The sequence below is a fragment of the Heloderma suspectum genome, chromosome 5, assembly GCF_057233095.1.
Source record: "Heloderma suspectum isolate Gila_16-S chromosome 5, 16-S_ref, whole genome shotgun sequence".
Lineage (NCBI taxonomy): Eukaryota > Metazoa > Chordata > Lepidosauria > Squamata > Helodermatidae > Heloderma > Heloderma suspectum.
Genome location: NC_139462.1, coordinates 46,699,591 through 46,843,769, shown reverse-complemented (window position 1 = coordinate 46,843,769; position 144,179 = coordinate 46,699,591). Strand labels below are relative to the sequence as shown.

General features: G+C 42.7%; 1 protein-coding gene across 1 annotated transcript; it reads left to right on the top strand.

Annotated features, from left to right (window-relative positions):
• The first annotated feature begins 27,364 nt into the window (after positions 1-27,364).
• On the top strand, positions 27,365-134,314 carry TNIP3 (TNFAIP3 interacting protein 3). Its single transcript, XM_084855941.1, has 14 exons — positions 27,365-27,939; positions 34,769-34,857; positions 58,773-58,875; positions 75,266-75,352; positions 77,011-77,085; positions 81,039-81,104; positions 82,934-83,065; positions 87,183-87,290; positions 95,828-95,947; positions 102,890-103,015; positions 105,481-105,534; positions 108,081-108,236; positions 114,591-114,651; positions 131,573-134,314. The coding sequence occupies exons 1-14, from the start codon at positions 27,937-27,939 to the stop codon at positions 131,605-131,607; spliced, it is 1,215 nt and encodes a 404-aa protein (XP_084712067.1). The 5' UTR covers positions 27,365-27,936; the 3' UTR covers positions 131,608-134,314.
• Positions 134,315-144,179: the final 9,865 nt, after the last annotated feature.

Below are 144,179 nucleotides of genomic sequence, written 5' to 3'. Positions count from 1 at the left end.
AAGTTACAGAAAGCCAGATTCCGGCTGAACATCAGGAAAAACTTCCTGACTGTTAGAGCAATACAACAATGGAACCAATTCCCTAGGGAGGAGGTGGGCATTCCCACACTGGAGGCATTCAAGACAAGGCTGGACAGCCATCTGTCAGGGATGCTCTGACTTGGATTCCTGCATTGAGCAGGGGGTTGGACTTGATGGTCATGTAGGCCCCTTCCAACCTTCCTATTCTATGATTCTAACACATATATCCATTTGTAAAACAGTGCACAAAAAGAATGTTGATAAAGTCATGTATGATTAATCAAGGCATTACGTGTGTGTGTGTGTGCTATTCGCAATGGGCGGGAAGCACGCCAAGGCAAATTATGTGACAGATACCACATCTAGGTTGGCCCTGGTTTCCAAACAGGGAAATCACAAACTATCAGAAATTAAGGTTGACTTATTAAAAAAAAATCCTGTCTGTATTGAATCCTTTTCTGCGCATCAACAGACCAAATGGCTGCCCAGAAACAACTTCTCCCTACCTAACTGTTCCCCCATGAACATACAGTAAGAAGAGCCGTGCTGGATCAGACCAAGGGTTCATCTAGTCCAGCACTCTGTTCACACAGTGGCCAACCAGCTGCTTGTGGGAAACCACAAGCAGGACACGAGTGCAACAGCACCCTTTTGCCCATATTCCCCAGCAACTGGTGTACATAGGCACACCGCCTCTGGTACTGGAGGTAGCACATAGCCATCAAGCCTAACAGCCATTGATAGACTTCTCCTCCCATGCTTTGGGATTACACAGGGGGGAGGGACAGAGGACAACTGGCAGAAGTCTTGCTCAGTAGAGACTGAAGGGCTCTGCTGGCTTGTTTTCAATTCACTTTCCAACAAGAATTTTCCCTAAGGTGGCTTTCTCCTAAAGGACTGTAAACAGGGCATGAGGCTGCTGACAGTCTACAGTGAAATCATTCTTTATGCTTGGTGACTCTAAGCACCTCATAGGCACTTGTGTGCTATTCTATAATTTTAAAAGGCATCAGTTGAAAGCATTTGAAGTAGCACCCAGTATAGGCTGCTACTCGTGTGAATATTTGGTGTCTGTCTGGCGACATCATGTGGTGAACCTTGGAAAATCTTTTCCCAAGACAACAGTTGTTTTATCACGTTTATGACATTTATGGCCTTTTGAATATGTATTATTGCTTTATAATTTGTCTTCATGTGCCAAGATTGTTGCCTCAGTTTGAATCTCTCTGGTTTAACAGAGCAAAGCAAAGCCCTTGCAGATCTGTTGTTTCTAGAAAGTAAAAGAAATAGAGTTGTGTTGTGCTGGCACGGGCAGCTGTTTCATAGGCATTGCTAGACCACTCCTTTTTGTGCCAAGAGAGAAAACCCCCTACAACATAGGTGACATATAACACACTCTTGATCTACAGTCAACAGGCAAGTGGCAATTTGTATTTCCACATTCAAAATGGGGCCAAACTTTTGTACCTCTTAATAAGTGCCATGCTTTATTCGCCATATACTGTATGTCATTTCTGGAGTGCAAGTGAGAAGCTACCTTTATTTGAGCAGGACAGGAATCATCCCTCATGTTCAAAGTATGGCAGAAACAGGTATTTCTGTAGCAGGTACAGTTGAGAATTCAACTGTTTCATGTATAGACTCTTTTTTAGGGACAAGCTATGGCTTCTTTTCGTTTTTATTCTAGAGTAGGTAACCAACGAAAAAGGAGATCATGGGGTTGTGGTGGGCAGCTTAATGAAAATGTTGACCCAGTGTGCAGCTACTGTAAAAAAAGGCAAATTCCACGTTAGGCATAATTAGGAATGAAATTGAGAGTAAAACTGCCAATATCATACTGCTCTTATACAGATCTATGGTGCTGTGTGTAGTTCTGGTCACAGTACCTGAAAACAGATATTGTAGAGCTGGAAAAAGTGCAGAAAAGGACAACTAAAATGATCAAGAGGCTGGAGCAACTCCCCTATGAGGGTAGTTTAAAACAGCTGGGATTGTTTAGCTTGGAAAAAAGGCGAATAACGGGAGACATGATAGAGATGAACAAAGTTATGCATGGCCTGGAGTATTATGAGAGACGGAGACATTTTCTCTCTCTCTCAAAATACTAGAACCCGGGGACATCTCATGAAGCTGATTGGTGGGAGATTCAGGACAGATAAAAGGAAGTACTTCTTCACACAGTGCATAGTCAAACTATGGAATTCGCTACCACAAGACAATTTGGATGGCTTTAAAAGAGGGTTAGACAGATTCCTGGAGAAGAAGGCTATCAATGGCTAGTAGTCCTGATGGCTATGTACTACCTCCAGTACCAGAGGCAGTATGCTATGTACACCAGTTGCTGGAGAACGTGGGTGGGAGGGTGCCGTTGCACTCATGTCCTCCTTGTGGGTTTCCCATGGGCAGCTGGTCAGCACTGTGTGAACAGAATGCTGGACTAGATGGACCCTTGATCTGATCCAGCATTGCTCTTCTTATGTTCTTATGGTATATGTTAGGTGCAGAAAGCCTGTCGCTATGCTAGGGTCCCAATCCAGATTGGGGGCCCTGCACCTACTCTAGAGTAAAAATGAAGCAATGACTTAGCTGCTAGAATCATTTAAAGTAATGTCTGCTTTTGCCCTCAGTCCCAATATGTAGGGAAGAAGTTGGACCATGCACTGATTTAGGTTACAGTCAGGCAGTGTTGGCAAGGATTCAAATGTAGCTATCCCCTCTATAGAGGCATAGGAAGTTGCCTGCTATCTATCTATCTATCTATCTATCTATCTATCTATCTATCTATCTATGGTCTTAGGCAGAGGTCTTTCACATCACTTTTGCTACCTGATCTTTTTAACTAGTTATGCAAGGAGCCTTCTACATGCACAAGTGCTCTACCACTGACCTATGGTCTATCCAAATCAGCCCTCCCAAAACCTGTGCTCTCCAGATGTTTTGGACTTCAACTCTCATCATCCCCAGCCAGCAAGACCAATGGTCAGGAATGCTAGGAGTTGTAATCCAAAACATCTAGAGGGCATCAGGGGAAGGCTGTTCCAAATTAAAGTGGTAAATGGAAAAAATCCACCAATTTGGCAATATAAAAATTGCTAGCAACCTAAGGCATGTCTGCATGTCTAGCTCTCTAGTTGGATCATGTAGATTCTTTAGAAGACAGAAAAGAGAAAAAGAAAATGTGAGTATTCATATTGGGCACAATCTAGTTACAATTAAGTATATCAGTCGAAATGTAAGGTTAGTGCATGGGGAAGATATAACACAATCATATTTTATTCTTACATTCATATCCTGCCTTCCCCCTGCCCCTCTTGCAAAGAACCCAAGGTAGTTTACATGGTCCATTTCCTCTCCATTTAGCAACCCAGTGAGATAGGTTAGGCTGAGAGTTAGTAACTGGCCAAACGTCACCCAGTGGTCTTTATGGCCAAGTGGGGACTAGAATCTGGATTTCCTGAGTCCCAATCCAACACTGTAATGGTCTATGATTATTATTTATTTACCTCTTTACTGTCAATATATTTGCAGCCACTTTTCTATATAAATATAGTTTATATAGAATACCCAGTTTCAGGGCACAGCACTCATCTCGGTTCAGTTTCCTTTGGAAGGAGGTCACTGGAAGCTTATTGGCATTTTGTAATATTTGCAATTGTTTACAAATATACAAGATCAGAAAAGGTGGACGCACAGCTTAAAATTCCAATGGACAGCCAAATCCATTTCCCCCCATCAGAGTTCCCAAGAGAGCTACCCTTGCATCCCCTGATGCTCATAGCCTGATGCTTGTAGCACCTCTGCATCCCTTGACCCTCATCTCCCCAAATCTTGTTCATCCTTATCTGCGGTGTGTGTATGTGTGTGAGGGCGGGGGGATGGCTACTACCCACTTCTCTGATTGATTTTTGTTATTCAGTACATCCCAGGGTGGTCCTGTATCAAGATGTAATTGTCTAACAATTAACTCCCATGGAGATACATTACCTGAATATCCCAGGCTAGTAACACTCCTTTGCCAGGTCCAGGACTCTGCCCTGGTATTGCCTTAAGGCAGGTTGGGGAATCTCCAGTCCATGGGCCTAATCTAGCCTGCAGAGGTTCCGAACCTGAACTGCAGAGGGTTGGGCACCCACTGCGGACTCCTTTCCTACCCAAGTCCTGCCTCTGGGAAGGGAGAGGAATCCCCATATTATCTCCATTCTGTGATCAGAGATAACAAGGGGAATCGCCTGGGAACTGCTCCCCCTCCAATGGGTGTACAGGCAGTGCACAGAGGAATCCCTCTGTTATGTCCAGCCACAGATTGCAGATAACATGGGGATTCCCTCCTTGGTGCACATGTCCCAACTGAGACACGAGCAGTGTGTGGAGCAGGCAAGGGACTTGGCAGCCACTTGCAGGAGGAGGTCCTGCAAGTAGTTGTGGAGTCCCTTTCTCTGTGCCTCTCACTGCCTGGAGAAAAGGGTAAGGAAGATGTCATGGGAGTGGAGGGCTTTGGGGTTGGCCCCTGTCTCCTTGACATCATCTGGCCTGACAGCTTGGTCTGGGGGGCGGGGCAATCTGGGTCCTGGAACAAAAGAGCTTGCCCACGCATGCCTTAAGGCAACCCACAATGATATCTAGGTCAATTTCAATCTGGCATCAGACCTAGTTATGGGATCGAGACTGCTTTGGTCTCTTTGGTGGATGTTCTATGCCAGGAACTGGACAGAGGGAGTGTGTTCTTGTTGGATCTGCTGGACCTTTTGGTAACTTTTGATACCATCAGATATATATCCTTCCAGGACATCTCTCTGGGATGGGACTTGAAGGTACTGTTCTATGGTGGTCCCAATCCTTCTTGGAGGGACAATTTCAGAAGATGCTGCTGTTGATGCCATGGCCATTGGTCTGTGGTGTCTCTCAGGGTTCCATCTTGTTGCCCATGCTATTTAGAATATACATGACACCGCTGGGACAGGTTGTCTGGAGTTTTAGGGTTTGGTGCCTCCACTATGCTAGTGACAACCAACTCTGCCTTGCCTTTCCATTTACATCCAAGGAAGTTGTTCTGGTTTTAAATCAGGTCCTGATGTTGCTAATGGACTGGATGAGGGCAAACAAATTAAAGCTTACTACACACATGACAGAGGTGCTCCTGGTTAGTCAAAAGGCAAATCAGGGAACAGGGATTCAATCTGTGGTGGAGGGGGTTATGCTCCCCCTGAAGACTCAGGCTGACAGATTGGGTGTACTCCTGGATTCCACCCTGAATCTAGATGCCCCAGTTTCATTGGTGGCCAGAAGTGTGTTTGTATAGCTGAGGCCAGTGCACCAACTGTGCTCATTCCTAAAAATGTCTGATCTGGTCATGGTGACACATGCTTTAGTTATCCCATTTGAACTACTGAAACATGCTCTATGTAGGGCTATCTTTGAAAAGTGTTCAGAAACTTCAGCTGGTCCAGAATACTATGGCCAGACTGTTAACCAAGGTCAGTTACAGGAAGCACGTGACTCACTTTTTACAACAGCTTCACTGGTTACGGGTCTGTTTCAACATACAAGCATACTCTTGATGGTGGGCCTATGAGCAGGGCTCCTGTGGCTGAAAGAGGTTCTCCACCCTTGCTTTATAGTGACATGCGCTTTGGCTCTTAATGGTGGGCCTATGAGCAGGGCTTCTGTGGCTGACATACAAGCCTGTCCATATTTTAAGATCTTCCAGGGACGTCCTTTTCTTAGTCCCGCTGCCACTGGAAGCACATTTGGTAAGGGAAGTGAAGGAAGACCAGGGCATCTAGAAGTATGCTCATTCTGTTGGATTTACCCACCCAAATCTCTATGCCAGTGTGAATTAAGCCTCCTTTCATTTACATACAGTGATGCAACTGGGTAATTTAGGCCTTGGACTGTATGGTCTTATGCCCACCCCCATGTATATGGCCATGTTGCATAACTTCTGTTGTGATGGACACGAGTAAAATTTTCCTTCCCCACCCTCCACCACTGCCATTCCATGTTTTACAGTTTCTTCTACATGCTTGTTGGTTAGCAAAACAACAACAGAACAAGACTCTTTACTAACCCTGATAAAAGAAGAAATATTCTGAGCATGAGCTCACGTTTTAAACTCAATTCTATCGTAGCACCATCATGATTCCAGGAACAGAATGGAGTCAGCTTCTGCTGCTACGGTGCTAAACACATTTACCTGGTAATAGGGCCGGCCCTAGGATAAATAGTGCCCTTGGCAAGAAGTGCCTTTGGTACACCCCACCCCCTGGTCAGTTTTGCAAGGCTATGCAGAGGATTCATGGGGTCTGTTGCAGGTGTGATGTCCATCGAGAATGAGATTGCTCAAAACCTTGATATCTCTGCCACTGTGCTACAGTTTGCACAAGCCAAAGTCCAAAAAGCCACATTCTGAGCAGTGGCAGTATGCTATGCAACACAGCAGAACTTCTCAGGTTTTACTTACAATATTTTGTTTTGTTTTGTAGCAATTCCTATATTTCGGTAAGCATTCTTTATTTTAGAATGTCCATTATTTTTATCTTTAAAAATAATAAAGAAAAGTTATAAATAAAAAAGGTATCCAGCTGACCTCTATAGCGTATGGCTTTATTTTATTATTATTTATATTGTTCTTATAGTGTTTACAGTGTTTGAAGTGCTAAGTGCTTGGTAACATTGCCTCAAAGTAAAGCTGTGTTCCACTGATTTTTACCTAGCGCAAATGACATCAAGTGGAATCTGAAAAAGAAACATACTTTAAAGCTAATTGAAGGAAGATCATTTTTGCAGTTAGTACGCAAACAACCTGTAGAACCTTGAAAGAAAGGTTACAGACACTTGTTTTTTGCCACCTCTAACTCACTGCAGACAGTACATTCAAAAAACACAGCCCCTCAGCTCAGCTCAGTGCTGCCCCTCAGCTCAGTGCCCTGAGCAACTGCCCAGCTCGCCCACCCCTAAGGTCGGCCCTGCCTGGGAATAAGCACCTTTTTGCTACAGAAAAGGATAAAATAATAAAAAGAGCATCTATAACCATGTACATGCCCAGCCAGCTGTCCCCTAAAATGTTTTTTTTTAAAACAAGAAGAAACAATGCTTTGGTGAGTCACATTAGCACCAGTTTGGCCTGGCATGCTCATGCAATGCAGCCCAGGTGGTTTCACTGGGCCTCATTACCTGCCCTTTAATTGACTTCTGGGCTGTGAGGGCCCTGGACTTTTACCCCAAGGCCCAGCCCTAGTGGCACCAAAAGCTCTATGACTCCCCGCATCCCCCACCAGCCATCCTGGCTGGGGCATGCTGGGAGTCGTAGGATATTTTTCTGTCTAAGCCTGCATTGGATTGTGCCGATAGTATATATAATTTGTAAAGAGCCTAGACTCTTCCACAAGTGCACCATAGTTCCACAAGTGCACCACAGTAACCCAAAGCAAACGGATAGCAGAGGGAGCAATCCTATGGCTGCTAGTCAGCAGCTAGATGGCCATAGGATATGTGGTTTCCTGGGAACTGACCTTGGATCCCATGCTCTGAGGTCAGTTCCTGCAGAACTGACTTTCCCCCTATTCTGAAATTGGCTGTCTAGCCGCAAATGCAGGGCAGGAGAAATGCAGAGGGAACGATCCCCTCTGTGCCTCTCCTGCCCTGCATTGGATAGGCGGTTGCCTCCGAGTTCAGAGGTGGATGCCTATCCCCATAGGATTGCGCCCTAAGGTAGCTAGAACTGCACAGGTAAAGCTGACTGTGTTATTCAAGATGCAGAGTCCAACAATTTAATACTAGTTTGAACATATATTAGTTAAATGTGGATGCTTTTCTGGTGTTGGTTGAATTTGTCATCAGGTTTTGTTAATAACCACTAGTTGTCCACATGATGAAGATGCCATATATACACTGATTTAGTGCTTGATATACTCTGTTCATAAATAATTCAATTAAAAATTGATAAGAAATTTTAAATATTGCAGACAGTGCTAAAATATTTGTCACACCTCGAAGTGCTTACAAATGGTAAAATGTTAATGATAGATTAACAAACGGATGCCATGTGAAGAAACTAAAATTCGAATCATTAGTCTGTGATCCACTAGAGAGCGCTGCCTATCAAGAATATTAACTAGAAAGTAAACTCATTGTCACTACCTTTCCAAAGTCTCATTTATCAAAGATTAAATAGATTGTATCATTACTAAAATCCGACTTATGGGGGATTATTTTTAAACCAGGGGGAGTTCTTAATAAACCCAGCAGCCTACGCCTTCTGCTTCTGTTCCTACCGCCCACTGTCTTGGTATGTAGGTGTTTTCTCTTTACTAGAAACGGTGCTCACCAGAGATGACCTCTCTTTTTACTGAAAATCTGAAATAGCTCCAACGTGATTCATGGGTAAAAAATGAAAGGGGTGGGTAATGACAATACTGTTTTTAGAACATTAAGAAATGTAGACTTATGCAATGCTTTCATATCAGAAAGTCATGTTGTTAATTCTGTCTTATTAGTGCTGCAGTCCTATACTCACTTACCTGGGAGTGAGCCCCACTGAACTCAATGGGACTTACATGCATAGAACTGCATTGTAAGCCAGTATTTCTCCTAAGTAGAGATGCTTCAAGAATGCAATTTTGTGAATTCCAGTACAAACTGATCTGATCTGATGCTTTCAGACTAATTTGCCAAACAGGATATAGTTATCCTTTCGATTTCTGACTTTTCTGATTTTTGCGATGCAGTTCTCTGCTCAAAAAAAGTAAGAAAAATAATTTAAAATGTGCATTCTGAGATAAAATATATTTAGAAATGTATGTTTTGAGAGAAAATGTGTTTAGGAAGGTGTACCTTGTGAGGAAATATTTTCAAAAATACATATTTAAATGTGATTTTTATGTGGATTAAAAAAATTACAGATGAATGTGGAAACAGAATGGAATGGACTTAGGAATAAAAAGCATGAGAAAGTGACATAGATTGGAAATACACTGATCCCTATCACTAAAGGCAAAAAGTCAAAATCAAGGAACACAAGAAATGCTATCCAAGGCCCATATCTTCTACAGCCTGGATTAGATGGCCCTTGGTCCTGACCTAGCATGGCTTGTCTTATGTTCTTATGTATACATTGTGAAAGCAGACCATAACCCAAATCAAGGTTTAGCTCTGGTCCTCTTTTCAATGTCAAGGTTCAACCACAGAATGTATACGAACGAAGGCATACTAATTAAGAATGCAAGCCTGAATCACACAGGAAGGTTCATTAAACCCCAATAAAGATGAAAAGGGAAGGGAAGACAATGACTGAAGTGAGGGAATTTGTCTGAACAACCATTCAAGTGACATCACAGTGTGGATAGCAGTACTTTAACAAGGTACTGACTTTAATACTAAATATACAGATAATGGAGTGCATCAAGGAAAAGACTTCACAGGGTAGAATTTATTGGAATAAATTGGATTAAAATCAGTTGCTGCAGTATAAGCATCCAGTTATAATTTCTGTTCATAAAGTTGCATTGCCCCATTAAAAACATTAACTGGGTGACTGTAAGGAAAAAGATTATGTTCTACAGCAGACTTCATAAGACCCAGACAGACCTGTATGGGAGAATGCGGTCTTTCAGGTAGCCTGATCCCATGTCATATAGGCCATGCTGGCTGTGGATGATGGGAGTTGTAGTCCAACCCATCTGGAGGGCACCAGGTTGGCAAAGTTTCTGCTACAACATTCTTAGGTCTGAACAAAAAGCATTCTAGGGCCTTACTAGCTGTAGCATTAAGTGCTAACACTAAATTAAACCTGCAGCATTCAGTGCTAACAATGACTGATTCTTCTGTATTACCTTGCGAGCTACAAGGGAAGCAAATGACTGAAAACCACAGAAATGTACAACTTCCCTTACTCTTTGACTAATTCTTCCTCTGTATGAACACATTTGCTGTTTTGGAAGATAGGGGATTTCCTAAGTAAAAGCTCTCTGTTGAGCCACTGACGCAGGCTGAAGCTGTGCTTATAGTAAGACACATGGAAGAGGGTTTTTTTAATGATGGCAAACATCCCCCAAATGCAACATTTAAATATCAGGGCACAGTCTGAGAAATTGGGGGCATTTAATGCAGTCCAGCAAACAGGCAAATTGACATATTTCTTAGGCATATAGACATAATATGCCTATGTATACCAGTTGCTGGGGACCATGGGCAAGAGGGTGCTGTTGCACTCATGTCCTGCTTGTGGGTTTCCCATGGGCAGCTGGTTGGCCACTGTGTGAACAGAATGCTGGACTAGATGGGCCCTTTGTCTGATCCAGCATGGCAATTCTTACCTGTGGTGCGAGGGATTGAACCTCAAAACTTTTGCATGCAGATCATGTGCTCTGTCACCGAGCATATCTTTCCCTAGCCTTATATTATTCTGGAGCTTGCACAGGAGGTTTTCCCAATGGCTTATGCCCTAGATTTGCCTTTCAGAGGATTTTTACAGTCAGCCATTTTGGTCAGTGGGCCTAGGGCATCTTTGTAGCAACTCACTGGCCTGGTTCATTCACTTGAATTACCTATTTTGTTCTTCAAGCATCTTTCAGTGCAATATCTTTTCTGTTTCACATTCTGGATTGCATAGTTAGAGCTGTAGGGAACTGGGGAATAGACGCAAGGCGGGCCTACTTTGTGGTGGATGTAACAATATGAAAGAACTACTAGATTCAGCCTGAATGGGTCGTGCTTCCTGGGAGAAACCAGGAAGTGCTTAAGGGCTTCTGCTTCTGGCCTGAGGAGAGAGAGTCCACAGCCTGAGAAAGCTCTGTAGAAAAGCCTTTTAGAAGTTTGTTTAGAAAGCAGAGTCTGTTTGTTTCTCTAATGTGCAATCCAACTTTGAAACATTGGAGGCTTGGATTGAGGGGCATTTGGGCCCTTCCCAGCTCTGTGAATATTTTAAATCAAATGTATTTGTTAGCCAATGTAAGTTTTGAATTTACATTTTATACCAGTTTAAAGAAAAATTAACTTAAGCCTCGCAAGTGAAACGCACTGTGATTTTGTACAAAATATTGAATATTTTCAACAGTACTCTGATAGTGCAGTAAGCATTTTACCGCTATCATTGTGGTAGTCTGGACAATATCCACAGGTCTGTGTTTATAGGGCAGTATGGAAAATACCCACAGGTCTGCTCTGGTCCATCATGTGGAGGAGTGTCTACCCATCTCTGCCCTTGACGGCCCTGCACATCCATGCTGGAATCTGCATTATGACCCACATGGGTAACCTCTATATATTGGCCTCTGGACTGAGGTCTGTGCACATAGGGTTTTATGTACATATGCCATAATGCCGATGTTACATGACTGTGTGAATGTGTGGGACTGTGGAGTTGGGGCTGTCAAACATGTTCACACACCCCTCTGCGTGAAGTCAGAACAGACTTTCAGGTATTGTCCAAACTGGCCCTATATTAAACGGGGGGTGTGTGTGTGTGTGTGTGTGTGTGTATGATTTGTAAATGGAATCATGGTTATTTTGTGGTTTTATGTTTGTTCTTCAAATTACCATTGTTTGTTGTTGTTGTTCAGTTGTTCAGTCATGTCTGACTCTTCGTGACCCCATGGACCATAGCACGCCAGGCCTTCCTGTCCTGCGCTCTCTCCCGGAGTGTGCTCAAGTCCATATTCATTGCATCAGTGATGCTATCTAGCCATCTCATCCTCTGCCGTCCCCTTCTCCTTTTGCCTACCATTGTTAGTTGTAATGTATTTGAGTCTGGCTCTGTAAATAGTCTAAGGGCGCAATCCTATCGAGATAGGCGGCCGCCTCCGAACTTGGAGGCAAGCGCCTATCCAAAGCAAGGCAGGAGAAGCACGTAGGCGATCGTTCCCTCCACGCTTCTCCTGCCTTGCTTTTTCAGCTAGACAGGCAACTGCAGCTGTCTAGCCGTGGGAGCTCGGAGCGGGGAGAGAGGCTGCTGTATGACACATTGGACGGGTTGTACAGGCAGCTATGCTCTCCCCACCCTGGAACGCCCCCAGCCACACCCCTTTCCGGTCGCTCCGCACTCCTCTTGCAAGCGCGGAGGATGGGACTGTTCTGTGCTGCCTTGGAGGCAGTGTGGAAATGGGGGAGGTCGTTTCTCCGTAAACTGACCTCAGAGCACAGGCTCCAAGGTCGGTTCCTGGAAAACAGCATATCCTATGGCCGTCTAGCTGCTGTCTAGCGGCCATAGGATTGTTCCCTAAGAGTGCAATCCTATAAGCTTGGGGTGGCCGCTTGTGAATTGCCAATAAAGTGGACATAGGTCACAAAAAAAGAGGACAAAAGAATACAGCAATTTGAATATAATTTGTATATGCTGATTTATATGTATGGTTGCAAATTTAGAAAGTGTGAATATAATTTAAATATAAAAATACAGTACATCTCACCATAGTGTGGAAGATTGTGGCCAGGTGACCTACTTGTTCAGTCTGCTGTCCAGGTGTTGTTGATGGGCAACTTCAAGGCCCAGCTCTTGATTCTGATGGTTCTTTATCTTTATATTGGACTTGGATTGGATAGTCCATTAAATAGAGGACATTTACAAAATACAGGACAGTCCTCTATTTCAAAGAGAGAACGCTCCTCTGTAAAAGAGGGCACATAGTCACCCTTTGTAGTTTATGAGAGACTGCTTGGTAAGTCCCATGTTCATTCCTCTAAGATTCTTGAAGGTATGGAAAATATAACCACCCCCACCCCCACCCCCAACACACAATATTGATAATACATCTCTGCAAGTCAGCTTCTTATTTTCCTAGGGGTGGAGCATACAACTAGGAACACAGGAATATTAGATTACGTAGTTCACTGAAGACTCTTGCACAGCTGGCAGTACCTTGTCAGGACCCACCAGTGCTGATGTCTCTTCCGGGTGTGTGGGCTGCCTTTTAAAATTTCCCACAATGTTTTAGAGCGTTGCTAGTCTGAGGGCACTGTGGGAAATTTAAAATGGCTGCTCACAGCTGCCCACCACTTTCACCAGGTATGTCTGTGGTGAGCGGCCACCTGGTGAGATTTATTTGGCTCCCTCTCTTACTATTTTTTTGCCACTCATTAAAAAATTCCTGTTCCAGCAAGCATTTGTCTCACTGGGAAGATAATTTTTATGTGGTAGCCCCTCATTTTAGAATGATTTTTTAATTCTGTTGGGAGTGTTAACATTTTTATGCTGTTGTTTTATTTCTTTTATGAGATCGTTTTATTCTTAATTGCTGTAAGCCATGCTGAGTAATGCAAATGCATTGAAATGGCAGGGTATACATTGTCTAAATAAATAAATAAACAAACAAACCACAATCAACTAAGATTTCTTTAATTAGCAGATAGCCCTAATACTGTTGGGAAGATAACTAGACTGTTCTATTTCCTGTTCAAGCTGTTAACTTTCTTCAAGATCAGATGTGCAGACAGATGTGGTTGAAATAGACTAAGATTCTATCCTGACAAATAGAGAGTGCCGTGTATGCAATGTATAATGTTAATGGATGTAAACAATTATTTTATAGATTTATAGGTGATGGAAGAATAATATATAGCCTTGCTGTATCCTTTTAATACCCCAAACACTTGTAAATAAGTGAGTCTCATGCAGTCCAAAGGATGATGAATCACTATTTTTACAAACTTTAGCAAAATTATTCATTTTAACACCCCTTTTCCCCTGCTTCAACTGTATTTGTTTTTTTCCTGCCTGTTCCCCAGTGCTTAAGAACTCTGTCTCAACATAATTTTATGAGTATAAATCCAAGATCACATGAGTGGTGTTCCCATTAAACAGAGATCACGTGACAAGAATCACAGCCTGAGATCAAGAGTTATTTCATTTTTATAGTCTTCTCAAGCAAAACCAGGAAAGCAGCCTAAGGCACTTATCAGACACCACAATATGTCTCTGTCTCTCTGTGTAAGATATTTGGATTTTAAAGTTGAGGCGGGGGAAGAGATGTACCGGAAAGATTTTGATCAGATTTTAGGCATAGATGATTCAGTGACAAACAGTGCACTCCTATCACTGAATGATGCCCACTAGATGAGGATTTGTTGTTCAGTCGTTCAGTCGTGTCCAACCCTTCGTGACCCTATGGACCATAGCACACCAGGCCTTCCTGTCCTGCGCTCTCTCCCGGACCATGCTCAAGTCCATATTCTTTGCATCAGTGATGCTATCTAGCCATCTCATCCTCTGCCGTCCCCTTCTCCTTTTGCCTTCAGTCTTTCCCAGCATCAGGGTCTTTTCCAGAGAGTTTTCTCTTCACATTAGGTGGCCAAAATATTGGAGCTTCAGCTTCAGTATCTGTCCTTCCAATGAGCACTCAGGGTTGATTTCCTTTAGGATTGACTGATCTGACATCTTTGCAGTCCAGGGGACTCGGAAGAGTCTTCTCCAGCACCGCGGTTCGAAAGCATCAATTCTTCGGCGCTCAGCCTTCCTTATAGTCCAGCTCTCACAGCCATACGTTACTACTGGGAAAATCATAGGTTTGATTAGGCAGACCTTTGTTGGCAAGCTGATGTCTCTGCTTCTTACTATGCTGTCTAGGTTTGCCATAGCTTTCCTCCCAAGGAGCAAGCGTCTTTTAATTTCATGGCTACAGTCACCGTCTGTGGTGATCTTGGAGCCCAAGAAAATAAAATCTGTCACTGCTTCCATTTCTTCCCCTGCTATATGCCAGGAAGTGATGGGGCCAGATGCCATGATCTTCGTTTTTTTAATGCTGAGTTTCAAACCAGCTTTTGCACTCTCCTCTTTCACCCTCAACAAGAGGCTCTTTAGATCCTCTTCGCTTTCTGCCATTAGGGTGGTATCATCTGCGTATCTGAGGTTGTTGATAATTCTCCTGGCAATCTTAATTCCAACCTGTGATTCATCCAGCCCGGTGCTTCTCATGATGTACTCTGCATATAAGTTAAATAAGCAGGGCGACAATAAGCAGCCTGGTCGTACTCCTTTCCCAATTTTGAACCAATCGGTTGTTCCATGTCTGGTTCTTACTGTTGCTTCTTGACCCTCGTACAGGTTTTTCAGGAGACAGGTAAGGTGGTCTGGTACTCCCATCTCTTTAAGAATTTGCCAGTTTGTTGTGATCTACACAATCAAAGACTTTAGCGTAGTCAACGAAGCAGAAATAGATGTTTTTCTGGAATTCTCTTGCTTTCTCCATGATCCAGTGAATGTTGGCGATTTGATCTCTAGTTCCTCTGCCTCTTCGAAACCCAGCTTGTATTTCCAGTAGTTCTCGGTTTGCATACTGCTGAAGCCTAGCTTGTAGGATTTTGAGCATCACCTTGCTGGCATGTGAAATGAGCGCAAATTGTATGGTAGTTTGAACACTTTTTGGCGTTGCCCTTCTTTGGAATTGGAATGTAAACTGACCTTTTCCACTCTTGTGGCCAGTGTTGAGTGTTCCAAATTGGTTGGCATATTGAGTGCAGCACTTTAACAGCATCATCTTTTAGGATTTTAAATAGCTCAGCTGGAATATTGTCATCTCCGCTAGCTTGTTGTTACTAATGCTTCCTAAGGCCCACTTGACTTCACTCTCGGGGATGTCCGGCTCAAGTTCAGTGAGCACACTGTCATGGCTATCAGGGACATTAAGATCTTTCCTGTATAGTTCTTCTGTGTATTCTTTCCACCTCTTCTTAATCTCATCTGCTTCTGTTAGGTCCCTGCCTTCTTGGTCCTTTATCATGCCCGTCTTGGCACAAAACGTTCCCTTGAGATCTCCGATTTTCTTGAAGAGATCTCTAGTCTTTCCCATTCTGTTGTTTTCCCCGATTTCTTTGCATTGTTCATTTAAGAAGGCCTTCTTGTCTCTCCTTGCTATTCTCTGGAACTCTGCATTCAGTTGGATATATCTTCCCCTTTCTCCCTTGCTTTTCGCTTGCCTTCTTTCATGAGCTACTTGTAAAGCCTCATCAGACAGCCACTTTGCTTTCTTGCACTTCTTTTTCTTTGGGATGGATTTTGTTGCTGCCTCCTGAACAATGTTACGGACCTCCGTCCATAGTTCCTCAGGCACTCTGTCTATCAGGTCTAATCCCTGAAATCTATTCCTCACCTCCACTGTATATTCATAAGGGATATGATTTAGGTCATACCGCAATGGTTTCGTGGTTTTCCCTACATTCTTCAATTTCAGCCGAAATTTTGCAACAAGAAGCTCATGATCTGAGCCACAGTCAGCTCCAGGTCTTGTTTTTACTGACTGTACAGAGCTTCTCCATCTTTGGCTGCAAAGGACATAATCAATCTGATTTCGATATTGCCCATCTGGTGATGTCCATGTGTAGAGTCGCCTCTTGTGCTGTTGGAAAAGAGTGTTTGCTATGATCAGCGTGTTCTCTTGGCAAAACTCTATTAGCCTTTGTCCTGCTTCATTTTGTACACCAAGGCCATGCTTGCCTGTTATCCTGGTGATTTCTTGACTTCCTACTTCAGCATTCCAATCCCCTATGATGAAGAGGACATCTTTTTTTGGTGTTAGTTCTAGAAGGTGTTGTAGGTCTTCATAGAACCGATCAACCTGAGTTTATTTGGCATCAGTGGTTGGGGCATAGACTTGAATTACTGTGATGTTGAATGGTTTGCCTTGGATTTGTACTGAGATCATTCTATCATTTTTGAGATTGTACCCCAGTACTGCTTTTCCCACCCTTTTGTTGACTATGAGTGCTACTCCATTTCTTGTAAGGGATTCTTGCCCACAGTAGTAGATATGATGGTCACTTGAATTAAATTCGCGCATGCCTGTCCATTTGAGTTCGCTGATTCCCAAGATGTCGATGTTCAATCTTGCCATCTCATGTTTGACCATCTCCAGCTTACCTTGATTCATTGATCTTACATTCCAGGTTCCTAAACCATATTGTTCTTTACAGCATCGGACTTTCTTTTCACCACCAGACACATCCACAGCTGAGTGTCCTTTCGGCTTTGGCCCAGCCGCTTCACTCTTTCTGGTGCTACTTGGAAATATACCCTCTGCTCTTCCCCAGTAGTATATTGGACACCTTCCGACCTGAGGGGCTCATCTTCCAGCGTCATATCTTTTAGCCTTGTGATACGTTCCATGGGGTTTTCTTGGCAAGAATACTGGAGTGGGTTGCCATTTCATTCTCCGGTGGACCACATTTTGTCAGAACTCTCTGCCATGACCTGTCCGGTTTGGGTGGCCCTGGACGGCATAGCTTATGGCTTCACTGAGTTACGCAAGCCCCTTTGCCACAACAAGGCAGTGATCCATGAAGGGGAGATGAGGATACAATCACAAATTAATCCTCTTGCACCAACAGAACACAAAGATACATTGGCAAAGTGGATTTATGCCAGCAAACTGATACTGTTTCACTGATGTTACATTATACTGGCATAACTGCCAGTCACTAGCCTATAGAATTATCTGTATTGGAAGAGATCCTGTTGACTAATTTCCCCTGGCACCATGCTTGTGTCTTACGTGTGGAAGAGGATATGGCAGAGATTTTGACATCATCATGGTATTCCAGCAATTGCCTCATGTCGTTTGGTGGCTTCTATAAAAGACTAAGTAGGAGTTATCAGAAGAAATGTTGTGACTGATGAATCACAAAGGTACTGCTAGGAACTCTGATGGAGTGGGCAGGTTTGGTTTAGTTTGTGTAGAAAGTTTTTAAATGTTATTTACCACTCCCATATGTTGTCTGAGATTTTCTCTGCTTTTAACCAAGTATTTGGGCACCTTAAATTTACATCTCTCTTTCATTCTGCTGCTAGCTATTTTGTTGTTGACATACAAAGCCCTAAATAACTTGGGACCAGGATACCTAGTAGACCACCTATCCATTTATTCACCAAGTCAACCTTTAAGATTTCCAGAGGAGGCCTTATTGGCCATTCCACAAGTGATAGAGTGTCACCATGTAAAATCATAGAAGTGGGCCTTCTCAGAAGTGGTGCCTGTCCTCTGGAACCCCCTCCCCCATGTGGTTTGGGATGCAGAAAATGTGGTGAATTATAAATACCCATCTGAAATCTTAATTCTTTAAGCATGCTTTTCCTGGGTTGTAACTGGCTATTCCATTTTATTCTTTCTTACTATTTATTAATGTTGTAAGTTGCAACTGTTTATTGTTATATTATATATGTATTTTTGTATTTTTATATGTAAACTTCTTAGCAATTTTATTTTATTAAGGGGGTATAAAATTATTATTAACCAGTTGGTTACCCATGAACAAAGTCTGCAGAGAAAAATTCAATCTAGCGAAAGGTTTAACTTAACTAATTACATTTATTGCAACATTCAAAGCGTTACATCTTTTATCTTTACAAAGCTTGCTTAAATATAATGTTCTTGATGTAAACTCCAGGGCAGCCACTGTAACGTCTTTGTTGTGGTCCATCGACAACTTGAATCTTGAGGTTTGCCAATAAGCGCACACGACTCATGGCAACACAGATCTCTTCATGATTTGTTTACAGGCCCTATGTTACTGGCATATCATTGTACTTCAGCCTACACCTGTGTTTATAAATGTGTACAAATTGCTCTTGGAGCCTTTTCAGCCAAAGAGAGGAGTAAAATTGCTATAAATACATACATACATACATACATACATACACATTGCCCATTTGCCAACATGTACAATGATAACATTCCTTCCTGTTTCAAGAAAATAATTTCTAACAGTTCTGCATGTGATAATACAAAGGTTTTATTTGTTTAATTTACTTATTATATATATATATATATATATATATATATATATTCAAAGTCAGGAGTTAGTTGGTCATCCCTTTTTGACTGCCTTCCCATTGACTGATTCTCATGAAACACACTCCATTGGAAAGCTCTTGACACACAGATTCCATGAATAACAATGGTTTTCAGTACAATTCAAGGTCAAGAGTTTATCTATGTCCATAAAGTTTTTTTTTTTTTTAAAGAATTAGGCTATCACAATAATGTCAAGTATAATTAAACAAATACATTTAATTGCAAATTGGAGCAAAATACTTGAGCTTGGCTATGGAAATCTTTTAAAAGGAGCTAGCCCACTCCTTCAGAAATTCTAAGTTGGTTAGAATCACTTTCTATTTATTCACAGAAAGATAGAGAACAGCTTGTGTCTTAGCGCTTATGCTGAGAACCAGGGGACAGCTCATATCCAGGGCTGGCATCAAGGACAGACATGTTGGGGCCCACCGACAAGTGCCTTTTGGAGCTGCTGCTCTTCACCATCGCAGTCTGCTTGCTCACCTGCCTCTTGCTCTCTGGCCCAGACAATGGGTGCGTGTGCGTGAAGGAAGAGCAGTGGATGCCATGGCCTACTTGTTCACTGGCTCCCTCTACCTGCCAAACAAGCAAACGGTAGCAATGATGAGAAAGAGGACTGGGAACAATAGCAGTGGGTGACAGTGGCAGTGAGAAGGTGAGGCTCGCTGAGGGAGGGGGCCTATTGAGGGTGTCTCACCCAAGGGCCTTCAAAAACCTGGAGCTAGCACTGCTCATATCCTTTTCCCTGCGTAATTAATCGCTTGACAATTTTTTTAAAAAAATCTATGTATAAAAGTGTGGTGTCAAAGCTTTTTTAATGCTCCCAACAAGAAATCTTGAAAACTAACAAAGATGGGTAGGTTGCTGTTCCAGGAAAGACAAAAGAATTTTGTCTTTCCTGGAAGTCAAAATTCTTAAACCAGTTTTAGCCCAAGTTCTAAATTAATTTCTGTGGTCCTTCACAGTTTTCCTCTCTTCCTCTTTGTCACATGCACATTAATAATTAATAGCACAATCCTATACAGGTCTACTCAGAAATAAGTCCAACTGAGTTTAATGAAACAAACAAATAAATAAATAAATAAGAAGGAATAAATAATGGGGCTGACTCCCAGGTAAGTATGCATAGGATTGCAGCTTCAGACATTTTCAAGTCACTGAGATCATGTATTGCGAGCTGTTGACTTCGAATTTTATGAAATTTTCTCTAGCTCATTTCCTTATTATTCCCCAGTGGAAATCCCTAAACAAACAAGTCTTCAGTGGACAATAAAACAATTTGGATGGCAGAAATCCAGGTTTGCTTTGTGTCTCTAAATGGCTTGGATATGTATCAGAAGTACTATAATGCTTTATTGTCCCAATTAGTTTGCTTTGTGTAACAAAAAGCGTTTTTTCTTTAAAGTCCAGACTGGGAAAGTAGAGGCAGCCAAGATACAAATGAATAGACCCCCCTTTTTTTTTTTCCACAGCGTGGTAATAGAGGATTCCCCCTTTCAGTTTTTCTCTTGGTGAATGCTCTACTTCCTCCTGACTTGTTTGTTGGGTAGGGTGGTCTGTTTGTTTTGCTGCGAGGGAAAGATCGTTAGTTTCATAATGAATAAGCATTTACAGGTACTGTGGAACAGTATGGTCTGACCCTTAAAACTCATTGAGTAATAAATAAAATCGAATTAAGTCGCCTGAATGAAAGCATATTGCCCCCTCTTTTTTTGCATCTCTTCCTTTCTAAATGTTACAGGTAGGCGGTACAGCCCCGAAGGCTGTATCTCAATATGTTAGGATGAGGGCTGCACTTAATTTTCATGAAGATCATGTTTTGCAGTAAAATCCCCAGCTTTTTCCTATCAAAAATTAAAAATAAAATAACCTTTTACTGCAAAAATATTATTCTTAGCAACTGCTTGCCACAACACGAAGAAGCATCATGCTGCAGGTCGCACTGCATATTACTGCCTTGAAAATAGCATTGCGAAGTGGCATGTGCCCAGAGGGGGCAGATCGCCCAGTGGGCCACCTCCTTTAAACTGGCATTAGGAGATTTGAGCAAGAGGGCCCGATGTTTCAGCTTAGCCCTAGTTAAGACTTCCAGGACTTATTCCTTAAGAGTACTGTGTTTTGGGCCAATGTTGGTTCTGTATGCTGAGCAACTATTGTTATAAACCAGGGCTGGCAACTTGTGGCCTTACAGATGTTTTGGCCTACAATTCCCATCAGCTCTAGCCAACATAGCTAATGGTGAGGGATGATGGGAGTTGTAGGCTAAAGCCTCTGGAGAGACACAGGTTGTCCACCCCCATTATGAACACCTTAATGTATCTGTGAAATAGATATCCATGCCAAAGGCCCAAATCCCTTCACTTAAGGGAGAACGAGTGTAACCTTAATTGAAAGTGTTGCTCTAGCTTACTATTAAAAAGTAACAACTAAGTCTCTTTAAATTCTCTCTCTCTCTCTCTCTCTCTCTCTGACAAATTAATTTTGAATAACTGTCCTTACTGTCTGAGGGTTCTCAGAGCATTTGGGTTCTCATCCTACCTATTTAATCTTTCCTGATTTACATTTCTGACACAAACAATGAGGTTTTCACACTTCTTAGGGGCCTTCTTCTAAATCGCAGGTGATAGCAGCGTCTTCTGACTTATGAAGTGCACAATATATAATTCACAGCCACTAACATAAATGTTGGGATTCTCTGTCATAAAACCCAACTCACAGCAATCTTCACATTATTGAGGGGGGTTGGCAGAAGAGGCTTGGCCCACACTAGCTACTGTTTTTGAAGGCAATGGAGGGCATGATTTGGTGGAAACTGGGGGAGAGTCAGAGGGTGGGGCCTTTCCCCCCTAATTGGGGCTGTGCCTTATAGGACTTCCCCTTCATGGATCACTGCCTTGTTGTGGCAAAGGGGCTTGCGTAACTCAGTGAAGCCATAAGCTATGCCGTGCAGGGCCACCCAAGACGGACAGGTCATGGCAGAGAGTTCTGACAAAATGTGGTCCACTGGAGAAGGAAATGGCAACCCACTCCAGTATTCTTGCCAAGAAAACCCCATGGAACGTATCACACGGCTAAAAGATATGACGCCGGAAGATGAGCCCCTCAGGTCGGAAGGTGTCCAATATACTACTGGGGAAGAGCAGAGGGTATTTCCAAGTAGCGCCAGAAAGAGTGAAGCGGCTGGGCCAAAGCCGAAAGGACACTCAGCTGTGGATGTGTCTGGTGGTGAAAAGAAAATCTGATGTTGTAAAGAACAATATGGTTTAGGAACCTGGAATGTAAGCTCAATGAATCAAGGTAAGCTGGAGGTGGTCAAACATGAGATGGCAAGATTAAACATCGACATCTTGGGAATCAGCGAACTCAAATGGACAAGCATGGGTGAATTTAATTCAGGTGACCATCATATCTACTACTGTGGGCAAGAATCCCTTACAAGAAATGGAGTAGCACTCACAGTCAATAAAAGGGTGGGAAAAGCAGTACTGGGGTACAATCTCAAAAATGATAGAATGATCTCAGTACGAATCCAAGGCAAACCATTCAACATCACAGTAATTCAAGTCTATGCCCCAACCACTGATGCCGAATAAACTGAGGTTGATCGGTTCTTCTCTGAAGACCTACAACACCTTCTAGAACTAACATCAAAAAAAAAAAAAGTCCTCTTCATCATAGGGGATTGGAAGCTAAAGTAGGAAGTCAAGAAATTACCGGGATAACAGGCAAGCATGGCCTTGGTGAACAAAATGAAGCAGGACAAAGCAAAGGCTAATAGAGTTTTGCCAAGAGAACACGCTGATCATAGCAAACACTCTTTTCCAACAGCACAAGAGGCGACTCTACACATGGACATCACCAGATGGTCAACATCGAAATCAGATTGATATGTACTTTGTAGCCAAAGATGGAGAAGCTCTATACAGTCAGTAAAAACAAGACCTGGAGCTGACTGTGGCTCAGATCATGAGCTTCTTGTTGCAAAATTTCGGCTTAAATTGAAGAACATAGGGAAAACCACTAAACCATTCAGGTATGACCTAAATCATATCCCTTATGAATATACAGTGGAGGTGACAAATAGATTTCAGGGATTAGACCTTATAGAGTGCCTGAGGAACTATGGACGGAGGTCGGTAACATTGTTCAGGAGGCAGCAACTCAATCCATCCCAAAGAAAAAGAAATGCAAGAAAGCCAAGTGGCTGTCTGAGGAGGCTTTACAAGTAGCTGAGGAAAGAAGGGAAGCGAAAAGCAAGGGAGAAAGGGGAAGATATATCCAACTGAATGCAGATTTCCAGAGAATAGCAAGGAGAGACAAGAAGGCCTTCTTAAATGAACAATGCAAAGAAATCTAGGAAAACAATAGAATGGGAAAGATTAGAGATCTTTTCAAGAAAATCAGAGATCTCAAGGGAACGTTTTGTGAAAAGACGGGCATGATAAAGGACCAAGAAGGCAGGGACCTAACAGAAGCAGGTGAGATTAAGAAGAGGTGGAAAGAATACACAGAAGAACTATACAGGAAAGATCTGAATGTCCCTGATAGCTATGATAGTGTGGTCACTGAACTTGAGCCGGACATCCTAGAGAGGGAAGTCAAGTGGGCCTTAGGAAGCATTACTAACAACAAAGCTAGCGGAGATGACAGTATTCCAGCTGAGCTATTTAAAATCCTAAAAGATGATGCTGGTAAAGTGCTGCACTCAATATGCCACCCAATTTGGAACACTCAACAGTGGCCACAAGACTGGAAAAGGTCAGTTTACATTCCAATTCCAAAGAAGGGCAATGCCAACGAGTGTTCAAACTATCATACCATTGCGCTCATTTCACATGCCAGCAAGGTTATGCTCAAAATCCTACAAGCTAGGCTTCAGCAGTATGTGAACAGAGAACTACCAGAAGTACAAGCGGGGTTTCCAAGAGGCAGAGGAACTAGAGGTCAAATCTCCGACATTCGCTGGATCACGGAGAAAGCAAGAGAATTCCAGAAAAGCGTCTATTTCTGCTTCGTTGACTACGCTAAAGCCTTTGATTGTGTGGATCACAACAATCTCTGGCAAATTTTTAAAGAGATGGGAGTACCAGACTACCTTACCTGTCTCCTGAGAGACCTGTATGAGGGTCAAGAAGCAATAGTAAGAACCAGACATGGAACAACCGATTGGTTCAAAATTGGGAAAGTACAACCAGGCTGCATATTGTCGCCCTGCTTATTTAACTTATATGCAGAGTACATCATGAGAAACGCAGGGCTGGATGAATCACGGAATGGAGATTGCCGGGCGAATTATCAACACCCTCAGATACACAGACGATACCACCCTAATGGCAGAAAGCGAAGAGGATCTAAAGAGCCTCTTGTTGAGGGTGAAAGTGGAGAGTGGCAAAAGCTGATTTGAAATTCAACATTAAAAAAACGAAGATCATGGCATCTGGCCCCATCACTTCCTGGCATATAGAAGGGGAAGAAATGGAAGCAGTGACAGATTTTATTTTCTTGGGCTCCAAGATTACCGCAGACGGTGACTGTAGCCATGAAATTAAAAGATGCTTGCTCCTTGGGAGGAAAGCTATGGCAAACCTAGACAGCATAGTAAGAAGCAGAGACATCACCTTGCTGACAGAGGTTCGTATAATCAAAGCTATGGTTTTCCCAATAGTAATGTATGGCTGTGAGAGCTGGACTATAAGGAAGGCTGAGTGCTCAAGAATTGATGCTTTCGAACTGTGGTGCTGGAGAAGACTCTTACGAGTCCCCTGGACTGCAAGGAGGTCAGATCAGTCAATTCTAAAGGAAATCAACCCTGAATGCTCATTGGAAGGTCAGATACTGAAACTGAAGCTCCAATATTTTGGCCACCTAATGCAAAGAGAAAAGTCACTGGAAAAGACCCTGATGCTGGGAAAGATTGAAGGCAGAAGGAGAAGGGGACAGCAGAGGATGAGATGGCTAGATAGCATCACCGATGCAATGAATATGAACTTGAGCACACTCTGGGAGAGAGCGGCAGACAGGAAGGCCTGGCGTGCTATGGTCCATGGGGTCACAAAGAGTCGGACACGACTTAATGACTGAACAACAATTTATAGGACTTATTTTTGGACTTATGCCCTTTTTATTGTTGTAAATAGTTGTATGCCTTCAACAAGTGGTATGGCCTAATCAATTAGTCTGCTTCATAGGTCACCCGTTTTCATTTTGTATGAAAAGCACTACCAAGCATGAAAAGGCATGAAACAGAAATCCCCACATATAATTCCTATGTCTCTGTATACGTATTTAGCTCCATAGGTAACTAGTGTATAGAAGGTGGAAAGCCATCAGCCAATCACAACTTTTCATTCTCTCTGTGTACTGTGAACTGCACGAATTAAAGCAGCTGAAAATCAGTTCATATTGTTTTATGATTTAATATACTGTACTTATCTCTTCAAGCTACTCTTGATACTTCCCTGGTATAGCACAGTGGCTAGGAGCTGCTTCTCACATTACTTTACATCTAAAAATGTAGAGTGTAAATAAGGCAAAAATGTGTATAAATGTGCATATCATAAAGGTTCACTTACTGGACAGAAAGAATGGACCATGGTTGTATTTTTATTTATTTATTTATTATTTTAAAATGCTTGTATGCCAGCTATTCTTTAAAACAAAAACAACAACAAACCATAGTAGCTTACAGTTTTAAAACAACCAAAATATACCAGCAAAATATACCAACAGCTATGACCATTCCTGAATAGGGATAGCCTGACTGCATTGATCCATGCATTGGTCACCTCAAGACTGGACTGTGGGGCTGTCCTTGGGATTGGTTCGGAAGCTGCAGGTAGTGCACAATACAGCAGCTAGATTGCTCGGTGGAGCTTCTTACCACACACATATGATTCCCTTGCTGAAAGCTCTGCACTGGCTGCCAGTTATAGGGTGGCCACTTATGGACTGCCAAAAAAGAGAAGATGCATCACCTAAAATGCATCAAATAGAGAATGACTTCAAATAGAGGATGGTCCTCTGACAGCCCTTCAAAGAGAGAACTGTCCTCTATAAAAGATGAACGATGTTCAAGGTGTTAACTGCTGGTTCATAAGGCCATAAACAGCACTGGACCAAGTTATCTGAGAGACCGCCATCTCCCATATAGGCTGCCCTGATCTCTACCTTCGGAGGTGGAGGCCTTGCTTACCACAGCCTTCTGAGGCTCATTTGGCCATGGTGTAGAGGAGGGCCTTCTTGTTGTGGCCCCCACCATGTGATATGTGGGATGATTTCCCCATGGAGATCAGATGGGCTTCTAATGTGGATTAGTTTTGCTGCCAACTGAAAACATATCTGTTTGCCCAGGCATTTGTTATCTATCACTGTTTATTTTAATAAATCTTTTTTATTGTTTTACCATTATTTTATTGTTTGAATTATTGGTTTTATTGTAATGTATCATGATTCTATGTGGCAAACCAGTTTGGATTTTTTTTTTTTTAATGGAAAGCAGAATAGAAATCCTCTGAAATAAATACAAAATAAAAGCAAATGTAGACTGCACTCCTATTCCCACCTACCTAGGAGTAAATCCCACTGAATTCACTAGTGCCTACTTCTGTGTAGACATGTATATGTTTGCGCTGTCAAACAGACAAAACAACAGCAGATAATTTACCCGTTGAACAGATAAAACAAGAAGCAGCAATCCACAAGAGAAAAAGTGCAGGTCAGTCTAAAACCTGAGATCAGCTATTTCCAAAGGCCCTTTAAAAACATTTCTGGAAAAACAGCAGACACAAGGAGTCCAAAACAGTCTAGAAAGAGAATTCTCTCAAGTATATGCTTGATAGAAAACCTGGGTTCACATGCAATATGTGAAAGGCAGAGGAGGCTGGTGGCTCTGATGTCAGTAGGGCGGTGAATCCACTCTGGGTTTCAGTCAGAACCAGTCAGAACTCTAAGGGAGCTATCCAAGGTGTGGGGATTGGGTTCAGCACCAAGGCAGAGGTGGGATCTGAGTCAATGGAGGGTGATGGCTCCAATGTCAGTGGCAGTCAGAACCAATCAGAACTCTACAGGACCCATCCAAGGTGCACCTTTAGAGTTCTGACTGGGTCTGACTGAAACCTGGAGTGGACTCACCGCCCCACTGATATCAGAGCCACCAGCCTCCACTGGTGAAAAGGCCCTAAGAGTGAAATTGCAAATGTGACCTCGATGCTAAATTAATTAGGTTGGTGGCCGCAAGCCAGTACTTCTTCTACCTCAGCGTAGCTCCTCCAACCAACAATGTAGGAATAACAATGATGGTCTATCTTAAAATGCTGGCTATAATAAAAAGCATTTGTGAAGTGCTTTGACTAGTTCAAACATACTATATTCCTCCTCCTCTGCCTCCTCCTTCTTTGCTAGTCTCTATTGCTTGTGATCATCATCTGAGAATTATTTCTCAGTATTATGCAGGTTAGCCTCTAATGTGACTGGTGTGAACTTTTACCAAGAACTGCATCATCACTTCTTGTAAAACACACAAGAAATGGGCCAGGGTTCAAAGGCTGTTACCTCCTACTTCTCTCTTCAGGAACAGAAAAATAAATAGTCAAGTGCTGTTTAATTGTGTCAATAAATATGGCTCTTTAAAAGTCGATGTGAATGGATGGTAGAATTCAGCATTTAGAAAAATCTCTAATCAGATGGAACACAGTATCAGGAGCATTCCACGAAATGATTGTGTGCCTTTTTTTCAACCTTACTGTAAATGGTGCCACTTCAAGGCCAGTATTTCGGTGTTGGACTATTTTTGGAGGGTGTGGGGTCGATGCAACCTTTTTCCACTGCACAGGACGCTCTTCTCTCCCACGGAGTCCCCTCCAGTTGACGTTGAGTAATGTTTTGTTTCTGTTCCATGGTACATTGAAGAATCTGAGGGAATCCTCTCTGTGCTCTTTCATTTTGAGTACTTTCAATTTGAACTATGTAGGCTGTGCTTCTGCACAATATGATTAAGCGGTCTTTCATCTGTGGATATTACAGGAATGGATTTCCCTGAACGTGACCTTTGGAGAGATATATGTATCTATTCAAAGCACCTTGTCCTGTCACTAAGGCTGTTGTTATTGTAGTAGCACTAACTGGCATCTAGCGTCTAGATATGGTGAGTACTTGAAGATTTCTTCTTTCTTTACTGTATTTGTGCTTAGATACAAGCTGACCTCCAATTAAAACCTTTTATATTCAATGTTTTAAATAAATAACAATTATTTTATTGAAGCATTTAATATGCCCTGTTTTGAATTACTCATGTATTTCAGTTTGGAAAATACGGCCCAAGGAAGAGTTCTACACACATCTCTTTCTGATAATTGGTTGATCCTAATAAGGTTTTAGCTTTATTGTGCTTGTGATTTCCCTGTTAGTCAGATCAACTCACTTTATTTATTTCTTAGATTTATTAATTGCTTCAAAATACTTTTCTCTAGGCATTTTACAATAATAATAACAATACAAATAAAATCACAATAAAATCAACAAAATAAAACAAATAAATGTGCCAACACCACATAAAATACAGTATGAGGCATCAGCGGTCAAATCACATTGCAGGGGCTATTATATTATTATATAAAATTATAAAACAAAAATATTAAAATATTTTAAAAGACTTTAAAGGTGCAATCCTATGCATGTTTAGATAGAACAAAGGCCTACAACTTCCAGCATTTCCCAGACAGGGGTTGTAGGATTTATTTCTGTCTAAACATGTATAGGATTGCACCCTAAAAGACTTTAAAATATTTTAAAGGATTTAAGAACTTCTTCCTTTTTTCCCTTTCAGAACTATGAATAAATATGGTCAAGGAGCATCAGCAGATGCAACACTGTAGGAGTTCCAGGCTGTTTTTTTTTTTAAGTTGGAATAAAAAATTAGGATAAAGATGATCCTAAACACATGGACTATAACTAAACACAGAATTAGGTGCTCCTAAACCCATTGGAACCAATAGACTTAAATCCATCAGTCCTACAAGTGTTTAGCCACTATGTTCACAGCATTGCAACCTCACTTTTTTTGGATTGTGTTTGTTAATCTGGAAGTTATTTCCTACTGAAACCAACAGAATTGATGTCCAAGTAAGCACACTTAAAACTAAAGCATAAACTATGCACAAAGTTTAAGTTTAAACCCCATAGGTTTAAATTAGTTGAAGTCCAAACACTTCCGCTTGTGTGTTGGCTGAGAGTCTTAATCAAGGTTGTTATTGTTGTTGTTTTAAAAAATAATAAAAGTTACTTCTGTTATTATAGCTCCCATTGTTATTAGTTCTTGATTAGATCCTTTTAAGGTAGGTAACCGTAAAGAGTCTGTGTTGATAAATGGTTTGGGGGTAAATTGTGTAATTTCGTCCCATTTTTTGGTTTAGTAAGAAAGTTATTTCTTGCATTTTGTTTAGTAAATGCTTTTTTTTTTAAATGCCATTACCTCATCAGAAAAAGCCCCCTCCCCCAATCATGCTTGTTTTTTAAAACCTTTGCACATTTTAACCTGACTAAAATCTGCTACCTATTTTCTTTAAAGCTAGGACTAACCTGGGGTTAGTTTTCATATTAATGATCTTTAATAGTCAGGTGGAGAAATGGTACCAAGCAATACACAATTGCACTGTGTTCTGAGAGGGTTGCTAAACAACAATTAAGGTATGCTGGTATTATTATCCTCATATAATCATTCAGGAGATGAGTGGGTTGAGCCTGAGAGAGAATGGTTGGCCTGATAGCTGGAGGATGAGGCAAAATTTGAACGGAGGACACTGTGGTTATCTAGCCACTATATAGCATGTGCTCACATGATGAGGGAATGATGGGGGAATTATACCATTTTAAAGGTATAAATGCTGTGAGCTGTGCAAAGATATTTAGCTCAAAGTGATGCTAATTTATAAAAATACTGCATGGGTGAAGATCTCTCTCATACAGTGCAATAAAAAAACCTATAGTGAACATGAGGAATGGAAATGAAGCCTATTACAATAGAATTATCCCCTGTCCCTTTTTAAAAAATCAGTTTGTTCCCTCATTTTTTTTTATTTCAAAGGGCTGGCTATAGTGAAAAACACTAGTAATTTTGCATTAACCTTCCAAGGCAGTTTGCTTGATGAGAGGTGAGTTCGTTGACTTTAAATGAAACAACAGGAATAGCAGGGACATATTTAGATGTTTGGGACCAGAAATAATACTTATTTGTATCTTTGTGAGTTAGCATCCATAGGCATACCCCAAGAGGCATGAATAGCAGAGTTCTAGGCCATGAAAAGTCTGTAGATCACAAGTGATGCACGTCCTCCCCCAAGCCCCAGTCTGGCCTGTCTAGTCACTCTTCTTAGTCATTTGGCAAAGGCCATTGGTAGAGCGGTAGACTACCATAATGTGATCTATGTGGGGCTGCCATTAAAGATAGTTTGGCAGCTTCATTTGGTATAGGATGCTTGCAGGGGTCAACTGTTTGGACCACATTATATCAATTCTGTATCAGCAGTTCTGATATATGCTGGTATTGAGCTTTAAAGCCCTGAATAGCTTGGGCCCAGGCTACCTGAAAGACTGGCCTCACCAATATGGACCTGCATGTGCCTTCAGATCAGCCGCAGAAGCCCTGCTCATAGGCCCACCATTAAGAGCCAAAGCACATGTCACCTTAAAGCAGGCGTGGAGAACCTCTTTCAGCCACAGGAGCCCTGCTCATAGGCCCACCATTAAGAGCCAAAGCACATGTCACTTTAAAGCAGGGGTGGAGAACCTCTTTCAGCCACAGGTGCCCTGCTCATAGGCCCACCATCAAGAGCCAAAGCACGTGTCACTATAAAGCAGGGGTGGAGAACCTCTTTCAGCCACAGGAGACCTGCTCATAGGCCCACCATTAAGAGCCAAAGCACATGTCACCTTAAAGCAGGTGTGGATAACCTCTTTCAGCCACAGGTGCCCTGCTCATAGGCCCACCATCAAGACTAAAAGCACATGTCACTATAAAGCAGGGGTGGAGAACCTCTTTCAGCCACAGGAGCCCTGCTCATAGGCCTGCCATCAAGACCCAAAGCACATATCACTTTAAAGCAGGGGTGGAGAACCTCTTTCAGCCACAGGAGCCCTGATCATAGACCTGCCATCAAGAGCCAGAGTACATGTCACTTTAAAGCAGGGGTGGAGAACCTCTTTCAGGCACAGGAGCCCTGATCATAGGCCCATCATCAAGACCCAAAGCACATGTCACTATAAAGCAGGGGTGGAGAACCTCTTTCAGCCACAGGAGCCCTGATCATAGGCCTACCATCAAGAGCCAAAGCACATGTCACTTTAAAGCAGGGGTGGAGAACCTCTTTCAGCCACAGGAGCCCTGATCATAGGCCCACCATCAAGACCCAAAGCACATGTCACTATAAAGCAGGGGTGGAGAACCTCTTTCAGCCACAGGAGCCCTGCTCATAGGCCTGCCATCAAGACCCAAAGCACATATCACTTTAAAGCAGGGGTGGAGAACCTCTTTCAGCCACAGGAGCCCTGATCATAGACCTGCCATCAAGAGCCAGAGTACATGTCACTTTAAAGCAGGGGTGGAGAACCTCTTTCAGCCACAGGAGCCCTGATCATAGGCCCACCATCAAGAGCCAAAGCACATGTCACTATAAAGCAGGGGTGGAGAACCTCTTTCAGCCACAGGAGCCCTGATCATAGGCCCACCATCAAGAGCCAAAGCACATGTCACTTTAAAGCAGGGGTGGAGAACCTCTTTCAGCCACAGGAGACCTGCTCATAGGCCTGCCATCATGAGCCAGAGTACATGTCACTTTAAAGCAGGTGTGGAGAACCTCTTTCAGCCACAGGAGCCCTGATCATAGGCCTGCCATCAAGAGCCAGAGTACATGTCACTTTAAAGCAGGGGTGGAGAACCTCTTTCAGCCACAGGTGCCCTGCTCATAGGCCCACCATCAAGAGCCAAAGCACATGTCACTATAAAGCAGGGGTGGAGAACCTCTTTCAGCCTGATGGCCAAATTCAATTTTGTGCTCAGGGGCCATTTTCCAATGGTGGGCGGGGCTGAAGACAAAGGGGGCGGGGCCAAAGGCAAACGCAGTGGGTCCAAAATTCCAGAAATAGCAGCATGGTTCAGCTTAAAGGTCTTTCTGCCAGTGACTCAGTCTTAGGACAGGATTTCAACCTTTTAGAATGTGGAGACAACTACACCAAAGCCTAGAAACCACCGAATGATGGGTGGTGGTGGCGGGATGGCCAGGGGAAGAGAGTGTGGCCATTTGGGGAACTCCAGAGGGCTGGATTGGGACCCCAGAAGGGCCGGATTTGGTCCCCAGGCCTGAGGTTGCCCATCCCTGCTTTAAGGAATAGCTAGCAGTTTTGTATTCTTTTTTTTAACTCAAGATTAAGAGTAGAGGTCTTGATGCAGATTGGGACCTTCCTGCAGGACTGGCCCTACCATTAGGCAGAGTGAAACGATTGCCTCAGATGGCAGATACTGGGAGGTGGTAGCAAGGTAGCAAGGTGTTGGAGGAAAGACCTGTGCACCATGCAGTCTGCTTTGTGTCCCCTCAGCTAGCCTTCTGCCTTCAGGTGCACTGAAGGATGCTGTCCAATTGCCAGTGTTGAAGAAAGATTCAACTACCAGTCCAGCGGGCTTTTGTATATGGAATGGGAGAGGACACTGTCTTGTTCTTCACCTCAGGAAGAAGAGCTGGTCCTGGGCTGTCTTGGGCTGGTCCTGCCTTAGCATGTGGAGGGGGGGTAGGGATTTTTTTTAAGGTCTAAGATCAGTTAGGTTTGCAGGCACAAGAGACAAAGCTTTTCAGTGGTGGCCCCACATGTATGGAATTCCATCCCAAAGGAGGTGCACTTGGCTCCCTCACTGTTTGCTTTTATGTGGGCTTAAATACCTTTTTTATTTCAATCCACTTTTTATTGAAACAATGAGTTGCATTTTAATGCCATATCTCTCTGCATTTAATGGTGATATGCTTTTTAATGGTCTGATTGGAATGGCTTTATACTGCTGGGCTTAGTTAATTTATTTTTTTAATATCATGATTTGAAATGTATTATGATATTAACTTCCTTTGCCTTGAGAAAACTTTTGTTTTCAAAGGCAGCTTTTAAGTTCTTAAATTAAATATAATTAAGTAATTAATTAATGCTTTCCCTGCAGAACACCCCAGTTTCAATCCTGGTACTTCCAGTTAGAAAAAGAGCTGGTAGTAGGTTCTAGGTAAGAGCCACTTTCACCCAGAGAGACTAATACTGGACAAGGTGGACCAGTGGTCTACCTGTATATATGGTGGCTTCATATGTACTGTATATTTCACTCCAACTTTATAGAGTGAACAAGATTTCCTCCCAAATACAGATGATCAGTGCTGCCTAAATATACTGTGCCTGAAACTGTCCCAGGTTATTGAAACAATAGTGCAGGAACCTAATGTTAAGAATAACAGAATTCAGAATGTAAAAAGAGCCCTGCTGGATCAGACCAAAGACTTATTTAGTCCAGCATTCTGTTCGCACGTTGACCAACCAGTTGCCTGTGGGAAGTCTAGAAGCGGGAGTGCAACAGCATCCTCCCACTCGTGTTCCCCAGCCTGTCTGTGTTTCAAAAGTGACATATTCAGGCAGCCAGAAAGTGTGTCACATAGGAAGTCAATTGTTAGATGTCGAGACCAGTTTTCCTTCTCAGCTTTGCTTCCATGCTTTTAAGGAAAGAGCCACCTGAAAGCAACCAGGTAGTACCAAGAGTTGTTCTTTGTTTAAAATTTCTTTTAAAAATATCAGCGTTTCCTACAGTGAATATTTTGAGTTGTTTCCTCAAGAGTGCTTTGAATCAGAGTGGAGCGTGTGCCTTAGGACTACTCGTTTGTTTTACAGATGATTGGTAGGTGGGTGTGGGTGTACGTTTGTGTGTACGTGTGCAATGGGAGCACCTTCCTTCTAGTGCTATGCTGAGACTATCCTCAAAGCTGAACTATTTGGGGCATTGTGCCCAAATTCTATTATTGTGGTTTACATTTGCATTTGTATGAGTTAGGAACCTTAGGCATGTCCAGGGGGCCTGAATAATGGAGGCCTGTGCTATGTCACACAGAAGCGCTCCCCTCCATAGCCTTGTGCAGACAACTTCTATGGGGTACAATCATTGTTGCAATGGAAGGGGGAGAGGTACTGCACTTGCTAGCCCCATTGATGGGCTCTTCCGAACAGAGTCCAGTGCATAAACTATGGAATTTCTTTCCACGAGATGTAGTAATGGCCACCAATTTGGGTGGCTTTAAATTTTAGACAAGTTACTGGAGGAGAAGGCTATCAATGGCTACTAGTCCTGATGGCTATATACTAGCTCCAGTATCAGAGGCAGTAAGCCTGTGTGCGTCAGTTGCTAGAGAACATGGGTGGGAGGGTGCTGATGCAGTCATGTCCTGCTTGTGAGTTTCCTGCAGGCAGCCGGCTGGCCACTGTGTGAACAGAATGCTGAACTAGATGCACCTCGGTCTGATCCAGCATGGCTCTTCTTATGTTCTTACGTTCATACATATGTAGGAGCTGAGCATGCATGCTGTAATCATGAGCTGAACTCTGGAAAAATGCAGAAAGAGCAAGAGCCGGTGTGTGTAAAGCTTGTACACAGTTCAGTAAAGATGATGAACAGGGATTTTGGAGGCAGGATGACTACGTAGATAATGATGTCGATAATAATTAATAATGTCAGCTATTATACCAGAATACATTTCTCCTTGTTAAACATTTTAAATTTTGTTTTATTATAAAATCCATGAATAAAAAATAGATTCCTATGGGTTACATAGCGATCATGTGGCCTCCCCCCCGCCCCCACTTTAAAAACAAATAAACTTTTCACTTCTACAGTTTGGGGAAAGCAGAAAAACAGCTTTTTCTAACATTAATACTAATTTCCTCTCTCTTCTTTTTTTTAGACTGACCCTTGCCAGTGTAATGCCAGCAGTGAAGGCTCACCAAAGAAGGTCCTAGATATGCATACAAACCAGCCATCTGATTCAGAAAGGTATTAACAGTTCAAGACCAAAAGCGTTATGTTAGTTTTTGATAAAGACTTGTGATACTTTGAACAAACTGAACCTGCCTCAGCAAAACAAATTGGATTCAGACGTTAGTGAAACTGAGTTAATTAGTAGTGGCAAGAAACTGAAGGACTGTGCATTATGCTTCAGTCACAAAAGACAAATGCGTTCACCATGCTCCAAGAGCACCAGTTCCCCATTCATCAACTTCTGTAGCTGCATTGCGACCATCACATATGCCACTTAATCCAGTTTATTCACAGTGACCTGGGGGATGCCTCCATGAGCGATTTACTCCGAGCTGGCTGCGTTTGGAGGTCGTTTGGGAGATATGATGTCATGGCCATCCAGCAGCCGCCCCGGAGCTTATCACGGAAAACCTGGATTTTCTGAGACTGCTTAAAGTATGATTCTTTCCCTCAAGTTGGGTTCTCCTCTGTATAGGTGCTGTGTGCCCCAACCCCCTCATTGACCTCGGGTATATTAGTCCTGCCCAGGGGTGTGCATGACCCTGGCCAAGGGGTGTTTCCTGTGTGTTTCCCATTCCATTGCACAAACCCATTAGTGTCTCCTCAGAAGTAACTCCCATTGTGCTCAATGAGGCTTGTTCCCTGAATGTATTTATTTACAATATTTCTTGGCTGCCTTTCAGGGCAGGAGCCCTCCCAAGGCGGCTCACAGAAATAAAATACATAAAAACAATGCCCACATCAGAACCTACAGGGAAACCCCTCAATTGAAATGGCACAGTTTAAAGCCCAAATTCCTTAAGTGCTGTAAAGCGCGATCTTGAGGCTCTGATTCTCCATTGTTTGGTTTATTGCCTTAGGAAGTAACTACTTTGACCCTTCGTTATAAAGATCCTGTGCAGCATCATGGGGGCTGGTGCCCCATTTTTGTCTTTACTGCTCTCTTTCCCACAACAAACCCATTAGTGTCTCCTCAGAAGTAACTCCCATTGTGCTCAATGAGGCTTGCTCCTGAAATGCAGGTTCATCTGCATTTGGAGTTTCAGGGGGAAAGAGAAAGGGGAGGGGGGGAAGCCTCTTTTATTGGCTGAGCAGCCCCTGCCAGTCAGATGACTTTTACCCCCACCAGGAAATATGATCTGTGAAGCGATTTTTACTGATGTGGAGCACTTGCTTGTGGAGCCCCGCATGGACCAAAGTGCAGCAAAGCTGATTCCTTTTAAAAAATCCAGTACTCTCCCATTCACTTCTCCTTCCGTTGTCGTGGAGACACGGTCCTGGTTTGCACAATCAAAATAAGTCACAGTGGCTTATTAAAACAACTCTATAATAACAGATATATTACAACAGCCCATTTGTTTTGGATGGTTATTTCCCCTTCCAACAAGCCATGCTGCCTGGGCTCACATAACATGACAAGCTGTGCCGGGCAGCAATTATAGAAGTCGCACCCTGCATGAGCCCAGCACATGCTGCAATTTAAATAAGCTTTTTAAAAAATATTGTGCAAACAGTCCCATTGACTTTGAAGTGATGTGTAACCTGATCCTAGGCATGTTTTCAAAATCCCACTGAGATCAGTGGGACGTACTCCCAAGCCAGGCTCCTGCTTGCACCGGGAGTCCCTCTTTGTGCCTGGGCTGGGGGGCAGGAAAGTGGGGCAGACACAGCAGCTGGTGCCTTCCTGGTGCAATGTGAGTGGGATTCCCCCCTCCCACTAGCCAATCAGGAAGTGGTTGGGGGAAGGGGAGGACTGGAGAGAGAACTTGTCTGTTCATTGTCCCCTCAGCCTGCCCAACCCTACCCATCCTCTTTTGCTGGCTTATAGCATTCCACTGGCTTGAGCCAATGTTGTGGACTGTTATGGACTCAGCCGCAGGGTGACAGAGCTGAAGGAATTTTCCCCAGGATCTTAATCAGCTTAATGGATCCTGAGCGTTTAGCCTTCCTCATAGCATCCCTTATCAGGTATACTTGCTGTTGCCCTGCAGGGCTGTTTATGTCTTTGTCACAGAGCTCTTCTACACGAGGCTGTTAATCCGCTGTATCTTCTTTTGTTTTTGTAGCAGAATTGAATCTGAGCACTACACAAATAGTGTTTCCTTTCTTGCTTTTCTGCTACATAACCTCTAGGTGGCACTGTGGTATAGCAGAATAGTGCAATTACACAAGTGGAAATTGGACTTCCTTTCACTTTCACAATTAAATGCTGGATTTCCCCTGCTCTAAAAAAAACTCGCCAAAAGTGCTGGTTAGATGCAGAAGCAAAACTGGAAGGTCACAACATCATCTAAAGACCCATAAACAACCATGAATAGGGAATGATAAGCACATGATAAATGCCTCATGTAGAAAAGCCAGTAGCTAATAATGGTGCTAGGGCATTGTACAGGATCCTTGGTTGAGATGGAGTAGGGGTGAGCTGTTTGCTACCTCACACAGAGAGAGCCCTTCGTAAGGGGATTCTGGGCTACAGGGCATGAGCCAGCCCACCGAAGGGGCTGGCACCATGACTACACATGGAGGAAGGTGAGCGACAATTGTGGGAATGGTGTTGGCTGTCAGTGGTAGTAGTCTTTCTCACCTTCCCAACATGACTCAGAAGCCAGGCTGGTCCAAGCATTTCTAACAGAACATGTGGCAGAAACAGGATCCTTGCCAGAATGCCATGTTTCTCTTCTGTGAGTATGAACTTGAGACCTGTGTCTACCTAAATCCCTTGTCTGGTGTGTTCCCCCTTCCCCCCATCCATGCTTTACTCCTGGCTGCAGTTCTCAGTTCTCCTGATCTGAAGAAGCTTTAATTCTTTAACTTACAATGGGCCCCTGATCATGTGTACACATGTAACTGAATGACACGTGTCAAGTATAGAACTTGGGCCTAGAGGTGAGGTGCAAAGCAAGCTCCCTGAAGCTCTTCTCTGGATCCAGGTTTGTTCCTCCCTTTCCATGATGTTCTTCCTGGGAGGCAGTGAGTGCAGCCTCCCCAAAAAGCTTGGTCCCCTCGGTGTTGGATGAGTCCAGAATGTGCAGAGTCTAAAGCAAGATGTAGCTGTTAGATATGGATTTAAACTAAGATCTGTTTTGGCCCTAAGTATTAGTTGGGAATTCTTAATATTCCATACATCTCTTAAAGAGAAAGATTAACACGATGTGGCCAACTGGTGACTTAGGAAGGGAAATGATAGTTCTGTTCTGCATTGGATGACCATCTTCTTCTGTTTACCAGCATTTGAGATGGAATACTTGCATTAATACTTGCACTATCAGCCGTCCCCATTTAAACCAATGTGGTGAATCATCTTATGTGCTTTCTGATTACTGATTATATCATGCAAATAATTTGAACACTGTATTGGATTCACCAAAATATCACCCTAATATTAAGTTTAGTAAGAGCACAATTCTATAGAATTGTGCGCCCTCACTACTAGGAAGCTGATAGGGTGAGAGGAGCAGTGGAGGAGATCTTTGCCTCCCTGTCCTCTGATCTCCTTTCTTTTTGCTAGATGGGCTTTTTAGCCTGACTAGCAAGGGTGTGTTGGAGGGGGAGGGAAGGAGGCTGGAGGAAGCTCAGGAGAAATCATGAGCCTCCTCCCCTGAGAACACTGCCTTTCCCCCCTCTCTGAGGTTGATTTTCCAACCCTGGAGAGGTAGCCAGTGCAGTTCCCTCTATGCCAGCTGGTTGAGGATGGGGGTCAGTTCTCCGACACCCTCTTCCAAGGTCAGACCGCTGTCTCTGACCTCGGAAAGCATTTTCCGAGCCATCCTATGGTCCCAGGGATGCTTACCCTGGGACCAAAGAATTGCTGTCTTAGTTGTCTTTTATTATGAAGGAGCAGATTGTAAGTGTGGCTTTAGTTAATTATTGGGGCATTTTGGTATTGTTTTTCTAGAAAGCAGATGATTCATGAAGAGCATGTGCCTCCATTTTTGTTTTGTTGTTATTCCTATGGTTCTTAAAAATTAAGCAGAAGCTATTAGGAAACAATTGGTTCAGTCCATATTAACAGCACTGTGCTTTTCCAGATGTGTAATTTCACAGCCAAACAGCTGCTGGCTATTAGCTGTTCTTTAAACCCTTCATTCCTTTTTCAAAAGAGGAACAGAAGCACAGTGACATTTATGGGGTGACAGGCAGATGTTTTGGTTAAATCAGGATTGAATGAAAGTGGCACTGATTTTGTCTTTGTTGTCTAGATTATATGCTTATATATTTTGAACCTCCGTTTATCTATATTATGCCACAGCGCCTTCTTCTCAGGAGGAAAGAATAGTTATTTTTATAGCAGCCTGTATGTGTTTATGAACATAGCATTAGACCAAAGATCCATCTAGTTGAGCATTCTGTTTCCCACAGGATATTTTCAGGCTGAATGTCTTCTCTTGAGATCATGACAACTCCATGTGCACAATATACACACCCCTGTGTTTGTCTGAACTCCATATCAGACCATGTGAAAGCTTTTAGTTTGTATTTGGCATCTTTGTTCCAGTGCATCTTTTGTTGGGAAAGACGTATATATGAGGTTTTATGTTACACTGTGTGCTTCTATATGATCCAGAGTTCTGTTTATCTTCAAGTCTGCGTACACCTGCACGAACAGAACTCAGAACAATAACAGCTATCAATTAGTTTATTATATATTTCTACAACTATAGGCCTCCTTCATGGATCACTGCCTTGTTGTGGCAAAGGGGCTTGCGTAACTCAGTGAAGCCATAAGCTATGCCGTGCAGGGCCACCCAAGACGGACAGGTCATGGCAGAGAGTTCTGACAAAATGTGGTCCACTGGAGAAGGAAATGGCAACCCACTCCAGTATCCTTGCCAAGAAAACCCCATGGAACGTATCACAAGGCTAAAAGTGATGACGCCGGAAGATGAGCCCCTCAGGTTGGAAGGTGTCTACTGGGGAAGAGCAGAGGGTATTTCCAAGTAGCGCCAGAAAGAGTGAAGCGGCTGGGCCAAAGCTGAAAGGACACTCAGCTGTGGATGTGTCTGGTGGTGAAAAGAAAATCCGATGCTGTAAAGAACAATATTGTTTAGGAACCTGGAATGTCAGATCAATGAATCAAGGTAAGCTGGAGGTGGTCAAACATGAGATGGCAAGATTGAACATCGACATCTTGGGAATCAGTGAACTAAAATGGACAAGCATGGGCGAATTTAATTCAGGTGACCATCATATCTACTATTGTGGGCAAGAATCCCTTAGAAGAAATGGAGTAGCACTCATAGTCAACAAAAGGGTGGGAAAAGCAGTACTGGGGTACAATCTCAAAAATGATAGAATGATCTCAGTACGAATCCAAGGCAAACCATTCAACATCACAGTAATTCAAGTCTATGCCCCAACCACTGATGCCGAAGAAGTTGAGGTTGATCGGTTCTATGAAGACCTACAACACCTTCTAGAACTAACACCAAAAAAAGATGTCCTCTTCATCAAAGGGGATTGGAATGCTAAAGTAGGAAGTCAAGAAATCACCGGGATAACAGGCAGGCATGGCCTTGGTGTACAAAATGAAGCAGGACAAAAGCTAATAGAGTTTTGCCAAGAGAACACGCTGATCATAGCAAACATTCTTTTCCAACAGCACAAGAGACGACTCTACACATGGACATCACCAGATGGTCAATATCGAAATCAGATTATGTCCTTTGCAGCCAAAGATGGAGAAACTCTATACAGTCAGTCAAAACAAGACCTGGAGCTGACTGTGGCTCAGATCATGAGCTTCTTGTTGCAAAATTTCGGCTTAAATTGAAGAACGTAGGGAAAACCACTAAACCATTCAGGTATGACCTAAATCATATTCCTTATGAATATACAGTGGAGGTGAGGAATAGATTTCAGGGATTAGACCTGATAGACAGAGTGCCTGAGGAACTATGGACGGAGGTCCGTAACATTGTTCAGGAGGCAGCAACAAAATCCATCCCAAAGAAAAAGAAGTGCAAGAAAGCAAAGTGGCTGTCTGATGAGGCTTTACAAGTGGCTGAGGAAAGAAGGGAAGCGAAAAGCAAGGGAGAAAGGGGAAGATATATCCAACTGAATGCAGAGTTCCAGAGAATAGCAAGGAGAGACAAGAAGGCCTTCTTAAATGAACAATGCAAAGAAATCGGGGAAAACAACAGAATGGGAAAGACTAGAGATCTCTTCAAGAAAATCAGAGATCTCAAGGGAACGTTTTGTGCAAAGACGGGCATGATAAAGGACCAAGAAGGCAGGGACCTAACAGATGCAGATGAGATTAAGAAGAGGTGGAAAGAATACACAGAAGAACTATACAGGAAAGATCTGAATGTCCCTGATAGCCATGATAGTGCGCTCACTGAACTTGAGCCGGACATCCTTGAGAGTGAAGTCAAGTGGGCCTTAGGAAGCATTAGTAACAACAAAGCTAGTGGAGATGACAGTATTCCAGCTGAGCTATTTAAAATCCTAAAAGATGATGCTGTTAAAGTGCTGCATTCAATATGCCAACAAATTTGGAATACTCAACAATGGCCACAAGACTGGAAAAGGTCAGTTTACATTCCAATTCCAAAGAAGGGCAACGCCAAAGAGTGTTCAAACTACCGCACAATTGCGCTCATTTCGCATGCCAGTAAGGTGATGCTCAAAATCCTACAAGCTAGGCTTCAGCAGTATGCGAACCGAGAACTACCGGAAGTACAAGCTGGGTTTCGAAGAGGCAGAGGAACTAGAGATCAAATCGCCAACATTCGCTGCATCATGGAGAAAGCAAGAGAATTCCAGCAAAGCGTCTATTTCTGCTTCATTGACTACGCTAAAGCCTTTGATTGTGTGGATCACAACAAACTGTGGCAAATTCTTAAAGAGATGGGAGTACCAGACCACCTTACCTGTCTCCTGAGAAACCTGTACGAGGGTCAAGAAGCAACAGTAAGAACCAGACATGGAACAACCGAGTGGTTCAAAATTGGGAAAGGCGTACGACAAGGCTGCATATTGTCACCCTGCTTATTTAACTTATATGCAGAGTACATCATGAGAAATGCCGGGTTGGATGAATCAGAGGTCGGAATTAAGATTGCTGGGAGAATTATCAATAACCTCCGATATGCAGACGATACCACCCTAATGGCAGAAAGCGAAGAGGATCTAAAGAGCCTCTTGTTAAGGGTGAAAGAGGAGAGTGCAAAAGCTGGTTTGAAACTCAACATTAAACAAACGAAGATCATGGCATCTGGCCCCATCACTTCCTGGCATATAGAAGGGGAAGAAATGGAAGCAGTGACAGATTTTACTTTCTTGGGCTCCAAGATCACCGCAGACGGTGACTGTAGCCATTAAAAGACACTTGCTCCTTGGGAGGAAAGCTATGGCAAACCTAGACAGCATAGTAAGAAGCAGAGACATCGCCTTGCCGACAAAGGTCCGTCTAATCAAAGCTATGGTTTTCCCAGTAGTAATGTATGGCTGTGAGAGCTGGACTATAAGGAAGGCTGAGCGCCGAAGAATTGATGCTTTCGAACTGTGGTGCTGGAGAAGACTCTTACGAGTCCCCTGGACTGCAAGGAGGTCAAATCAGTCAATCCTAAAGGAAATCAACCCTGAGTGCTCATTGGAAGGACAGATACTGAAGCTGAAGCTCCAATATTTTGGCCACCTAATGCGAAGAGAAAACTCTCTGGAAAAGACCCTGATGCTGGGAAAGACTGAAGGCAAAAGGAGAAGGGGACGGCAGAGGATGAGATGGCTAGATAGCATCACCGATGCAATGAATATGAATTTGAGCATGCTCTGGGAGAGAGCGGCAGACAGGAAGGCCTGGCGTGCTATGGTCCATGGGGTCACGAAGAGTCGGACATGACTGAACGACTGAACAATAACAATAACTATAGGCAGGGATGTTCATATTCTATGTCATTCCCCCACACACACACATTTCCCCCCCTAACTTTATATCAAAGAAAGCTAAATACAGGCCCAAATCCTTTATTCATGTTATGAAAACAGTTAAATGCATATACATGGTCTCATTTTGTATAAGGTTGCTCAATTGGTATACTTTATTTTGATCTCTAGATTTTGTGATCTTTGCAGAAAGTTTTGCAGCAGGGATGGGGAATGTCTGGCCCATGGAGTTCACCATCTGGCCTGCCATTTTTTTCCCCCAGGCCCTAGCCCCTCTCTGGCCAGGGAAAAGCTCTTATCTCTGAACAGCACTGATTGCCACTGTGGGTGCAGGGAAAAAGGCCACTGTGCAGTAGGGAAAATCTCTTACCTTTGATCAGCTGCTCAGTGGAGATAAGAGCTTTCCCTTGCAGGGGAGAGGAGGGAAAGGCGTAGGAAGGAAGCTGCTGTGTGATTCAGTCCTTCTAATATCTGAGTAGACATGCAGAGGCTTTGTATTTGGCATGCTATTTGAAAGCGCTGAGTTATTCAGTTCTATTTACGTATGAGTAATACAGAGGCTTATTCTGCTTACTTCTGAAGCCTGTACAAGCATTCAAAAAAGTGTTAACAGCAACACGTGAGAAGGAGTGTTCCAGCCCTGCCCCTTTCCTCCAATGCGTTTGTCATTCTGTACTTGTGGAGGGTGACTGTCTCAATAGGAGAGCCTTCTGTATCCATGGGGGTTCTCCATGGGAGCCAGAACACTGAAAAATACTCCATACAAATCCAGAGTTCACAACCCAACATAGTTTCTCTTCCTGGGTTGTTCATGGTTAACAACCCATAGTTAAACCATAGTACAGGGTTCGCATATAATGACAAGCCATAATTCAACAACAGCGCATGATTTAATGAGAACACATACTCATCCTGTAGTCTGGGTTGACATTATGTGCGAATCAGGCTTCATTGTTTTGAGAAATGCATCCTTTCTAGGGTTGCCAGCTCGTTCTTTTCTTCCAGAAAGAACCCCTTTGCCATTAGCAGCACAATAAGCAGAAATTCAACAGACATAGCTTTCCTTGGTATGGAGATGAAGTGATGGGAAAGCAGTACCTGATAAATTCATTTCCTGCATGCTGTGTTGTTGCTAAAGGCATAGAATCTCTTCCAAAAGAAAAGTTGGTAACGCTAATCTCCTGAGTTCTTAAATCCTATAAGATTCTCCATACAGTAAGAAAATATCGAAGCTTCTAAACTGGTAGTTAACAATGGGAAAGCTGATATTATTATTATTATTAGCAGTAGTAGCAGTAGCAGTATTAGCATTAGTATTATTATTAAGCATTTGTATAGCGCTTTCAATTGTGAAGGGGCTTCACATGCTTTCAGTACAACAACCTTGTAAGGTAAGTTGATATTATTATCCTGCACATTGCAGATGAAGTGAAGCTGAGAGAAAGTGGCTTGCTTAAGACCACCTAGTGAGTTCTTGGCAGATATAAGATTCAAGCTGGGGACTTCCTAATTTGTCTGTAGCAGATTCAGGAATCCTTTGCTTGTAATGCCCACCCATGTTGAAGAAGCATTTGTATAACCCCTTGTCTCTGGACTTAATTTCCTCTCAAAATGAGGCACAGTTACAGTGGGCGGAGCTTTACATTCCTTATAAAGCTCTTCTTCACAATTAAACTTACCATGGTAGTTCATGAGTTTCATTGATCACACAAGGATGGCACAGAGCAACCGCCTTTTCCTTTTGCTAGCATGCACAGAGTTATATTCATGCTAGTTCCATTTAGTAATTATGCATTATAGTTGGAAGAGACAGTAGGCCCCAAATCCTGGTGCAGGGCTTAATTTCTAGGGGAAAAAAAACATGCTGGAGCTAAATAACTCCACCTTCTGATCTGATCTGATCTAATGGTAGTGGGAGATTTGATCATTAGACACATGACACATTAGCTGGGTTTGTGAGGGGCATGTAGACCGCAGGATGAGTTGCCTGCCTGGTGCGAAGGTTGTGGATATCACACACCATCTAGATAGCCTAGTAGATAGTGCTAGGGTGGGGTCAGTGGTCGTGGTCCATGATGGTACCAACGATGTGTAGTTGTGAGGTCCTGGAAGCCAAATTTAGGTTTCTAGGTAGGAGGTTGAAATCCAGGACCACCAAGGTGGCTTTCTCTGAAATGCTTCCTGTTTCACATGCAGAGCCAGCTACACAGGTGAAGCTGAGGAGTCTCAATGCGTGGATGAGACAGTGGTCCAGGGAGGAGGGGTTCAGATTTGTTATGCTTTGGGGGAAATTCTGGGACAAGCCAGGCCTGTTCAAGAAGGACGGACTCCACTTGAACCAAAATGGAACCAGACTGCTAGTGCTAAACATAAAAAGGGTGGCAGAGCAGCTGTTAAACTAAACCATGGGGGAAAGCCAACAGAAGCTGGGAAGCATCTGGTTCAGGTTAAATCATCCCAAGAGGATGAAGATGAAAATGTTTCTGATTGCCCAAATGTAGAAGGGGAGGAAATAGGCCAGAAGTACATGGTAAAACATAATAGCCAGTCAAAGAGGCCAAAGTCCCATAGCAAAAGATGCACATGCCAGAGGCACATGTGGAGGGAGACAGTATATAGGTGTTTCTATACAAATGCTAGAAGCCTCCGAGCCAAAATGGGAGAGTTGGAATGCTTGGTTTTAAAGGAGAACCTGGATATAGTGAGCACTACAGACATCTGGTGGAACGGAGAGAATCAGTGGAATATGGTCCTCTCTGGATATAAACTCTACAGGAAGGACAGGGAAGGGCGTACTGGGGGAGGTGTTGCCCTGTACATCAAAGAGGGCATAGTGTCGAGTGGACTAGAACACCTAAAAGGGGTAGGCTCTTCCCCAGAAGCACTGTGGGTGACAATATCAGGCTCCAAAACTAATTTAGTGCTAGGAACGTGCTATCGTCCCCCAGACCAGAATGCTCAGAGTGACCTTGAGATGGAAAATGAAATCAGGGAGGCTTTCAAACATGGAAGTGTTGTAATAATGGGCAACTTCAATTGCCCCCACATTGGCTGGATAAATGCATGTTCCAGTCATGTCAAAGAGGTTAAATTTATCAATGCCCAAAATGATTGTGCCCTAGAACAGTTGGTCATGGAACTGACCAGAGGGGAGGCGACCTTAGATTTAATCCTAAGTGGTGTCGCCCAGGACCTAGTATGAGATGTAAATGTTGTCGAACCAGTCGGAAACAGTGACCACAGTGCTATCAGATTTAACATACATTTAAGTATGGAAAATTGCCCCGGAAGTCCAACACAGTCACATTTGACTTCAAAAGACAAAACTTCTCTAAAATGAGGGAATTGGTGAAAAGGAAGTTAAAAAGGGAAGACAAGAGGATTAAATCCCTTCAAAATGCTTGGAGATTACTCAAAACCACAGTAATAGAAGCCCAGCTAAAATGTATACCACAGGTTAGGAAAGGTAGCGCCTTGTCCAAAAGGTCACCAGCATGGTTAACAAGCAGTGTTAAGGAAGCTACTAGAGAAAAGAGAGCTTCCTTCAGGAAATGGAAGTCTTGCCCAAGTGAGGAAAACAAAAGACAGCACAAGCTTGCACAAAGGTGATGCAAGCAGACAAAATGAGGTGCAAAAAAGCATTTTGAAGAGCATATTCCTAACAATATCAAGGCCAACAATAAAGACTTCTTAAAATATATCAGAAGCAGGAAACCAGCTAGGGAGGCAGTTGGACCATTGGATGACAATGGAGTTAAAGGAGTACTGAAGGAGGACAAGCAGACTGCAGAGAAACTGAATGATTTATTTTCATCTGTCTTCACAGCAGAAGATATAGGACAGATACCTGTGTCTAAACTGAAGTTTTCAAGAAGGGAGTCTGAGAAACTGAGGCAAATAGTGGCGACAAAAGATGAAGTTCTCAACCTTATTGACAAATTGAAAGCAAATAAATCACCGGGCCCAGATGGTATCCATCCTAGAGTTCTCAAAGAACTCAAATATGAAATTGCTGAACTTCTAAACAAAATATGCAACATGTCCCTAAGATCAGCCTCTATACCAGAGGATTGGAAGATAGCCAATGTAACACCAACTTTCAAAAAGGGATCCAGGGGGGATCTGGGAAATTACAGGCTGGTAAGTGTAATGTTTGTTCCAGGGAAATTGGTTGAAGGCATTATTAAAGAGATAATTAGTAAGCTTATAGATGGACAAGCCCTGCTGAAAAAAAATAAACACAGCTTCCACAAAGGTAAGTCCCTGTCTCACTAACCTTTTAGAGTTCTTTGAGAGTTTCAGTAAACATGTAGACAGGGTGATCTGGTAGACACTGTTTACTTGAACTTCCAAAAGGCTTTTGACAAAGTCCCTCACCAAAGACTCCTGAGCAAACTTAGCAGTCATGAAATAAGAGGACAGGTCCTCATATACATCAGTAACTGGTTAAAAAACAGAAAGCAGAGAGTAGGAATAAATGGTAAAATCTCCCAATGGAGGGAAGTAAATAGTGGGGTCCCACAGGGATCTGTACTAGGACCAGTGCTTTTCAACCTGTTCATAAATGATCTAGAGATGTCGGAGAATTTCTCCACGAATCTCTGGGAGGCCAAATGCCAACACATTTGGCTCCCCGAAATTGGTGGAGAAACGGTCTGCCCCCCCGGGATGGGACTTACCTTGGTTGAATGTCCCTGGTGGCGGTGGCGGCTCCCAGCAACGGCGGTGGCCGGCCTTCTGACCGGCTGCCGCCGCCGCCATTTCCAAGTATAAAACAACAACAACAACAAACGTGATAGGCTATGTAAAGATTTACGTAGCCTATCACGGCTAGATTTTAAAAAAACACCGTGATAGGCTACGTAAATGTTTACGTAGCCTATCATGGCTGACTACAGGGACGCAAACGGCGGTGGCTACGGCCGCCACCATTTGCAACCTGGCAGGACTAGAGGATTCCCAGCCGGAGGGACGGGGTGCCTCCCCCCCGGCCAGAATTTCGGTGGGGAGGGATGGGGTGCCTCCCCTCCCGCCCAGAATTTCGGGGGGAGGAACGGCACGCCTCCCCCCCACCGCGAAGCAAGCTGCGGGACCAGGTAAGGGACTTTCGTCCATCCCTAAAATGTTCTGGAATTAGGAGTGAGCAGTGAAGTGGCCAAGTTTGCCGATGACATCAAATTATGCAGGGTGGTTAAAATAAAAAGGGATTGTGAAGAGCTCCGAAAGGATCTCTCCAAACTGGGAGAATGGGCATCTAAATGGCAAGTGTGGTTCATTGTAAGCATGTGTAAAGTGATGCACATTGGGGCAAAAAATCCCAACTTCAAATATAACCTGATGGGATCTGAGGTAGTGGTGACCACCCAAGAAAGAGATCTTGATGAAAATGTCAATCCAGTGTGCCGGCTCTGAAAAAAAGGCAAACTCCATGTTAGGCATAATTAGAAAAGGAATTGAGAGTAAAACTGCCAATATCATACTGCCCTTATACTAATCTATGGTGCGACCACACTTGGAAGACTGTGTACAGTTCTGGTCACCACACCTAAAAAAAGATATTGTAGAACTGGAAAAAGTGCAGAAAAGGGAAACTAAAATGATCAAGGGGCTGGAGCATCTCCTGTATGAGAGAAGGTTGCAACAGCTGGGATTGTTTAGCTTGGAAGAAGGAGGGTAAAGGGAGACATGACAGAAGTGTACAAAATTATGCATGGTGTGGAGAATGTGGATAGGGAGACATTTTTCTCCCTTTCTCAAAATACTAGAATCTGGGGTCATCCCATGAAGCTGATTGGTGTGAGATTCAGGAAAAATAAAAGGAAGGACTTCACACCATACATAGTTGGAATTCACTACCATGAGATGTAGTGATGGCCACCAATTTGGATGGTGTTAGACAAATTCCTGGAGGAGAAGGCTATCAATGGCTATTAGTCTTGATGGCTATGTGCTCCCTCCAGAACTAGAGGCAGTGAGCCTGTGTACACCAGATGCTGGGGGACATGGGTGGGAGTGTGCTGTTGCGCTCATGTCCTGCTTGTGTGTTCCTGGTTGGTAGCTGGTTGGCCACTATGTGAACAGAATGCTGGATTTGATGGACCCTTGGTCTGATCCAACAGGGCTCTTGTTATGTTCTTATGGAAACCAGTGGAGGCTGGTGGTTTTGATGTCAGTGGAACGGTGAGTCTGCTCCAGGTGTCAGTTAGAACCAGTCAGACCTCTATAGGAGCTACCTAAGGTGCAGAAGCACATTGGATAGCTCCTTTAGAGTTCTTACTGGGTTTGACTGAAACCTGGAGTGGATTCACCACCGCACTGACATCAGAGCCACCAGCCTCCACTGTTGGAAACCCTTCACCCTAATCTCGGATTTCTAGGGTCCTCGAATACTCAAGGGTGAAGGAAAGGAACTGAACTTTACATCTGCTCATGGGCCTTTTCTTCTGTTCTTACTTGATGTGTTTCTGGGATAGGTCCCGCCATTGAAAACTGATGTCTCTGAAGTTGAGCTCTAGTGAGCCATGGCCAAACAAAATAAGCCCCAGTAGGTAGAGGGTGTAATCCTAAAACTGCTAGCAATCATGAATAATATTATTTTTCATTAGGAAATCATCAAAAGCAAAGAGGGAGGGGTATAATGATGGTCATTTAGTCCATTCATCCTCAACTGGGTGGTCATGGTGATATGTAATTTAGGTGGATATAGGACTGCACCCGGATCGGATGCCTGAGTCTGATGTGATGATGTCAGACTGCAATCTTGCTTGCTCACATGGAAGTTATTTATTACATTTATATCCTGCCTTTTTTCCTCCTTAAGGAACCCAAGGCAACGTACATAATCCTTGTCCTCCTCCATTTTATCCTCACAACAACAACCCTCTGAGGTGGGTTGGGCTGAGAGTCTGTGACTGGCCCAAAGTCACCCAGTGAGCTTCCATGGCCAAGTGGGGACTAGAACCCGGATCCCCCGACTCCCAGTCCAGCACTCTAGCCACTGCACGACACTGGCCCTCCAATTGCAACTTTAATAATTAGCAGATGTGGGAAATACCCCTTAGGGCAGAATGGTGCACACTGTGAGTCGTGTCCTGTATGTGTGTGTTTAAAAAATTGGTTAAATTTCTTATCTACTATTTGCAATACTTCCAGAGAACAAACATCACTTTCACCAGTAGCAACACAATTTCCTGTTGCATTGTCTGTCTTTATTATTAAGAGAGGTGTGTTCCAGGCTGGCAATGGTAGCACTGGGCTGTGCTGAATTATTGCTGTGTTCACTGACTTCTGAGCAGCTGGGAGCTAAGGTGTGTGGTCCACCAGACTTAACAAACTGGCCACCCATGTTCCTCACCATTACCTTGGGTTGTATTCAATTAATTCCTCCCGCTGATGGAACAGATCCCATCAGAGGAATGGGGAGGGGATGAATTTTCCTCCCTGCTTCACCCCCTCTCCGCCCCTCGGCCCTCCCCCAAATGTGCTCTGGAGGGTTTGGAATCCTCTGTAGCAGATCTGGAGTGGGGGAGAAGGGGGATAAAGGGGAAAGAGAGGACAGAAAATCCCCTTGCACAAGCAGAAGTCTGCTCATACGACATTGGATTTTACCCCTTGTGGCCCCTAGTCAGGGCAACCTCTAATTTATTTGGAAAAGCAGTCATTGAAGGGATGGATCTCAAGCACATCTCTGTGGAAGTGGTTGCTGGAAGACAAAACCAAAGGCCTCATTGTGGAATATGCAAAAGTAATAACTGGAAGCAAAATATTTACCCATAGGTTTGTATACTTGAATATGGAGCGGTGCTTGTGAAGGGAAAAAAGCCCTTTCATATGTTCATATGGGGTAAAAATGAACATGTGTAGGCAAGGGAAATTGTATGTGTTGGCAGGCTTCACCCCGACCTATGCATGTGCATTAAAATATCTGTGGAGACAGCCCATGCATACAAGTGCATGCGCATTGTCTCCATGCGATTGGGAGCCTTGTCTTTGCAAGGCTCTCTGCAGACCCAATTTGCATGATGAAACAACCCAGGGTTTGTTAACTGTTCAGGAGTGAGAGGCAGCGAACAAGCTTACTGGCTCCTGACTGCTCCCCCGCTTCTGGCTTGTTCTTGGGTTATAACTCTGGGTTGTTTCTCCCCCAACATCCCCGAGTTCCAGGTTTGGGTGTCACAGAGAACAACTCAGTGATGGAGCATTCCTGGGTTGTTTAGTGCACAGGTCAGCAGGCAGGAGCCAAAACACTTGCTCTTGCCTGCTCCCAGACATGGTTAACAACCCAGGTATAGCTTCATTGTGCAAACTGGGTCCTTGTAATGAATATGTTGGGGACAGAGGCTGCTAGTACAATGCTGCTCCCTTCCTCTGTTTATCATTTCCCCCCCTAAAGAACATCTGAAAAGAACTGAAGAATTGGCCATTATCATGTTTCATCCATATAATAATACTGAGGTTGGTTCTAATGGATGTTTGTCTCGTAGACTGCAATCTTATGCACATTTACTTGGGCATGAGTCCCACTGAACACCATGGGACTTACTTGCAGGTAAACCTGCACAGAGTTGGGATGTTAGTAAGAATAGACTTACACAGTTTTTTTAGTTGACAATGAAAACCTAGGTTTCTCTCATTGCTGACTTTTCAAACAAAAGCACAATGTAGTTTTGTGTGTCCCCCCCCCCTCCCCCAGTCAGGGCTCTTGTGAATTTAACAGTTGAATAACAAGCAATAATTTAGCAGATGAAGCTTCTTGTAATAAATGGGTCATCTGAAAACAGCTTCACCTGCATTTTGACTTGTCATACAGCTGTTAAAGCAGAGAAGCCCTGCTTGGAAAAAAGGTGTCAACTCTAATAGCAGAGGCTTGTTCAAAGGCTTTTATGAAATTCTCCTTGACCTAAATTGAAAGCCAGGCACCTGCGTTAAGAAAGATAAATCCATTCCTCTCTATGCCCTAGCTAGCAAGAGACAGCACTCACAGTTCTGATTCTACATAATTTACTTATCCACTACGAGATATATTCAAGAAGAAATTTCTTGTTACACCAAAAATGCCTGTAGTAAATAGAAAGTTAATGCTTTCATTTGTTTTGTTTTTTTAATTTAACTTAAACTGTCTTCAAGTAATAGACTTCGTATGTTTGGTAAAGTGATTTGCTGTTTCCCCAACTAAGTCCTGAGTGCCCTCTAGGCTTCAGAAAGAAGTGCTGCAGTATTATGTCAAATACAAGTTCCATTAAAGGAGGGGGAAAGTCAGAAAATTAAGACCTGCTTCACACATGATCTATTGCTTGCTCAGAGAGTGCTTTCACATAGTTAATAGTATGAATCCCCTAGATGCCTGGTTGTCAGGCATGAACATCTGTCTATACGTGGGCTTTCTGCTTTTGCCTACAAGGAAGCACTTTCCTTGTAGTAAGTAGTAAGTCGGTAACATGTGAATTGGCTCTGACTGGTTTATTGCAGCATGATGTTGTGTAGGTGACTGTAGTTTCCTTAGAGAGCTTTTGCACGAAAGATCTTAGAGTACATGCTTTGCATGGCTAGGTCACCAGTTCAGTTTCCAGCTAGGAAATTGGCTAAGTCACCAGTTCAATTTCCAGCTCCTCTACTGGAAAAGGGAGACCCCCGCCCCGAGGTAGGGTGACCACTTACTCATTGCCAAAAAAGAATTGCATCACCAAAAAAGAGAGCAAGAGGATATCTATTTGTATGACATTTGCATATGCAAATTTATATGTGTAGGTGCCAATTTAGAAATAATGACTAATAATTTAAATTATAACTATGATTTAAATAGAAGTACATTGCATTATTCTCACCATAATGGAGAAACTGACCAGGTGACTTATAGGCCTGCTGTCCAAGAGCCAGCTGTTAACGACAGCTTCAAGGCCCCTGCTTGCGTTTCTTATGGTTCTTTATTCTTATGCTGGACTTGAACTGCATAGCCCTTCCATTAGGACACTTTCAAGTAGAGAACTGTCCTCTGTAAAGTAGGACACCTGGCCACCCTATGCTCCAGGACAGCAGATGCCAGATTAATCTTTACAAACAAGGCTGTATTCAGCAGCAGGAAGAGTCTGGTTTATTTCAAGAGGTTTTTAAAAATGTGATCTGTAAAGATATCTGCCTAATAATCTTGGCTTCCATACACACTCACAAAAATTGGCATGATTTTTTCTATTTTTATTCTGTGGTTGGCATCGGTATTCAAGCCCCCCCTGACCCCCAACCTAATTAAAGGTTCTGAAAGGTGAGAGCAATCTGATGCTATTCATATTGTTCTTTTATACTGCGTAAAGGTAAAGAAAATGCTTCCATTTATATTTGCGAAGACAAAAGTCTGTAAAATGTTATCTGGGGAAGGAGAGAAACATTTCCTGGTTGAGAAAGTGTTACATAATTAGATCCTTTACAAGGCAGGATGGGGTTTTCCTGGTTTACACCTGTTAAATCAACTAATCAGACTGAAATAAATGAAATGTCACTCCCAGTAGATTTTGCAAGCTGGGCTCCAGGATCCTTTGTCAAGGTAGGATGAAAATGTTGGTAGCTCTGGATGTTATCACATGTCCTTTAAATATTCACCTTCCTGCCTGGCCTATTTTGGTACTAAGCTAACCCCAGAAGTTAGCTCTTCTTCCAAACCTCATGAAGATCCCTCCGGTCTCTGTTCACACAACATAGGTGCCCCGCCTCAAACCTCTAATGCACCCAGATATCTTTGTTATTTTTAAGAAGTGTCCACAGAGTTGCTGCATGCACTCCAAGATGCTGGTGGAGCCCTGCTGTACACCTTTCCATTGCTCATAGTAATGGGAACTGCAAATAACTGCTCTTAAAATCACACATTTGACATTTCTAAAACTCAGCTTGAAAGCTTTTTTTACAATGTTCCAAGACATGCAATTTTTAAAGTCAAGATAATATTTTTTTAAAGGAGGAGAGTCCCATCTTTTTGGGGGTGGGGGGGGCACTGTGCAGATAGCTTTTACAGCAGAGGGGTATTCACAAGATTTCCACTGCCAGTGTACAGCAGTACCAGGCAGAGCATGTTAGCTGCAGGAAACACAGGTTCAAATCTTCTCTGTGCCCAAGTTTTTCTTTGTGACGTTGGGCAAGCCATCTTCCTCAGCCTTTGTGAGCAGCCCCTGGTGATGGGGAGAAGAGACTGAATTGCCCTTTCCCTGAAGCCACATTCAGTTGTTCGGACTCTGGTACTGTCAGAATGCAGTTCTACTGGTCAGACCAGTGAAACCCTAAACACAACCACTCTAGCCTTTCACTTTAACGAGTAAACTATACTTAAAACACTGGTAAGGCATTGACTCTCTTTCATAGGCCATAACTATAATATTGGGGAGACCTTGGCATCCCAGTCCAGCAAGTAAGGTTTGTGCATGGAAGCGGTCATCTTCGCACATTTCTGATGCACTTGTGTATATGGATGCACATCCCCGTCTGCATCATCATGTTTATCCAGTTCTATTGGACTGGCTGGATTGATGTGGCATTTCAATGCGTGTCTGTATCTGTGGCCTGCAACTACAGCTGGAGCAGGACCCACGTGTGTGCTTATTACAAAGGAAAAAATCAAAATGTCATTGTGGGCCCGTCCCTGCAGGCAGTTTCTCCTGGGATTAACATTTTTGGCGAACTGCGAGAAACCAGCTTGAGCATGTATAGCTGTAAACCACATTGGCTGGATACTTCTTTTCCCTTAAGATTTGAAAAGAAAACAAAACACCAAGCTAACCCTAAGCTGTTAAAATGGGTAGGCTCCTTCTGCCCCATTGTTCTGCCTCATTGCCTTTCAGTTGTATTATATACCATATACTGTGTGATGCACCAGTGGAATATGACCCCATGCAGGTATTTGCCTACACGTGCAGTGGTACATTTTGAAGTGCAGGGGCTCAGCATGAGAACCCCCATAGCGACACCTCTAAGGAGTGCCCCAAAATTCAGGCAGCTGTGTTGATCCACAACAAATCAGTTCTAGCAGTTTTATCTCCACCAGGAGCAGGGCTTTTGCAAAGCTAATCAGTCTTAATTGCCCCCTCAAGACCAAGCCACCTCCAAAACACTTTGCATTACAACAGGAAACAGTATATTGTTGCTGGGAAAATTCATTCCCCAACCACTGAGCAAAGCTCAGAAGGAACAAGGAATTCCAAGGGGCGTGGCAGATGATGTCAGTGTCCCTGCTAATCAAAGTGCCATACTGTGTCCTCCTCATGAGCTCCACTACTGTGCACATGTGATAGCTCATGCCAACCTTCCTCCAACCTGGTGCCCTCCAGATGTTTTGGATTTCAACTCCTGTAAGCCCCAGCAGAATGGCTAATGGTCAGGAATCCTGGGAGGTGCAATCCAAAACTGCTGGGTAAAAAAACTGTGTAGGTCAGTGAGGCTACCCATGAAAGTCCTGGCCCCAATATCCTGAGAGCCACAGACTTTTCTGAAAACTTTTGCACAGTTAGCACTAAGGTCTGAAGAGGGTTTGTAAGCTCATTCATCTGAATGCACTTATAATCCTCCCCACAATTGGGAACCCTGCCTAAACAGTAGCTGGGCACCACAGGGACATTGAGGCCAGGGCTTGCCTGTGCCCCCTTGCCCATTTGCACTTTTAGCCCTCTCATGAGCAGGCTGATTGCCTGCACAGGGCTACGTTGGGTCTATGGAGTGAGACAAGATACTACTGATACACGTATTGGGCATCTAATGATGTAAAGATTTTTTTAAACAATCCTCTGAAATTTTGTCACCTATATTCAGATCATAAGAGTGACTGGACCTGAATTTCAAAACAAGGAAATTACTAGTGATGGACAAACTCCGTTTGACTTGACTCAGAACTGGTGTGGCAATTATGAACTTTCTCAGCAAGATTTTTGGGGTGGGGTGGGATGTTTTCTGAATGCCTCCTTCCTGGCTCGTAACATTGCCTCCATGCAGTTGCTGCTGTTATAATCTGCAACTTATCATATTACTGTCTGGGGACTGAATTTCCCAGCACCAGCCATGGTAGCTTAGAAACTCAGTCACATCCTCCGAACAAACGCATTCAGGAATGAGAGAAGGTGGAGATAAAAACCACACAAACCATTTGCAAGAAACAGTCTAGCATGGCCTTCTGCAGGTTTTGTTTTTGGCTCTAACTTATCAGGAATGTAGAAGTGGTTGTAAAGCATGGAATGGCAGGGTGCAGGGAACAGCGAAGAGAAATGTTACTGGTGTGCTTCACAACTGAAGTAATTCATTCATTTATTATATTGCTATACCACCCCATAGCTGAAGCTCTTTGGGTGGTTCACAAAAGTTAAAATCCGTTAAAAATCCGTTATACTTTATACAAAGTGCTTACATAAAAACATATAAACAGAGAGCACACACACAGACAACATATATCTAAAAACAATTTTTTTAAAACAATCAACCAAAGACAATCCAGGACCTGATTTAAAACTCATATGCTGCCATATGCCTGAGAGAAGAGGGCAGTTTTAATCTGGCACTGAAAAGATAACAATTTTGGTGCCTCATCAGGGACATCATTCCATAATTGTGGGGCCACCACTGAGAAAGAGGAAGAGGCACCTGTAGGAGGGCCTTGGATGCTGAATGCATACAGGTCAGTTCATGCCAGGAGAGGCATTACAGGTCAGTTCATGCCAGGAGAGGCATTCCATCAGGTATTGTAATTAGAGCTGTGCAGAAATGGCCTCTTGAAATTCTCCACCTTATTTGTGGCCAGAGAAATTAATTTGGGAGACAATTTCGCTGAATTTCTCCACATTTTCTCCCAGATAGGGCTCTCCATTGGAAGGGCTTGTAGCACTGCTTCTTTCTTTTATGGTAGTGGTTTTGGGGTTCTTTGTGCTGCAATAACATCAACTGTCTTTGCAGGCTGGTCCCCAGTCTCCACTCACCGCAGTGCAGGTGGGGGCAGAGTTGTGTTCAGCTCCAGGGATGAGGTGGAACTAGTGCTCTGCCAAAATCTGTCCTCCAATTTCCTGAACACGTTCTCCCCCAACCCATGAAAGAGGCTTCAATTGTTCTGCCTCATTCAGGATGCTTTATAATTTATTGTTATGGTGTTTTTGAGCGTATCTAATCACAGCTAGTGTCCCAGGCTGTTTGCACATACTGATCTGAAAAGGCCTCATGGGAGGAATTACCTCATGGTGCCTTAAACTGGGCTTTAATTGAAGTCTAGGAGGCTGAGGAGGCTACAGGCAGCCAGAGAGATGATTGTGCAATGAAAAACAGGACGCTTGTGCTCACTCCCTGGCCACCTCCCAAGTAAGGTAAGCCCAAGAAACCCAAACCCAATCCAACCCATGAGAATTTCTCTGAAATTTCTTCACCATTGAATTTATTTTTGAAAGAAATTTCTCAATCAGATTGAATGAGAATGGTCAAAAAAATGTGGGAGAAATGTTCGGCACAGCACTAATTGTAATACACATGGCTGTCCAAAGTAGGCTCTCATAAGACCATTAAGTACAGGGTCTAAAATTACCTAGCCGAGCTACTGACTTGAGGATGATTTAGTAGCATTTGCTTAGAAGAAACAGCACCAGATTCACAGCAGCAGTTCCTACACATTTCCTGAATGTTGCTTCTAGGGTTGACAGCTGAGAGAAAAAGCCAAAATAGCCTGCTCCCTCTACCCCCGCCTCACATTCACATGACATGAGTGGCCAGAAGAGGAAAAAGGTCATAGCTCAGTGGCAGAGCACCTGCTTTGCAACTGGAGATGGTCCCAAGTTAAATCTGTGGTATCTTCAGGTAGAACTAGGAAAGAATCCAGCCTGAAATGCTGGAGAACTGCCATGAGTCAGTGCTGACAATACTGGGCTAGATGGACCAATGATCTCACTCAGTGGGCCGGTTTGCACGATCACAGAGGGGGAAATAAGCCATGCTGGCTTATTTTCCCCACCACATGTGCTGGTCGCATGCCAGGGAGAGTTGCATCATTACTCTTGCTGGCGCGGCTTGCCATGGCATGCAAACCCAGTGAGCGTGGCTTGTTGTCATGGTTAACAAGCCACCCCACAACCCTACAACAGTCCATGGCTTCTGGGTGGCACCTCAGAATTTACTGTTCCCTCTGAGCTTAGCTGCAATCCTCACAGTAACAGGAGGGGGAGGAGGATGAATTTTTTCAGCAACAATATATTGTTCCTTATTTTAATACAAAGTATTTTGGGGTGGCTTGGTCTTGAAAAGGCAGTTAAGCCCCATTAGCTTTACAAAAGACCTGCTCCTGGTAGAGATGAAAACTGCTAGAACTGGTTTATTGATAATGGTCAGTGCAGCTGCCTGCATATTTAGACTCTCCTTAGGGGCATGTCTATGGGGACTGTCACGGTGAGTGTCTGCAATTAAAAATTTACCCCTACACCACTGCTCACAATCTTAGTTGCTTCCATCTTCTTTAATAACTTCTTTAGAGAAAATCACTTTGCACTTATGGAAGTTGGATGGTGGTTCTGATTTGAGTGAAGAACTGCGTGCATATTTGCGAACATTTGAAGATTCAAAATCTGAGGTGTTAAGTGCTCCCCCTCCCACACTAAATCTTAATTCTGTACATACGCCATTGTATTCAGTTATTTTTTAAATAAACACTTACATAATTGCATTCAGTCGAATAATACTTTGAATTGTGTGCTAAAAATAAAAACATTTGTACCTTTATCTTTGGCAGTGGCTATATTTTTAATGCTAAGAGGAAGTTCTTATTCTTTCTTTTTTGTTGTGTGCTGTTGTCATACATACTAATTTACACATGACACCTTGCAAAGCTCATCTTTTATTTAACAGGTGAACTTTTTCTAGGAACTCAGGTTTGATGTGGCAGTGTAGCTTTTGGAAAGCTTTGTGAAACTCCAAAAATAAGATTTCTAAACCTTACACCAGTGATTAAATACATACTTTGAATTGTTAACAGAATTATTTCTTCAGTCAGCACATCTGTTTGTTTTAGAAGGTAAGGCATTATTTTTTTCCTCTTTCCCAACTAGATGCGACAGTAGAGAGCTTGATGATGAAATAAGGATTCTGATAGGGAAGAGCATTGCTTCAGAGTCCTGTAAGGAGCTGGTGAGCAGTTCACATGCCCAGAACGTAAGCAACTTTCTTTTCACTTTGTCATCCTTGACAAGCTGTTTAAAATCAGCAGGATGGTTCCTGTGTGGCTGTATACAAACTTCTCTTATTGCTTAAATGATGGAACAAATACTCCCCCCCGCCCCGCCCCCCCACTTGCTTCCTGGTACAAGGAAAACACTTGCATGAGATGGCATTCCTTTTCAGTACTTTAAGACATGATTACATTGATGTTTTTGTGCAGGGCAGTTGCATATCAGGTTTAAACAAGCTGCTATGAAATTGTATATGATTCAAGCCAGAAGTCTGACATTAACCCATCAGTGTAACTGGTATTTTATATATCCCACTGGTCTTTTGTGTTTTTAGGAGTGGTGTCAGTGGTTGTTTATCATGCCCTGTCCCTTGTTTTTGAGGTACAAAGCAACCACACAATTTGTTTCATTTCCTTCTATGCCAGGGTTGCAAGAAGGAAAGCTCTGGTTTGGGCTGGAGGTCCTTTTGGTTAAGGTTGTTCATTGTGGCACTCTCTGGCTGGGTAGGGGATGCAGTTTTTGGTATGCCTCTCAGTTCAGAGGTGTGATTTTGACAAATACCACCACATGCTGACATGTTCATGTTCCCTCACCCTGAAGACACACCAGAGCCAGCCCAAAACATTTTGTTGCCTGAGGCAAAGGACAAGATGGCGCCCCCCACCATCCACCATAGAAAAGCCAACTGGACTGGTAGTTGAATTTCACAGCATCCTCTGCTGCTCCTATGGAGAGCAGACTGCCTTAAGAGGTGCAGAGCACATTGCGTGGCACACACAGCTCTTCCCTCCAACACTTCACCATCACTTCCTGCCCCCCAGCATCTGCCACATGAGGCAACTGCCCCATTTTGCCTAGTGGTAGGGTTGGTTCTGGGAAACATGTGCGCGCACGCACCTCTGATTCCAAAGAATGTGGAATTCAGCAAATTGACATATAGAATAGAAAACGCCTTTTCTGTATTAATTGATTTCATATATCATATTGTGAATAACATGCAACATATTGCAAGCAACCAGTTGTGTTGCTGCTGTTTTTATACATCAGTTTTTCCTAAAGAGCCTCAAATCCGCATAATCACAATAACATATTTGACACTGAGTTTTTGAACATGTCAGAATGTTACATTTTTTAGGTGTCTTCCTTAAACTCTGTTTTGTTTTGTTTTTTTAGTTATGTGTTTCTTTTTAAATAGGAAGGTATTGTAATAACATGGGGGGGTTGGAGGTTGGAGGTTGGTCAAGATAATCTTTCAGGGATCTTTCCAGTCCAGTGATTCTGAATGTGAAAGGTTCAAGATTAGTTCTGGCTGGGCCAGGGAATTGCTTAAAGAGGCCCAAACTGGTTGGACAAGTTTAGTCTGGAAGATATCCCCTTTTGTAGTAGAGATTACCCTGATGGCCTTCCATCCCTGTCCTTTTGGATAACGAGGAGGTGGTCCTGGACTGTTCTGAAAGGGGGCTTAGCTGCCCACCCCCTAAGTTGTGGAACGTGTGCACAAGGGACATTAGGGACACACTGAGAAATATGCAAGAAATAGAGCTTAGTTGGGGCTTTGGAAGCATCTTTATGGTGCTGGGTACTATAAAGCCTGGAAATCTAATGGGGGAGCAGGGAAATTTGCAACATTTATTGAGATGTTAATGCTCTGAACATACACCTGTTCTCAGCCTGTATATTTGTAAATCAATACAAATATTACAAACTCCCGAAAAGTCTCTCCAGCGTCCTCATTCTATGGAAACCAAACCCTGAGATAGGTGCTGGATCCCCTGAAACCTCACCGTTTGGAGAACTGGGGTGCTAGTAAAAGTATAAATGAAAATAATAGTAGGCCATTTACACAGGCAGTGCTCATAAGCTTTCTCTCTCCCTGTTGCCCCTGCCATGCCTTTCAGATTCAATTTTAATCTGATGGTTTTATGCCATCTTGCTGATGGTTTTATGCTGCTTTTATGATTGTATGGCCTTTCAGTTTATTGTGTTTTGGCTGTATTTACATTTCAGTTGTTTTAGTCTTCCTTGTAAATCACTTAGGGAATGTAGTTGAAGGGTAGTATAAAAAGCTTCAACACTACATTTTAACAGCGGCCCTCATCACTCCCAAGGACATTTGTTAACTCTTTCCTCTCATTCTCTCTTGCTGGGCACCTTTTGTGCCACATTATTAACCCATCTCTCTGAGAGTCAGAACAGACATTACTTTAAATCTGTATCTAACAACTTTGTCTTTTTTTTTTCATTTTTACTCTAGAGTAGGTACAGGGCCCCAATCTGATCCAAACCCTCGTGTGTGAGGGATAGGCAGGAGGGCTTTTAGAGTAAAAAAGAGGGTGGGAAAAGGTGTAGGTGCTAGATACAGATTTAAAGTAATGCCAATTTTGGCCCTAAATTGCACCCAGTAGAGAACCAGTGTGGTGTTGTGGTCAGAGTATGAGACTAGGACTGGGAAGACCTGGGTTCAAATCCCCGTTCAGCCATGAATGTCACTAGGTAGCCATGAACCAGTCATTATATTCCTACCTAACCTGTCTTCCTGTGAAGGTAAAGTAGGTGGGACGGCATATACACTGCTGTCAGTTCCTCCGAGGAAGGTCAGGATAAAAAATGAAACAGAGAAATGTTCAAACCATTTTGTTCTTCTGGACCACATTTTTGGCTTTGTTTAGTCCCCCTGCTTCTGTGACTGTAATACAGGGGTGGGGAATCCCAGGCCCAGGGACCAAATCTGGCCTGCCTGGGGTCTCAGTCTGGCCTTCTGGGATCCCGCAGAGGAACATGCCCCTTTCCCTAAACTACCCTGGCCCAAGATTTCTTGCAGCCTGAAGCAGGAGAGAACACACTCCACCTCATCCTCCCCTTCCCCCTGGTCCTCTCCCTGCCAGATCACACCCCTTCCTGCCATTGCTACATCAGACCCCCTTCCCCCTATCACCCCCCCCACTTCCCCTTCCCCTTGCCGCTGCATCAGCTCTTTTGGCTGTTTAGCCGGCTGGGTTTCATAAGAGCTTGCCCAGGTCTCATGAGACCTGGGTGAGCTCTTGCAAGAGTCCTATAGCTGCTTCTTCCAGCTGTGTGGTAGCCAAGGTGAAGGCATGCAGTGAGGGAAACTGAGGGTGGATGGCTGCTCCAGAGAGCCCCACTAGCTGCTCTCTCGCTCTGGCAATAGTTAAATAAACAACAAATAGTTATGTGTGGTTCCCCTCTTTACCTGTTTATTCCCCTGGGGTCTATTGATCCAGCTGTGCTGTTAAAGGTCCTTCTTATGGTTCAAGGTCAAATAAATGATTATTTGACATCATCATTTATTTATTTTAAAATATATTTTTATTTAAATGCAAGTCCAAGTGTACAGACTATTTTTAGAAAAACAAAAAAAGTTTATATTTAAGTGAAAACATAAACACAATATCTAAACAAAGAGATAAGCATACAGATCCTGTCACACCATGTAGCTATTATGTATATTTGCGAATCAGCAAAACTGGAGCTTGCCAAAGTTCTCCAAATTCTATCTTGAAGCTCATTCCAACTCAAGTCCATATCAGATTGTGAGCTTTGTTCTTTTTTTTCTTTTTGCAAGAAAATTAATGCATATTTTAATGTGTATTTTTCTAAATGTACATATCAACTGTGTGCATCTTTGAAATGTATGCATTCTTCTCCCATTGATTAACACGTATTTGTGTGTGTTTTTCAAAAGTACGCATTATTTTATGCACCGTTTTCAAATGTACGCATGCTATTGAAAGCATTTTGGGGGGTTCACAAATCACATTGCAAATTTGGAAATGTACAGATTTTGACTCCGTCCAGAAGGTGCAAACAGGGTAAATCCTGATCAACACCGAACTGAAACAAATTTTTCAGACATCTCTTAAGTTAATTCTATTTTTTACCAAAATTACTATAAGGAAGCCAGTTATTGAGAACATTATCAGTTTGATGGTGGTGTTTTTTTTTTACCTTTGTTCTCAAAGAACAATTTGTTAATTTATTGAAAAGAGCAAAATTCCATGTTTTTGAAGTTATTCTTTCATGGCTCGTAAAAACCCTTCTCTATAGTACTTCCTTGTCTCTTCAATTTTATCCTCAGGGTTGCTCTCCTGTTGGTGCGCACGCAAATTTTTAAAAACTTGGACATGGGCAATTTACTAGGACTGGTCAAAGACATTTTGTTGCCTGAGGCAGAATAGGAAATGGCACTCCCCCCTCCCCATCTCAAGGTGCATAGTACCCAAGACTGTCTCAGGTGAGTTATTTTGGCACCTGAGACAGAAAATCCCACAAGTTCCTCTCTCTGGGAGTTACAACACAACAATAATAAATAAAACCTTTTCAGTGGCCACTCCCAGGCTGTGGAACTCCCTTCCAAGGAAAGCTAGGTTCATTCCATTTCTGCTGTCTTCTGGCAGGCAAAGACCACTTTATTCACGAAGGCCTTTGGCCTGTAAGTGCGTCTGTTCGGTTGAGTGCTCTTTTTAATTTTTACATTTTTTCCCTGTAGTTCTTACATTTTTATTGTATTTTCAAGTATTCTTTTATTGTTTTAATCCATTTTAATTGTGCTTGTGAGCCGCCTTGAGTGCCATTTTTGGATAGAAAGGCAGGGTACGAATCAAATCAATAAAATAAAAGTTTTCTGCCCTTTCCCAGCGCAGTGTTTGGACTGGCCCTGCAGTTCACCAAGAGCTAATGAAGAGCAGTAGCTACCAACAGCACAATCTCTGACTTTCCAGGGTTCTCAATTATGTGAGGAGCCTCCATGGATAGAAGAGGCTGGTGACAGTTGCTCTAAATGTGTGGAGGGCAATGAGACCGACAACAGAGGGGGCGGAGCTAGCACGCTTGCCCTGTGTTAATTAAAGCCACATACAGAATGCCTGAACAGGGTTCATAAAAACAAAAGAATGGTCTTGCTGCATCCACTTTGTAGTCCAGTACTTTTGTCTCAACAGTGGTTAGCCAGATGCCTGTAGAAAGCAGGGCAGGGTAGCAGTATCAGATCCCTGTGACTTGTCCCCAGCGTCTGGCAGTCAGAAGTATATTGACTTTAAACCCCAGTAAGGTCTGAAGTCATCAACACAGCCCTTAGATATGAAAAGAAAAAAGCCACAAGACAGAAGAGTGAGGAAATGCAAAGATAAACAGAGACCAGTTTATTTATAACTTGTATAAATGTAAGTACAAAGAAAGAAAGAAAGAAAGAAAGAAAGAAAGAAAGAATCTAGTAAAAATAACAGGGAAAATAGTTTCATAGACTGTAAAAAATAAAATTGAAATGTTTTAGGATTCCAAATAGCACCACATCCCCTTGCCCATTTCAAAACAAATTGAACAAAAGCTAATGCTCCCAGCCAAAAAATTAAACCAAGTGTAACACAAGAGTAAGGCAAAGGTAATTCACAGAAATATCGAACTGCCGTCTGTTTCCTTTAGAAGACAGGTGAACACTATTTGCTGCATATTTTGAGAATGGGACATGGTGCATTTATCTGAGCTTTCTTGTGATGCTTCTAAGGCTCTGTGTGCATTTTCTCCAAAACCCGTTTGGGAGCACAGTGGGTCTGCTCTGCATGCCTTTCTATAATGTTTACAGTTTCTAAAGCACAGAATTCAGATGACATCCCGTAAACTGACGTCTTGTAACCCAAAGGCTCTTGTGAGACCGTTCTTGGGACTTACGTGTAAACAAATTCCCTCTGCTTCCTTCCCCTTTTTTATACAAACCAGGAGTTCATAGGGAAAATAAAACGAGGCTTAAAAGATACCACATGACTGAGATCTGCTGTGAGAACCTAACAGGACTGTGAACATCTGCTTCATGCACCAGTAATTGCATCTGTAATAATTTTTCATTGCAGTGTGTTGTGATATTGTAGCTCTTTCTTGAGGCCCAGTGATCTTAATTATTCCTCTTTTATTTCCCCGTGTAATTTCAAGGAAAGATTCGACATCATTATCTATCCTTCTCTTGGCAAATAGAAGTTTGAGTACTAATGTTTTCTTCTTTAAAAAGGTCACAATTAGATGGTGAGGCCTCTAATAGATGAGCATATTTGTGGCCACATGATGTTTGAGTCCTCCTCACATATCAGGTTAACACTTGCAATGTCTCTTGTGTGTCTCTGCACAAGGGCTCTTGGAAATGATAAATGATAAAGCTTCAAGCTTTAAGTAGCCAACAAACAATGTACATGTGTGTTTTTTTCTTGTCCCCATATCCATACAGAGAACAGCTACATCTACATCAGGCATAAGTCTAATTCTCACAGGGTTGTTGTTGTGAGGATAAAATGAAGAGGAGGAGGATAATGTAAGCCGCCTTGGGTTCCTTGCAAGAGGAAAAAAGGTGGGGTATAAATGCAATAAATAAAAATAAATAAAATAGTTCATTTTCCCAGAATGCTTTTTGTACTGCTAACCCAATAGGAGAACTGGGGTGATGGGAAAAGTAAACATCTAATGAATTGCTGAAACAATGTACAGAAAAGCCCTTGAAACTGGTTGGCTGAATTTGGAGCTCAGCAGTTGACAGTTAAACAGTGGCTAAAGTCCCACTCTGCATGTTTAGACAGAAGAAGTCGTACACCTCTGGGCTTGCTTGGAATTGTAGGCGTTTTTTTTCTATCTAAACATGCACAGGCTTGATCCTTAAATAGGGTGCCCCTCCCTTCAGGAAATTAGAGACTATCCATCAGCCACTATTTGGTCATTGCTGCCAATTGCCAATTGCTGCCACTATTTGGTCATTGCTGCCAATTAAGGAAGACTCCTATAGGGGTGATTTCACATTGAGCTGAGCCAAGATTCCCAACAAAAACATTTTTTTAAAAAAGTCTGAGATTATTTTCTTGTTCTTAGGCCCCTAGAAAAAGGCCACTTTGTAGCGTTTTCTTCTAATGGTCTCCACTGCTTTTCTTTTGTAGCAGCTGCCTTCTCCCGCCCCCAACAAGGCCCCAGAGTCAAACCAGGTCTAGGGCACTGTGGAGGATGCAGAATGGTGGCCAGGCTGTTAATACAGCTGCTGCTGCCAACTTACAGAGGCAGCAAATTAAAAAAAAAAACACCCTCCTCCCTCCTGGAGAAATTTAATGCTGCCCACCATTTTTCTGTCCCAAATAGGGTGGAAAGTTTTGAGAGGCTATGTGCACGCCGCTCTAATTGCATACATTTGTTCAGTTCTGCAGTTTCCCTTGATTCCAGTGATCAGCATATTTCAGTTCAGCATGGCCTTCCCCAACCTCTGGATGTGTTGAGTGATAACTTCCATGACTATTAGCCATGCTGGCTTGGGATGATGGAATGTGTAGTCCAAAAGCAGCCTTCCTCAATCTGGGGCCCTCCAGATGTGTTGGACAACAACTCCCAGCATTCCCTAGCCAACATAGCCAATGGTCAGAAATTCTGGGAAGTGTAGTCCAACCCATCCGGAAGGCCACAGGTTGGGGAAAACTGATGTAGAGGGTGCCTGGTCAGGGAAAAATGGATGCCAGAATCAGCTATGAAAATGCAGATTCTACTTAAGAAAGGGACATCAATTCTTAGGCACAAGAAAGGGAAAGGACAGAATTCCTGGAAACTGAAGGAAGAGATGCAGTGCAGAAATGATAATGAAAGGCAGAGCCCAGCTTGCTCAGATGAAAGGAGAGGAGGAAGAACTTGGGCTCTCTTCCCAAAAGCCTCTGAAGATCATGGGTTCTGTTAGGAACACAGTGTCTGTACTTTAGAAAGGAATCTTGAAAGGGAACACAAATTGTAAAAAGAGTTCGCTGAACACTTTGATGTGGCTGTTTGTGTTTCATGTGAATTTGGACAGAGAGGGTTGAAATGTCCCCTGGGTTACTGATTCTGAAAACTGCCAGGAGAAGATTTTTCTCCTGCATTCTATTTTATAGAGATTTTCCTCAAGTATATTAGGCAGCATTGAGGTTGCCATTGCATTTCCTTGTCCAGTTAAAGAAAAAGCCAAAAATAAAAATAGGATACTAGGATTAAATGCAAGTAAATATAATTGTTACTGAGCAGAGTGCAAATTCCTTTGGCTCAAACTGAAAAATCATTCTGCAAATTCAAAAACAGGGGAAATACCACTGTAATCTATGGGTCTCTTTTCAACCTTACAATTTTTATCACTCCCTGATTAAACTCATGATGTTCAAAGGAGTTGTATCCATATCTGCTTATGAACCACATGAATTTCCCTAGAATCTGGGAGCAACCTGGAATATCTGTGTAAGATTTGCAAAAACATGGACATGTTATCCTTGCACTTTAATATATACTTTATTTGTTTGTTTGTTTATTTGCACCGCAATGGTAACAACAGCAAACAAAGTAGAAAAAAAGAAGAAAAGAAAACAAGTGGGTAGGGGAAATTCATATCATGAAACTTATGAATACATAGTAACCATTAACATCTCCCTTGATATAGTTGTTAGATGTTTGCAATGTAATGAGGACAATGCCTCACTGAAGCATATGATGGGGCATGTCCTGAAGAGGCTTCTGTTTGGTTGGAAGTCACTGCTCGTATAAATGTTCTTGAAAAATCTGTAATAATAGTGGATATACATGAACTTTTAAATTACATCTCTGTGATGTGGACATTCACTGATGGACAGCAGAAGTGGATGCTGAGAGCCTTTAAAGTTGCAAAGAGACTTATACTCCAAGCTTGGAAGGAAAAGTACCCACCACCTATCACTTAATGGACTGAAGGTCTTACTGCTCTTGCTATGAGCATATCTCCTACCACTGTAAAAGTTGCATGGATGCTTATTTAGATATATGGACTGCATATATTAACAAATATATTTGAAATTTATTTATTTATTTATTTATTTATTTATTTATTTATTTATTTCTATACCGCCCAATAGCCGAAGCTCTCTGGGCGGTTCACAAAAATTAAAACCAAACAACACACAATAAAACAATTTAAAATATATAGAACATTAAAACCACAATATAACAATACAACCACAATAAAACCTAGCAGCAGTGCAGGAGTTTAAAATACAGATTTAAAACAGCAAAGATAAAAATTTAGAAAGCTAAAATGCTAAAATGCCTGGGAAAATAAAAAGGTCTTCACCTGGCGCCGAAAGGAGTACAATGTAGGCACCAGGCGAACCTCACTAGGGAGCTCATTCCAGAGCCGGGGTGCCACAGCAGAAAAAGCCCTCCTCCTAGTAGCCACCTGCCTCACTTCCTTTGGCAGGGGCTCACGGAGAAGGGCCGCTGATGATGATCTTAAGGTCCGGGCAGGCACATATGGGAGGAGGCGATCCTTCAGGTAACCTGGCCCCAAGCCGTTAGGGGCTTTGAATGTTAACACCAGCACTTTGAATCGGGCCTGGAAATGGACTGGCAGCCAGTGCAGCTGGAAAAGTACTGGCGTAATATGAGCTCGCAGGCCAGTCCCTGTTAACAATCTTGCTGCCCTATTTTGGACCATCTGAAGTTTCCGGACCGTTTTCGAAGGCAGCCCCACGTGTTAATCCTTTTTTTCTCCCTCCTTGTGTTTTTGTTTTCTTTTCCCTATATCAAGGGAGATGTTAATGTTATCCTTACACTTTGGTCGCTTCCACTCTAGCTGTTTTATTCTCTAGAACTAAAATGGGCATGATTTTTTCACTCAGTTTTTATGGAGAATCCAGATGACGTTGCTGCCGAAATGTTGCATTCCAGTGTTTCTGTATGGTCTTCCAGTCTTTTTTCAGATGTGCTTTGTTTTGTTTTGGCTTAAAACACAACAGCAGAACCAGCCCTTGCAATGTAGACTGACAAAATACCATTGTGTCTACATGGCTACCACACTTTAATTTGTTGTTTCTTCATTGCCTGTTCTTTAAAAGCATCTTCTTGGCTACAGGTTGTTTAATTATTTGTTTCCTTGGTTCTGACCATGGCAATCCTGAATTTTAGTTTTTATCAGATTTATGTTTTGCTTTTGTTTTGTTTCCTAGATTTTTAAAATATCTTAGAACCACTAACAAAAGGATGCTTGGTTGGAATTGGGACACATAGGGTAAAAGAGACCAGAACTAGGAAGGAAGCGTTGCTCAAAGCAGGCTGTATCATCCTGTTCTGTTTTTATGTTTACTGCGTTAAAACTTTACAAAACATTTTTGCTGCCTTTAGTATCTCTATTGTAATGGAAATAAGGGGTGTAAAATTATCATCATCAATCATCATCCTATTTGTGATGTTCAAAGGTGAGTTCTGTTGCTTATGGAGCCAAAATGGCACTATCTCTGCAGAAGAGGGAGGTATCAGCAAGGAACGTAGAGGTTTGCAGAACTACAAAAAAAAAATTAGAAAAAAAACCCTAACCCCAAAATAGTATAACGAGGACTGAGAATACTCAGTGGCTACAGCAGCCTTCCCGAACCTCGTGCTCTCCAGATGTGTTGGACTGCAACTCCCATAATTCCCAGCCAGCATGGCCATTAGCATCTGGAGGGAAGGCTGGGCTACACAATGCTGACAGATTGTTGGGCTGGGAAATAGAAAACCAAGTTTGAGGAGGGATGAAATGGAGTAATCTGGAGGAGGGCAGGGAGGATGACAGTGAACACGAGCACATTTTGTTGCAGGTCCCATTTGTAATTTGACAATCAGTTTTATGGAGGATGACACTGATACTAAAGTGAGAAGATGTACCTGTTATAATCTGAGACAATAGGGAGGCAGAAAAGTGGACATGATAATGACTAAAATGTAAAGTTCAAAACTAACTTTATTTGAAGGGGTTTTCACCATCGTACGCAACTCTATGAAAACACACATTAACAAAGGCACAATAAGAAATTGATTAAAAATCATTAACAAAGGCACAGATATCCTTGCATATGATCATCATAAATCTCAGTTTATGCCTTACACAGTAATTCTGAAGAAATGAAACTCTTCCTGATAATGGGATTTCACTGGAGTGTAATTTGACATTTTGGAACCTGTATCGCTCCTCCTTCCCTAATATAAGAGCGTAATTTTATTTTGTTTCCAACGTCTACATATTTTTACCTTAGATGGCAGTTTCCTTTCTCTGTTTTCTAATGTGGACTTTCCTGTCATGCGGTTATCTGGATAGCATGTACATATTTTCTTTACTTTCATCTCCCTCTCATTCTTTACATATTTCTCCTGAGTGAAATATTTCACAACCTTACTGTTTCATCAGCACGTATGTGTGTCTTTTTTTCTTTTTTTTTTTACCCTCTAGTTATGCTAAGTAACATGTAAAGTAATAGTGAATCGCCATTTAACATCCTTGTTTTGTTATTTTGGCTTAGAGGGGGAATAAGTGAAGATTTGATTGGGTTCCCTAAAGTTCTTACATCGCCATCAGATTGCCAGAGATGATAAGAAAGGAGCTATAATGCAGTGCATGCTCGTCCAGTGAACATAATGGGGCTTTAAGCACACAAAACTCGATACCTCATTCTGGCTTTCGTAAATCCACCCACCTTACGTAATGTGCAAACATTTAAGGGTGAATAATTATATATATACTTCACAAAATACCACAGCCACAGAGGGGATTTCCATTCATGTTCTTACATAAAAGTCAAGTATCACCACAGCTTTCTTTATCTTCTACCTTTTCAGTCTCCTGCCTGTTAAACCTACTACTTAACAATAGGGAAGCTGACACTGACTATGATACCGCTAAGGCAATCTGAGCAAGGCAAGGATAGTAAAAATGGTATGTGTGTGTATGTAGTTATTTTCCATATTTTCTCTCATACTCAGTATAAATCATAGAGAAGGTAAGCACTAATATAATGTAAAATGTGTAGCAGTTTTTCTTGGATACAGGTATATATGTTCCATAGGAGAAAAGATCATGATCTTTACAGTCGGGGAAAGGTTACATAGTTGGGGTTTTATAGTTTGGAAGGAAATGAATAGGGATTTATAATATGAACATCTCGTGAACTGGGCTCCAGTCCATGTAAGCGTATTACCTTTGCTATCTTTTAAGATGCCACAGGACACTTGTGGCTATCCTACTAAAACTAAAACTGGTTTGGAAGCAGAAAAAACCTACACATTCAAAATAAAACTTTCTGTGGTCATACACTGAAATTCATTGCAGCAGGTTTATGACAAAGGAAAATACACCAAGGAATACACTGTAAATCTGTGTAACACATTGCAACAGGATGCAGTGATGGCATTTAGTACAATTAGTATACCTGGCCTTTAAAAGGCTTAGCTCAGGAGTCCTCAAATGTTTTAGGCTCATGGGCACATTTGAATCTTTTTTAAAAGCGTTCCAGGTGTGTCCACAAAATGGCTGCCATAGAGATGTGGCCATGCATGAAATTTTGGGAATATTCTCCCGCGCCCCACTTGCACTCTGTGTGTGTTTTATCCAATGTATGTGTGTTTTCTGATACACAGAGATAGAGAGAAACAAGAGAGAGAGAACAAAAACATACACATGGAGCTAAAACTTGCCAGAGGGATAGAGAGAAAAAAAGGAGAGCGAGAGCGAGAAGGAAGACATACACATGGAGAGAAAACTCACCACAGAGATAGAGAGAAGAGAGAGAGAGAAGAAACACATACACATAGAGAGAAGACACACACACAGGGAAGGTTACAACAGCTGGGATTGTTTAGCTTGGAAAAACAGCAAGTAAGGGGAGAAATGATAGAGATGTACAAAATTATGCATGGTGTGGAGAAAGTGGATAGGGAGACACTTTTCTCCCTCTCTCATAATACTAGAACCCAGTGGGGTTATCCCATGAAGCGGATTGGTGGGAGATTCAGGACAGATAAAAGGAAGTACTTCTTCGATGGCCTTGTAGGCCCCTTCCAACCCTACTATTCTATGATTCTGTGATTCACACAGCGCATAGTCAAACTATGGAATTCACTTCCACAAGATATAGTCATGGCCACCAATCTGGATGGCCTTAAAGGGGAGTTAGACAGATTCCTGGTGGAGAAGGCTACTAGTCCTGATGGCTGTGCGACCTCCAGTATCATAGGCAGTATGTCTGTGTACACCAGTTGCTGGGGAACATGGGCAGGAGGGTGCTGTTGCACTTGCGTCCTGCTTGTGCGTTTCCTGTGGGCAGCTGTTGGCCACTGTGTGAACAGAATGCTGGACTGGTGGACCCTTGGTCTGATCCAGGATGACTCTTCTTATGTTCTTAGGGGAGAGAGAGAGAGGGAGAGAAACAAAGAGAAACACACACACACACCACCTCATCCCCGTGCAAGTCAATGGAGTGATGTCTCCATTGGCTTACATGGGGCGGGGGGGGATTTTCCTGCCAAAAATTGCTGCATGTGTGTGGGAGAGGGGGAAGTGGACTCCCTGCCAAAGAGTAGTGTCTTAGAGCAACACCACCACCACCAGGCATTTTTCCACAGTCCAGGCTCTTTTCTTAGGGCTCCTTCACACCAGGCTTTTATCCTGCAATTGAGATTGCTCCTTCGTGGAAGTTTGCGGGCTCTTTTCAAGATGCCGTGACCCTCCTGCACTAAATGCCCTTTGTTCCGTTTTTAAATAGGTCGCAGACAATGAGGTATCAAATTACCCTGCTTGTGTTCCGTTTGAGTTCCCTCCGTGAAAAAGGAAGAGCTGCAAGAAGAGGAGCTAGATCAATGAAACATACGGAAGACTCAGATAAGGGGCAGAAGGAGAGGGGAAGAGGCGGGGGGAAAGGAAGTATGTGTAAAGGGAGCCAGTTGTGATCCTGCATTTAAAACGGAAGCAGAAAGCCCGGTTTTAAATGCAGGATTTTAGGCTGGTTTAGAAATGCCTCAGGCAACTACATGGAGCAGTTTCTCCATTCACTTGCATGGGGGTGGGGGGAGAGCTGTGATGCCCCAAACTGGCTGGTGGGGGAAGTCCATTGACTTCTAAGGACCATGACAAAGCAAGGGGCTGCCAGTTGCACAGATGCTTCTAACTGTGTTCATCTGAACATGAGTAGAAACCCTCGGCTGAGCTTCCTGCTCAGCATGGAGAGTCCTTGTCTTAAGAAGAGTCCACATGCCCAGGGACATTAGTGGCAGGGTTTATGTGTACGTGTCTGCCACTTACACAGTTTTAACCATGATGGGTGCAGAGGGCTGATTATTCAATGGCCTGGGTCATACATAACGACAACCTAGAGTATGGCTTGAGTATGGGTTATCATTGAATTGTAGGTTGTTGTTGAATCATGGGTTGTCATTATGTGTGAACCCTACACTATGAATGAACTATGGGTTGTTAACCATGAACAGCCCAGGAAGAGAATCCATGGTTTGTTGCTGGGACACCTCCTGTATTCGTGGGGGTTCTCCATGGGAGCCAGAACACTGAAAAATATACCAAACAAATCCAGAGTTCACAACCCAACATGGTCTTTCTTCCTGGGTTGTTCATAGTTAACAACCCATACTTAAATCATAGTGCAGGGTTTGCATGTGATGAAAACCTATGATTCAAGAACCCATGATTCAATGAGAACCCATACTCAACCTGTACTCTGTACTCTGGGTTGTCATTATGTGCAAATCAGGTCAATGAAAGCTAACATGCCATAATGAACCCATAAGTGTATATCTAAATTCCTGTGTTGGCAATGAAAGCTTACCTATGAGGCAGAAGAAGAATTCTTAGAAATCTGTGGGGAATCTACTCTTCAACATTAATTTTACCTACACAAAATTTATCTTACTGTCTACTGTGAATCGTCTAATAAAGCTCCTAGATATCTGGTGGTATGTTTCATCTTCAGAATGGTGTACAACAATTGCACTGTATCTGTTACAATTCCTAATACAAATTCCGTTCATGCCAGTAGGTTTACAGAGAAACAGTTTTGGTGAACCTCACCTATTTGTTGCTCAGTGTCATCACAGGGTAAGGTAAATTCTCAGACAACTTGGAACACAAGTCTGTTTGAATGACCAAAGGGTAAAAGTAAGCAAACACATTAGTTAGTGGGCGTGGTGTGTGTGTGTGTGTGTGTGTGAATAGGTTACTTTATAAGCTGAGAATTTCATGAAGGAAACCATGAATAGCAGGAAACTTGAATTTTGGCCAAGAAAAACTAGGGATTTGTTCCAGAATATTTAAAAGTTTATTCCATCAAATTTGAACTACAGTTGATGTTTGTGGGAATTTCTGTGCTACCAATGTTAAACATGGGTTTCTACAATAAATGTATTATTTAGTCATTAGGTTATCAAGCAAATGTCTGGGATTCACCTGTAGAATACTTTATTGTTTCACAAGTATAGTGACAAAAAAGCAATTATGCTACAGAAAGGTATGGTAATTTACAAAGCATGCTTTAAATGTTGTTACATCTACATTATATGTAGATGCTTAAAATAAAGCATAACAATAAGTGAAATGAACTGGCAACATCAGACCTCTTTGAAAAATAGTTATCCTTGACACATTTCTTGGTAAGTTCCATTAATTTCAACAGATCAGACCTTTTCTCAGTTAAGTTTCTTGAATTCATTTAATTCATTTCCACAAAAGAGTTTATTAGAACAACTAAAACACAGAGCTTTTAAAATTCATATTTTGTTCATCTAGATATGACTAGCAAAGTAGCATTCATTGTCATCCTGTTGTCATTACTGTTATTAACAAATCACAATTCTATTCTAATCAAACATATACACAAACACACATCTAGATTCCTTTACTTGTGAACTCACTCCATTACTTAGTTACTAATCCTTCAGCAAGTAATTATAAGACCTAAAATCTGTTTAGTATATTAGAAGTATTTTACTTTCATTAATTTTCATTGGGATGGGGGAAAAGCCACACCCAATTTGGAAGGGACCAAAAGACCAGGTTTCCTGCTACATGGTGTTCCTCATGCCAGACATTTCCTTCCTTATTGTTTTCACAAGCATTCTCACTGTACATGATGCATGACTCACTTATTTCCCTGTCATGGGTAAATATACAGTATGTCTTAACATCCCATCAGAAATGTTCTCTGTTCATGCAAGGAAATGGTAGGAAAAAAAATCCAGTAGGAAATGGTTATCGGTGGGGGGGGGGGGAGTAAGTTTACTCTTCCTTTTCTTTTCTGTGCAGCTTTCCCTCCCAGAGGCAAACTGGGTGACAACAGGGAAATTGCAGTTTACATACCACATCAAACAGACTGTTATCTTTCCACGTTACTCACAGGCTACATACTTGAGACATTCTGGGAAGCCCCTTTCATGAACAATTCAAATACAAGTTCCATCACCTCCCATATCCCACACGTAGAAAGAGAAACATTCGCTCTGAAGTTTTCAATACCCAAGTCTTACTGTGCTACTTCTTGTCTTGTATTAATTCTTCCTCATGGTGTATGTGATTGATTTCCTTTGCTTTAAAGGCCTTTGGTAAATGCAACACCCTGGGATATTCTGCACAGATGGAGGCGAGCATGGATGGGAAGAATATTTCAGGCAGCTTGTCAGAGGTAAGTGACTACATTCTCTGGAAGTGTGTGTCTGTGGCAGTTGGATCCTGTCATTTTGTGCTATGACAAGTAGTATTATTTTATAGATGGACTGCAGCTGGACTCCAACAAATGCTAATGTATTGGCATATATTAATATACTAAAAAAGAGATGTGTTTCATTATATTTTTTTAAAAAACATAATACTATGAAGGAAAAATGCTGGATAGCTTTAATAGGAAATGCGGCCCTAAAAAAAGCACCCTAATGTTAATAGTTGCATTTCACTCTAGTCTTGTTTAAATTTGAAATTACTTAACAGGAAAAAAAAACTTCAATATATTTCACACACGTGATTGCAGTTGTAGCACCTATTCCACATTCAGTGAAGTCAAATTAAATTGGCTTAAATCCAAGTACTGTGTGACTTGTGGCTTGGGCAGTATTTTATTTTAATTAAATACTACTACTACTACTACTACTACTACATAATATATTGAAAAGCAACAATAGTGTAATTCCTTTTTTAGGAACAAATGAAATGTCAAAAATAATAAGTGAGCTTTTTAGTTCATCAGAACTTTCATTTAGGGTGGATGTTAAATGTTACTGTTTTTTCCCCTAACGGACCAACATGCCTATGCGCCCCCCCATTTTAATTACGCATTTGACAGAACAATTCTTCTACCCTCCACATATGTACAGTATTTTAAAAGTGTGACAGTTCAGTAACTTCATGTTATTAGTGTGCATTCTTTATTTTTCTGTGGATGTGTGTCTTGGTGTGTGTATGTGTGTGTGTGTGTGTGTGTGTATATATATATATGTGTGTGTGTGTATATATATATATATATATATATGTGTGTGTGTGTGTGTGTGTCTATGATTACTGTTTCCTCACCTGAACTTTTGGGATATGAACACCATGTATTTAAAGGAAAAATAAATCAAGAGAATATATTACAGTTTCTGGAGAGTATTATATTTTGTGGTAATAGTTTTTTAAAAGGATAATATGAGTTCAACGGCAATAACCCATTGGCTTTGTTTGGACTTCACATATTAGCTACATTCAGACACATTGGCTACATCTATGCAATCTGGACACATTGGCTACATTTATGGGAAGAAACCACAGCAGGCCATTGGCCTGCATGCTGCCCTTACCCGTCTGGTACAGCAGTAAGGAGGAGTTCGGAAGCTTTCACTTCCATTTTAGATTATCTGCAGTTTATCATGCTGTCTGAACCCAGTCAAACTGTGGTTAATCTTAACTATAGTTCTATGTTATATATGTAGAACATTTGCATCTCCCTCTTGTAAGAGCATGCTCAAGGTCCTGCTACAATAACTGTTGATAATTAACTGTTGACAACTACAAAATCCTTCCTTGCTTTTTTTCAATAGACAAAAGGCTTGATTAAACATTTTGTTAAAGCAAGGGATCAAAATTATGCACCACTGGAAAGATTATATAGTACTTCTTAAAAAACTGCATTTGTGCAAACTTTATATAATTTTGTAAAAGTTACACTTTTCAGCAGGTTCCTAATTTATGCTTGAACAAATGTTTCATTTCCCCCTATTTCAGACAGTAGATTAATAACTGCACTTTCTGAGATTATTTCTTCCAGTTTAAATGGATTTGTGCTTGACTGAACTAATATTTACTTTGTAGCATACATTGACAAAGAAGATACCAACAGAAACGCTGGAACAACAGATTACATTACTGGAAAAGCAGAGGCAGGAGGTAATTTTAAGTATCCTTTTTTGGACTCTCAAGGTGATGATGGACAATATGGTTGATCTGGCATTCCTGGCTATAAAGTGATTGAGTTCCTCCTAAATAAATTTCTCCCAAAACAGCAAATGGTTTGCCTATGTGGAAGGAGAATTTCATATGGGAAACAGCTTCTCAACACAAGCAAACCTTCTTTGGATGTTGGTACTACCCAACCTTGACCACACAAGCAAGCCAGGTGATTGACTGTGGCAGCTGTTTTTATGGATTCCAAGGAAAGCAGCATGCAGTCCAACAGGTACACTCCAGAATAACTTGCATTATCATGTATCTAGGGAACATCTGTCAAATCACATGCAACCATGTGCAATGCAACAGTTGTATCCTTTCTGGCATTTTCTGTGATACTGCAAGGGTTCTAGGAAGGTACCGATCCGATTGTATGGTGAAGCCACTTTGGGTAGCAAAATGTCCTAGGTTAGGTCTTCTTGGTCAGGGTAATTTCTTCTCTAAGCAATTAAAGTTGTGTCAGGGTTCCTTTTATGACCTGGACCCCTTGAGTAACTCAAGGATCTCTTGCCTTCTTAAGAGTCCCACCTTCCTTCTTTTAAACTTCCCTTTCCAAATAACATGGGGTTTAGGCTGTAGATGTGGGGTGATTGCCACTCTAAACACAGGGTTTAACCACAACAGTTTACTGGTAAATTTAAAGTTAACAAATCACAACTAAAGGTATTTTCACAATGGAGCTGAGTGATACAAAAGGCATTAGAAAAAAAAGGCAAAATGCAAGTTCCTTTTCTCTAGCTGTCCTTAGACTTTTCTAGCTTCTTCCAGCTTCCTTCAGACTCTGCCCTCACTTCAGGCTGTGGCTATCTCTGCTCTTACTGGCTCTCTTGCTCTCTTTATATACCCTCCTCTCTCAAAACCGAAAGCACTGCTTCAAACCTGAAGAAATGAAACTTAAGTGGAGAAATGAAACTACTCCTCTCAGGGTTACTCACTTCCAACAGAAAATTTCAGACCTCTAATCCTGATCTCCCCCCCCCCCACCCCTTTGCCTCTGTAGGCCTCAGACCTTCACAGGGAGCAATCCTATGGCTGGCTGGGGCATGCTGGCAGTTGTAGGACTTTTTTCTGTCTAAACATGCATAGGATTGGGCCCTAAAAGTATTTCCATTTAATTCAGAGTAGCACTTGGATTATTGCTGCCCCTAAGTATATGTTAAACAGTAACTGCAGTTTAATTAGTAATTAATCAGGTCAGGAATGTCTGAAACACCTATGCCATTTTAGCCTTTTTAATTTTGCAATTTTGTTACAAATGCAGGCAAAGATATGAATATTTCAAGATTTTTTTGTGCACGTCTCTCTTTTGCCATATTACTAGTAGATGGAAGAAAGGACACTTTAAAAATGCACCATCATTGCTGTTAGAGGTTGCTTATGCTAGTGCAAAGTCATTTACGTTACCACTAGTGTCGACTTGGGCAGTGCCCAAGCACTTCACTATAGTTCAAAGTTGGCAGAAAATGCCACATCTATGAAGACAGAGAGCAGTATGCATGCCAACTTACCTGGCTGGTTTTTTTCTTCTTTTTGTTTTGTTTTTTGGCTAGTTGCCAGAAAAGCAGAGAGCATTGCTGAATTTCTCAACCTCAGCTGGTTTTCTTTTTTAGCTGTACACCTTAGGTGAATAGACACCTTTTGTGCTAGGAGCTGCCTGCACAGGGACCATCCTGAAACTGCTGGGCTTATTTTTGTGACCTACCTTGGGTCTCTCGCCAGCTTCTGTCTCGACGCCAGAATTTTTTATTGCCAGAGTTTGCAGCCCTAACCAGCTGCTGGGTGATGCTATTGGTGTACGCAATGCTTCCACTATAGATGGGCACATAAATCGGTAGTAGAAGCAATCACTGCATGTGCTTTCAATTATCTTCAGGGGAACCCAGGCCTGGGCCTCAGTTAAGGCATCCAAAAGTTCAGCCTGGCTATGTTAATGTTCATTCTGATTCCTATCTACAAGGACCAAAGTTTCCCTCTTCACTGCAATTGCCCAGTTTACAGCAACCCCATGGCTGCTTGCAATCCTTATTATAAGCAAATCCTATATTGTTGCATTTTGGCAAAGCTTCTTCCCGCTGTCATTTTGGTTCGTGGGCATGGTTTAGAGGTTGAGAGGAATTGTGTAGGCCAGGCGTGTCTTGCTTCTTTCAGCTCAAGGGCTGAATTCAGCTTCAAAGAAGCTCTCAGGGCCACATTAGTGGTAGGCAGGGCCAAAGGCAAAAGGGGGTATGGCCCAAAATAACAAAGATACCCCAAGTACCAGCACATTTTAGCTTAAATCTTTTCCTCCCAGTAACAAAGCCCTAGGAGAGGCATTTCAACCTTTTAGAATGGGAGAAACACAGAAACCCTGGAAAACCACCAAACAATCAGCGCTTAGGGGAAAGGGGACTTGGCCCTCTGAGGAACACCAGAGGGTGGGATTGGGACCCAGGCAGGTTGGATTTGGCCCCAGGCCTTAAATTCAACATCCCTGGTGTAGGCAGTTCCAGAATTCCATATAGCAATCCCCTGCTCATTTTCATGTGTCATTCACCATCTCCATTTTTGTTTTCTAATCAGAATAACTTCACTGATGAGGCTTCTCATGTTCTAGAAACATCTTGGTGATTCTGCTTTGGGGTGTCTTAGCTCTTCTGGGCATGGGTTTATTTTGTGCATAGTTATGCAACATTTTACATATTCAATTGACTTTTCTAGAAGGTTTTTATTGCGTGCTTGCTGTTCCTCATTCACAGTAGTAGTTTCCAGGTGGTTTAGACAATGTTGTCATCCTCCAGGGCCTCTCCTGTTCTTTCCAAGCATTTTTGTAGAGTTGATTGGGGAAAATCTGGCATTTGGGGGAATGGCAGAATGAAACACTAGTGTAGTTATGCAATTCTGCTGTACCACAGTGCCAAGTACAGGTTATTTAGTGGAACTTACAGAAAGGCAGAAAAGGGAGGGGGGAACCATGTGTAGAGATCCGATCTTAATCCTACAAAGAATCCGGGAGCAGAAACAGTGGTAAAGTGGCAGGTTAAAAGCTTAAGTCTAGAAAAGCTCAATGTATCAGGTATATGCTCTAAAAAAAAATAATATTTGAATTTGAAGCAGCCTTGGGCTCAGCTGAACTTTTCATTTTCATTTTAGCCAGGAGGACTAGCCCCACGTGTTGAAAAACATTATTTTGGAATGCTGACATGACACTATAAAGATGGAAAAGAAGCACACATTTAATGCTCTTATGAACTAAGTGAACTTTCAGAGCTGCAAGGGAAGTCTGCATATCTTAGAAATCCCTATGGGGAATTTTGAGTTTAACATTTGCATTGCTACAGTATTAACTCTGAGTCACCTGCCACTCTCTAACTATCTATTTGTCTTGCGCTCATGTTCATTCCTAGGTCTTATGACCTGCACTGCAAAGGAAATAAAATATTCTTAAGATTTCTGTACAATAATGCAAAACAGGCATAAATACTGCAACAAAGAGGTTGGAAGCAGATAGAACTCATAAAACAGATAGAACTCATAAAACCTGGAGCTTCCATACATTTTTCCAATGTCTCTTCCGGATCTCAGCAAATTACAAATGATGGTGTCTTGTAAAAGTGACACAAAGCCTCTTTTCTGAATGGCTGTGATGAAGCAATAGACATTTCCAGTAAAATGAATGAGCTTAATATATGTTTAAATATAAACTATTGATACTTCAAAATGATTCCTGTCCTGAGCATTAGGAAATAGAGTAGGTTAAACCTCTAAAATAATATGGCAGCACAAAGATTAAAAGGTAAGACCACTGTAAGGTTTTGTTTTGTTTATTTATTTATTTATTTATTTACAGCATTTGTATAACGTTTTAAGAATAAGCTGAGAATAGTATACCTAAGATTATTGATTAATCATTTCAGCTTTTGGCAGTGAACAATGAATGGGATCAACAGTTCAGACGGATGAAACAGCAGTATGAAAAAAAGGTAAAAAAACCAAAAAGACACCCATTCCTATTTCAGTAGAGCACAACCATTTTCTGCTTTTATTTGTTTTGCTTTTGTGACCTACTGGCATATTTTTCTGTAAGAATTCTGAGTGGGAATATTCCTGCACATGCTCAGTAAAGGAGTGAGATAGGGAGTGGCCATCATTTTAGGCAGTTACCAAAATGCAGTGCGGAAGAAGCTTGCTTCCTCCACTCTGTAAGACCCTGAACCCCTGAGATAGTACTGTTTACAAAGTTGTTCCTGTGTTGCTGGATCCTTGTCCATTTTGAGAAGATTGCTGCGGAGCTTATGTGAACTGAGTAGAGACTGTTTTCTTTCTTCAGCAAGCAGAAAAATCAAGCTTCAGAGAGAAGTTTTATTTATATTTTTGTTTGTACTCAAGCTGAAAGGTAGAACTTTGGGAGGCTGTGCTCTGGTTTATTGTTTTGGTGATAAGTGAATTGTTATGCATGTAAAATTATTACATGTGCATTATTATTTTTAATTAAGAAATTAAAATGATATATGTTAATTGTCCCTGTACAAGGCCTTTGCTGTGAGTCCCTTTAGAGATGAAGAAAAAGTGTTACATTTTGCTTTAAGAGGAAGAAAACTGTGCAGCACACACAGAAACATACCAGAAAAACAAGCATGTAGTAGTAAGCAAACAAAAGTATGTTCCATGTAGGGCTGAGACAAGGACCATCAACATTATTATTTTTCCAATTTTCATGGGGGAACAAGCAAGTTCTGGCTCCCAAAAAGGGTGGTGGGGGGTGAATTGGGGGTGGGCTGCTCACCATTAGCACTGCTGATGATCTTCTCACTCTGCCTCACTTTTTTATTCGCTGACGCGTGGCGTTGGCAGCAAAAGCAGCACTCTCTCAACTGCCATTTTCTTTTCCCCAGATTAACTCAATGCGGTGTCATTTTGGGACAGTGTGGGGAAAAAATGGTGACTGCCACCAATAATGCCAGCCACCATATGGATCTGGGGGAAAGAAAATGGCAGTGAGGCCACTGAGAGAAAAGGGCTGGTTTTCCTGCTGCCACCTTAAGTCAGGGGCAGAGAAAAAGAAAAAGAAAGGAAGACCCTGCTGCTGCTGCTAGTGGCAGGCACTAGCCACTAGTTTAAGGTGAACAGCACCCCAAATTTTGCCATCCCCCAAACTCAAAGCAATGCTCCCCAAGTTCACTTCCTGCCAATGGATTCGCAAATGAAGGGGGGGGGGATATTTTGTCTAAGCTCTAGTCCCTTTGTTGAAGGTTGAGGTAAAGATCTGTAAAGGTTGAAGACGTCTGCTTTTGAACCTCAAAATAATAGTAAGTCCTAATGTCACAAGTGTTCAAAGTACTTTGGATAAGCATGTTTGTAATCCTCAAAGCAGCCATATAAGATCTGCCAGCGTCAACCATGTATTGCAGGTGGGGAGGTGGGGCAGGAGCTGAAAATGTCGCTTGCCGAAATCAACCTGGGGAGTTTTGTGACTTGAGGTGAGATGTGACTTGAGGTGAGATTTGTGCTGTGTGAGGGACTTTCCCTGACACAGCACGATTAGCTGCTTCACCAGTGCTGCTCAGCTTTGTCACTCTCCGTGGAGCAGCTCACCACAAGCTTCCATGTATCTGTTGTTCATGAAATCTTGATCCTGCAGCCCATGTCACCTCGTTCTGTACTAAAATTTATTTTACAGCCTGTGGTGTTCCCTACATTTGCACATGGGCCACAGGGCACACAGGCCAACTGCTGCTTCCAGGTGGTGGGGTTCTTTTTTGGGAGAGAAAATTGTATACCTTGCCGCAGTTAATCTTGTGTCCCCTTGCAGGTCGCTGAAGTGAAAGCAAAACTGGAATCAGTGCAGAAGATTGTCAGGACACTCGAAGGAGAAAGGCTCCAAATGCAACAAGAGTGCCAAAGGCTGGAAGCCCAGACTACAAAGAGGCTAGTACAGGAAATGGTAGGAGAACTGGGTTGTTTCACTGTGTGTGTGTGTGAGTGTGTGTGTGTGAGAGAGAGAGAGAGAGGGAGGGAGGGAGAGACTGAGCACTTTACAATCTCACTGCTTATCCCTTTCCCATAAAACCTTTTTTCAAGTAGGGTGGAAACAAATAGGTGGAGCTTTCATAAGTTTAGCAATACTGTTAAACACAGGGGAAAGTTAAAAAAGAAAAGGAAAAGCAGGGCATACATTTTATAAACATAAAATCTGCATGCTAAAATTCTGATGGGTAGAGATGGAAAATGCAATATCAGGGGACAAGGATGGTACCTCAGCTGTTTGGGGAGGGACCGTTGCTCATTAGTATAGTGCACACTTTGCATATAGAAGGTTGCAGGTTCAATTCCTGATATCTCCTAGGGGTGTAAGAAACCCACTTACCGTTCTGGTCCGGGTGTCTGCGGGGTGGGGGGAGGCGATCTGTCCTTTCCCCTGGAATCCTGCCTGGCCAGCTCTGCTCTGCGGCGAGTCCGCAGAGCCGCCGGCTGGGCCCGTCTGCAGCTGGACTTCCGTCTGCTGCCGGGCTGTGGCTGCAAATGGCGTCTGGCGTAGGGGACGCCATTTGCATCCCTGCTGTTTTTGGTGATAGGCTACATAAATATTTACATAGCCTATCACGGCAAAGAGCAGGGACGTAAATGGCGTCCCCTACGCCAGACGCCATTTGCGGCCGCAGTCCGGGGCAGCAGACGGACGGCAGCAGTGGACGGACCCGGTCTGGCCAGCAGCAGGTAGGGTCCGTCCAGGGAGGATTTTGGGGGGGGCAGTTCTGCCACACACTCCGGGGGGGTGGATTCTTTAGAATGAGAATCTGGCCTTATTGGAGTCCATGGCGGATTTCTCCGCCATCCCTAATATCTCCATTGAAAAAACATGATAGCAGATGATGGGAAGACCCTGGAGATCCACTCCCAGGCAGGGTAAAGAACTCTAGGTTCCCACTGTTCCCACTGGCAATTTACTCTGAGCTGGCTCCATGTTGAGGTTGTTAGGGAAACATGACGTCGTGGCCATCCAGCAGCCACCCCAGAGCTTATCAGGGAAAAACTAGATTTCCTGAGACTGCTTAAAGTCCAATTCTTTTCCTTAAGTCAGGTTCTCCTCTGTATAGTTACTGTGTGCCCCAACCCCTGCATTTAGCTCAGGTATGCTACCCTGCCCAGGAGTGTGCCTTTCACCATGACCCCAGTCAAGAGGTGTTTCCTCCCACTGTGTTGAATAAGGGTTGCCCTCTGAATGCCCACAGAAATAACAGAGGAACCCCTCAATTGACACAGCACATTTTAAAGCTCAGTTCCTTAAGTATGATTAAATGTTATCTCGAGGCTCCAATTCATTGCCTTTGGAAGTAACTACTTCAAAGCTTCCTTATAGAGATCCTGTGGGTTAAAATGGGGGCTGGTTTCCGTCTCTTTCCCACAACAAACCCATTAGTGTCTCCTCAGAAGTAACTCCCATTGTGCTGAATAATGCTTGCATTTGAATGCCCACATCAGAACTTACAGATTCCCCTTCAATTGGAATGGCATATTTTAAAGCCCAAGTCCTTAAGTGCGATTAAGCATGATCCGGAGGCTCTGATTCATTGCCCACATCAGAACTTACAGATTCCCCTTCAATTGGAATGGCATATTTTAAAGCCCAAGTCCTTAAGTGCGATTAAGCATGATCCGGAGGCTCTGATTCATTGCCTTAGGAAGTAACTACTTCACAGCTTCCTTATCGATATCCTGAGGGTCACAATGAGGGCTTGTTTCTGTCTTTGAGTTTACTGCTCTATTTCCCAGAACAAACCCATTACTGTGTCCTCAGAAGTAACTCCCATTGTGGTCAATGAGGTCCTGTGGGTTAACATGGGGGCTGGTTTCTGTCTTTGTGTTCTCCCCCGCCCCTTTCCCAGCACAAGCATATGTGTGTCTACTCAGAAGAAACTCCCATTGTGGTCAATGAGGCTTGCTCCTGAAATGCAGGTGCATCTGGACTTTCAGGGGAAAGGAGAAAGGGGGTGGAGAGAAAGGGGAAGCCTCTCTTATTGGTTGAGCAGCCCCTGCCAGTCAGATGACGTTCACTTTAACCCCCACCCCCACCAGGAAGTATGTACTGTGAAGCATTTTTTACTGATCTGGAGAATCCGCTCATGGAACCCTGCTCACAGCAAAGCTGATTCCTTTAAAAAAAATCCAGTACTCCTCAATTAGCTTCTCCTTCTGTTGTCATGGAAACATGGCCTAGGATAGATGGACAAATAGTCTGACCTCATATAAAGTCATTTCCTGTGTCCCAGGTTTCAGTTACTGAAGCATTTTATTTTCTATCTACTGAAATGACTGAAGCATCTTATTTTCTATCTACTTCCTGTCAGACTTTTCCTTCTCAGGAAGATAGGAAAATTAGCTTCGTTGTCATGGCATGTGACACACTTGATATTAGTCAGGTTCCAAATGGAGTGGCTGAAGCTTTTAGTTTCAGGTATTACTACTAGCCTCAGGAGTCACTTGACTTCTGAGCCAATCACAAGCCTTCCAGTTACATTTCAAGTTGGACAAAGACTCAGGGCTTTTCTACATGAGGTATTCATTGTAATCTTGTCATTCTCTACTCGCGGTTGTTTACCGGTTCTTGAAATAACGCTAGGACACTCCAGTTTCGCTTCTGTGTCTAAGCAGCACTTTCAGCAAGTTTTTTAGAGGAGGGAAAATACGGCATTTAATTGTAAAAGCAAAAGAAAACATGATTTCCTCTTGTGTATTTGCACTATTCTGCTATACCACAGTGCCACCCAGAGGTTATGGAAAAAGCAGGAGAGGAAACACTCCTCATGTAATGCTCCGATTTTAATTCTGCAACAAAACCAAAATTAGATACAGTGGATTAACAGCTGATTAACTGCTTCGTATAGAAAAGCTCTTAAGCCTAGTTGTCACTGAGGCGGTAAACCTGTGCCACTTCTGACTGCAGGTGGGGCTCATTTGGTTGAATGCTCCTTCATACAAAGAAGTGCCTCTAACAAGCAAGCCAGGGAGAAAGCTAGGCTGGAACTCTTCTCCCTGATAGCTAGTTTGCTTTACAGGAGAAAATTGTGTTTTTTTGTATGGAGGAACATTTGATCATGTAAGCCTTTGCGGTTTCATCCTTTCTGAGGGGAAAGGCCCTGTAAGTAGGATACGGTCATCCACAGTTTTCTGCCTCCTGGAATGGGGAGTTTTCACAGGTGGAATGTCCCTGTGCTCATATCCAGAAAAGAGATATTTAGTCTTCTCTTTTTACGCCATATATACTAATACCTCAATTTTCTGAGTTACCAGTCCTAATGTAGCCAAAAATGGCACCATCTACGCACAAGAGAAAGGCTTGAGGGGGACCCAAAATTTGCAGATGTACAATAAAAAAACCGTTAGAGGAAAAAAACCCTCAGAGGATGGACCCCCCCTCATAAAAAACAACCTAATGAGGACTGAGCATGCTCAGTGGGGACAGAATCGTGCCTGTGGTGGTGGTGGTGGTGAGATAGAAAAATGGGGGGAGGGGAAGATGAAACGAAGTATCTGGAATCCTTAAGAGAAGCACCCCACCCTGCAACATTGTCTAAGGTCCATTTTTAATGCTATCTGCTTTGAAATTGAAGGCTAAAGTCACTTAAAAATAAAACCCAATAAAATAGTAGCCTATGATTTCCCAGAAGATGTCATTGTTTTGGCTGGGGATTGTGGGACCACTCTAGCACTCCAGCTATGACCTCCACCACCCCTTTGAGAGGCACATCTTCCAACAACAAGGCCTTCAGGGTGGTATTCAGAGATGTGAGGGGGTAAGCTCTATATTTCCTCAGCTACCTCATGCAGTTTTATGGCCTATATGTGCCACAAGAGAGCCCAAAAGGTAGTCAATAGAATGTCATCAGACTTTAGAGTATCTGGGATGAACTATCCATCAGTTTTGTTGCTGTTTTCTTTCTGAGAAGTTTGGCACACTTACTTGGAATAATAATAAAAAATACAGCACATCTGTCATACAGAGAAAAAAACATGCAACCATCTGCACTTTATCAACAAATCTATGTGTCTTTACATTCCAGAGAGACAAAAAAAAACTAAAGGAAGAGAATACACTTCTGAAACAAAAGAATGCCTTAGCAAACGTGAAGAAGATGCATTATGAATATGAAATAAGTCGGCTGAACAAGGTGTGGATCATTCTTTTTTGAGTATTTTTATATCTTCGCTTAGAAATCTTTACCTGCTCTGGGCTTCTATCCATCTGGCAATATCTGATTTGTAGAATTGCTTGAACTGTCTCTTCTGTGTCACCTGCTAATTTAATGTGTGAACTGCGGACTAAACTACACATTATGTTAAAACACATTTTTTTAAAGAAGTATGCATAGTCAGTGGCTAGATGGCCATAGGATAGGTCGGTTCCCGGAGAACCAACCCCCACCCTCTCCTGCGCCACCTTGTAGGCAGTGCGGATCGGCCTCAGACTCCACGCTTGTAAAAGCAGTGCAGAGTGGTGAAAATGGGATGTTCCCAGAGGCAGGGAGGTCAGAAATGCCAGTACAACACTTCCTATGTGTCATCTGGCTGCTGCTTCCCGCGCTCTGAGGTCCCGCGGCCAGACAGCCAAAATCGGCTGTCTAGCTGTGAAAGCAGGGCTGGGGAAGCAAGGAGGAGATCTGCTCCTCTTGCCCTGCACAGGATAGGCGGTCGCCCCTGTGCTTGGAGGCAGCCGTCGATCCAGATAGGATTGCTCCCTTAACTTGGCCTCTTTTATTTTGAAGGAAAACCAGCAGTGTGGAGCCCTAATCTGGATTGTGTTTACAATCTGGATTGGAGCAAATAGCATCTGGGGGTGGGGGTAGGGGGGTAGGAAGATGAGATTAAGTAGGAAACTGGAGTGTAATCGGATCTGGGCCCCATGCATCTGCTCTGCCTTTAAAATAAAAGTGGCCGGCATAAGCATACTTTTTTTTAAAAAACATGTTAATACTGATGCTGTTGGCACTCTAGAATTATGCTTGCCACCTAAAGTGTTAGGACAGAACTAGATGATCGCATGCCTGTGTTTGTTGTGATAACAAGGATATGGATGCAGGCAGGAGGTGTTTGCAGTTATCCTGCCCTGCTGAATCTCACTACAAATGCCTCCTAAGCATTCTCCCCTGCCCTCCAGCTCAGCTCACTTCCAGATTTGGAGCCTGAGTGGGGGGGAAAATAAAAATTGCTGGGGAAGTGCCAGGAGAATGATCAACAACCTCTGATATGCAGACGATACCACCCTAATGGCAGAAAGGAAAGAGGATCTAAAGAGCCTCTTGTTGAGGGTGAAAGTGGAGAGTGCAAAAGCTGGTTTGAAACTCAACATTAAAAAAACGAAGATCATGGCATCTGGCCGCATCACTTCCTGGCATATAGAAGGGGAAGAAATGGAAGCAGTGACGGATTTTATTTTCTTGGGCTCCAAGATCACTGCAGATGGTGACTGTAGCCATGAAATTAAAAGACGCTTGCTCCTTGGGAGGAAAGCTATGGCAAACCTAGACAGCATAGTAAGAAGCAGAGACATCACCTTGCCGACAAAGGTCCGCATAATCAAAGCTATGGTTTTCCCAGTGGTAACGTATGGCTGTGAGAGCTGGACTATAAGAAAGGCTGAGCGCTGAAGAATCGATGCTTTCGAACTGTGGTGCTGGAGAAGACTCTTCCGAGTCCCCTGGACTGCAAGGAGGTCAAATCAGTCAATTCTAAAGGAAATCAACCCTGAGTGCTCATTGGAAGGACAGATACTGAAGCTGAAGGTCAAATATTTTGGCCACCAAATGCGAAGAGAAAACTCTCTGGAAAAGACCCTGATGCTGGGAAAGATTGAAGGCAAAAGGAGAAGGGGACGGCAGAGGATGAGATGGCTAGATAGCATCACCGATGCAATGAATATGAACTTGAGCACACTCCAGGAGAGAGCGCAGGACAGGAAGGCCTGGCATGCTATGGTCCATGGGGTCACGAAGAGTCAGACACGACTTAACGACTGAACAACAACGAAAGGGTTAAATATCCCCCCCTCCTGCCAATTCCCCTCTGCCAGTGACCCCTAGCATCTGTATTAGCATTGTGAGGTCAACAGAAGGTTGGAAACCCTTGTTTTCTTTATAATGTCTAGTTCTTCCCTGAGGAAACCCTCCGAAAGTGACGCCAATTCTTTTTGTCTTCTTGCCCATTTTCTTCAGACAACTCACTGCTCCTTAAACATACAGTCGGTCATGTTTCATAAGACCCTTTTGCATTCTAGAAGTCTGAGAAGTTCTTTACAAAAGGGATATCTGGCAACCCCTACTTTCAGCATCAGGTCTTCCATGAAATGCTCTTTTCTACAAACATTTATGTGGCCGGAAGCTTAAGTTTCATTGACAATTTCCTAGCTACCACAAGACCATTTGTCTATTAGCTTGCAGTACATATCCTGTAAAGTAGCTCTGCTTCAGCTGCGCTATGCCGACTAGAGCGGTGGGCCATCAGGGTCCATTGCACGATTGTATCAGTATTAATACAGCACATGGCCCTGATGGCACAGAGGAAGTTCCAGGTGAACAACATATATTCAACAAGGGGCTCAGCCAGCAATTGCTACGATACCAGTGGCACTTTCTGCACCTGCCATGACAGTGAGAATCAGTGCAGTGCTACGTTCCTGGTGTATATGTGTTATTTCAACTCATGCGGCCTGTCCTCAGAGAAAGCATGTACATAGGCCCATTGCAACTGATAGGGCAGCTCAGTGTAACCTCCCCCTCCCATATGTTTGTTGGAGAAACATATTTATTCTTTTATTGCTTCTGTTTAATAAAGAGCTGTTAAATCCCTGTTCAGTGCAATCTTATGCACGTCTACTCAGAAGAAAGTCCCAGTGGGACTTTCTCTGTCATCGTCATGACCTCTGGGTCAGTTCTGGACCATTTCCAGGTCATTTTCATCTTCATCAGACCTCCCCTGCTCCTCATCTGACCAGCACAGATCAGCTAAAGAGTGAAAGGGCTGCAATCTTTATCCCCATGGTGGTGCTCTGGCAGGGGGTTTAAGCCTGCCCACCTAGTATGCCACAATGGTGATGAAAATGCCCACCCTCAGGTAATCTGCATGGATCAGCTGAGGGGGCCCTGAGAAATATGCCCTCCCCCCAGCTGATCTGCATGGATCAGCTAAGGAGAGTAGGAATGGTAACGATCTGTGTGTGTGTATGAATGGTGTGTGTGTGTGTATGTGTGTGTGTGTGAATGAATGAATGAGGTGTGCATGAAATTAGGGTGGCCATGCCCACTTTGGCCTTTGGCCACGTTCACAGATGGCATGACCCCCCCAAAAAAGGTTCACCAGGTGGCAATCCAGTCCTCGAGCTGTAAAAGTTTCCCCACCCAGTTTTTGCAGCAGAGAAGGGGGAATCATGCAAGCAGCAGCTGTTTGTGTCTGCAAATATTCATCCAGCTTCTGGGCCCAAATGGGCCCAGGTGGATATTGCAGATGTGTTTCTTAAATGTTGCAAAAGAACAATAAAAAGCTGACACTGGAGACACATAAACGTATTTCCATGAAGACAGGCTGCATAAAGCTGAGTGTTGTTTTTTTTTTTAATTGTGTCTCCTGGTAAACCACAAACACTTCCTCAGGAAACATATTTCTTTGAACAATTGCTCTATCTAGCTTTAAGCTGAGACAAGACACACAAATTCAAGCATGAAAAATACAAGCTAGTAAAATAAAATGTTGGCTCTGGTCCGGTAGAATCTTGTAATTAAATACAGATGAAGAAACAAAATGAACTTTTAAAATATAGAATGTAAATAAAAGACATCCAGAAAGTATTATTATTATTGTTGTTGTTTTGTTGATAATAATAATAATCATCATCATCATCATCATCTCAGGATTTTTGAGAATCCTGACTCATAAATTATGAGTAAATTATACTACCATCAGTATTTTCAGTGCACGCTAATGAAAAGCTATAGAAAACACCACAGTCTGGTTTGGTGAGCTCTGTGTATTACAGAACAATACTTATCATTTAGCTTGAAAAATGACAGTTTTTATTTGAAATGTTTACCCATGGTTCTGAGCACGTTAAGCTTTTTAATTTGAATATTAAAATATCATAACATACTATACAATAAGAACCATCTCAAGACTAAGGATAAAATCAAGAATTCTGGAAACGTTGCTAGTTTATAGAGCAAGACCCAGAAAATCCATCACATGGGCCTAGTTTGGATGTAACACAAGACTATGGGTTAGTGTTATGTGCATAGACTCTCCCCTCCCCTCCGCTCGTACAGCTGCAGGGAGGTGATCAGAAGCTTTGCTACTGTTTTCAACTAACTACGCATTGTTGTTATGCCCAAACTTGGATAAATTGTGTGTAGTCTAAACTGTGGTTTACTACAGGGGTCCCTAATGTGGCACCTGTGAAGGGGTCCCCAACTTGGCACCTGCAGGCATCTGATTTTTTTTAAATTCCATTGTTTTAATATACGTACATGGATTTCTATGAAATGTGTACAGCTTTCTAGCAATTTTATGTAGGCTTCAACAAAAGCAGACCAAATATCCAAATAAGTAACCATTTTAAGGTGGCATCTATATGCCACCCATTCAAATACTCAAAGCATTGTAAGGTCCTCAGTCCATTGCATTATAGGAGGTGAGTGTTTATCCTTCCAAAGTTGTAATTTCAGTCTTTTAGCTGTCAAAAGGGCTCAAAGAATCCATTTACATGGAGCATTTGTTAATTTCCATGAAGCAGGTAAATGATTTAAAAGAAGGTGCACAACAGTGAATATTGAACACTGTTCCAGTACAACATTTTTCTGTGTAATAACATCCTTCCCCAAAGAAGCAAATACTGGACTTTGCCAAAACATTTGTTTAAAGAAGCATTAGCCAAATTATGGAATCCCTTATTAAAGAGATGTTGCAGTATCCAATAGACATGAAATTAAAGTTTTTGCTGAATAAGATGCATCCTAAGATCCATAGATATAACAGGTAGACGCCAAAGCGGTGATTCAGTGATTAGGCATTTTGTGGTGGTGCCCACAGCAGTTTCTCAAATTCCTGAATGGGTCCAAAAAGGTTGGGGAGTTCTGGTTTACTAAAATAAGTCAAATTCAAACTGTGGTTTATGAAGCTGTCTTGCTTCAGTACACCATACTTAAGATTAACCACAGTTTAGAGTGTAGACATAATGCTGGAAAAGGTCAGAAAAGGGCAACTAAAATGATCAAGAGGCTGGAGCATCTCCATCTCCCCTATGAGGGAAGGTTACCACAGCTGGGATTGTTTAGCTTGAAAAAAAGGAGGCTAAGGGGAAACATGATAGAGTTGTTCAAATTATGCATGCTGTGGAGAAAGTGGATAAGGAGACATTTTTCTCCCTCTCTCAAAATACTAGACGCAGGGTCATCCCATGAAGCTCATTGGTGGGAGATTTGGGAAGTACTTCACACAGCGCATAGTTAAACTATGGAATTTGCTACCACAAGATGTAGTGATGGCCACCAACTTGGATAGCTTTAAAAGAGGGTTAGAAACATTCCTGGAGGAGAAGGCTATCAATGACTACTAGTCCTGATGGCTATGTGCTACCTCCAGTATCAGAGGCAGTATGCCTATGTACACCAGTTGCTGGGGAACATAGGTAGGAGGGTGCTGTTGCACTCATGTCCCGCTTGTGAATTTCCTATCCACAGCTGGTTGGCTACTCTGTGAACAGAATGCTGAACTAGATGAATCCTTGGTCTGATCTAGCATGGCTCAACATGCAACTGGTAGGGTAAATAAGTCAACTGTTTTATTAACAGTGCAATCCCATATGTGTCCACTCAAAAGTATTTCCCAATGGGACCTGAAGTGCACCGTGTTGGGGAAGACTCGTGTATAGGATAGCAGCCACTCTATTCACACATATCTGGAATAAACTCCATTGAATACAGTGGGACTTATTTCCAAGGAAACATACATAAGGTTGTGCTTTAAAAAGGATATAGACACCTATTTAAAATGCCAAAGGGTGCAAAAATATAGAAAAACATCCTGGCTGGGGAATGCCGGGAACTGTAGGACTTTTTTCTGTCTAAACATGCATAGGATTGCTCCCGAAGAGACTGACATGTGGGAAGGAAGGAGCTGGAAAGCAGAAAAAGCACTTCAGGCGTTATTTGATGTAAGGCCATCTTTGGATAAGAGAGCATGCAAATGCATTGTCATCCCCCAAGTGTAAGCCACATGATAAGAGGAAAAACCAAACCAGATCTCATCCCTGTTTATTGCAAGTGTTTTGGGTTAACAAAACATATTGAAGTCAGATTTTGATTTGGAATTAATTAGAGGGACATTTAAATGTAAATGTGGTTTGATTTTTTAAGCATTTTTCTTTTAGTTCTCTTCCTCCTCTCAATTTGTGATTAATTATGATAATTATATGTAATATTTCCACCTACCAACTTCTAAGGTACTGTTAACGGCATGGAATTAGTTGACTAGGAGTAGTAGTTTTTGAGTATCTTACTAGTAACCTGTTGCTCAAGATGATTTGAAGAGTGAGTATGATGCACTGGCCATATGCATGAAAGACTTAATATGATTTCCTCTTATGGTTGCTATTAAGGATTGCACCATGTTCTGTTTAGGAGGAGCTACAATAAACTCATCAGGTGGTAGATATACATACTTCGCTGTGTTGATTTTTCGTGGTTCTGCGTAGAATTATTTACAGCATACGAATGTAGTTTGATGAGAAATTTTAATAACTCTGAGTTCAAATATTCTGACAAAACTAGTGTTATATGAACATATGGAGTGCTAGAAGAAAATGTGTTTATATAGAATCGTGGAGCATGGCTGTGATGATCTTGATCAGGTACAGAATTAATTATTATATCTATCTGATATGTATGAGATCTAAATTGAATAATACACATATAGATAATACAATAATTCTTTAAAAAAATACTCTTTCACAGTTTATTTCTGAGGCCTTAGGTGACACTCTTGTGTCACATTCATTACCCTGCTCCTTGCTGCTATGAAAATGTAGGAACTTGCTTTTAATGAAATCTAAGATTGTGTCATCTTTGCAATTTCAGAAGTTTTGAAACCATTTTAAATTGGATTATTTATGGATGGAAGAACTCATGGCAGTTGTGGAAAATGATAGGATCTTGATGTTTATACTTTTTGTTTTGTTTTGATGTGCCTGGGTTTAGGAACACAAAACATAACTATGTTTGGACATTCCCAGTTTCTGACTGGGGCACCTAAGGGCACAATCCTATGCATGTTTAGACAGAAAAGGACCTACAACTCCCAGCATTCGGAATGCTGGGAGTTGTAGGACTTTTTCTGTCTAAATGTGCATAGGATTGCATCCTAAATTATATTTATGAGTGTAAACTCAGCAGACAAACAGTGAAGCTATATTTCTCCCTCCCCCCACCCCCACTCTCTGTATATCCACACTGTAAATGGGGAACAGTCTCAGATCATACAATTCAGCACTTTACATTGAAGAGATGTATCTTCTTTGCTCTGGGTTTTCTTAGTTCTTATAGTAACATTGCAGATACATGTATTTATGCTTGCACACATAAGGCATATTATTTATGCAACTACAACATAAAGGCTCTTGGCACTATAGTGCACCAGATTTGATTACTGAAACATGGGCACGGGGCATAGGGAATGCATTACTTGCACAGCCCCCCTCCCAGTTTATTTACTCAGCATAAAACCTGGAAATGCAATACTGAAAAAGAACTTTTAAAATAGGATGTTTCTCAGCCTTTTTAGATTTAACCCTCTTCTGAACTGCAAGCCTAAACCCAATTACTAGGGAGTAAGCCTCACTGAACCCAGTGGAAATTGCTCCTGAGTAAATATGAGTAAGATTGCACTGCAAGTCAAGGTCTTGTGCCTCCATTCACCCATGAGGTTTTTGTATGTAGCTGTATGCAGCCTAGTGCTGCATATAAGGATCTGTCAGCTGGGATAGTACTAATGTAACATCATCATTAAAGAACGGGGAATAGAACAGGAGATCTTTGACTCCTTCCTAAAACCATACACAGGGACTATCATTAAGCCAGCAGCTCTTCTGGGCTCCATTCTCATCAAACAAGGTTGAGAAAATTAGGCAGTAGGGATACAGAGGGAAAGGGCATCACTCAGTATTAGAGCACATGCTTTGCATGGAGAAGGCCCTCGGTGAAGGCCCTCAGTTCGATCTCTGGCATGTCCAGGTAGTGCATGAAAAACTCCTGCCTTGAAACCCAGGATAGCCTCTGCCAGTCAGTGCTGGCAGTACTGGGCTATATAGATCAATGACTCGCTATAAGGCAGCTTACTGTGTTCCTATATTCCTACACAGTTGATCACACAAATATAGTGTAGGACATTCAGCCTTGGTTTACGAGGGGAAGGCACACCTTCCTCCAGTATTTCACCCATCACTGGAATGTCATGCTTTCCTTTGAGTGCTTTCACACCCCCACTTGGGAGAAGCTACCCCACAATTTGAGAACCCCTTTTATAAAGGCAAATGCCAAAACCTTTACTAATATTACCCCTCCCCCCGTGCCAAGTCTAAGAAGTTCACAAAGATTGTACTGCTTAAAAAGGAATAAATTTGATGTAGTGAACTCCAAGCATAAGATGCTTTTTTTTCTTTTGGCTGCAGGCCCTTCTGGACACCTTGAAAAATCAAAGTGCATCCCTACATGTGCCTGACGTTAGTGCGTTGGACAGGAATTGCAACCAAGAGGAGATGAGGATGCAAATGGAAGTTCTCAGACAACAGGTATGAATGGATTGAATGTGAACCTTGGCAATAACTTAGGAATTCATTTAATCCTGAAGGTAAAATTTGAGATTTTAAAAGTTTTTAATAGGAACATGTTATTGCAGATCCATTTATGTATATGCTCAAATTCCATCATGAGTACAGAACCATTTTAAATAAAGGTTGACATTTTCAATATGAACTCATTTTCAGATGTGCTACTGTTTCTACTAGAGAAGTTTAAGAACAAATATTTTCTAAAACTCTTACACTTATGCTTTTTTCAACCAGTTCACCTAAATTTACCTTTTGTTTTTATATTGCTGCTTTAGCATACTTACTCCACTCAACTATCAAACACCACTGGTATGAGTTAATTATCAAGAAGCCATTTGTCATTTTCGTGGGACTGTTCCCCATGAATCTTGTTCTTCTCAGAGCAAGGCTTTTGTGTAGTTCAATATCCTAAGTGTACAGATAAATTAAAATCGCATAAAGCTTCCCAAACTTATATGTGGAATGGAAGATTGATTTAATCTTTGTTGCAGGTCTAAACCTTGGGAAAAAGATTATTTTTCCCCTTGGGTTTATTTTTCTATAAGAACCCATGCGTTTAAAATTATGTTACTTTCCAGTTAACCTTAAGTTTAAACCCTGACATTCTGTACACTGTTAAGAGTCCGTTGTTGAAATACAAATGTATATGATAGGAAGACCCATGGACTAAAATACTTGTTTCTGTCACGTTTGAAGGGCTGAGCCAGATTTTATTCTATCGTAATGCATGCCACATGCAGAACAGTAAAACCTCAAATTTGATTGTATGGTAATGGATTGTACACACAATAAAACAAAGTTTATCATTCCTTCCCCCTTTCCCAAATTCTGCTGAGGGCACTTAAATCTAGGTGCTTTTTTTTTTTTTTTTTAAGTGTCTCTAGTTTTATGCATCCATAGAGACACAATGGGGTTCACACTGCATATTAGAGAACAGAAAGTTCCAGTTCCATCTTAGAAGGATACTTATACCATGGCTTCTCTGATTTGATTTTCTGAGCCACCTTTGTGTCTTGAGCTTACAATAATGACAAGGAATGTGAGGGTGAGATAATAGGCAAAAGTGATAACAGGGGCAGTTGGCAATCTTTCCGTTCACTCTCCCGTCCGGTTCACCTCTCCTTATGTATATTTGTATGGGTGGGAGAGGGAGGGAATTAAGCCTGTACATAGAAGTGGTCATAAACATTCTCCAAGACCTAAAATAGATGGGAAGCTAGACACAAATATGAAGGGCTTAATTCTTCCCCAAATAGGCTGAAAAATCCAGGTCTAAGACCCATTTAAAAATAGTCAGGGAGGGAGAAATACCTCCTGTTAAAGGGCGAGGAATGGAGCGCCTTTCCCTTAGGCCCAAACTGATTATCCTGTGTTTTCCCTGTTGTCCTCCTTGGGTTTTTTTTAAATAGCTAGTTTGTGGTGATTTTTAAAAATTGCAATGCAATTGCTGCTCTATCTGCCCAATGTGGACTGGCAAAGTACAACTGATGCATCTGGAGGAAGGAGTGGCCGTAGTTATGATGCCTCACCAGTGCCTGGTTGCATTGCCATTATATGTCTGGCAATGTCCTCTCCTGCCCTACCCATTATTTTAAAAGGCAAGTGCTGTAATTAATAATTACCATTGCAAGGCTGCTGCTGCTGATGTTGATGACGACAATTGTCATTTCTCATTGGTGTGCAATGGTGCAAATAAATGGTACAACAACAACCCTGGAATAAAAAGAAGTGGGGAAAGGGAAGGAAGGAGAGAGGTAGGTTGCATCCTGTGGTATGGGTCAGGGCCAGCCCTACCATTAGGCAGAGTGAGGCAATTGCTTCAGGTGGCAAATCTTGGGAGGTGGTAGCAATGTGTTGGAGGAAAAAGCTGCGTGCCATGCAGCCCGCTCTGTGCTCCTTAAATTAGCGTGCTGCCTTCAGGTGCAGTGGAGGATGCTGTACCATTGTCAGTGTTGAAGACAGATTAATCTGGCAGACCAGTTGGCTTTCATACATGGAATGGGAGGGGGCGCCATCTTGTTCTTTGCTTCAGGCAGCAAAATGTCTTGGGCCAGCCCTGCTATGGAGGCTGGATTGCCAAAATGGGCTCCTCCCCGCCCAGCTGGGATTGGGTCCTTTAGAGCTGTCCAGATTTCCTGCACTGCAGGAAGACAAAAGTAAGAGGAGATGGCATCATAGGGGGTGGAGAAGGGCAGGGTGACCAGAGCACACAGGCAGGCTCAGCACCCTAGTGTATTGGGAAGGACTGGGCTGAGATAGAGGAGGAAGTGATGGAGGGAGCTGAATTCACCCTTCCTCTTGTGACAAGCAGCCCCATGTATATTTCCCCAGTCAGAGTAAATTATCCCCCCCCACACACACACACACTCACACATATTTCTCTTACACTCTAGGGAGTAAGCTCTATGGAAGGATATAACTTCTGAGTAAATGTGCTTAGGATATCCCTTTAAGGCTGCAGTCAGTGATGCCTTTCTACTTTTGCATTTGCCATGAGGACAGACATTGCAGAGTTGCTGGAGGGAATATAGAAATAAATTGTGCCATATGAAACTACAGTCTTAATTCTGCCTCCAGAATTAAGGTGGAAAAGCAGTGCCTCAGCAGCACTGAAGACATCCTGGTGTGGAAGTAACCCTAGACAAGAGTACTTATGTGAAGTCTGTAATATTAAGAGACTTAAAATAAAAGTGTTCCATGCCAAATGTACAGAAACGTCTTTAGCTATGCAAATTGCACTTTGCTGCAGATTCAAAGCCTAATTATCTGTGATGTGGTCAGAATCCAAAGTTGCCTCTATAACTTTGGCTATAGAGTTCTGAATGCAATATTTGTTAGTCAACTCTGGGATTTTGAGCACGGCAAGTAGAATTCCCTGGGAATGTACAGAATGGCTTCATGACTCATAGGGATAATAACCTGGTGGTGGCCACAGATGCTAGCACTTTATCACTTAAGTTAATAACATCTCCAATGAGTCATTGCTCCTGTTGATTTTTAATTGAAGCCTTTCATATGTTAGTGATCAGCAGTTGGCTTTAGAGAAAATATGCCATCCAAAAAGACTGATTCCTCTGGATAACTCTGGAAGCTGCAAGGCTTCCTAAGCCAGTTCACCAGCTCACCTTTCCCATGATCCTTTAAATTGCAAGGTTATTGGTGTAGTGGTGAATTTCAAAGTGCAGGCAGTCCCCATACCTGCGCCCCCAAGGTGAATCCAAAAATGCTGGCGGCTGTGTTGACGCATATCAACGAGCCAGTTCTAGAAATTTTCATCACCAGGAGCTGGTCTTTTGTAAAGTTAGTGGGACTTAATTGCCCATTCAAGAGCAAGCCACTCCAAAATATTTTTCATTATAATGGGGATAGCTGCACGAGGCCATTAATCAGCCGTTAATCCACTGTATCTACTTTCGGTTTCATCACAGAATTGAGATCCTAGCACTACACAAGGACAGTTTTCTTTCCTGCTTTTCTGCTACATAACCTCTAGGTGGCACTGTGGTATAGCAAAATAGCAAAAGTACACAAGAAGGAATTGTGTCTTCTTTCACTTTCACAATTAAATGCTGCATTTTCCCTGCTCTAAAAAACACTTGTGGAAAGTGCTGGTCAGACACAGAAATCAACCTGGAGGGTCACGTCATTGTCTAAAGAATCCATAAACAACTGTGAGTAGAGAATGACAAGCTCACAATAGATGCCTTCTGTAGAAAAGCCCATGGTTGCTGGGAAAATCCATTTTTCCCTCAGCTGCTGTGAGGATTGCAGCTATGCTCAGATGGAACAAGGACACTTGAGGATGGGTGGCAGACAGTATCAGCTTCCCTGCTAATCAAAAGGACCTGGAATTTCAACCCCGTGAGTCCTGGTTCCTCTACAACACTGTGTAAGGGGCATCCTCATGGCTTAAAGGTATCTTCTGATGGGAGACAATTTGTGGGCCTGAGAGAACTTGTCCTCTGGGGCCAATTTTCACCCCCACTTTAGGCCCAAGGCTGAAGGGAAGCAAGCAACAGACTTGACTTTGTTGCAAGTGTGAACCCTCAGTTGACTGAGGGTTCACACTTGCACATTACTCTCCACTCTTAACATTCACAAGCAATATTAGGGCTGATCCAGATTGTGGAATTTGGAGGAGGTTTAAGGCTTTTAAAAAATCATGCAAATTTCCTGTGATTTTGTCACTGTTAAAAGAACCACTCCTACCCTCTCCTTCTACCTGTTGGTTCATACTTTACTAATATATGGAGTGATGACTACTACTATATATAAATGTTCAAACTATCTTGGCCATATGCAGCCAATAGTGGTGCTATGCAGATGTTTGGAGTTGGACCTGGTAGCAGCAGATGTCAGGTGGAGAGGTGAGCAAGCCCCTTTCTCCAAGCTGCAGTTGCCGTTACTGCAATGCAAGTGGGTCAAGGGAAGGTCCTCCAAGCCTGCGCTGCACCCTCCTTGATAGCTAACATGATCAGGGGGGATAATTGCCTTCTCACTAGCATGATTCAGTGATCCGTCATTGGTAGGGAAACCATGATGGGAGTGCAAGGAGAATATCCTTTCCTCACTTATGTTCCTGGGCATCCATCTCAATTGTTTTTGGGGAGGAGACCTCAGTGGGAAGGGAAAGAGTACATGAACAGGGCATGAGCAGGGAGGGAAAGAGACTGGAGGAAGAGGGCAAGTAGTGTGTGTGTGTGGGGGAGGGGTTGGTTGGTTCTTACTTGCGTGCCTCACTCATTTCCTCCATGCTCAGCTCCTAACTATCTCAAAAACTGAAATGGGAGGAGGGAGTTGCAAGTACTAGAACCAATGGAGATACCTAACTCATGGCTGTCCATTCTTCCTTCCCTTCAAGCACTCAGCCTACCATGATTAGTGACAAGCTGGATTCATTCTTCAGGAATGGATCCACTCATTTTGGCAAACTACTCCCCTTCTCCATGAGCAGACATATACACCTAGCCCATTTCTAGGGTGGCCAGGTGCCCTACTTTACAGAGGACAGTTCTCCCTTTGGGAGAGCTGGCAAAGGACAGTCCTCTATTTGAAGGTGTCCCATCCAAGTCTGGTTTAAAGTCAAAGAACCTTAAGGAGAGAGAGCAGAAACTTTGAAGCAAACTGAGGAGGTGCAAAGATCACACAGACCTGGTTTTCATGTAATGACAACCCTATATTTTTTTAACCAATGGGTTGTCCTTACCTTCAAACAAGAGCCTTAGTCAGTCTTCGCCCCCTATGGAGAGTTCTATTGTGTATCTGTTTAAATTATCGATTATTTCTAAATTTGCACCTATACATATGCATATGCCAGTATTATGCAAACTGGTGTCTTCTTTTGGGGTGATGCATTTCCTCTTTTTTGGCGATGTGTGGACACCCTACCCACTTCTTGGCATAAGCAGAGCAGTTGCTGTAATAAAGTGTGTAGGCAGGAGAATGAAGGAGCAGAGGCTGGATCCTTCTGACCCACTCCTCCTGGGCAGTTCCAAAGTTGGCAGGCACCTACACTAATACAGATAAACATAGTGGGTAAATAGGAAGTGAGTGTGTAATGTGATAAAGCAATCCTGTGGTCCCTGGGAGAGCATCCCAGGGACCATAGGATATGTTGGAAACACCACCCCCCAGGCTATAGACACTCACACAACCTGGGGGGGTGGAATTCTGAGCTCAGGCCATCTCCCTGCCCCCACCCCTCAGAGCCACCATGGAAAGCACCAACAGCGACCTTGGAAGACTTTGGGGAGGGAGGAAAGGGGGAGTTCCTGTGGGCAGGGAGGGAGAGGAGAGGTCATGATATGCAGGAGCTTAGAGGCCTGTCTACCTGGATTTTTTTTAAAGAGGAATGGGACGTGAAAATCACCTCTGTAGTTCTTCTACACTGCCTGGCTTTTACTGGGAGGGCATAGGGTAGACAGGGAGCTCCGATCTCGGAGACCTCCATCTGTCAGGCACAGGACTGTGCTCTGAATCATTTTTATAGAATCCCATTATATGATGCACTTTTGAAGTTTGTGTACTTGTTTGGAAAGGCACTATGAAAAGTGATTTAAAGATGTGTTGTGTGTGTGTGTGTAGTGTTTTGTTTTTTAAGTAAAAACCTTACTGACTCTTGATATGCCAGACAGCTGGTATAGTCCTGAATTATTAAAATTAAAGATTTGCTATTGACATAAATGGTATATAAATTGTACCAGATGGGTTGAACTGCATTCTTGAAGTATTACACTTCAAGTATTGCTTATTAATGGATTATATGCTTTTGAATTGCTAATCGTAATTTCTAATCGTGACTACCTGAAATGGCTAAAACTCTTTGTACTGGAAAGTAACCTTGTTCTCTCTGAATGGCTGAGAATTAGTTACCTTCCCATTTTGTTCAATAAATGTAACTAAGGCTGTAATCCTATACACACCTACCTGGGAGTAAGCCCATTGAACTCAGTAGAACTTACTTTTGAGTAAACATGCAAACATGCACACTATAAAGAGGGTTTTAACTAGAAAATGTCATCATGAAGCCAGAAACCTCTGTAATTCTGTGATTATTGATTCTTAAATCCTGAAAGATTTAAGAATCTTTCAGGAAAAATACAATGTTTAAAAAAGATTGAAAAAGATACAGTCATATTAGATCCTTCCTCTGAAAATTAAAAATGTCTTTTGGTGATTGCATTTCCGTTCCACCAGAGTGAGTTGATTGAGGTTGTTGGAAGAAATAATTGTGAACTAATTACAGAAATGTCATACCTTGTGGTGAGATTTCCCTATAAAGCATTTTTCATGTGAACTCACCTTTGAAATAGATTACTTCGTCTATTTTGTGTCTCCTATTAATTAAAGTTTGGAAAATACATGTGCCTCTATGGTATAAACACTAAATAATGCTAATTGTAGGTTCAAATTTATGAAGAAGACTTTAAAAAGGAAAGATCTGACAGAGAAAGACTTAATGCTGAGAAAGAAGCGCTGCAGAGAATTAATGAGAGATCACGGTCCCAGTTGGACAAACTAAATTCCCAGGTATGTGTCCAAACAAAGGTACTATTGCCAAAACATGTGCATTTTATTCTTATTCTTACTTTCTCACTTTTCATGCAACTCAAGACTTTCTGGCTTCCATTAATTGACACAGGAATGCATATAAGGGCACCACCTGGGATGAAATCATTCTGAAGTAATGTTGTTTTTTATTTTATTATTTATTTATTATTAAATTTATTAATCGCCCATCTAGCTGGTCACCCAGCCACTCTGGGCGATGTACAACATACAATAAAAACAGTTTAAAACAATAAAATTCTACAATAAAAACATTTTCTAAAATACCCTAACCCACCCCAAATGCCTGCCTGAACAACAATGTTTTTAATGCACAACGGAAGCTCATTAAATGTTGTTGGTGGAATGAGGAATAATTTGATTCCCCCCCACACCCAATGAGAAAATAGGATGACTTGCGACTGACGCAGTGGCTCTTCAAATATTTTGTAAAGAGCATTAAAGCTCTTCTTTGTGGATTCCGTATTATTCCAAAGGAATGAGGCAAAGTAATATTTTTATTAGAAAATATATTTGGCCTATTTGGACTTATTTCAGCAACTAACCCAGCAATCTTAAATATGCTTTACTGGGAGTAAATCCCAGTGCATACAATGGGGCTTACTTTGAGTAAACATGAAAGGAATAACATTGTTAATCTAGTAGATTTACTACACAGTCCTATGCACATTTATTCAGAAATAAAACCCATGGTTTCAGTGGGTCTTATTCCGATTGCAGTCCTAAAAGCTGTAGGTGACAGTCAACAGTGACAGACCTGAATTTGGAAGCCTGAATACAAATCCTAGTTCAGCCATGATTCCATCAATAGAGTTGTAGCTCTTTATCAGGTTAGGCTCTGGTATTCTTAAAGAGGGCTTATGCCAGTTACTCTGTCAACATTGCCTTACCATGAGATTGCTATGATATACATGTCTCCATGTCTGGTCTGTGTCAGGATCTGTCAACGGTTTAGTAAGCATGCCACTTTTTGCAGCCTTAGTGCCCATCTGTAAAAGGGGAACATGAATTAACTACGGTTATTGAGATCAATGATATGCTTTAACATGCTTAACTGTTATAAGAATAAGAGCATAAGAAGAGTCATGCTAGATCAGACCAAGGGTCCATCTAGTGAATGATCTGGTAGCGAATTATCTAAGTGATGCCTAAATACAGTAACCTGTGCTACTTGACACAGCTTTGTTTTGGACTTTCTTCTGGCCAAACTTCTCTGCAGGAAGAGTAAAAAGAAAGATCAGAATACACCTGTCCACTTCGCTCTTTGTGTCTCCTTCAAAGCTTATTTCAGTCAAGATTTCTTGAGGGAAGGAAGGGTGAGGTAACTGGAGGTCCAGATGACACTCCTTATACAAATGATTCAAGGAAACTATATATGGGGCCATAGAACGATAACAGGCTTATTGGCCATTGAGTCCAATTCTGTGAGCTAACACAGGATACCCTGTTCCTAAAGCACCCCTGACAGATGCCTCTTCACCTCTTTCCTGAAAATCACTGATAAAGGTGGCCCTATGGTCTCCCAAGGCAGCTGATGCTATTGCCTCGCTAAAGTTTAAAGTTCCTTAAAGTTTAGGAAGATTTTCACCAAATGTTCAGGCTAACCTAACCAACCTCCTTTTCAATTCCCCAGCTTGGTGCTCTTCAGATGTATTGGACTGTATGAGCCATGTTGACTCGGGTATGATGAGATTTGTAGTCTGACACATCTGGAGGGCGCTAGGTTGGGGAAGGCTGATCTAGTGACGTCAAACTGTTAACTGAAATGTGAGTAAAGATAAGCCTTGTCATGAGTGGGGGCTTTAGATTTAAGAAGCAAGGGAAGTAGCTCTGTTGGAATGATCCAAACAATTCCTCTCATCAGAGTTGTTGAATTTGGAGCACAAACAATCCCATCAGATGGATTTATAACCAACTAATCCAACCAAGCTACCACTAGAGGGCATACGAGAGCCTGATTTCAGCAACTGTGCAATTCTTCCCTCACTACTTTTAACTTCCTGACAATATGCATGCTATTGTCCTTTTACACAACTGGATGCATGCCTCTCTGCCTGGTACAGTCAGAAGCCATTCTGACATACGTAAAGAAGTCCAAAGCTGTAGATCATGTGCATGCTGATAGCCACCCTCTGACATTACCTTTAAAGGTAGCCTAAAAATAATTTTAAATAAAATAAATACATAAATAAAAAATAAATGTGGCAACTATTGTGAAGGCAGGCCTGTAAGGCTCTTTTTAGAAACCATGTCTATCTTTTGAATAGGCACAGAAGATAATCCAGTGCTATCATTTTAGAAACTGAAGCATATGGTGCAGTGTTAATTATTCCGCCATATTTGCACGGCTTGGTTCTTTATCACTGCAAGGCAATCAGTCTATAAGCTTGTTTTATGAGAGTGACGTTTCCCCCCCACACTCACAGATTAAATGCTGCCAGAATGAAAAGGAACTACTCGAGAAGCAAGTAAAGCAACAGGTATGAGTCTTACTTGATTTTTACTTCTTGTAGCAGGTCAACACTAACTCAGATTTTACTCAGTTCGTGTCCATTACAACCCAGTTAAATTTCTTTTGCTTTTTAAATTAATCATTTGCTTATTTAATATATTTATTATTTATTTACCAAAATTATTTATTTATTTGATTGATTTGTGCCCCGCCTTTCTACCAAAAAATGGCACTCAAGGTGGCTTACAAATACAATTTAAAATAGAGTAAAACAATAAAACACATTAAAATACAATAAAAACATAACAATTATGGAATAAAAACAGCAGCCAAACCAACAAACCCTCATACAGGCCAAAGGCCTTTTTGAATAAAGCGGCCTTTGCTTGCCAGCAGAAGGACAGCACAGAGGGAGAAAACCTAGCCTTCCTCGGGAGGGACTTCCACAGTCTGGGAGCTACCACTGAAAAGGCTCTTTCTTGCATCACCACCAAACATGCCTCAAAAGAAGGGCTGCTCTGAAGATCTTAAGGACTGGGCAGGCTTGTATGGGAGAAGGTGGTCTTTCAGGTAGCCTGGTACCAAGCCATATTTCTATGCTGCCCCATAACTATAATCTATCTATCTATCTATCTATCTATCTATCTATCTATCTATCTATCTATCTATCTATAGATCTATCTATCTATCTATCTATCTATCTATCTATAGATCTATCTATCTATCTATCTATCCATCCACAAACACATGCATGCACACACACACACACGAAAAATACAATATAAAACAGAAGCAGAAATAAAATGGTAAAATCAAAAGTCTTAACACTTTAAAAAGCCCGAACCACAGAGTCTATAAAAGCACCAGCAGACCTCTAAAAAAGTCTGAGATAATAAAACAGTCTTTAGCTGACACCAAAAATAATACAGAGTAAGCACCAGGTGAGCCTCTCTTAGCGGGAATAGCGTTCCATAACTGGGGTGCTACCACTGAAAAGGCACTCTCCTTAGCAGCCACCCACTAGATCTCACTTGCCAGGGGCCCTCGGAGAAGATCCTTCGATAAGGCTGCTCTAGGGAATCATGGGAGTAACAAAATGGTAGCTGCCAGCCACTAGGAGTCCTTACAAGCACTGTCATGCTGGTGTTAAGTTTTGCCCTGCACTGGAAATCCCCCAAATGACCCTATCATCTTCACACCCTGTAAATGGGTTGGCACTATTAGGGAGCCATTTCAGCTTAACTCTAAGAAAATTATACAAGGCCAGTGCAGAGTTGTGCCAACAGCTGCCCGTGCGACAGCAAAGGGACTGGATTTTGGTGCAAGTCCACCATGAAACATTGCAATCCTGCACCAGAATGCAAAAAAAAGAGAAGAAAGGAAAAGGAAAATGGCTGTTGTGTGGTCAATGCCTGGTGAATTAGGGATGTCAGAGAATTTCGCCACGAATCTCGGGGAGGCCGAATGCCAGCACATTCGGCCCCCCGAAATCGGTGGCGGAACGGTCTGCCCCCCCCCGCCCCCCTGGGACAGGACTTACCTTGGGCGGATCTTCCTGGTGGTGGCGGCTCCGGCGGCCGGTCTTCTGACCGGCTGCCACCGCCGCCATTTCGTTAAAAAACAAAACAAAAAAACGTGATAGGCCACGTAAAGATTTACGTAGCCTATCATGGCTAGATTTTTAAAAAAACACCGTGATAGGCTACGTAAATGTTTACATAGCCTATCACGGCTGATTTAAAAGAAAAAAAAACACGCGCGTATGCAAATGGCGGCGCCCATGGGAGCCGCCATTTGCGTTCCTTATTTTGGCACGTCTTAGTCTACGTAAACATTTGCGTAGACTAAGACGGCGAAAATAAGGGGAATGCAAATAGCGTAGCGTCTACGCTATTTGCGTTCCCCTTATTTTTGCCGTCTTAGTCTACATAAATGTTTTCGTAGACTAAGACGTGCCAAAATAAGGAACGCAAATGGCGGCGCCCATGGGCGCCGCCATTTGCGTATGCGTGTTGTTGTTTTTTCTTTTAAATCAGCCGTGATAGGCTACATAAACATTTACATAGCCTATCACGGCTGGCTGCAGGGACGCAAACGGCGGCAGCTTGGCCGCCGCCATTTGCGTCCCTGCTAGCCAGCGGCCGGATGTCTGGCTGCTGGCGGAGCCGGCCAGCGGCTCCGCAGAATCCCTGCGGAGCGGAGCCGGCTGGCCAGAATTTCGGGGGGGAGGGACGGAGCGCCTCCCCCCCCACCTCGAATCAATTTCGCTAAAAGGTAAGTGACTTTCGTACATCCCTATTGGTGATACTTCCAAATCCAGAGTGAAGAGTCCATGGGATTTCTAGCATCAGAGGGCAGGAGTTCAGTGCCCCACAGTGACTGTGCTTGCATGTAACAGGGATTGTTTAACCCAGGAATTGCTGTAGCTGAGCAGGAATGAGCTCATTGCTTCCACTTTCAATCAACAACACTGGAATGTCCCATTCCTAGGTTGTTATTGTGACATTGAACCCAGGAACTCTGGGTTGCTTGGGGATTGTTTGTATTATTAATTTGATTTTGATTTTTGTATAGGCCCAAGCCCTTACAGAAAGACATGGATTCCCACCTCAGTTATTCATTCCTCCTTGTCTTAGTTGTGGGAACTATAGATTACTTCACCCGTACCCTGAACCTCGAATAACATTACCCTCATACGGCATTAGCAGAAAGCCACAGCACCAGCCTCGGGTAAGTTAAAATTCCTGTCAGCTTTCATTTTGCAATCCAGAAACACTCAGCAACCATTATTTCACAACCTGGAATGTCAGATTCTGCAACTGTTCTATGAGTCAAAATAAATTACTAATGTGAAACTGGTGAAACCTAAACAACCTTTCTGGCTTTATTTCCCCATTCCACACTTCATGTTAGGTACCATCTAATTCCTCCCACTTTCTTCTCCTGCACTGTCACTTCTGTTTTCTTCTGTGGTTTGTTTTTTAAAAGTATTATTTTGTGATGGACATATTCTCCTCATTTTGCAAATGATTCACACCTCCTGCACAGTAAGCAAAATCCCCCTTTCCCTTAGGCAAAAGAAAAACATTTTACAGGGCCACCCTATGATCTTTACTCTGAAGTAAGTCCCACTGAGTTCAGGTCCCAGGTAGGTATGTACAGTGTTTCAGCCTTAATGTATTTTTAGGGCACAGTCCTATGGGTTGTGCCTTTGTGAGACGGAAGCCTCTGAACTTAGAGCCTTCCGTGTAGCCAGTCCCCTGCTGGGCTGAAGCCAGCAGGGTGGGCGGAGCGGTGAGGCCATCTTACCTTCCTGTTCACCAATTGATTGTTGGATTTTTCACTAGATGGGCTTTTTTGAAAGAGGCTGGAAGAGGCTCAGGAGAGCTTGAAAGAGGCTGGAAGAGGCTCAGGAGAGACCTCTCAGGTCTCCTCCCCTTCCCACTCACCCACTCACCAGAATGCCCCTTTCCCCCCCATCTCCAAGGTCAGTTTTCCGACCTTAGAGGCCAGCTAGCGCAGTTCTTTCACACCGGCTGTGAGGGGGCAGGATCTCATTTTCCCCTTCCAAGGTCAGAGCACTGTCTCCGACCTTGGATGGGGAAATCCCCACTATCCTGTAGCCCCTCAGTCAATGTCTAGGGGCTATAGGATTGCTTCCTTAATATTTAATTTTACCCGCCTATAGGATTGCATCTGCAGAATGGGAAGAGTAATCCCTTAGGATTATGTGGATTCACACCCCAGTGGCCATAGAAACACCTACAACCTCAAGGGTGGGAATATGAGGGCAGATTCTTCCGCTCCTCCACCCGTGAAAAGTGGGTGGGGAGCACAGATCTCTCTTAAAAGGACTTGCTGGACATTCAGGGAAGTGTGAAATGGAAGCAGGGAACCCACAAGTGTTAGCTCAGCACTTAAAACCCTGGGGATCACCTTGCTAAGTGGGCGTTCTGGTTCCCTTTTCCTGACCTGTCACTGCCAACGGCACTCAAATTAGCCTATACGCAGTCTTGTCTTGTCAATTTCCTTGCAAGTTTCATATTGTACTTTGCTGCCCTTGACAGCTAAAACATACAAAGGCATTGACAAGGCAAGGCTATGTATATATTTGAAAGCGCAATTGTGAACTATATATCTATATCACTAACTAACTAATACAGTCACGCAAATTCCTGGGACTGAAAAAGTAATAATAAAGAAATATTATGGCCCCATTTACACAAATTTTAAGGGCCGTTTTTTTTTCTTAATTCAGGCCCCATTTGTGCAAATTTTGGTGGACAAATGGGCGACAGCCCCTCCCAAACGCTGTTTGGGTATTAGCGTATTGAAGAAACAGTGGCAGGATTTGTTGCCATTCTTGCCACGCAGCTCTATATCTCATGGCTGCAACTCATGATGCCTTGGCTCAGCTGGGTTCGGACGATGACATGCCACTCCATCATGGGTTAAACAACCCCAAGAATAAGCCATGCATGTCAGGGTGGCTTCTTCATGAAAAACAAGCCACCCTGCTTGTGAACCCAGTCACACATTCACAAAGACACACAGGTTAGGGCTAGGATAGACACAGGACGCTCTACTAATTAGGGAATGAGAGCAAAATCCGGGGGGCGGTGGGAGCCCATGTAGCAGTAAAGCATTTTACAAATAAACAGGGCCACCCAATGCATGTCTACACAGAAATACTGTAAGTCCATTGAGTTCAAGTAGGCTTACTCTCAAGCAGTGGATATAGGATTGCATCCTAAAATAACAAGTAGTTAATATAGCTAACCTATAGGAACAGTCACTCAATGATGTGATTCCATCACATTTCAAGTTTCCCTGCCCCTGATTCCATGTAATTAGCTTCCAGTAGTGGAAGCAGAGAAACTCCCAAAGCGATGACATCATGTTAGAGGGTGGCTATTCCTTCACGTTATGGAAGAGAACTTGACATGGGGTGCCATTTTCATATGTCAGCAAGATATTCTCTTGCACACACACACACACACCCATTTCAAGTGAATGGTAAAGAGCAAATGCTTAAATGGAATAAGGAAACCACAAATAAGTACAGTATTCAATATTTCTCTCCTTCTCTTTCTGTTTTCTTATACGAGCTTGGGGAAAAAAAGAGTTTCTCACTAAAGTTTAAAACTGAGGCCCAGTTAATTTTGGCATCTATCCTAGAGCTTTCAGCATCTGGGTTTCTAGCTGTGTAAGGACACATCCTGGGGGTTTATAAATTTTCCCTTCTTTTAGAAGAGTGCTGGAAGGGTGGAGTCCTTTGCTAATTGGTTGTTTTGAATTCTGTTCTGGAGTTCTTTGTGATTATTTTCTTATACAAGCATAGCTGCTCCAACATTTATTTCTGTATAATTCCCCAAGCAATTTGTCATCAAACGTGAAAGGTGTTAGAATGGAGTGAGTGTGTAGGCTTAGCGTATGGAATACAGTACAGTTACTTCATTATGTTTTGACTCTCTGTGTCTTTTTTGTTTTTGTAAATCACATTTACTGTTTACTTTTCAATCATCCAAGAAATTTTTTGTTTAGTCTGATTGTGAATCATGTCTCTTTATCCTTTGGAATACTTCCAAGATTATAATTATGAAAATGATGTTACTGAGTTGTAGTAGGTTATTTGTACATTAGTGTTCGGATCTCTGTGAACATTCAGAGATTTGCAGTTGAATATGGCATAATATTTTATTAGGGACTATTTTGCACACTTAATCAGATATTTATCCCTCCATACCCTGATTTTGCTATGTGGACATTTAAAATGAAAAAGATAAATCTGAAATATACCTATAAATGGAGCCAGACTTCTAGTCTATCTAGCCCACTACTGTATGCTAACTGGAAGTGGCTATCTAAGATCGAAGACAAAAGTCTTTCCCAGCCCAGTTACCTGATACTCTTTTAAAATGCTGGTGCCATAGCTTGAACTTGGAACTGTTATACAATATAGTCAAGTTAAGTGCATTAAGGTCCCATTTATTTCAATGGGCAAACATGTGCTTAACTTTCCCATTGAAATAAACAGGCATTTTAGAGTGCTTACACAAGTCTGTTTATCTGACAGTAACCTGCTGGAATTCAATGGCTCACTATGCAGTTTTTTTGGCAATTTGTCGAATCTAGTGTAAACATCCAAAAAGATTGGATGGATTGGGCTCTGTTTCTCCCCTAGTAAAGCCATGTCCATAAACATGAGGCCTGTATTGCCGGGCGTTTGCTTGAGAGCCAGCAGATGCTCCCTTATATTTTTGGTACCAGTCTTCCTACCGACAAGAAGCCTTCATGGAGGAGCAGCAAACGAAAACCAGGAGTAGCATGCTGCCTGGTATTCTCAGTTACCAGAGCTGGCCATAGCTCAGTGGCAGAGCTTGTGCGTTTCATGCAGATTCGATCCCTGGCATCTCCAGGTAGGGCTGGGAACAACCCCTGTCTGAAATCATGGAGAGCTGCTACTGGTCAGTAGACCAAACTAGATGGATTAATGGTTTGTCTCAACCATCTTCGTATGTACCATGGCATAATGTGAAGGTTGCTTTAACGCTCTCCACATGGAAGCTGTTAGCCAAAGATACGCTGCTGGAACACAGTGGCTCAGCACACAGTTGGACTATTTTGTCCATAGCCATGCAGATGTCCAAAAAGAAAGGTTTCTCCTGGTGCGGAGCAAATTAGTCCAACTGCACAGTGAGCCATTGCGCAGGAGCAGGCACCACACGGAGTAATTTTGAGTGGCCTCCGCATTGTAGTCACAATTTGTAGACTGGCTTTACAGGACAGATGCCACAGTGCAAATAGCCGCAGAATGCTCTGGGTTTACAACAGCCTTTCTGCAAAGGAAAGAGAATGTCTGGCCAAGTGCAGCTTCCCAGCACCTTCAAATAAAGCAAAATACATTCGTCCGCAATTGTCACGTGTCACACAGGTTTCATGCTTTTCTTACATAGAAGAGTGGTACAGATATATGTAATGCTAGACCATAGTTTAGTGCACATGTGGACAACCCACCTCCTTCTCTCCTGTGAGTGCTCCGGTTGTCCTGCCCCATGAATTTCCACACATATGCCACCACTGCTTATTCTGCTGCCAGTTTTGAGGGGGAAAAGTACTGTTAATTTAAACAGTGGTTTGTCCGGACAAGCCATGACCAAATCATCGTTTCTGATCCTAGCTTATTTGGATAAACCATAGTTAAAACTAACCACAGTTGTGAGTTCATATGAAATGACAAAGTGCTGTTAGTTAAAACAGCAGCAGATCCTTCTGATCTCCTTGTTGTGTATGCAGCAGAAGGGGAAAGGAAAAAAAGGCTTGTGTATGTAATGCTAAACTTTGGTTTCACATTACATTCAAACCAAGTCATGACATTCCTAACTGCTTAACCATGGAAAAGCAACTGGAAGCAGGTTATGGATCACAGACTTCCTTTTCCACCTCCTCCCTTTTGGAGCGGAGCTGTCCTCTGGTGGATTTACCCACATTACATGAATGATGAACATTATGTTTGCAGCAATATTAACTATGGTTACTTCTTAACCAGTGGGTATGAAACCAGCATTAAGGCATGGTTTCAGGTCCTGGGTAGAGGGGGAACCCTAACAAGCTGTAACCATAATTAACATCACTGCAGATGTAACAGTTTACAACAGTTAGAACCTAATTGGGTGTGCAGGGAGGAGGGAGGGAGTTTATGTCTTAGAAGAGAGGCATGAGTGCTGGGAGTGGGGAGCACATGACGGTTAAGCGACTAGGAACATTCCTCCTGCACCAGCTCAGAAAATGATTTCTTCATAGGAAAAGCATTGCATATTAAATATATTGGAGCCCTGTAGCAGTTCTGCCTCTGATAGTGACATCAACAAAGAGTTTCCCTGGCCTGTGAACTAGAAAGGAATGGGGTGATTCACAATTAGGATAAAATAGGTGATTAAGGGAAAGTTAAGAGGGAGGATGTGCTGTAAGAATCGCCTTGTCTGGTAAAGAGAACATTAATGATGTATTCCAAATAATATCAGTTTCCCATATTCCCCTTTTCAATATAGATTTAAAGAATCAAGTATAGTATGACTGGAACACTTAGATGGCACTTCTGCTGCTTTAAAAACACAACTCTGCAGTGGTCAGAAACCTGGTGCCGTCCAGATGTTTTGGACTATAACTATTGGACCTTTTCTTTTTTAGAAAGGCACTGAATTAAAATCATCATCATCATCATAACAATACTCATATAATTCCATATCTTGGCTATGTTGGCTGGAGCTGATGGGAATTGTAGTCCAAAATATTTGAAGGGTACCAGGTCGCTTAAAACATTGCTGTACTGTATTCTTGCTGTTTCTAATTTTGAAAAGCTGCTTTACAAACGTTATTCTAGTTTTTCCATTAGGATCTGAAATTCAAAGAAGACCATCAGTATTTTTTTTATTGAAGTCTCACACAATGGCTTTGCAAAACCAATCCCTTTTTTTCCTTACAGTATATTTTTGACAAAATTATTTTTAAGTTCAAATGTTGACCTGCCTGCCACCAGGGTGGGAGGTTAGAATTCTGTTTCGTGAGGTCATTAGATTTTTAAAAGAATTCTAACAAACTGCAAACAAGTTCCCTTTGGAACGCCTTCACCTGTCACGTTGATGCACACCAGGTTTCTCTTAGCCTCTTAACAGCTGACATTGACTGTAGTTAGAGACCTAACTGTTTATGATAGCATCAGGTGCGTTCCATCTCACCCTGTATTCTCCTGTTCCTTTTCAAGGTTCATGAGGCTTTCAGAAACCTGATTTGTTAATGTTAATAAAGTTTGTTTTGATTTGTGGGATCTAGGAGGTTTCACACAAACCTTTCTATAATGTGCCCGCCATCCAAAAGACATAGCAATAAAAAGAAAAACAGCTGAAAAACTTAATCAGAAGAATTATTTGATCAAAATAAGAGGGAGGATTTTGGGGGCAAATTACTTTGGGATGACTAATGAAAAGCTTCACAGTATAATTATATTTACCATGCTGCTATTCTTTTGTTTGAAGTGTCTATGAAGTCCATATTGCTGTAATAATGTTTTATTGTTCTACGCAGCCAGACTATCAATGGTATGTTCCTGACCGGTTTCCGCCAGATGTGCAGCACAAGGCAAATGGTAAGGCAACAGCTGTACTGAACACACTTTTTAAGAGTTTTCTTTTTAATGGGGCCTTTTTTTGTGATAGCTAGTAAACTTTCATAAGTACCCAGTGCGTGATTTGTATACAGCTTTATTTTGTAAAACTGCAATACATACATGTGGCTGAAGCTACAGATGCTAAATATGATGCATCTGCGTTACAGCTTTTAATATTACCAAGTGACTTTCAGGTATCTAATATGCATTACAGAATCACAAAAATCCTTTCATGAACACCCAAGAAAATGAATGACCTAGGAATTACATTCTTCTGAGCATGTACCATGCTTTGTCTATGTCTTGATAGGCCATTGGGAAAATGGTTCATCTAATATTTGGACTATAGGAAGCATAGATCAGCCAACGTCTTTCCTAGGGCCTGTCCAAAGGATGGTGAGGTCAGGCATTTGCTGGGATGCCAAGGTCACTGTAGGCCCTATTACTGTAACACCACCACAATTTTTCCCTTGCACTTCACACTGAACAAGGCCAGAGGCAGTGTAAGATCATTGTTTGCGTGCCTTCCATTTTAAGGGGGCCACTGAAGGCCCTCCAGTCTCCTGAGTCCAACACTGGACTTCCCTCTGTGATATATTTTACCCTACTCCCAGCTTTGTTTGCCACAACCATCATTTTCAGGTGTGTGGCTGGTTCAGCCTCAGCTCAGCCTTGTAGCAGAGTAATGCATATTGCTTAGCAATCACAAATTGTTCTGTCTTCTCTTAGGCTAGCCCAGGGGTGGACAACTTGTGGCCTGCCACAAATTTTGGCCTACAACTCCTGTCAGCCCTAGCCACCATAGCCTATGGCAAGGGATGCCCGGAGCTGTAGGACAAAACATCTGGAGGGCCATAATTTGTCCACCCCTGGCATTGGACATCTTCATTTATGACTCATCAAGTAATTGTACAATTAGTATGCAATAACTTCTTGCGCCATGAGAAAAATCTTACAATACATTTCTCTAGTCTGCCTGTCTGTACATGTCGTTCCTCTTCTTCACAGTTTTCTGAAAGCACCCCTAGAGAAGATAATGTTATTGTTTCAAATGCTGTATTGTAGGGGTGGGTAGAAGGAGAATGTAGTCCACCAGTAAACTATTGGCTAATTTCTGGTGGACCAACCAGTGCTTGGTAGTTACGGGGATTCTTGCAAAGAGTACTGGATTAGGTGTGCTTTAATCTGAGGTAGGTAGTATTTTTAAACAAGAGTGCAGATTCTGGCTGGATCTACACTTACTGCCTTTTTTCACTTCCAATGAGGTTCCACTGCCTGCCTTTCACACTACGCAGTACCCACCTCGAATTGGAACCAGAATTTCCCACTTCCGTGCTCCCGCTTTCAATACCCTAATATTCCAGTATTTCCCCTTAATGTGCTCTGATTTTCTGCCTTCGCTACCGTATCCGGCCATAGTCGCTACCGTATCCGGCCATACATGGACAGGCATACATTGCCTGTCCATGTATGGCAGTGTTTGTATTTCCCTCCTGTCCAATCACAGCTCTCGACGGCCCCATGTCTTCTTCCTGCTACTGATCACATAACTTCCTCAGCAGCCCCCGTTTCCTCAGCAACAAGCAAAGGGCTGGATGTGCGCGCGCTTGTCTGATCTCGGAAGCTAAGCGGGGTCGGCCCCAATCAGTAGTTGGATGGGCCACCACCTGGGAATCAGGCTTCCTGCACTGAGCAGGGGGTTGTTCTATCCCTTCAAATGAGATTAAGTTTTACCCCCTCCTATCCCCCGCTCCGGATGTTTTTTTTTACAATTAAGGTGTTATCCTTGCAGAATCGAGGCTTCTCTGCGATGTTTTTTTTTTCTAATTCAGGCACGATCTTCGAAGATTCGAAGTTGTGAAGCTTCACAACTTCAAATCTTCGAAGATCGTGCCTGAATTAGGAAAAAAAACATCGTGGAGAAGCCCCGATTCTGCGAGGATAACGCCTTAATTTAAAAAAAATATCTGGAGCAGGGGATAGGAGGGGGTAAAACTTAGGAAGGGATAGAACAACCCCCTTCACAGTGCAGGAAGCCTGATTCCCAGGCGGTCACCCATCCAACTACTGACCGGGGCTGACCCTGCTTAGCGTCCGAGATCAGACAAGCGCGTGCAGAAAAGCAGCACAGCGCTCGAGCGTGAACCGAGCTTGCGCATTCGATGAAGCACTGCAACGGTGAAAATGGGTGAGTGTGAATAATCACGTTTTAATGCGAGAGCATTTAACCCGACGGGACACCGCATTCATTGCAATGGCTGGCGCAATGTAGATCGGCCCTCTCTTAACACAGAGTATTAACAGTTCATTACATGGATTAGTTATGCCTCAACTGTAAAAAAAAAAAAAATCCTAATTAGTGCTGGTTCCAGGTCTGGGGAACCATGAGCAAGACATTGTAAGTGGTCCCTTCCCTGAACAAGCTCATGTTTTCCTCACTATGGTTGCCACTGCTCATTTGCTTTCCTCTCCTTCTGGGCCCAATTGGTACCACTTCCCAGAGAGAAAGGCTGAGGGAACCAGGCAAGCAGAGGTTACTGCTCCATCTCTGTCACTGCTTGCTCAGGGAAGGCATGTGAACAGGTAGCAATAGCAAGGAGGAAGAGCAGCAGAGCCAGGAAGCTCCAGAGATTCTCAGTGGGCCCAGTATTGGCATATGGGCCTTGGCAGGTGCCCGATGATGCCAATCTCTGAACCCAGCCCTGATCCTTATCCTGATGCTCTTGCTTCATCTGTTTAAAACACATCGTAGACCACGTGGATAAAAGCAGTACGTGCAAGACTGAAATCGGTCCACCTTTCTCTGCTGTATTGGGCAAGGACATGTTTTCCAGTCCTGCATAATCCTGTCACAGTAGGGTGAAATCCAGGAAGAGTGAGCCACTGACTACATCGCAGAGCCTCCCAACCGGGTCCTGGGCAGGACAAATTGGCCTCAGTTTAAGGCATCTGTGGGTGTTTTGGGGCTAGAACATAATTTTGAACTAGTTGTAGGGGAACGGCATCATGGCCATTGAACCTGCATTCTGTGCCAGAAGGGGCAAGAGGCATGTGTTCTGTGTTGGTTGTGGGTGACATATACAGTAAAAATAATTCATGGAGGATAAGGCTATCAATGGCTACTAATAAGAATGATTATATAAAGTACCAGATGTAGTATGCCTCTCAATACCAGTTGCTGGGAACATAAGCAGTATGGTGCTATTGCGCTTATGTCCCACTTGTGGGTTTCCCGCAAGCAGCTGGTTGGCCACTGTGTGAACAGAATGCTGGCCTACATGGATCCCTGGTCTGATCCAGCAGGGCTCTTCTGATGTTCTTATGGGAAGAGTTTTGGATAACGCAAATTCAGGAGAGAAAATGGAACTAAGGTCATGCCAGCTTTTGTAATGCAGACCGGACTCTGAGCTCAGGTAGGGTTGCCAGCTTGGAATTCTCCTGTGCCTTTTACAGCAGCATAGACAAGCAGAAACACAGCAGGTAGATAAACTTAGTGAGTCCCACTTGTGTCCACCAGTGTCTATACTGTACACATGTGCTATAATGTTCATACACATGGTTCACTCATAATTTGATTAAAGAATCTCCATATATGATCTCTCTACTACCCCTTATCCCTTAATCAGAAGTATGGGAAGAGTTGATGATCAAGAGCTGATCGGAAGTATGAGAAGTGTCGGTGAGATGGTACCACTCCCTCACTTCGATAATGGAAATCCAATTGTGCAGAGTGTATGGCTGAAAGTGATGCTGGGCTGATCACCGAAAGTAGTGTGAACTGTCAGAGAGAAGACCTAAGGCCAATACCAAAATGTACTGCAGGGTTAGAAAGTGTATTTTATGCACTTCTGAAACCCTCTATGACTTTGTGCAAATGGATGAGTAGAAGGGTGATAAAGGGTTCTTAGTGCTAACAACCAACAGACATTGTGCAGCAATTCCATCTTTTCATCCTTAACAGAAAGGAAAAAAGATGGACAAAGTGGTGGGAAAATACAGGCGCGTTTCAAGTGGAAGAGGATGATGTTTGGACCCAGTGCCGGCTCCAGGCCTTTGAGGGCTCTTGGGCAAAACACCCCCAAAGGGCCCCCTGCTTTTCTCATTGCCATTGTCACCAGCTGATCTTGCTCCTCATCCTCTTTCTCATCACTGCTACCACTTGCTTGCTTGACAAGCAGAGAAACAGTGAGAAAGTAGGCAGGGGCATCTACTGTTCTCTTTTTCACCATCACTGTTGTCTGGTCCAGAGCAAGAGGCAGGTGAACAACCAGGTCACAATGTGAAGAGGAACAGCAAGTCCAGGGAGCTCTTGTCAGTGGGCCCCTGATGGGGTGTGGGCTCTCGGCAGGTGCCCAACCATGCCTACCCTGGTCCAATCTGGACCCCCCTATAAAATTCCATGAATGAGTGATTGCACAATAAAGCCTCATCTGGAAGCACCCTCATTTGCTCAGAATGTTATGCCTGACAGATCCTACCCGATGGTCGCCCAAAGTCAGCTTCAAGTATCCAATAAACTGCCTGTTGTTCTTAAAACTAAAACTTCTTATGGCTCATGAGTTGTTTAGCTGTAAGATTGCCTGGTAAGCTCTCCATCTGAAAGCTCGGCAGCCCTTATAAGTACTTAATAACTCGAATGCGTAAAGCTTAGCCTTGCTGAACCAGCTAACCTAGGAGATCAAGCTGGCTGAAAGTGCTTAACAATTTGAGTTTATAAAGTTGTGGCTTTTGCAGCCAGCTGTCCCCAAGGAAACACATGGATTTGGCAGGGAAAACCAGTCTTTAGCCTTGAAAAAAGGTATTTGGAAAGTGTATGAAACTTCCTTCAATCTTTGATTTATTTATGAATTTAGTGGGGCAAACGGGAGCATGAAGTTAGTTAAAAGAGAAGCAAATAAACTCTGAAATAAGTGATCAAGTAAATAAGTAAGAATATTACCTTAGGTATGGAGAGGTGAACGAAACTGTGAACAGTCCAAGGCAGTGAGGAGGTGCAGTGGGAAGACTAGGGGTTTTGATTCAGACAACTTAGGTTCATCTACCTTTAAGGGCCAAAGTACATGTGATGTTAACATGTCACTTCAAGTCTCATGAATTCGTTTCTTAGTTGGAAATAACAGGTATGTGAGAAGTGTGTGAGAAGGGAGGTTACTCTTCCTCCCCGGCTGTGGACCCCCCCCCCCAAAGCTCAGAAGCTCAGGAAGGAAGCTTCAGTTGGCACCAAGGGGAGCTTCCTTCCTGGGGCTAATAGTAAGAGATTTCTGCTGGGACCACTGTAAGGAAGGAAAAGATTAACCATCCCCAGAACCATTGTCTTGATCCTGCTTGAGCGCCCCCTGTGCCTGGTATTTCCAGTTTAAGAAACCTCAAGCTTCTTGAAGTGACACCTTCAGCATTATATGTAGTTTAGCCTTAAAAGAACTTCTGGTACAGCCGTGGTTCTCCAAACACAAACAAATAAATATGTACTCTAGTCTATGAGCGTACTTCATTATTTACACTGGATTACTTAGATCTTACAGGTGTCAAGACAGAGTTGTATGCATTTATAAAGAATATTTTTATACATTTATGAAGAATATTGAGAGCCATTGTGGTGTAGTGGTTAGAGTGATGGATTGGGATTCAGGAGATCCAGGTTCTAGTCCCCACTCGGCTCACTGGGTGACTTTGGACCAGTCATTGACTTTCAGCCTGACCTACTGCACAGGATTATTGTGAGGATAAAATGGAGAGGAGGAGGAGAAGGACCATGTAAGCTGCTTTGGGTTTCTTGCAAGAGGAAAAAGGTGGGTTATAAGTGTAATAATAAAATATTTCATAATAGGTGTTCAAATTCACAAATGGTATCCCAGTTCAGACAAACAATCTTGGTCTAATAAACCATGGCAAATAAACCATGGTTTATTAGCCAAAACGTAGCCTTGTGTCTATGCCTCTTTCCATTCCCTCCTCCCTTCCTTTACGTGCCTCAGTTGAAAATGTACAGGGTTTGTTAAACCACAGTTCTCACCATAAGCCAACAGTACAAATCTGTAACTGCCTTGGGTAGCTTTACACATTTTTAAAAGAATAATCTAAATAATAAATGTTCTATGAGCACATAATACAGTGGTTCTTTCCCTTCTTCACAAACATTTTAATTACATTTATTCTTGATCTCTCCTGCTCTCCTTGACAGATATATTCAGTGAAGTCACTTCTGAAATCAGCATTTGAAAACTATTCCAATTTCTTATCAGAAGTAACCAAGGAGGCAGGCCTCAGAAACATGCTACAAGGCAGTTTATCAGAAAAAAAGCATATATGTATTAGCCATGCACGTATCAAGGATAATCACTGTTACTCAAGAGGCAATTGGTCAAAATGTTTCTTTGTGTGCATGTTTATTTATTAGTTATTTATTTAAAAGGTGTTTGTGCCACCTTTCAGCAAAAATCAAAATTTATTTTATTTATTTTATTTATTTCATTTCTATACCGCCCAATAGTCGAAGCTCTCTGCAATAAATTACAGCATGTTAAAATACGTTGAAATAAAATTAAATAAATAGAAACATCTTGGCCTGGCACCAAAATGATAACAATGTTGGTGCAAGGTGGGGCCTTCTTGGGGCTAATAGTTCATTCATTCATTCATTCATTCCATTTGTACCCTGCCCTTTCCACCAAGAAAATGGTGCTCAAGGCCTTCCTGGGAGGGAGTTCCACAATCACTGCAGTAGCAGCACTAGAAAAGAAATTTGTCAGGGAGCACAGAAAGGGCAAAGTACATGGTAGGGGGTATCATCCCACATGTTTGATTTCTGAAAAAGAAAAGAAAAATATTAGTAGTTTGAGCCCCCTTATCTTCTCAGGGCAGGGTATCCTCACCCATGTCCCCTATCGACTGCTTGAACTTGTACTCAAAATATGCTTGGCTTTTATATATACCTTCTTTCCCATGAATTGCCTCACAGTATATTTCTATTTGCTTTTGCCTTTTTGGTGCTCTCCCCACTTTTTCTATCTCTCCCCCTCTACACACACACACACACACACACACACACATATTTCCTGATCAGGCAGCTTGATCTTCCTGGTACATTTTAGTTGTGGCCACAGAAACTGTAGTTGCCCTGCCGTGGCTAAAGTAATATGCTGTCACCCGTCTCCATTCATTTTTCTCTAGACAGCACAGTTCAAAGTAGGATGGCGGCCAGGCGGCAGGAGAGGTCAAGAGAAGGCTTCATTTTTAGATATTATCAGCAGTTAATACCTCAACTTGTGGCCCACTCCAAACAAGTGCTTTAATAAGACGCAGAAATTAAATATATCTCCTCCCAGCCGAAAGTGTAGGAGTGAGGAGACAGCATAAGCTGTCTGCAGCTCTAGGCTATGGAGACAATTTAACAACCACTTAAAAGTTCATTTAAAAAAAATACATGATTTTTCTTCTTTAATGATGCATTTAATACGCCCTCTGCCCTTCACATATGCAGGATATTAACTTAAAGGAGTTTCCGTGGGTTTTGGTAGCACAGGAATAAATGCCAGGCTGTACTGTGTAATACTAAGAAGCTCTTTTAAGAAAATGCATTATGTGTGCTGATGAACATAAGCCATTAATCTGCTCCCTTTGTCCATTTCCTTTATCTTCCTCCTGTCATCCTACTTTAGGCTGATGTGTCATAAAGAGACAACCTCAGGCGCATCCTGGTGGTTGAAATGTGGGGAGCAGGGTGTCTGTTTGTGTCCCTCTGATCTCTGCAGCCTAGACATTCTTCCCACTTAGCTGCTAGGAACTGGCTGCCCTCCATGGCAACCATGGGAGTGTCCTGAGGGGAAAAAAAACCTGTGGTTCCCTGGGCCAATTCTGGCTTCCTCAAGCATGCATTACAGTTCCTGGACAAGCACAGGGTCTTGCCATCTTGATATTTTGTTTGTGTCAACCTCTTACTGGGATTCAGACTGAATCCAGAACTCTTAAAACAGGGTTGGGGAAACTTTCTCAACCTAAGTGTTGGCTTGTCCCTGTGGAAACTCATCAGGGGCTGCATGACAGCAGCGGGCAAGGCCAAAACCAATGTGAGTGGGCCAAAACTAAAGTGGGCTGGGCCAGAGCTGGTAGTGGGTGGGGCCATGCCCCCCCCCCTTTCTCTCATACACACTAGTATGGGAAACAGGTGAGATGGGAAGAAACTTTCATAAGACTTTCTGTCTGTGCCCAAAAAAGTGCACCTTGTAATAATCTCGTTAAATTCCATTATTGACATTTTTCTTAGCATATAATAAGGTGGTCGCATTCACTAGGCAGGGCAGGGTTGATGAAGCTAACTGGTTGGAGAAGAGCCCAAAAATTACATCCAGAGGTGGGAAAATACCCTGCTGGCCTTGTTTTCTTGGCTCCTCCTTACTGCAAAAGTGTGTGAGATGAAAAAGAATAGAGAAATGTGAAGATAGGTCTTGGGGATCTGTCAATGGGTGAGAGATGTGAGCACAAACAAAGAAGAGGTATCACAGGAATAGTCATTTACACCACTGCTTCCTTGGCCCTTATCTTTTCTGTATATATATTTTGCTGGATCTAAAAGTCAGCTGACTTCCTTTCAGTCTAACTAGCAATTGCTCTTCTTTGACATTGGTGGTTTTTGTTTTTGTTTTAAATTGTGGGAGGAGATGAAGGGTTCAGAAACAATGGACAAGAGAATTCCAACAAGTGTTATGAATGTCAGCTTATTTTGGCAGGTGAGCCAGTTTGACTTCCTTCCTTTTCCAACTGTGCAAAATTGAAGAGACAGTTTAAAAATGGGGTTGGAGCTTTTCCCTGAACCTACTTTTAATAATAAAAAAATTGTCTGGGAAAGAGGTTTATTGCTTGGGGCTTTCTTTGCATACTTGTGATTCTGGCAGGCAATGTCAGTTTCACTTCCAAAAGTCCATTTTGTGGGGGGCATAGAATAAGAACTCGCTCCCCCAGCACTTGTATTCAGGAACCACAGCCCATGAAAACCCTCATTTAATGATTGGGTGTCTTACTGCTAAAGATCTGACTGTGTGTCATATTTTATTTCAGGCTAATCTATAGCTCACTTGGTGCACAGATGAAGGAATACCACTAATTGCCTCTTCCCTAAACGTATTATTTTCTAGGCCATTAGTGACTTAGTTTGCCAGTACAAGCTTTGGGATTAAGGAGTAGCTAGTTAGGATTACAAACGGGGCAAAACAGAAAAGCAAAAGAGCAGTTCTGATGTTGCAGATGTGTTATTTCAAGCATGTAGCAGGAGCTTTACATTTCATACCAGGTAACTTTATTCTATAGACACTTATATCTGCAAGATGGATTCTGATTGAAAAATCAGGCAGTTACAAATTTTAGATTTTCTTTTATCAAGTAGAGCTGAAGGATGGAAATGCAGCATATGTTAAGAGGAGCCAATTGACAAAAGAGCATCCATTTCCCCAAACTAAATCACCTTATTGTTCACATTTTAAAAATTGACTGTTTCTATAAAGGAAAAATCCATTTATTCCCAATAATTTGGAACTTAAATTCCAAGAGTCCAGAAGCTACAAACTTTTGTCAGTGGAAGGAAAATGTAGGACGGGCTTCCCAGAACTGGAACAAATAAAACACTTTCTTCCTCCATAAATGGGATCTGACATTATGCTCTGTCCTGCGGCTACAGCAGTGACTGCCAGAGATGTACTCGCACAAGGGGAAAGCCCCAATGCAGTGCAAGAGTGCTGTACTGTTGTTGTTTTTTCCTTCAGGGTATGATAAGCAGGAAGAGGTGATGGTAGCTCATGACTCATCATACACCTAGTGTTGGTGCAAACGGGTGGCAGCAAAAAAGTGGACCAGGGATTTGCAAGGGATTTGCCACACTGCTGACTGGTATTGCACTCGATGCCTGTGATATAGCACAAGCTTCTTCTCCCAGTGCATTTGCTACTCCAGGGAATCAAACTGACTGAGAGCTGATGAGGTTCTCTGTATAGTAGGTAACCTATGGCAATCATGTCCAGAAGCACTCCTGTCTTACGCTGCTGATTTTTGTTAAATATAGCTACAACTAATTAATTCTCTAGTCTCATTAAACCCAGCCTCCCAGCAGCTTCTGTAAACTGAATCAGTATGAGCGGTAAGCCCCTAATAGAGGGGAGAGGTGTGATTTGTTCCTTGATATTGTTAGCATGGCAGTTTTCAGTAAGCTGTGTCCGTATAACATTTCATAGAGCAATGTCCTTCATACTGATTTCATGCTGTAGATTAAACCAGAAGTGTGGGGGAAGGTACCTCAAAGAAGAGGTGACACTCTGTATGAGGGGCAATTGTGCTACAGTCTCTATCTGACAGTACCTGTACAAAGAGTTGATTCACTTAGCCCCCAGGTTTGTACCCAGAGGGAGATCAAGAGTTGGCTTCAATATTGCACATTCCCTTCCCTGACTATCACTCCCTCCTTATGGGGTTAGGGGAGGGAGCAGATAACCAGCTGAATATGGGATCTCTTTGACTTCACACTTCCGAGAGTACAGTCAGAAGCAAATGATACAGCCACCTTCCTGAAGCTAAGCAGGTGTTGGTCTGGTCAATGCCTGGATGGGGGGCCACCTGGGAACCCTGTGTGCACTGCCTTCAGTTACATCAGGGATGGGGAATGTGTGTCCTTCAAGATGTTTGGATTCCAGTGCCCATCAGCTCAAGCCAACATGGCCCATGGTCAGGGCTAATGGGAGTTGTAGCTCTCCAGATGTTGCTGGACTATAAGTTTTCTATTATGTAAAATTACATCATAGGAAAAAGGTGGGATATAAATGTAAACAAAATCCAAGGAGGCTCTGGGTTTTACCACATGAGGCTAAACTCCCACAGTCTTACCAGGGCTTTTAATTCCAGATTCTTTGTGGGATTAAGGTCAGCGTCTTTACATGGGTGGTCACGTGCTTTGAATCAGGGAATTCCTTTCTCGGCAAGTTCTATATGTTTCATTTTACAGCCACTAGATGGTGCAGTGGTTATAGCGGAACTGCGCAATTGCAAACAGACAATACATCAGATTAACGTTCCTTATTGGGTTATCGCCGAGCTTTTTAAAAGCGGGATAAAGATCAGAAAGCACAGGAGATGCCCTGGAGGTTGACAACGTTATGTAAAGGACCTACAAACTTCTGTGAGTGACCAATCATGGATGTGCAATAAAAGCCTCATGTAGAAATGGTCTCTATCTCATAGCATAAGGGAGATTTTAAGTAAACTTGATATATCATCTCCCAGCTCAGACATTACTTTTTTCTCTGAGGTAAAGAGCAGGACAAGCTGCACAAACTCTGATCTCACATCTTACCTTAACTTGGGTATAGTTTAACTTGGGTACAGAGCCACAAAGCTAGTGAACTGGCCTCTTGATTTCAAATCATTTAAAATTATCTGTCAATGAATGAGATAACACAAATAAGGCTTATTGTGTATAGTTAAATCATTGTGTTCTTCACAATGCTAGATTAAAGCAGTGTGTTTAAAACTGTACTTCCTTGAATATTGTACTATTTGTGGCCTCTAATTTTGCCTTCAGTGATAGTCTTTTCAGTGCAAGAGTTTATAGTTTCTCTGAAGGAAGCACAATGTCAGTCAGAAGGAAGCACAATGATAAAAAAGCACATCTGATTTAAACAGTAGCATGGTTTTATGTTTCAGCAACCCATCCTTCACATCTGAATGTTCTGAGATTTATTCATTTTCTACTTTACAGTTAATGGGCAAGGTGACTGTAAAGAGTTTAAAGGATAGTAATGATCTGGTATGAGACTCAGGATGCGTCGGGAAGATATCAAAGCATTTTATAGTAACATGTCTATCTCTGGTTTGCATTGCAATTACATATGGCATTGGTAATGCTGGTATTCTAGTAATATACTTTAAATTCCCAGATGTTAATGGGAATTTCCCCCCATTGGCTTCATGAGGCATTCATTTAACATGTGGAAAATCTTTGCTTTCTCATCCATTATCTGGAAGAGTTGCAAAATTAGTTCCATGTTATTTGTTCACTAATATATATGCCACCACAACCTTGAAAGAGTTGATGTTGGGAGTGTTTGATTTGCTTAACCCTTAAAAATGAAACGGTTGCAAATGCTGCTTAAGTGAAAGCTCATTTTTGTTTTACTTATCGCTTCTCCCATCCGTCTCTCACTTTGCCAGTTGCAAATGTATCCAGGATCTGAGGGCTGCAACGCTAACTTGTTGCAGCCTGATCTTAATATCCGAAATGTGTTTTCTTCAGAGTAAGTCCGGCTGAGTTCAATGGGACCTACTTCCTAGTGCTTTTAGGATGGTCAAAGAGCCAGGGTCCCTGGTCAAAGGCTATAGTTTTCAGGTATGGTTGAAACGAAACACTGGGCTCTATCTGCAAATTGCTGTGACTGGGTTGCTACAGTCTGCCAGGATATCTGAAATTATCCAAGCTCTGATTTTTTAAAATGTTGTTTAATCATTGTTGATAACTTCTTGAAAATCTGGAAAACGCATTATTTTTATAACGATTACCACAATTTCATTGGGTTTCCTTCTTTTCTGCCTCTATCACCTGAGGCCTGGCAAACTGCCATCAATGTCTTGCATTGCACAGAGCCATTTTGCCTTTGCAACATGGGTATAGAAGATTACTCATTTATGGCAATGTTTCCATACACTTGGCTTATGTAAACAATGACAAGATGTGAAATAAATGGTCACAGTCGAGCCAGGATTAGAGATTTCTGAGTTTCTAGCTCAGGACTTACCGTGGTCCCAACTGTCTCATGTATCATAAACTGAGACAAGGGAAGGAGGGAAGGCACTAGTACAGGAAACCTATTTAGCTTGTAAGACTTTTGAAGCAGTTTTTCTGAAGAAACTGGTTCATTTGCTCTGATGAAGAGTCTCAACTCAAAATGCATTGTGTCACTCTTAATAAACTGATTCCTCTACATTTTTAGGTCTCCACTTCTCTGGGTTCTCATGTATCATAAGCCCATGTTAATAGGCAGAGCAGGCATCAAGAGTAGGGTTGGGCATCTGCCAAGGGCCCACACGCCAGCAGGGGCCCACTGACAAGAACCTCCTAGAGGTTCCTTCTCTTCACCATTGTAACCTGTTTGTTCAGCTCCTCTCACTCTAGCCCAAACAACAGTGATGGTGAGAAGGAGGGGCAGTAGATACCATTGCTTTATTTGCTCCCTGGCTGTCTGCCTGTCAAGCAAGTAAGTGATAGCAATCGTGAGAAAGAGGATGAGGAGGAATAGCAGCTGGTGACAATGGTGGTGAGAAGGTAGGTTCACTGAAGAGGGGGACCATTGAGGGTGTCTTACCCAAAGGCCCTCAGAAACGTGGAGCCAAAACAGTTGCTAGTATTTTAACCCACAGAAACATTAACTTCCTTGAAGCTAGTGGCAGAGAAACTGCTGGAGGACTGGGTACATACTAACAGGTTGTGTTGAATGTTTACCTGTGACTATTCTGGGGTGAAATATGGGAGAGGGGGAATAAAATGCCCCTGAAATCTCTTTGTATTTGTCATTTGCTACCCAATTTGGGGATTGGTTCCTTGACTGGCTGCTCCTTTGGTATTATTCCCCCCTCCCCCTTTCCTGGGAATACGAACTCAGCCAATCAATCATATAAGGAACATGATCACTGTCCAGTGTTACTTAGCCCATCAGATTGGGTAGATCAGGGGTGCTGAACCTCTTTCAGCCCAAGGGCTAAATCCTGTTTCAGAGAAGCTCTTGGGGACCACAAGAATACCAGCAAACACCAAGAATACCAATGTATCTTAGCTTACAGCTCTTACTGCCACTAGCTAAGCCTTAGGAGAGGCGTTTCAACGTTTGTAGAATGAGGAAAAATGAGGAAACCACCAAATAATCAACAGTTGGGGAAAGGGAGTGGGATCTAGGGAAGGGGCCATGGCCATCTGGGAAATCCTGGAGAACTGGATTTCACACCCTTGGGCTACATGATAGCATCAGGAAGTCAACCAGGGTGAGTCAAACCAGAATCCCTTCTACCCACAAGCGAACACTTCTGCCTCTTTTCACAGCCTGCCCACAATTTTGCATAAATAGGGGTGCTTTCCCAGCTGCTACATACCTCAGTGGAAAATATGCCCTTTGGCTCAGGCTCAGCTACTGATCATGTAGAATGTATTGATTGGTCAGTTTATGTTCCATCTTTTAGTTACACATTCAATTTATGTAAAATTGTTAAGGTCGAAATCAGGTATGATTCTTAGGTGAAGGAGATACAGTTACATATCTTACAAATTTTACAAAAATATATGATGTACACATACCTTAAAGGAGAAGTATCCATCCTGTAACTGTCTTAAATGGTGATAATTTCTCAATTGATGATCAGAATATTACTTCCTTAGATTGCCTTCACTTTATTTTCACCTCTCTATTCTCAGTTGTAAGCTCCTGGGATTGCTGGACTTGGTTACTTATCCTGCAGTGCAATGTATATCATCACGACTATAAATCCAGATGTTGAATGACAAGCTTATCTAGATGTAACATTTTGGAAGTTTAAATTGTTCTCTTGAGCCAAGCCAGGACTCCTGGAAATATTTCATGTTGCTTGTTTTAATGCTTTACTTCCATGGGAGGTGATATAGATTCTGTCATCCATGGGCAAGCTTATAGCAGTATCTTACAGAAATATTCAGAAAACATCTTCGGGAATTATAGTGGCAACATCAGGGAAATTTATGCCCCATTATCTGAGAGCAAGCCTCATTTAATTCAATGTGACTTGCTCTGAATAGACTTGCATAAGATTGCCCTGTGGGAGACTTAGGGTGCAATCCTGTGCAGGTTTCGACAGAAAAAATTCCTGGCTGGCTGGGGCATGCTGGGAGTTGTAGGACTTTTTTTTGTCTAAATGAGCACAAGATTGTGCCCTTAGAAGATCAAGTTGAACCAAGCTCTTGTAACAGAGATTAACCTAATCTGTGCCTGTGTGTATTCGTGTGTGTGGCTGTCCTGAACACACTTCTCACTTGCCTCTTCCAAAGAGGGATAACTCCAGGGGGGAGAGGGGATAGCGAGAGACAGCTGGTGACCCTCCAAAAACATTTCCTGCTACACCACACATCTGGCAGAAAAGTTAGCATAGCTTCATGTATCACAGCAATTTAATTATCAAACAATCATAGTATGTTTGAATTAACAATTTCAAAGCCTGCAAGTGGTCTAAAATTTAAAAAGTGTGTGTGTGTGTGTGTTTCCCAAATTCCAAGCAAGCAAGCAAGCAAGCAAGCAAGCAAGCAAGCAAGCAAGCTGGAGCCACTGAACTAACACAGAAAGAGAGACATACACAGCTTACTAGCCAGAAGACCTACTGGCTGGTAGGTCTTCTGGCTGGTAAACTCTGTGTGTGTGTGTGTGTGTGTGTGTGTGTATGTGCACGCACGCGTGTGCGTGCCTGTTAGTCCACTTCTTCACTCCTCCAAATAAATTATTCTAGGTCCACCCCTGATTCCCAATTACCAAGTAGATCGTAGTACTAGTTATTATGGCCACGCCATCTGAAAGACCACAATCTCTCATATAAGCCTGCCCAGGTTTTAAGATCTTCCAGAGAGGCCCTTCTCTTAGTCCTGCCACCATCAGAGGCCTGTTTGGTGGTGATGTGAGAGACAGCTTTCCCTGTGGCGCTCCCAGGCTCTGGAACTCCCTGGCGAGGGAGGCTAGGTTGGTTCCCTTTCTGTTATCCTTCCACCAGCACACAAAGATGTTTTGATTCAGGCAGGCCTCTGGCATGTAAGCTGGTCAGCTGCTGAAGGGGGTTCTATTGGATTGACTGCTGTTTATTTCTTTTATGGTTGTGTTTCTAATTGTGCTTTTAATTTATTTGTTTTTATGATTGCTTTAATTAAGTTTTTGTTTTAATCTCGGTTTTATTATTGGTAGCTGCCTTGAGAACCATTTTTGGGTGGAAAGGTGGGATATGAATCAAATAAATAAGATGGATAAGCTTGTGGTACAGTTAGAGTAAAACATCCTAAGAAGAAGCTCAGTAAGTATTGAGAAAGTTTCAATGTGTAAGTTATATAGCAGAACTATTGTCAGAAAAAAAATATGCACCTGCATTTGATTGGAATATGATCAGAAGCTTGAAGGGTTTTCAAACCTAGAAGATAAATTAAACCCATGGCACTATAACATGTCCCTAACTTGGACATGAGTCTCATCAAAGGTGAAAGAGTGTTCTTAAGGGCCTGTAGAGAGATTCTTGTAAGCAGCTATCCACAAGACTCTGATAGTTATGTGCCACTATTGAAGCTCTGACAGTGAGGGTTGATCTCCTCTCTTCTTTCAGGTCTTGGGTCCTGGCAGTAAAAATACAGTTGCAACTTAATTCTAGAATGGATTAAGGGGGTTGTGCAATCAAAATGGCAGCTGCACACACCCAGCACACACATTGTGGGTTAAATGAGCCAGCCGTGTTGTGTGATCCGGCCCTTTCTGTCATGCTGCATTTCAGTGGCACTATACGATAGTGCTTTTTATAGGTGTTGAAGTGCACTGATAACTGTTGGGGTGCATTACACATTCCATATACTGCTTTTCTAGCGTTATTTCCTGCTTTTTGTTTTGTATTATCCAAAATACCGCAACAAATGTCATTGTGTGCACTGTAAGGTATACATGCACAAAAGGGATACAGAATTACCATGATGGGATTGTATCGATATGACATGAGCTGTAGATCAGCTTTGGTTTACTCTAAAACACATTATTAGAGATTATGATGATGACATATGTTAATACCTTGTTAAAAACTTTAGATTAGGGAAAACTTGAGACAGAAAAGATGGAGTATTGTAAATGTCTAATTTTCTTTGACATTTGTAATCATTTATTTATAGATGCCTCCTCAGAGAAGGATGTTTCCCACTTGTAGCACATGAAAAAAACGCACTGGAGCAAACCCAAGAGTCAGCAGATTTCACTTTGTAACTGCTGTTACATTTTCTTCTCCTATTGCAGTGAACTTTATATAATATGCATGTATATGACATACATCCGTGGGGAGACTTCTGTGACTGTGGTGGAGAAGCAGATTTCCTTCCAGCTACACATTTGTTGTCAAATTAAATGTCTGCAGCAACTTGGAAAATTCTCAGTGTTGGGAGGGCAGTGAGGGGGTTTATTAGGTGTAGCCTCTGGTGGCTACTGCATGGGGAAGTCCTGCTCTTAACTTTGGGCACCAGAAAGAGGCAGTGGTGGTGGTGAGTGCTGCAGCCAGCATTGTGCAAGTGCAGACTTGCTTGTGAGATTTGTTCCTGCCTAACGTCAGCAGTTGGCACCCACACTGGAAGCGTTTCCACATGAGGCTTTGTATTGTGCACTTGTGATTGCTCACTCATTGTAGTTTGCAGGTCCTTTACATGATGGTGTCATCCTCCAGAGCCTCTCCCATGCTTTGCAGCCGTTATCACGGGTTTTTTTCTAACAAGGCAAGTCTGGTATTATTTAGAAATGGTGGAATGAAAGTCTCATGTAATGTAATTGCACAATTCTGCTATACCACAGTGCCACCTAGTGGTTGTATAAGGGAACATATAGAAAGGCAGAGAAAAAAAAATATGTGTAAGGGAGCTGATCTTAATCCTGCAAAGAATCCAGAAGCAGAAGCCCCGGTAAAGGTGCAGATTAAAAGCTATATGTAGAAAAGCCCTGGGATGACTGTCTAGTCCACAATCATGCACTTGCATAGTGCTGGTCTTAGCACCCCTCATCCTCCATCTCCACTGCTATCCAGTGCCTAAAGGTAAGGGGGACAGGAATAAGTGTTGTACTCAGGGAAGGGCCTCATTCAGCAGAATGAACAAGGAGGCCCAGCTCATTGCATTTTAAACTAAGTGAAGTAATACTCATCGCCATTTAAAGAGGTGTGCCTCCACTCCATAAGACCATTAAGATTAGAGCAGTGGAGGCTGATAACTCTGATATCAGTGGGGTGGTGAATGCACTCCAGGTTTCAGTCAGAGCCAGTCAGAACTCTAAAGGAGTTATCCGAGGTGCTTTGCAAGGTCCTACACAACTCCCAGCATTCCCCAGCCAGCATCTGTCTAAACCTGCATAGGATTGTGCGCTAAAATGATCTAACTGTCCCCCCCCCCCAATCATCACACAGCAGGTGCCAGGGATCTTGCTAGCAACCCCCTTCACTGCCCACTGTTGCAAATGTTTGCACTGGATTGACTGCCACAGTTTCAAGTACCGGTGTGTGTGTGTGTGTCCAATAACCCTTTTATTTAATTCGTAAGAATCATTTCTTGCCACTGTGAGTTCTAAAGTGAGTTCTGAAGGCATTCTGCTAAACAGGCCTGCACAACCCACCAATACAAATGCAGCCCACAAGTGACATGCTGTTGTTGGTTATGGGCTTAACCATCTCCATGCTTATGCATTCCTCATGCAAGCAGCAAACTGATACAGTGTCTTGGGCTGTGTCCCACTGATAAAGGGGCCTACATGTTTCACCCAGGACAGAGACGCTTATGAGTAACAACTGGATTTTATTTATTTTTTTAAATGGGGGAATCAAACTTCCCCCTTTTCTTGCTCCCAGCATTCCTAGGGACAACTCCAGGTCCAACCTGTAACCATCACATGACCTGTTAGAGCCCAATTTGAATGTCTACAGACCTGTCCTCCCCCATCCCATCTTGGGACTCTGATCATGCAGATACCATAACTCCATCATCGAGTCTGGGTGTCCCATTCACCCCCCCCCTTTAGTAACATCTTGCCTGATGAAGAGATCTGGAGGTCTCGAAAGCTTGTATATTTTGGGTGACCTTTTGGTTGGCCTAATAAAGGTATTACACTAATATGGACTTTGGAAAAAAATTTATGGCCAACACAGCTACTTTTGCTTATGGTTTACCAAAACTCTGTTGGGTCGCTATAGGCGGTTGATGGGCTACATTTGATTAGATGGATCAGAGGTGGGGAAAGAATGCGCTCAAATGGATTGTCACACTGCTTGCTGTTCTCAGGCTAGTTTGTCAGAACGGCCTCATCCTTATTGGTAAAGCTCCTTACAAAGTAAGTGGCTCAAGGCTGCATCCAAAGATAACCTGTCCTTGTTTGCTGGATTTTAATTTCTTTTAAATAAAAGACAACATGATCTTGTCTACACTGATGTCAAATCTCAGGTTTCTGTTGAAAGAAAATGAAAGTACAAAATGGGTGTAGTTTTCAGTATCAGTGATGCTAACCCATATATACAGTGGAGGCTGGTGGCTCCTATTTCATTGGGCCCTATCCCAAAATAGGTTCAGCACCTTGGATAGCTCCTTTAGAGTTCTGTCTGATTCTGACTGTAACCCAGAATACATTCACAGCCCCACCAAACTCAGAGCCACCAACCTCCACTGTATAATTAAAACATTGCTAGAATTACTTCAATATTTTGTGCTGATTATTACGACCACAGTCCAGCACAGAGTTAGGAGCATTTAATTCCCACTGATTTCAGTGACATTTAAACAGGTGTAATTGTGCACTAGATTGTGGCTAAACAGATTTACCAATTTCAGTAAAGATTGTTAAACATATTCGCCTCTGGTATTCAATTTGAAAATAAATCTAATGCACCCTAAATATAATTGCATGTTAATATGTGAAAGAAATAAACATGACAGATGTTTGGGAATATACTGTAGGATGTAATCTGTTTATGGCATTACCTATTTTTCTTTTAATAGGGCAGTCCTTACAGCATTCAGCCAGAACTTAGCCTTGTAGAAGAGTTAAGTCTCAGACACTGTACTGGTCATATATTCAATGGATGGTCTCACCAAACCTGGAATTCTTCCATCTCCGACTCCAACTTTACATAGCAATACTTTTCTAAATTCCTCACACACCCCAAATAGAGGTGTCTGTCAGGCAATTTTGGAAAATACATATTCACATGCATTTTCATATTCATAGTGAACATACTGGAAATAATTCCTACATTCATAGAAACTCATTTGGATTCCAGTTCATCGACATTGATGGTGTCATTAAAATAATAATCGTAAAGGATTAGGTGTGTTAAGTGTTTGAGCCACAATAGAATACCATCACGGTTAGGGATTTCTTTGCAATTAAACTGATTCCCTCAACAGCTTCATTTTTATATTCAGTTATTAGGGAGACAAATCACCCCGACCCTGTTGGACAATAAAATGAACTCTTCACGTTGATAATTCTCCAGAGCATATCTGTTTTTAAAATAAACGCGTGCAAGTTAAACTCATGCTGCAATTGTAGCCGTGGGAGAATAATGTGAGAGTATCCTTTAAAGGAAGATGGGAAAGATCAGTCTCTGTGCGTGGGTAGGAAGTTGGCTTAAACAGCCACTATAGCAGCAGATAATTCAACTAGCAGACCGAGTAACCATGCTACTCCTGATTAGCGATTTGGCTAATAAGGGTGAGATCATGGAAAATGCTAATGCACTGCCTTAGGAAAATCCAATTATAATGTAACCTAATTCAATTCAAACTCTCAGCGGGTGACCAGTGTTTGTGGGAAGAGCACCCCAGACGTTGAACCTTAGGGAACGCTCCAGACAGACAGGCTTCTGTGTCGCTGACATTAGAGCCAACAAGCCTCATTTCATTCCCTTCAACACTTCGGCTCGACTAATTATGAAGGTTGTGTCTTCCATTTGTGAAGCTTCACTCATTATCATTAGAGTTCATGAAAACAGAAGAATATATGCTAGCTACTTAGACTAAAAGGGGAGTGGGCCAGGGGGTGGCGGGGGGCGGATTGCAGGCATTTTGCAGTCTTAGGATGCTTTTCTTAGTGCCAACACCTGCCTTTAATGCTTTGCTCCCAAAGGTCTGACCCAGCAGATCTTTAGCTGCCTAAAAATCCCACTGAAACAAATTGTGAGAAACTAGCAAGAGTGGAAGGGAGGAAAGGAGAACATTACCTTTCCTCCCCACTTACTGTATTGTGTAATGATGTGTTACAGTACTGAACCTAGGTCTTCAGCTAAATGAATGTCACCAAAGCAGAAAAGTAAATGTGAAAAGGATACCCCCCCACACACATATATATATAGGCAAGGAATTTTAATGAAAATCTATCCGCTGACAACTACAGTAGTTCATTTCTAGTTCATGGAGGAACAGTCTTAGCAACTTAGCAGTAGCCAAACACATCTGGAGGGTACCAGGTTGGGGAAGATATCTGTTAGTCTTTAAGGAGCCACCAGACTGTTGCTTTTGCTGCAGCAGACTCACCCATTTAGAAGCCATTGTATGAAAGCACATTTCCTGATCCCCTTTACTTATACATACACAACACACATGCACACACATAATACACATTCTTTCTTGTGACAAGTCACAACTGAGCTCTTAATCAGATCTCACCATCAAAAAGTGCTTTGCTAGAATTGTGTAACTCTGTGCATTGATTTTGATATGCATGTTCATCACTTGAGGACTCATTGGTTGATCATTGTCAGCTGAAGGTGTACACTGTCCATTAAAAGGAACTCAGTTTTTGAATTGATATCAGGTGCTATGAAACTCCATGTGTGATTATAGTAGGGATGATTTTATTTTTAATTAGTTGTTTAATTTTAAATTATATCCCAACTTTCCTCAAAGGAATTCAAGGCAATGCGGCTGTTTGCATGCAATGGCAGCAAGTTAACCCATGATTTGCCATGGCACATGTCAAGAGCATTCTGCAGCCTTATTGAATATTCAACCCTCAATCTGGGGTTGCTACATTATCCAGACACTATAGAGTAATGGTGGGTTAAACAACCCACAGTTAACCTAAATACTAATTGTAGGTTAACTGTGTGTTGTTTAATCTACAATTAATCTACAGTGTCTGGGTTCAGATGTCATGTACTCAAAATAAATATTCAAAATGGCCATGGGATGTATCTGGCACACACCTTATGTGAGAACTGGCTGTGTGTGTCCCCTGTTCCATTTATCCTCACAACAGCCCTGTGAAGATTAGGCTGAGAGACAATGACTGGCCCAAGGCCACCAAGCAAGGTTCACAGCTAAGTGGGGATTTTAACCTGGCTGACCTTAGCCCTAGGTTCAGAAAACCAACCGCTAAACCACACTGTCTCATGTATGTAGGGATGTTAGAGAGTTTCGCCACGGATCCCAGGGAGGCCGAATTCCAGTGAATGAATTGGAACTGGCCCCACCACCCCGCGAAAGCCCCGCAAAACAGAGCCTACCTGGCTGCGGCTCCGGCAGCAGCTCTGGCGGCCATTCGCGTCCCTGCTTTCGCCATGATAGGCTACGTAAATATATACGTAGCCTATCACGGGCCAGTGTAGGGACGCAAATGGCATCCCCTACACAGGACACCATTTGCGTCCTCAGCAGCCTGGCAGTGGCTGGAGGCCCCACTGCGGGTTGGCCCGGCTGGCGGCTCTGCGGACTGGCCGCGGAGCAGAGCCGGCCGGGCGGGATTCCAGGGGGGAGAAATGGATTGCCTTCCCCCACCTGCGGACCCCAGCGGAGCCAGGTAAGCGGGGTTTCGTACACCCCTACATGTATGCAAGTCATCACTCGCTGTTACTGTTACCACCATAGGGCCAAACTAGACATGACACCGTTCACACTATTAGCAATTGTGCAAAGGTTTTTTTACTCTGAAATTTTATTTCATTTAAAAATAAAGTAAACAAAATAAAGGCAACAAAAAGAACAAGAGTAAATCACAGGGCCCCGATCTGGATCAGGGCCCTGGCAGGGGCGAGGGTGTTTAAGAGGTAAAGCCATGAGCAGAGATAGAATAGATTAAATTAAACAAATATAAAGCCTGGCAAAAATGACATTGGAGTAGGCACCATGTGACCCTCCCTGGGGAGAGCATTCCATAATCAGGGTGCCACTCCTAAGAAGACCCTTTCACTGGTAGCCACTCTCTGTACCTCTGTGGTAGGGGCACCAGGGGAAGATCATCTGATGAAGATCTTTGCATGTGGAGACAAGCAAATCATATAGACTTATCCAAGCCTTCCCTAACTCGGGGCTCTCCAGATGTGTTGGACTACAACTCCCATCATGCTTGCTGTGGATGATGGCTGTGGCCTTACCCTGTGACCTGCATGCTGCACCACTGTGATTTCTGATCATGAATATGGAAATAAGAAGGCAGGAATTATTGTAGATTTATTAAACCAGGTATAAACCTTGCAGTCTTATGATGTGTCTTCAGAACAGGTGAAATAATTATTGTACTTGCAAATTCCCCAGAATAGAGAAAGAGGTCATTCCTATTCTTGACTAAAGTGCAAACAATGTCTATTTAATGTTTCAGTTGCACGTTGCAAGGCCTATAAGACCACCATGACAAAATAATGCATTTTCTTAAGGCACAATCCTATGCATGTTTAGCCAGAAAAAAAGGCCTACAGCTCCCAGCAGGCCTTGTAGGCCTTTTTTCTGTCTAAACATGCATAGGATTGTTCCCTTCATTAATAAAACCCCTTCCAAGCATGAGCCAATGGCTCGTTGGTTGACGGTGTTATTCCCATTGACAGTGCCCATAGCCTCTGGGTCACTTCCACCTGTTCCATAAATAGGCAGTGCACAGGTGCTTCCTGTTTAATGGCTGTATGTCTGAGGCAAGAGCCTACACTCCCCACACATTGTGAAAATGAGCAGGAGGGGAACTTAAAGGGAAGAAAGAAAAGGGAAAAGAAAAGAAAGAAAGAAAGAAAGAAAGAAAAAGAAAAGAGGTCCTGGCTGCTTTTATATTGGCACCTGGCTGAGGAAGTGGACAGGTATAGTATGTGATAAAGCACCTTTTATGGATGAATGCTGTCCATTAGAACATGAGAGTAAGTTTTGAGGTTCTGAAAATGTGGAGCAGGTTTATAGAAACACTTCAGAATTCTCTTTTACTAGGTATTTTAAGAAGTGATTATGCGTGTAGTAAAAATGTATCCTAAAAGCCATTGTATGTGCCTTAAGCAGCACGTAGTATTGTAAGAGCTGCACATGCCTGGAATGAATGAATAGCAACCCTAGATAAGGTAGCTAAGCAAACGTCCAGCAACCAATCAAAGTGACACGCTAGCTAAGGAACGCAAGCTGAAGTGATAAAACTGTAGCGCGGGCGTTGCCCAGGGTCGACTCTGAGCTCCTTTGTCAAACTGTTTGCAAACAATAAAATCGAGTTGGACCCAGCCTGAAATTGACTCTCCTCTTTGGGGCAAATTGGACTAGCCTCCAGGGGGCGACACTAGCAATTTGTGCAACATGCGGGTGTCATTTCCTTCAGTTGGTAGAGAGGGGGAGAGACTGTGGATGCAAGGTAGTGTGCCTTTTGTTCTGACATCAGCGTAACTTGTTAACATGGCAGGCAACGTTACTGAAGTATACGCTTCAGATGGTATATTGGGTGGTGTTTTTTAAACTATAAGTAGCAAATCTAGAAATGTTAATTAAAACATCTCTGGTAATGGCCCATTGCACAAAGAAAAACATAAAAAGAGTCATGCTGGATCAGACCAGGGGTCCATCTAGTCCAGCATTCTGTGGACTAGATGTTTCTAGGAGTCATATAAAATGGTGTTCAGTTATTATTTGGCTATAGTTGGAATGAAAAGGAAGTAAGGGGACATCAAGGGCACCTTTTGATCTATAGGGAATGCTGTGTTTGAGAGGTATTCATAATCCTCAGCGGTTTGCTGGGGCTGCTCCAGAGGGTGGCCAGGTTGGGTGGTTACCAGCGTCCTGAGATTAGCAGAGGGGCTACTGTTCTAACAGTTCTACCTTTCCACTTTGAATAAACTAGCCAAGAAGATGAGATTCACCCTAAGACAAATCTCAGTTTGCATGTCCTGCTTCTCCCAGGTTGGGGGCGGGGGGACATTGAGGGTGCCATGCCTGAGAGTAGAGTAAAAAATTACACTGGTGGTATAAATAACTCACCATTCCAATAAATTCTCTAGTATAGAAAGAACAAGCCAGTGCTCCTTTATGCCAGTGTCCAGGCAAGTCTTCCTGGTCACTACTGACTATGGCACAGATTTAAGATTATAGAGTACCATTAAGATGTGAACTTATGGGAATTTCAGAAGTTTTATAAAAGAAAGGTTCAAAGGTATGTATTTGAGTAATTTCTATATGCTATGTTTCAAGCTAATTTTTCCAAAGCGAACAGAAACATATAACAATAAAATCTAAAATAAAAATAATATAAAGCACTAAAATTACATCCACATTGAAAACCAGCACAATATGGGGGACAGGGGGCAGAAAAGTAAAAACAGCAGTCATAAAATACCTTCTAGAACAAAAATGTTTTTGAGTGCCAACTAAAAACAGAAAGGGAGCTTGTGAGACCATCTTGGCAAGAGAATTCCACATGTGTGATGCCCACCTGTCTCTGCTACCTACTGCCAAAATGTCTCTCTTAAGGGTTTTGCTTTTAACATGGACTGTATATGGCAACGTTGAGCTGCTAAGGGCTGCTCCATGTTTCTCTACATGGGTGTAGTGGGGAGAATGTGTACACTGATGTGTGTGTGGAGGGGGAAATAACACACATGTCTCTCTCACAGTGATTGTAAAATGTCTGGAAATTACGATGAACTGCAGAAAAAAAATGTAGTGTAACTCAAAAACGATAAACTCTTTTTCCTACAAGGTGATTGTCTCTACAACAAAATGTGTGACGTGGTTCTGTGTGTTCTGTCTAACAGGAGTGCTTTGCTATCTAATATGCTATAACCAGGACTGTGTGTATTCCCCAGTTTCATGTGTATTCCATACATTGCAGACAGAATTTATCATCCTGAGAGTTGCTGCTGTCTTGAAAACAAAGATAATGAAGACTGAAAAAGTGTGGGCGGTGCCTATTATACACAGCCCTTCATATAACCCCTATATTTATTTATTATTATTTATTGACATTTATATACTGCCTTATCTGCTAGAATTTAAATCAACAGTTTCAGACCGTAAAACCTTAAAACAATAAAAATAGTAAAGACATCAAAACATTGAAACTACACATTTTGGACGTCCAAATTGAAAAGATGCACCTTTACATCCTTTCTAAAGGCCAAGACAGTGGGGGCTGGTTGCAGTTCTCGAGGGAGCACATTCCATAGTTTGCACTGCAGGCAACCCAGGAGAAAGCCCTCTCACGTCTGCCCAACAAATGGGCCTCTCTGGGCAATGGTGCCCTCAAAAGGGCCTCTCCTGCAGATCTTAGTATTCGGGATGGTTCATAGCGAGACAAGTGGTCCCTTGCCAGGTCCTAAGCTGTTTAGGGCTTTAAAGGTTAAAACCAGCACCGTGAATTGCACCCAGAAAGCAACTGACAACCAGTGCAGGTCTTTCAGGACTGGTCTGATATGATCCCAATACTGTGTATCAGTTAGCAGCCTAGCTGCCGCATTTTGCACCAGTTGAAGATTCTGGATACTCTTCAGGGGTAGCCCCACAGAGAGTGCATTGTAATAATCTAAACATGATGTAACCAACTCATGGACAACTGTTGCCAAGGCAGACAGATTCAAGAAGGGGTGCAGCTGATGCACCAACTGTAATTGTGCAAACGCATTCCTTGCCACCACTGCCACCTGAAGAGCCAGGGCAGCGTCGGATCAAGGAGCACTCCCAAGCTGCGGACCTGATCCTTCGGGGGAGTGCAACTCCTTCCAGAACAGGTTGAATCCCAATCCCCGAGTCAGGCTTTCTGCTGACCAGCAATGCCTTGTTGTCTTGTCTGGGTTTAGCCTCAGCTTGTTCACCCTCCTTCAGTCCATTGTCGAACACAGGTGACGTTCAAGGGTTTCAGCTGCTTCCTTGGTGATAGGTGACAAAGAGCAATAGAGCTGGGTGTCATCAGCATATTGGTGGCATCTTACTCCAGAAGCTCCAAATGCCCGCTCCCACTGGTTTCATGTAAATATTAAACAGGACAGGGAACAAGATAGAACTCTGTGGGACACAGAGCCACAGAGTCCATGGAGCCAAACAGTAATCTCCCAGCACCACCTTCTGGACACAGCCCAACAGAAAGGACCAGAACCACTGTGAAAAAGTACTTCCAAGGCCCATCCCCACTGGGTGGTCCAGAAGGATATCAGGGTTGCTGGTATCAAAAGCCATCAAGAGTTCCAAGAGAACTAATAGGGCTGTACTTCCCCTCAGCCAGTTTCCAACGTAGATCATCCACCAAGGTGACCGAAGGCATCCTAGTCCCAACTCCAGCCAAAAGCCCTATTGAAATGGGTCCAGATAATCCGTTTCATCCAGGTGCATCTGGAATTGCAATGCCATCACCTTCTTGATCACCTTAGCCAAGAATGGTATATTTGAGACTGGCTTATAGTTAGTCACTGATTGTGGGTCAAGGGAAGGTTTATTTAATAAAGGTTTTGTTACTGCCTCTTTTAAGCAAGAGGGAACAACCCCTCCTGCAAAGAGGCATTAATCACTTCCCTTAGCTATGGCATCAGTCCCACCTTGGCTAACTTAATCAGCCAAGAAGGGCAAGGGCCAGGTACACAGGTGGTGGACTCCCCCACTCCATATAGCCCATTCACATCCACTAGCTGAAAAGATGCTACCACATCTGCACAAGTGGCAGTGGTAGGGATGATGGAGAATTCCGCCACAGACTCCAGTGAGGCCAAATTCTAAAGAATCCCCCAGAATCCATGGCAGAATGGACTACCCCCCCGCCACACCCCAAATCCCCCCGGAATGGACCAACCCGGCGGCAGCGGCAACTCTGGTGGCTCTGGCGGTGGAGAGGCCGCCATTTGCATCCCTGCCTTTTGCTGTGATAGGCTATGTAGATACTTACATAGCCTATCACAGCTTGGCAGGGACGCAAATGGCAGCTGGCGTAGTGGCTGCCATTTGCGGCCGCAGTCCAGCTGCAGACGGAAGTCCAGCTGCGGCCAGCTCCAGCTGCAGAGCGGAGAGAGAGAGCGGAGCAAAGCGGAGCTGGCCAGGGAGGGTTCTGTATGTGGGGGGATGGATTGCCTCCCCCCTCCTGCGGACCCCAGTGGATGGAGGTAAGTGGGGTTTCGTATACCCTTAGGCAGTGGAGGATGCGTTGCTCTGACCTGCACCAGTATTGGAGTCCATATAAGGTGAATCCGAGCAACCTCATCTGCCAAGAAGAAAGCAAAATGTTCACAGCAAACCACTGACTGCTCCAGCTCCCCCTCCTCAGCATCCTGGCAAAGGAAGCCTCACACAATACAGAAAAGCATCACTGGTCTATTCTTTGCAGACACGATGGTGTCAGCAATGTGAGCTTTCTTCGCTGCTCTCACTGTGACAGTATAAGTGTTTAAATAATCATTTATATGTTTTGGGTCAGGTTTCATAGAACCATAGACTCATAGAATAGTAGGGTTGGAAGAGGCCTATAAGGCCATCAAATCCAACCCCCTGCTCATCGCAGGAATCCAAGTCAGAGCATCCCTGACAGGTGGCTGTCCAGCCTCGTCTTGAAGGCCTCCAGTGTGGGACAGCCCACCACCTCCCTAGGTAATTGGTCCCTTTGTCGTATTGCTCTAACAGGCAGGAAGTTTTTCTGGATGTTCAGCCGGAATCTGGCTTCCTGTAACTTGAGCCCATTATTCCGTGTCCTGCTCTCTGGGAATTTGTCCCAAGTTCTTATCCAATGGCACTCTAGTCAACATTCCTCCTGTTTCATTGCCCTCAATTCCTTCTTAAACCAGGGAGCTGACCTGGCTCTACCTGGAGGGAGAGGTTGCTTAGGAATGATAGAATCAACTTCCCAGGCCATTTCCATATTCCACAGAAACACTGGCACACGAGGCAGGAAAGTCCCCAAGTGCATTCAGGAAACCATGCAGGTCCATCAGTCACCTGGGATGGGCCATTTTAACCAGTCCTCCACCCCTGTGGAGATCCATACCAGCAGAAAGTCCAGATATCAGCCTTCCCTAACCTGGTGCCCTCCAGATGTTTTGGACTTCAACTCCCATCAGCCCTAGCCAGCATGGCCAATGGCCAGGGATGCTGGCGGTTGTAGCCCAAAACATTTGGAGGGCAGCAGGATGCAGAAGGCTGCCCTACACAATGAGCATATAGCCGAGATCACAAATAATACATAAAACAGTCTGATGTTGCTTGAATGAGCCTTGGGCTAACACAATCCCTCCTCTCCTCCTATACACCAGTAAAACCATTGTTTGCCATGCATTTACAAAGCAGAGGGCCTTCTCTGTGGTGGTGCCCCAACCTCCAAAGGAGAAGGAGATTGGCACGAACTTTGTTTTCTTTACAGTGCCAAGTTCAAACATTTTTGTTTGCCCAGGCATTTTAACATTTTCATTTTAATATTTTCATTTTAAAGTTATTTTTAAACTGAATTGACGGTTGTGTTTTGTTTGGCTTGCTGGTTGAAGAAGAGCTGCTGTTGTTTGCCTTTTTAATGTGTAATTGTATGATTTTAATATTGAATTTGTTGTTTGTT

Bases quoted from the DNA above. Each gene is read 5' to 3' on its own strand.
- TNIP3 (XM_084855941.1), top strand. The intron at 87,291-95,827 runs GTGTGGATCATT...TTTTGGCTGCAG, and splicing joins AAATAAGTCGGCTGAACAAG to GCCCTTCTGGACACCTTGAA. The intron at 105,535-108,080 runs GTATGAGTCTTA...ATTTTTGTATAG, and splicing joins AGAAGCAAGTAAAGCAACAG to GCCCAAGCCCTTACAGAAAG.